Source organism: Globicephala melas, chromosome 13 (genome assembly GCF_963455315.2).
Source record: "Globicephala melas chromosome 13, mGloMel1.2, whole genome shotgun sequence".
Lineage (NCBI taxonomy): Eukaryota > Metazoa > Chordata > Mammalia > Artiodactyla > Delphinidae > Globicephala > Globicephala melas.
In genome coordinates, this window is record NC_083326.1 from 29,232,122 (window position 1) to 29,371,614 (window position 139,493).

General features: G+C 59.0%; 1 protein-coding gene across 1 annotated transcript; it reads left to right on the forward strand.

Annotated features, from left to right (window-relative positions):
- Positions 1-736: 736 nt before the first annotated feature.
- NFATC1 (nuclear factor of activated T cells 1) lies at positions 737-99,264 on the forward strand. Its single transcript, XM_070046953.1, has 10 exons — positions 737-827; positions 9,603-10,680; positions 26,625-26,784; positions 40,699-40,901; positions 42,843-43,015; positions 44,657-44,797; positions 52,550-52,605; positions 56,992-57,124; positions 68,097-68,455; positions 97,445-99,264. Exons 1-10 carry the CDS (start codon positions 737-739, stop codon positions 97,445-97,447), a joined length of 2,397 nt encoding a protein of 798 aa, XP_069903054.1. The 3' UTR covers positions 97,448-99,264.
- The last annotated feature ends 40,229 nt before the right edge of the window (positions 99,265-139,493 follow it).

Consider the following 139,493-nt stretch of genomic DNA (forward strand, 5'->3'; position numbering starts at 1 on the left):
GGCGGCGGGGCGGACGGAGGTGGCTGGACCCCGTGTCCCCTCCCCCCAGTCCCCGGCGCACGCGTATCCCCCCGAGTGCGGACCCGGGGGGCACTCGGGGGTCTCGCTCGCGCGGAGGGGCGGACCCGAGAGCCTCCTGGGGGCCCCGGGCGCGGGTGTGGGCGCCGGGAGCCGGGACACCAGTGAAAGGCGTGCGCTCCAGCTCGCGGGGAGAGTTTATTTAAAACTCGGAAGCCGGCGGCCGGCAAGCTGCTTGTTTATGTAAACCCGGAAACAGCGGGGGGAGGGGCGCGGCGGGGGAGGGCCGGGGGGAGGGGCGCGAGCGGGAGTCACGTTACCCGAGGACGCGCGGCCGAGCGCAGGGCGCAGCCGAGCCCCGGGCGCCTCGACCACAGGTGCCCGCGGCCGGGGCCCCGACCCTGGACCCCGACCGGACCCCCTCCAGGGCCCTAACCCCGACCCCGACCCCAACCTGGCATCCCGACCCCGACCCCGGACCCCAGCCTGACTCCAGTCCAGGACCCCGACCCAGGCCTTGACTCCTGACACCGGACCCCGCCCGACTCCAGCCTAGATCCCGACCCCGGACCCCGACCCGGGACCCCAACCAGGTCCCCGACCCCCGACCAGACCCGAACCCCGGATCCGATCCCACCCCTGACCTCCGACCCCGACCCCGGACCCCAGACCCCTGACCTCGGACCCCGACCCTCTGATGTCTGACCCCCCACCCAACATGACGGGGCTGGAGGAGGACCAGGAGTTCGACTTTGATTTCCTCTTCGAGTTTAACCAGAGCGACGAGGGCGCCGCCGCGGCCACCGCAGGTGGGTCCGCGCGGGGCCGGGGCGCAGGGAGGGGGCGCGGGCCCGGGCGGGCCGGATCCGCGGCGGGAGGGGCGGGCCCGGAGGCGCGCGGCGGCTCCCGCTCCTCTGCCCCGGGGCGCCCCCCAGTCTCCCGTCCCCGACCCCCCGCGGCGCCAGGGGCGGGGGCAGCGCCCATAGCCTCCCCAGCGGGTCCAGTTGAGGGGCGAGCGGGGTAGCGAGAGAGGCCCCTTTGGAGTAGGCAGATCCCCCGGCCAAGTGTGCTAGGCTCGGGGCCGCACTCCAGCTGAGCCCTGAGCGCATTCCCGCTGGAGGGGCCTCCTGTTTAGGGCGGGGCGCCGCTCCCGCCAGGGGACAGTGTGCCAGGCCCTGGACTTGGACGTCCCGGAGGGGCGGGGGCCACGAGCTCCCCGAGTCTGCCCGCCCGCTCCCTGTGCCCTCAGCGCTGAAGCCTCCCTTCCCCCTGCCACCAGGAAAAGTTCCAATGGAACTAGCCTCCGGTACCTCGGACCACCAAGTCCCCGGGCCTTGCCTTTCTTTCGTTTTCTCTTCTCGGTCAAAAATAAAGGTTCTACTTAAACAGAAGATAAAGGAATCCTCCAGCCCCCTAGAGTGTGTGCTCTTGGATAAGAGTAAGCCCTTGAACGATCACGCCCCCTTTTACTGGAAGACCCAGTCTGTGCCTAGGGTCGCCCTGCGTGGAGGGAACCGAGAGCCCCCTCCTTGCAGCCTGGCTCTCCCCGACCTGTCTTTCTGCCCCCTGTCGGCCCTCTTTCTGTGTCTGTCTTCAAGATGTTCTCTCTGTCCCTGCCCACGTGGCGGTGAAGTGGTGAAGCTGAGCCCAGCACACTTGGCACTGGCGGGCGCCCGTCTCTGCAATGACTGTATAATATTTTCCGTATCATTCACTGCCCCTCTTTTAAAAGTGCAACGTCCTGCTCGTTTTTGTGTTTTTTTTTTTTTCCGGTACGTGGGCCTCTCACTGTTGTGGAGCGCAGGCTCAGCGGCCATGGCTCACAGGCCCAGCCGCTCTGCGGCATGTGGGATCTTCCCGGACCGGGGCACGAACCCGTGTCCCCTGCATCGACAGGCGGACTCTCGACCACTGCACCACCAGGGAAGCCCCCTGCTCGTTTTTTTAAAAAATAAATGTTCCAACCAGGCCAAGGCTGCTTGGATCTGTCCTCCCTAAACGTCTTCTCTTTTCCACTTCCTCGGCTGTACCATTTCCAGGCCTTTGGGTCAGGCGGTGACAAGGCAGGCGCGGGTGGGAGACCGAGGCAATTGTCTGAACAGATCTGGGGCGGAAGTGGAAAAACAGGCCCTGAAGGCCTTCTGCACTTGCTGGGCTTCGGCTACCTGTGCGCAGGTCCTGGCTGGGCTTCCTGGGTTGTTTCCACCAGAAGACTTTCTCCCTTGGTATCCAACCCCCTTTTCAGTCTGTTTAGCAGATATCTTTGATGAGAGGCTTGGTGACCTCTTTAGGGTGTGAAAGCCAGTTCAGGACAGGGACTGCCATGCTCGTCCTGTGTCCTCAGGGGCTCTGCTGCCCGCTTGGTGCTTGGGAAGCTCCCAGAGTTGGGGAAGCCCTCACGGCCTCCCCCCGTCTCTTTGCATGTCTGCTCCCCCCGACAGCGAGCTGAGTAACACTGTCAAGGGGCCTTTTCAGCCTCACTGCCAAGCATACAGCCCCCACCCCAACCTCCAGGGACCACAGTCCCATTAAAGCCTCCTGCAGGAAGGCCTCTGGGGTGCTGGCAGCTGGGGCCCAGCGTTCACCAGGCTTTGGGGGAAGGGCAGCTGGAGAGAGCTCTGGGCAGAGATGGAAAGGGCTCCTTCCCCTTGTCATGGTGTTAGGAAGAAGTTGATAGAAAACATTCCTTCTTGCCTATTTATGTGAGAAGCACTCATACTTTTTTCTTTTTTATTAAGACTTTTTGAGAACAGTGTTAGCTTCACGGCAGAACTGGGTGGAAGGTATAGAGATTTCCCCCTCCTCCCGCAGGGACGGTCTCCCCCACTATCAACATCCCTACCAGATGGTACCTTTGTTACAGTCGATGAACCTACACTGACACATCATCACCTAAAGTCTGTAGTTTACATAGGGTTCACTCTGGGTGTTGTACATTCTGTGGGTTTGGACAGGTGTGCAATGACACGTATCCACCATCATGGGGTCATACGGAGTGTTTTCACTGCCGTAAACATCCTCTGTGCCCCCCCCCGTATCTCCCTCCCTCCCCCAGCCCCCGGCACCACTGATCTGCTCACCGGGTCCACAGTTTTGTCTTTTCCAGAACGTCCCGTAGTTGGACACACAGTGCTCAGCCGTTTCATACGGGCTTTTTTCACTTAGCAACATGCGTTTCCGTCTCCTGCATGCCTCTTCGTGACTTGCTGGCTCTGGTGCTAAATAATATTCCCTTGTCTGGATGGACCCCGGTTTATCTATCCATTCAACTTACCAAAGGACATCTTGGTTGCTTCTAAGTTTTGGCATTTATGAATAAAGTACTTTCTTCTTGTTCTTATTAGTTACTAACGTTATATTGTAACTATTAAGTTCATGGTTACATTGTTATATTAAATTCTTCAGCTCTTAATGGGTGACGGGAGTGCCTTCACATTATTTCCGGAATGAACCTGGATAGAAATAAATGAATGAATGACTAATTCTGAGATCGAGTGTGAAGCGCGCTGGCGCAGAGCCTTAGAGATGATACTGAACCAAAAGTGGGCACCTTCTCAAAAGGACACGGCCAGCCCTGGCCTTGGGGCCCCTTGTCCCGTCACGATTTTCTCTGAGCTGAGAGCGGCACCCTCGCACCTGTCACCCTGTCACTCCCGCCACCTCTTGGCGCTGGGAAGCGTGGCCCCCGGGTGTTCGAGGGGCCGTGGGTCCTGGGGTTCTTTACTTCCAGAGCGCTCGGCGGTGCGGATAGACGGTCAGCCACCATTTGTTGGGAGAAAGAAAAGAGAATTTTAAAAATAATCTGCCCTGGGCTGGGCTGGGCAGGGTGTTGTTTGCCCTCCCGGGGCACTCCCAGCCCCTCTAGGGAGGAGGCTGGGCGGTGGGCTTCCGTCTCTGGGGAGCAGGCAGAGGGCCTCCTGCTTCTCTCTGGGTCTCAGGAAATAGCTGCTCTGCTGTCAGCCGGGCGGCGGGCGTGGCCCTGCTTCCCGCCCGCCTGGGGCTCCTGTTTTCTAAGTTATTTTGGCCGCCGGGCTGGGGACTGTAGCCCTGGCAACTCAGGAGGAAATGGGCCTGGCCTCGGCCTCCTGGCCTCGTGGGCAGGTCCCTCACCGCCACCTTGACTGTGCAGGATGGCGTTTCACGGCTCACGTGTGAAAGGGGGCATCTTCTGATGACGTGAAGACTTGGGGGCGTTTTTATTCTCAGTTCCCTCCTCAGCGGTGGTGATGGTGATGGCGAGGACGCCCCAGAGGCCCGCGTGTCTGCGCAGGAGGGCGCGGGGCCCAGCGCCCAGAGCGCAGGCGGCCCCTTGGCCTCTTAGCACAGGTGACTGCCCTTGCACCTTCAGCTCAGCAGCCCCAAAGTTCCAGAGATGTTTCCACCAGCGGGCTGCTTTGTCCCAGAGGACATTTTAATTCTCTGTGATGTTTGTCAGAGGAAGGCCACAGCGACTCATGGCCACAGGCTGTTTTTAATTCCTTAAACGCGGGGCCTGGGAAGGTGAAGACCTAAGGCAGTGAGGCTGGGGCGTTGGAGCCCGTCCCCGTCGCGACGCAGGGGACCCCTGTGAGGACGGCTGCTTGTTGCCTCTGGAAGTCATCTCCCTGGCAGGCAGTGGGGTGACCGGTGCCCTCAGAGCTGTGTCTGTCTGTCACCCACGGGCCTGGCTCCTGCCCTGCCCAGTAAACAGCTCCCGACAGAAAGGTCCTGGCGTGGAGCGTCTTTTTTGTTTTGTGTTTTGTTTTGTTTCCACTACCTGCGAAGTATAATCTGGCCGCGAGGGCAGTGCCCACGGCTGGGGAGAGGAGGCCTGGCTGCCAGGCTGCTTCCAGTTCTATTTCTAGCTTCGTGTCCTACGGCTCAACCCCAGCAAATGCTGAAGGGGGTGTTCCGTACAATGAAAAACAAAAGTCGCCATGACGGGCTTCCTCTCAGGGTCTGTGACGGACGGGGGACGCGGGCAGGGGCAAGGTGGCTCCCCCGTCTCTGGTGAGACGGCCGCCGTGTGCGGGGCGAGGGCGCAGCCAGCAGTGCGCTCTGCGTCCCCCTCGAGGCCCCGGATGGAGCTGGGCAGGGGTCTGAGCACTCGGGAACCTGCTGAGATGCAGTCGGCCATGGTGGAAGGACACGGATCGACTTTTTTGGTGGTTGTGCAGAGATGATGCGTTTGTGCGGTTCTGAAATACACGAGCTTTCAGAATGAGAGGAAATACTTCCGCCAGCTCTGGCCTGTCGAACGAGCTGAGGATGGAGCTCGCAGTGGGCGCTGGACCCACTGGGAGCTGATGCGCGGTCCGCAGGCTCCAGGCACCCTACTCCCCACGCTGGCGTCCATCTCTGCGCCTGCCCCCGCCGGGGACCTGGAGGCGGCATGGCTTCAGAGATGAGCCACGCTTTCATGAATGTCCACTATATTAAGCCGTTTTGAATAAGCTCTCCCCAATATTTGCTTAGACTCCTGCGCTGTAAGTTGATGAATCTCCTGGGCAGGCAGCCAGGCTCTGGAGGCAGCAGCAGAAACTGGGAGTAATGGGTGCGGAGCTCCCCAGTGGCCGCCGATGTGGCAGGCGTCAGCCTGAGCATCTCAGGGCTGTCAGGAAAGTCACTGGAAATGTTTTCATTCCAGGTAAATGTAATCCCTTTGAATAGTTAACGAATTCAGATTTGAATTACGGTTTAGGTAGGAGATTGAGTGGAAGCTGGGAGGGATGAGGGGAGGGGAGAGATGCCCCCCCCCCCCAGCCCCGGCAGGAAGGCAGGCCCCGGGCAGGCCGGGACCTACCTGGACACGTTTTGTCCGCAAAGGGAGAACTTCCATCAGCAGACGGTGGCTGAGCTCAGAATCAGGTTGAGGCGCTTAAGGCTTTTGCTGTGCAATTCAGTTAATTAAGGCGAACGCACGCTGAGGTGGTCTTTTCTGTGTTTAATAAAGGCTCATAAAGGCTCGTGTTCTTCTCTCCCTCGTTGCGTCGCGCTTATTGACAGACTCTGGTTAAATAAAGGCCCCCCTTCGGAATGCCCTGGGAGTCAGCGGACCCCCTGTTCCCATCTCCCTCTGGGGGCCGGGGGCAGGGGCGGGCACGCTCTCAGGTCCCCGCCACGACTCGGGCTCGGGACCGCGAATGTGGCGGCGTCCCGTGGGCAGGTGGTGGGGAGGCCCCAAGCTGATGGCTAGGATTTTTTTGAATTCTTGGAATTACCTTCCTGCCAGCAAATGGTAGTTCAGTGGTGGGATCAGCTGTATCTTTTAAAATAAATGACAGATTTGCATAATATTCTTAGCTGGGCGGGAAGTGTGGGCTCTGTCCACTAAACCCCTGCAAGGCCCCCCAAGGCCTCCGGGTGCTGGGGAAGGGGCCCGGCAGGCCCGTTGAGGGTGTGTGCGGACCCGGGCCTGGGCTCTGTGCACAGTTTGTATGTTTGCCGTCGTGTCCTGCCTGGGTTTCCCTCCTGGAGTTGTGACTCGTCTTTACAATGAAGTCCGTTCTTCGTCGAAGGCCGGATGGCCTGTGCTCTTCACGTGGAGGAAAGGGCTCAAAGCACACGGTGACCACAGAAGCGAGGGTGCAGGCCTGGGGCACCTTCACTGCTCCCAGGAGCGGCCGGGTCTGGGGCCCTCTTTCAGCTGGGGGGGGCTGGCGTGTTGTCCCCTTGCGGACAGAACGTCAGGGAGGCATGGGGCTCGTGCCGCATCATAGCTGCTGCCCGGGGCTCTTTGTCCGCAGGAGCTGGGATGGGCCTCCTCTGTGGGCCAGGGAAGGCGCGCGTCCAGGCTGGTTCAGGCCGGCGAGTACCCTGTGGTGTCAGGGTGCAGGCAGAGGCGGGGCCCGTGTGTTGGGCTGCGGGCCTGCAGGGGAGCCAGGGCGGGCGGGGTGAAGACCCCACTCGCTGAGGTGGAGCTGGAGAGCCGGTTATGAGAAGCCGCCTGAGAAATGCCACAAATGCTGGTTCCGGGCTTTAGCCCACATGGCGCCTGGGTGGTGGGCGGGTGGGCAGGGAGCCAGGGTCTGTGTAACTCACACTTGACCTTGGAACACGTCAAACGTAATGCAGCCACTTGCTGAAGTGTCGTTACTGAAATTCCTGCCCTGGACGTATGGAATACGATTTGTTAATGTTCTGCGTACTGGCCACGCAGCCCTCATCACAACCACACAACAACAGGTGGTGCTGGACGCTCCAGCCCGTCCAGCCTCTTTTGGTCGACATCTGACTTACCTGAAGCCACGCAGCTACTGGGAACGATTTTTTGTTTCTCAAACTGGCAGTTCTGGTTAGAATGGTTTGGACAGTGTTGGGCCAGCGGTGAAGGGAGACCCTCTTAGTGGGAGGTCTGTGGATGTGGCTGTAAGGTCCGTGTAAGGTACCACCGCGCTGTGGCCTGAAGGGGACCTTGGTTCCGCCCGGCGCCTCGGCCAGGTGCCTCTGGGAAGAAACACACAGCAGCATTTAGGCTCCCACGGTAACTGAGAGAAGACTGATTCCTTGTTGACACCACTGCCGCCCCTGATGGGTCCTGCCCTCGCAGAGACCCCGGGGCCTCCTGTGGGATCCGCACCCGCCCGCTGCCGGGTCCCTCTGGACAGCACTGGCCCGGCCTCCTCTGCGTCCAGGGCCTCCGCTCACCCAGGCACAGGGTGGGGCTGAGGCAGGGGTGTCCGCACCTGTCCCGAGGGGTCACCGCGTGGCGGGCGGGGCCTCAGCGGCCTGGCCTGCAGCCCCCGGCCCCCTCCTTCTGAGCAGTCTTGACTGTCTCCTCTGGACATGCCTTTCCAGGCTTATTAACCTCCTGTGTGCTTTTTGCAAAGACTGTCCTCCGATTTTTAACATTCTAGTACGGTTTTTGTGTTAAATGTGTCCGTGGGCCTGCGAGGGTGTTGGTGTGAGCGGGGGACCCGGCAGTTGAGGGGAGCTTCACCCAGCAGCCCCAGGTGGGCCGGGCGCTGGCGTCGGGGTCCGGCCCCTGGTCGCGCCGCCCGTCCTTCCCTCTCGGGATGAGGGGGTGGCGAGGCTTGCGGGGGGCATATCCGCGGACCCGCCTAGCCCCCCTCCGCCCAGGCGCCACCTCCCACTCAGAGCTTCTGGTTCCCTCTGCTGCAGTTTCGCTTCTCTCCTCCTCACGGCTCAGTCTCTCCCTGGGGCCGTTTACAATCCGGCCCCGAATCTGAGCATCTGGACAGCACTGACGCTTTCTCCCCAGAAGACAGCCTGGCCTTGACCCCCGGGGCGGGGGGCGGGGAGGGCAAGGCCTGTGTGTTCCCTCTGGGCCGCTCTTTTGGGGAGCAGCAGAGAACAGTGTTTTATGGGGCAGGGGATTCAGAGTGTAAAGCCAGAGTTTCTTGATAGCAAAGATGTAAGGGTCTGGGTTGCCAGAGGGAGGTTGTATGCTCCTTCTGAAATAAGCCATAATGGAAATAGATATCCCCCTACTGGGGGAGCTGGACCCACTTCCGTTAATAAATCGGATGGGATGTGAGCCTGTACTTTGAGGCCCTTGATTCTCTGGGGTCCGCCCGGGTGGGTTTCTGCAGCCCAGCGGAAGGGCGGCACTGTCATTGGATGAAGCGTCTCCGGGCTGGTGCGCTTGGCCCGGGAGGTGGTGTAGGGTTTCCACGAGCAGCTCCATTATTCAGAGACCTTGGGAGCCTCAGCTCTAGGCACACGATAATGAGGTACCCACGTGTTACAAAGGGTCTGTTCAAATTGGAAGTCCAGACGTGTGGCTTTGCTGCTAAAAATGACTAATTACACTAGTGTGACTTTTTTAGAACATTTTACTGAGGCTGTAATCAGTATGTGATGATTTAACATACGGCCGTACCTCAATGTCGTCTGCTTCGTGTTTCCTGTAAAAGAAGGATTCCTAGGCCATGAGCCACCATCAGAAGGTACACGAGCGATCCCGGAACCGATGTGTGCGTCCAGAACCCGTGGGGTGTTTTCTCTGTCGCTGGCGATGAGTCTATCACAGCGTCTTTAAGCGTCCAGGCCCCCGTGTCGAAAACCCGCCCACCCGTCTCTTGGTTGGACAGATGGCGCACCGTCATGGACCAGGCACAGGCCTGGGCCCTGGAGGCAGGGGTGGACCAGGGTAGACCTGGGCGGGCCCGACGCGGCCCTCAGAGGCATGGGTTCTGCTGGTGCAGGACGTGATGGGGGAGATGGTGAACGTGAGGAGAAGAAAGAAAGTGGGGGAGGGTGACACGCCTGTTGGGCTGGGGGCTGCGACTGGGGTAGGGCAGGTGGGGGATGTGATTTTTGAGAAAAAGCAGAAAAAAGTAAGGGGACCGGCGCTGCGGCTCTGCGGGAAGGACGTTTGTGCAGAGGGAAGCCCCGGTGGGCGCGTGTCCAAGTGAGAGGGCGGTGGCTGGAGTGGAGAGAGGAGGGGCCCGGGCGGGGCGCAGGGACCCTGCTGGCCAGGCCGGGGCTCGGGCTGCTTCTCCGCTGGAGCAGCAGTAGCGAGCCCATCTCGGAGGCCAGGCCTGCGGGGTGAGGGGTGAGGCCGGTCCCGGATCGCGGGGTCCCTGAGCACGTGGGTGGCGGTTCCGTGGCCAGCGCCTCACCCGTCTCCCCCTCCCTTCCAGAGCACTACAGTTACGTCACCTCCGGCATCGGCTCTGGCCTGCCCCTCTCCTCCGCCCACCCCTCGCTGCCGGCCCCGTGCCACGGCCTGCAGACCTCGGCCCCGGGCATCTCCACCGCAGGCTACGGGGCCGCCCTGGACGGCGGGCCCTCGAGCTACTTCCTCTCCTCCGGCGGAGTCAGGCCGAACGGGGCCCCGGCCCTGGAGAGCCCTCGCATCGAGATCACCTCCTACCTGGGGCTGCACCACGGCAACGGCCAGTTCTTCCATGACGCGGACGCGGAAGACGTCCTTCCCAGCTCCAAGCGGTCCCCGGCCACGGCCACCCTGAACCTGCCCAGCCTGGAGGCCTACCGCGACCCCTCGTGCCTGAGCCCGGCCAGCAGCCTGTCGTCCCGCAGCTGCAACTCCGAGGCCTCGTCCTACGAGTCCAGCTTCTCGTACCCGTACGCGTCCCCGCAGACGTCCCCGTGGCAGTCCCCCTGCGTGTCCCCCAAGACCACAGACCCCGAGGAGGGCTTCCCCCGTGGCCTGGGGGCCTGCGGCCTGCTCGGGTCCCCGAGGCACTCGCCCTCCACGTCGCCACGCACCAGCGTCACTGAGGAGAGCTGGCTGGGGGCCCGCACGTCCAGGCCCTCGTCCCCCTGCAACAAGCGGAAGTACGGCCTCAACGGCCGGCAGCTGTCCTGCTCCCCCCACCCCTCGCCCACGCCGTCCCCGCAAGGATCGCCACGGGTCAGCGTCACCGACGACACCTGGCTGGGCAACACCACGCAGTACACCAGCTCGGCCATCGTGGCCGCCATCAACGCCCTGAGCACCGACGGCAGCCTGGACCTGGGCGACGGCGTCCCCGTCAAGGCCCGCAAGACCGCCCTGGACCACTCGCCGTCAGTGGCGCTCAAGGTGGAGCCAGCCGGGGAGGACCTGGGGGCCACGCCGCCCACGTCTGATTTCCCACCCGAGGAGTTCCCATCCTTCCAGCACATCCGCAAGGGCGCCTTCTGCGACCAGTACCTGTCGGTGCCGCAGCACCTGTACCCGTGGGCCCGGCCGAGGTCCCCAACGTCCTACACCAGGTAAGCGGGTGCAGGTGGGCGTGGGCCGCGGCAGCGGGTTCCCGAGGCCCAGTGCCGGCAGGGCTGCTTCCTTCCAAGGCTCAGGGAGGATCTCCCGCTCTCCAGCGCCGGGTCTGCTGCCGTCCTGGCGTCCCTCTGCCTTCACACCCCTCGGCCTTCTCCCGGCCTGTGTCTGTGTCTAAGTCTCCCTCTGTCGGAACCCAGTCGTGTTGGTCGAGGGACCACCCCCAAGACCTCACCTTCACAAATTCTCTCCTTTTTAAAGGCCTGTCTCCAGGTGAGGTCATATCCGAGGTGCTGGAGCGGGGAGCGGGGTCAGACCTTTGGGGGTAGGAGTCAGCCCGTCACAAGGGTTTACCGACACGTGGGCTCAGTTTTTGTCTTGTTTCCTATAAAGCCAGGTGACGCTCGTGTCTGTGTTTTGGCTTCCCTGCTCGCACTTGATTGCCGTCACTGCACTGTCGGTGCAGATGGGGCCTCGGCTCCGCGATTCCCCAGAGTAGCGCGCCTGCACCAGCCCCACCCGCCGGCGTTTGGAAACAGCGCAGCCTTCTCCTCCCAGGAGGCGGGCTGCCTGGCAGGAGCCTCAGCTCCTCCGAGCGTTGGGGCTGCCGGTGCTCTGTTGGGTCCACTTACTCAGCCCGGGGTTTTTATTTTTAACTAAACAGCTTTCCCAACAGGTGGGCCGCTAATGACCCCTGGCAGAGTGCTTTCTGCTCCAGGATTTTGTCAGGCGTAGACTGTGCACACGGGCCTTCCCAGGAGGTGCACGGCCTTTGCCGTGGGGGCTGCGGGGGCCTCTCCAGGAAGAGGCGTGTGTGACAGGCATGCAGGCGTCTGCCTGTAGATTCAGGTATTTGAGGCTCAGTGTTTTCTTGTCCTGCTCCCTTTTTTGTTCTGGCGGCAAGACCGCATGGTGGGGCCCAGTGCCTTCCAGCCGTCGTGCCCGTTAGATGAGGAGAGCAAATCGGTAGGGTTTCATTTGTTCCAGAATTTTCTCTGTTGTGCTCAGACCCTCTTTTTCTCCACAACTGAAGCACACATGAGTGAGTTAGAGCTGCCAGTGGATAATGTAGTTCCAGGCGCCGAATGAACACAGCTAAACCTTTTTGGAAGTTTGTGGCAAAGAAACAGTGTGAGAGATGAAAGTTTCTAAAGCATCGGACAGTGAATACTTCCTTTCTGGTGGCACATTTAGGAGTCGAGAGGTAGAGAAGCAAGGGTTACCGTGGACCGGGAATCAGAACCTGGATTTAATTCATAAATGTGGGAATTTAAAAAACCCATTTGGAGGCATTTTAAAATATAAAAGCTGTTTATGCAAGCTGTCCTTTCTTTATAATTATTACCTAAGAAGAAGAAGGTTTTGAAGCTAACCTGCTCAAGCACACAGGCCCACACACAGTTTAGGACCTTCTCATTTTCATGGACCGTGACGGGGCGTCAGTGAACCCACATCATCACTGCAGGTGCAAAGGTAGCTACCGTGTCTCCAGGAGCTGCTGTGACCAAACCCCACAGACGGGGCAGCTTAAACAGCAGGCGTTTATCCCTCAGGGTTCTGGGGCCTGGAGTCTGCGATCCAGGCACCGGCGTTGAAGTCCTTGGACCAGGACCACCCAGGGGCCTTGCCCTACCTTGACGGCCGCTGTAAAGACCCCACATCCAAGCGCGGTCGCCTTCTGAGGTCCTGGGGTTAGGACTCCAACCTGGGACTTTTGGAGGGACCAGCTCAGCCTGTGACCCCCGGTGGCAGATGGGGTGGCTTCCTCAGGACCTCAGCAACGGGGAGCCTGCGGGAACGCGGGTGTTTCTGGGGGGTCGTCCTGCGTCAGGACGCAGAGCTGCTGCCTGCTGTCTGCTCTGGGGTCTCGGTGATGATTCCCTGGTTGAGTGCCCTGCTCCATTTATCTCTTGGTCCCAGAGCTCCAGGCGAGGTGTGACGCTCCCGGCGTTCCTGTGAGTTCACGCCAACGAACGCTGTGAAGGCCCCACACTTCCCCCCGAGGGTTTGCAGTCCACTTTTCCCTCTGTTTTGGTTCCACATCAAAATGTGTTTCCTGGTCCCTGGCGATGTGTTTCCGTGTGATCCCGTCAGCAGGTGCAGGGGGTGGGGGTAGGGTGGGCGGCTGGAGGCCACGGGAGAAGAGAGAGGTCGAGGCACTCACCTGCCGGGAAGGTGGCCAGACTTCCTGCCCACGGGGTCTCGGGCTGCCCAGCCGGGGTGCCCAGTGCTGCCAGGCTGCGACGTGTGGGGTGGACGGCTTATCGGGACAGATCCACCTCCCAGCCTGTGGTGCGGCGCCTCTGGGCACTTCTGCTTCCGTCTTGCCGGCGAAAGGAACTTTTTAATGAGAAGTGTGCAGCGTTACTCTCTACCCAAGGAATTTGGGGGCCGTGGGCTCACTGCCCCTTTGGGGTCTTTCTGTCTGTACAGCGTGCGTGGCTCGCCCGTGTGCAGAGCCTTCTGATGGGCCCGCGGGGTCACGGAATGCTGCTGAATTCTTCCCACAGGAGGTCTGTGAAGCCAGCAGCAGTGTTGGATGGAAGTTCATGGCTTTCAACTAAGACTTTAGACTTATTTTAGCGCCTCAGAGAATGACGCTTCTGCGCTTAAAGCTTTGGGGAAACGCAGGCGGCTTGTTTTAAGTGCCCCCCGCGCTCACGTCCGACAGGCCGCGAGCCTCTTCAGAAGGGGGCGGTCTTCCCACCTCGCTTCCTTCTGTGGACGAGAAAGCGATTCCGCCAAGGATGGTGCCACGCGGCTGCCACGATCGGCTGCGGCCGTGAGGGTGGAGGCGACCGGCCGATTCCCACTCCCGGTGGATTGTTTCTCCTTGGTGGCTTTCAGAGGACGTTGTATTGTCCCAAAGAAACTAAAGTTTAAATGTCCGTTGGTTCAAGCGAACGTACTTGAGCGTCTGCCCTGGGCGGGGGTCCGTACCCAGGGTCCTCGCTGTGTGTGTCCAGTGAACTTGTGTTTCCTTTAGGACAGGCTCGGGGAAAGCCCCAACTTCTGAGGTCTTAATGTCTCTGTCTGTGCCCGGCATAACCTCTGGATTTGCCTTTAAAGGGGCAAAGTTACACGAGGAATGTGTAATACTTAAAAGGAAACTAGTTTTGGGAATGCGGAGCATTTTAAGGTGAGCCTTTTGTGACATCAACAGCACGCGTGTTGAATTAAATTCCTGCAGACAGACTTTGCTGTTGTGATTTGAGTACTTAAAGAGTGGACTTTCTTCAGGGGCGAGGGCCCGCGATGAACAGGGTTACTTGGGGCTACTGGGTTCAGTGACCCGAGGGGCTGCGTGTCCAAATCAGTATTTCAGACGCGGTTTCTTTTAGGTTGTTGGGTCCGATCGATGATTTTAATAACATCCATAACCTTTATGCTGTGTCTAACTGTTAGTTTCCAAAAGTCCGATGAAACTACTGCTGACTCTGACTGCATTTTGTAAGTTGTTTGAATATTTCGGAGTGTATCCTAATTTGGAATAAGATTAAATGAAGCTGGAGGTGGTAACAAATCCAACTGCACGTCGTTCCGCTGGGGCACCCCTGGCCCCGCCCGTCTGCACTCGGTGGTCTCCATAGGGCCAGCCCACGCAGGCTTCTGGACCAGTCAGTCACTTCTGGGTTATTGTCTCTCTTCTGACCTGGCAAAGGACCCTCAGCCACATCATCTGAAGATCACAAAAGGAAGCTCGCTGGGGACTCCCCTGGTGGTCCAGCGGTTAAGACTCTGCGCCTCCACTGCGGGGGGTTCAGGTTCAATTCCTGGTTGGGGAGTTAAGATCCCATATGCGGCACGGCCGGAAAGTTAAAAAAAATTTTTAAAAGATTACCAAAAAAAAAAAGGAAGCTCACTGATAGCGAGCTTTAAAAAGAAGACAGTTTGTGGGGAGGTCTCTGCACGGTCCCCCTGAGCACTTGCTTACAAGACCCAGCGCCAGGGTCACGTGTTCAGGCCCCACTAGTAAGAGGTAGAGCTGGACTCAGCCGTGATTAGCTCACCCCAGAGGCGCCCCTGGCTGGGCCCCTGCTCCCCGTAGCCCTGACGAGTTTTCCCTCTAATCGGGGGGCGTCGGGGAGCCTGGGACCTTTCTCTGACGTCCGCGTCCTGCTCCCAGGATGCTGGTGGCGCTCGGGGAGGGTGGGAGCCCCGCAGACAGAGGTCCTCACGAGGCCAGAGGCTGACCTTGGCCACAGGCCTGCAGAGGCTCCTGCAGGTGAATTCGGAGTCTGAGTGCAAGACCCGGGCTGTGCGTTTCTGCAGTTGTGCTTCCTTGCTTCAGGACTATGTGGTCTCAGAGGCCCAAACCCTCATCCCCGCAGGGCAGGCTCTTTCTGGTTTCCCAGAGTTCACAGCTGACGCCAGAAAAGGTGCTCTGTGTACTGACTTCCAACTGGAAAAGTTAGCCTTGCAGATTCAGCTGTGATCTGTGGGTTTGTGGCAGAGGGAGAGGCTTCTGCTCCACCTTTAGGACCCTTCCCCCAAGGTGTACGTGGAGGATGTAGGCCCTGATTTCTCTTTTTTTTTTTTTTTGCGGTACGCGGGCCTCTCACTGCTGTGGCCTCTCCCGCTGTGGAGCACAGGTTCTGGACGCACAGGCTCAGTGGCCATGGCTCACAGGCCCAGCCGCTCTGCGGCATGTGGGATCTTCCTGGACCGGGGCACGAACCTGTGTCCCCTGCATCGGCACGCGCACTCTCGACCACTGCGCCACCAGGGACGCCCTGATTTCTCTTTTTGATGTTGTTCTGTGAATGTCTATTTTTAGCCACGAAAAGGAGAAAGAGGATCTCAGGTACTTTTGCGTTCCTGGAGAGGATAAAATAATTTGAATCTTTGTGGCTTTACACACAGATGTTTAAGTCTAGCCCTTGAGCTCTGCCATGTTGGCTGATCTTGTAGATAATCCGAATGTCCGCAGTCTCGGCTATGGAACCGTCAGCTCCTGGCCTGGTCCTGCTCCCGCCGGGCCGTCCACCCATTGCGTGTGAAGGCGGGGCTGCTGCGCTCAGGGGTCTCCCATCCCGGGGCCCCTTCCCGGGTCTCCAATCTTGAGATTTTCCAAACCGTGAGGAGACTCGACCAGGAGCAAGTGTCCAGTGACGACACGCACGAGTGACCACAGACACAACAGAATTGCTTTCTGCTCAGACATTTTCCTCCGAGGAGAGTGTGGGGCGCTCGTCGGGGACCCGGTGCACCTGCAGCACACCTGGGCTGGGCCTCCGGGGAAACAAGGGAACAGTCCTGCCGGAGACTGAAATGTAATCGTGAGGCAGCTTTAAAACTCGGCCTTCCGTGAAAATTAATGAGCAAAATTGTATTTATATGTCACGATGGGCTTTGCTTTTTAAATAAATGCTTCTAAAATACCTTCTGGGGCTTCCCTGGTGGCGCAGTGGTTGAGAGTCCGCCTGCCGAGGCAGGGGACGCGGGTTCGTGCCCCGGTCCGGGAAGATCCCACGTGCCGCGGAGCGGCTGGGCCCGTGAGCCATGGCCGCGGAGCCTGCGCGTCCGGAGCAACGGGAGAGGCCACAGCAGCGAGAGGCCCGCGCACCGCAAAACAATAAAATAATGAAATAAAACACCTCCTGGAAGCCGGGGCTTGGCCCGCAGCCTGGAGCCAGCTGGGTTTTGGTAAAGAAAGCGGCCCGCATGTTGTTGTTCCCTCCGAGGTTTCCCGTCCAGGTTCGTCTGTGCTCTGAGCGCCCAACAGGCACCGGCCGCGAAAACCCTCACGACTGGAGCACGGAAGCGGTGCATTAATTACGCCCTGCGTCCAGTGCTCTCAGCGACGGTGCCTTTGTCACTCCGGCCATGTTTTACAGGCTTGTTGAGGTGGATGGTTCTGTCCTCTCCCTGCTCAGGCTTCATGTAGATTTAAGCGGGCTGTTTCCGGGATCTGACCGTTCTGCTCAAGCCTTGGAAGCCCCGGGGCCCCTGGGAACGCCTGATTTTCCTCCAAGAGTCACTTCCCACAGGTGAGCGTAGCCACCTGCAGGGCAGTCACACCGTGATGATGCCTGTTTCCCCTGAGCCCAGAGCTCTGCAGGGCTGTCGGGACGTGCGTGCACTGTGGCCTCAGCATCCCTCCCCGGGGACCTGGGCTCGGGGCCAGTGAGCTCACGGGAGGCGTGGATGGGTCTCACTTTACAGATGGGGAAACTGAGGCACTTGGAAATTGCTAGACACAAAACGAAAGACAAAAGGCTGCAAGGCTCCAGTTGCCGAGGCTGGGGGTGCGGGACGAGGGAGGTCACTGCGGGGCTCAAGGCTGGGAGGATCCAGTGATGGCCGTGAGTCCCCCACTGCGGGGGCACGTCTCGGGGCTGGACATGCACCTGTAGGTGGTACTGGCGTCCCACTGTTTTATTTCAAGTCGGATGTTATGGGGGGTGGGGGGAGGCGGAGTCCGGGGTGCTGCGGTCACTCGCCCTTGGTGTCCAGAGAGCACGGCAATGGGCGCAGCGCCCAGCAGGCTGTGCCTGTCGGGCACGGGGTCTCCTCTGGCCTGACCACAGGCTGAGCTCTGTTTCAGCGAGACCCTCGCTGGGGCCGTGAGCTTCTCTAGTCCTCAGGGAGCAACGTGCCTGATGCAGGTACGTTCCTGCAGATGATCTGAGAAGCTTATTTATTACGTCCTGAGCCCCTGAAGTCTGTTTTAAACTTAGAGTTTGGAAATGGAATGGTTACTATTTCATGACTGTCCAGGGTTTTCTGTGGGTCCCCTATTAAAACAGATTAAGGGTGAACTCTGGGAGCTGCCCCCTGACGGTCCTGGCACCTCTGGGTAGAAATCAAATCCAAGTGTCAGTTTCATGGCTCATTTATGCCCCATCCCACACTAGCTCGGCGATTCTGTTTCTTGGTTTTTATGAGCAGTGTGGCAGGTATCATCTGAGCTTTCTCAAGCCCTGTAATGACTGGTTAGCAGCAGGCTCTAGTGGCATCTGAAAAGGCATTTGGGGCCCAGTAACAGTCACAAACTCGCTGGCATCTGCCCCCTGTAACAAACAAGAGGGTCAGTGGAGAAGCAGAGGGACCACCTAGAGCTCAGCTTCCCGCGGGGGTCCTCACCAAGTAAACATTCCTCCACCCATCCACCCACCCTTCTTTCCATCCACCCATCTGTACACCCATCCACCCAGACATCCATCCACCCATCCACCCAGACATCCATCCACCCACCCAAGGCATGGGCCCTCCCTGTGCCCTTTGTTCCACTCCAGTAGTGGACGTGAGGGAAAGGCGGCGTCCTCCCTTGTCTAGACAGTTCTGGTCCCCGGGGACGGAGGAACTGGGTGCAAATGCAATTGTCTAGTCTTGGGTCAGGAGGAGAAGCCCCAGTAGTTTGAGAAATTCCTCCAAAGTAGCTTATTTTCCACCTCAGCTGGATTTCTGGACAAGAGCTCTTTGTGTCCCACTGGGCTGCCCCCACATTGAGTTGTAGGAGCATCTGGTGTCCTTAGACGTGTCTTCTCTCGGGAGAGGTTTTAGGAGTTGGAGGGCTTGTTTTCCTGGAGAACAGAGGGCCAGCTCTGTGAGAGGAGGGCCCCGCAGCGATGCTGCCCTCTCGCGAGCCGAGGAGGAGACCCCAGGTGGCTGTCCGCCCGGGAGAGGAGCCAGGTCCAGTCTGCCTGGGGGTCCTGGAGGCTGCCTGGCTCCCCCCGTACAGGTGCAGGGCGGTGGGAACTGTCGGGATGCAAGTTTGGACGGCAGGGCCTGAGAGGCTTACGTGAAACTGGCCTGTTTTGGGGGGGGCGGCGGGGGGATGAGTGGTGCAGAGTAAGGATGACGGCAGTTTTCCGGAAAGCTGGAAGGAAGTCTTAGCCCCTTGGATTTCTCCACACCCTGTTCGGTGGAGCCACTGAAAACAACGGATTCTTATGAAATTCCTGAATTGATCATTAAGAAAAAAAAAGAATCTCTCCACGGTGGCCTCGCTGTTCTTGTTCTGAAAGTTCCAGGTCCATGGCTGAGTTTGAATTGGATTTCTGAGCAGACCTGGGCCTGGCAGAGCCTCCGAGAGTGTGGAGAACGAGCAGGTGGCCCTTCCTGGGCTGCCCAGCTCCCGAGCACGCCCCAGGCACTGCACCCCGTCCGTGCCCCCCCCCAAGTCCCCGGGGCATGGGGACAAGTTGGGGACCGGTCGGGAACAAGTCAGGGCCGAGGTGGCAGCAGGGAGGCATCTGGCACTGGTGTGACCCAGACAGGGCCTCTTGGGGGGGATCCTGGGCCTCAGGACAGGTCACTGGCCGCAGAATCTCGGGGTGCGGGGGCCCTGCCTACAGCACCCGACGTGGGGCTCCCTCCTCTCTCCTGGCCCGCTTCCTTGCCTTGTACTGCCCGGCTCTGTCCCTCGGCCCCCTGTTCACCCACCAACGTCTCCATAAAAGCACTTTTCCAGCCTCCAGGGGTGCTCAGGGCATCTCCTCCAGGCCACCATCCTCCTCGTGGCCAGTCCTGTCCCCGAGTCCCCTCAGCGCCATCTGAGTGACAGTGCAGAGGAAGCCGGTCCCAACAGCTGGGGGTGACCACCTGAGACCCCCGGGCGTGAGTTCCTGTCTGAGGCCCGCCCCCCAGTCCCATCCCTTCCAGACCCATCAGACGTGCAAGGCCAGCCCCGAAGGACTTTGGCCTTTCGTGGATCACAGCCAGCCCCTCCCCGAGGGCTGTTCCCTGGGAGGGTGGGTGGGTGGGTGAGGACGCCACCCACGGCCCGCGAACCTCTGGGGGGTCATCAGCGGAGAGGTCGGCTTCTCCAGGGCGCCCTCCAGGAAGGCCGGCCTTTCTGGCATGGGAGGCGCTTCCTCACCCGTGCCTCTTGGGGGCCCCGGGGGGAGCTGGGTGGACCTTGGGGCGAGGTGTGTGGTCCCGGCCAAGCCTTGGCCTGCGGGAGCCCCTGCTTGATTAAATAGCCGAGAACTGAGCTGATGACCTTTTTAAAATTGGAGGGGAAAAGACAAAACACAGCTAGTAAGAGGCGGCCATGGGCTCCCGACCCTGGGAAAACGTGTTGCTTTAAAGTTGGGGTGGTGTCCTTCCCCTTCTGCTCTGGTTCTCGCTCTCATTCGGGCGGACTTCAGTCCTGCCAAGTTCCGAGTTTGTAGCTTCAGCTCTTTCAGAAACAGAAGAGTCCTGAAAGCTTTTACAGTTTCCTTCTAAGTGATACGTCCATGTGAGCCTTAGGTCTCAGAAAATTCAGAACTGAAAGGATTCCACCCAAACCATCTGAACCAAAGAGCAGCCCCCTTCCCGGGTGTCTACACGGAGGGAGAACTCCACAGCACAGGGGCTTTGCTGAGGCTCTCGTCTCGGCACCTTGCGGTGGGATGTCCAGTGCACGGGGGTTCTCTGACGTTGAGTGGACAAGGCCTTTTTTCCGGGAGAAGGTTCCGGAAGGGCTCCAGGCTCGAGTGCAGCCAGTTTAGGGAAGTCGCTGCCTCTGACTCAGTCACCGAGCTCGGCAGGGCGAGAACAGGAAGGTGAGAAGGTAGACGGTTTGGGGGGTTTACAGTTCACATCCTTCTCTGTGGAGACTGTTCAATGCCCATAAACAGAGGGCAGCGCATCCCTGCCAGCTCCCGGCCCTGGAACATCACTGGGGTAACTTGAGTGCCTGTTTCTCAGCGTTGCTCTTTCGCTCTGTATCACAGAAAACCAAACTGTACACGAGTCAGAGACTAGTCCTGGGCCGCCACGCCCACACCCAACGGACTGACTACTTGTGGTCCTCTTGCCTCACCTCGTCACCCACACCTGTTCCTTGGCAGCAACTCCCAGACCTCGTGAAGTCTTACCCATCGATATTCAGCGTGTCTCTCAGAGATGGGGGCTCAGTTTTAGAAACGAATCGTGACACCAGTACATACCGTACCCGACACCGATACGTGATTTAAGGGAATCCCTTGGTATCACCGAGCAAGTGTCCAGGCTCCCCTGACGTACTTTCTCCGAGGTGGTCGGATTCCAGCTCCAGGCCTCCCGATCGGCTCAGGTGCAGAAATCTCTGTTTTCCCCGCACTCGGCTGTAGGGGGCTCGGCAGGCCCCAGTCCGGGGCACCTGGCACACTCCTCTGTCCCTGGCGTTCGCGGTTTTTCCTCGAATTGGTGCAGAATCGGGGCCCTGCTGGGATCTGGGTCCGAGTTTTGGCGGAGTGGTGCGTGCCGTTCCCTCAGGCGGGTTCTGGCGTCTCCGTGGTGGCAGCAGCGGCCGATGAAGTGGTTTACATGGGGAGGCCCGGGGTGAGCAGGTCCAGCCCGAGCCCCGCCCCGCTGGCCGTCGGGAGCCCAGAGGGGTGGTGGGGACGGAGTGAGGCTCTCCGGAGCCCTGAGCCCTGCGATGACCTTGGTTCTGAATCAGTGCGAATGGCCTCCGTCCGTCTGTGTCCCCGCGGTCAGCCGCGCTCCAGGCCGGGTCTCCTGTGCTGGAGAAACACGTCATTGGCAGGCTGCACCCGCGGAGACTGGCAGGTCGGTGGGTGTCCCTGGGTCCTGCTCAGGGCCGGGTTTGGCTGGTGTCGAGGCGTGTGCAGGCGGCCGGCGGTGCCGAGGTCAGAGCTGCGGTCTCGTAAACACCTGCTCCGGGGCGGCACAGCTTTTGCTGAAGCGCGGGAGGCTGTCTGTGAAATCCTTTGTGTGCTGGAAAGACTGCCCCGGACTCGCGGGTACCCAGGGAAGCCCCGAGCAGGTGACCACAGTGGCCGGGCAGGGAGGAGGGGCCCCGGGCAGCTGGGGCAGGGCCTGGATGGGGGCGGGAGACACGGGCTGAGAGAAGTTCAGGTTCGTCTCGGGCTCTGCATGCCCGTGGGGAGGTGGGCTCCAGGCTCCAGGCCGTGAACTAAGCGTCAGAAAAGATCCTTCACCCTTTTCCCGCATGAAGGAAGCACAGAGATTCGATAGGACACGAAAGGCTTTCCGGTGGGAAGTGGATGGTGGCAGCAGCTCCAGGAGCAGGGGATTCAGATTGGGGCCCAGGGGGCTCCCCGATGGAGGTCGCGTGACTCCCTTCCTTGTGTCACACGAGCCGGCGTCCCCAGCCTGGAGGCCAGGGCCAGCCAGGCCAAGCCAGGCTGCTTAACACCTACTCACAGCGGGGCTCCTGGTGGCTCGGGGAGGCCATGGGCCTGGTCCACCCCTCGGCCCTGGGGGTGGGGTGATGGTGCCGGTGGTAACGGGTGGAAACCGCAGGCACTCAGCGCCGACGGGCACCAGCGTCGCTCCTCGGTGTGGGGGGGGGCGGTGCGTGAGATGCGGCCTCCAGCCTCTTCTTCTTTAAACGGGAGCAAAAGGAACGTGATTCAGGTCCTTACGTGCCAAGTGCACAACAGCCATTTAGAAAAACCTTCTATTTGCAAGAATTCCAGACTCACAGAGAGTTGCAGAGAGATCTGTGTCCCCTTCAGCCAGGGTCCCCAGCAATGACAAGTTGATATTAAGGACAGTGGCCGTCATCCCGGAGTGGCCTTTGGAGACCCCGAAGGAGCCAGAGTTGGGGTGTGGGGGGCCTGGAGTCCCACGTTGCCATTAGTCAAACGCGTGTAAGAGGTCAGGGGACGTTTGAGAGGCCTGGAGACTTTCAGAGACGTTACCACTGGGGGTTCAGAGTGTTTCAGTTTATTGTTACCACGTGATGGGTGCGTGTTACAGCGTTACAGGAAGATGCAGCCTCAGAGCGCCCTTCCCTGTGTGGTTTGGCAAAGGTTAAATCCATCGGGCCCTGTGTTGGCGAGGCCGTGCAGGGGACCTGACCCCCGGGAGGTGTCAGGAGCCCCAAGTGTTCATGCTCTTTGACGGAGGCTGTGGATCTGTGCTGAGGAAATGACCAGAAAGGCCACCAGGATCTCACGCTGGATGTTCACACCTCTGGTACTGGTAAGAGCAACAAATTGGGGGCAACCCACAAGTCCATCCACAGAGCACTGATCAGTCATCTGCAGGACAAGACGTGACGCTGAGATCAAACCATTTTTGAACAATGTGCTAAAATGCTCAACATGTGATCTTTACGTTAAAAAAGCCAGGGTATCACACTATGTATTTTATTTTGTTAAGATCTATCCCTTTTGTGTAAAAATACTTGCAGATATACGCCCAGCTGTGGAGGTAGTTTCTCTGGTTGATTATGAGATATATACGTGTGTGTGTGGAGAGAATGTAAGGTAGCTTCTGTTCGTACAGATCAGCGGGATCTTAGATTCGAATTGAACCGCATGTTGTCTTGGCTGCATTGAGTGTGGCTTTGTAAAAAATCCAGTTAAGTTGGAGGTGAGTTTGAAGTTATTCAGCAGCCCTGGGCTGAGGCCATGAGAGAACTCTCCTGATGTGGTCCCCGTGGCGGCTCCTCTCCGCGTCGCTGGTGACCCCCAGGAATGACGCTCGGCTGCGGGGCCCGTGAGGGGGTTGGGCTGGGACAGCGCAGCCGTGACTCACCGTCCTCGCGGCAGGGGCCGCTGCGTCTTGGAACATTCTTTCCAGTCTTAGGCCTTTTCTCTGAATCAGAGATACATTTACAATGTTTGTGGAGTTGCCAAACTCATGCTGAAAATGTCCAACCCCAAACAATAATTTAAATTGTCTGTGTTACAGTATTTATTTTGCGGACCATTCTAACTTTAAATTGTCTGTGTTACAGTATTCATTTTGCGGACCATTCTAACTGTAAATTGTCTGTGTTACAGTATTTATTTTGCGGATCATTCTAACTTTAAATTGTGTTACAGTATTCATTTTGCGGACCATTCTAACTTTAAATTGTCTGTGTTACAGTATTCATTTTGCGGACCATTCTAACTTTAAGTTGTCTGTGTTACAGTATTCATTTTGCGGACCATTCTGACTCGAAACTGCGCTCACACTGTGTTGCTGGCTTTGTCCGTGATTCAGGAGCCAATCATTCCCCCAGATCTATTCCTCTATGGCGTTCAAGTGCGGAGCGGCTCAGAAGTTGCTTGCCCTGCGCAGACGGCGAGGGATTGCACTTTCCATCCTTCCTTTGCTTCTCTTTCCGTCGCACACTCTCGTTTTTTAATTTCCTGGGAGTCAGATGAACCTAACTTTTATTTTGTTTCTCATTTGTTTCTTTTCTATTTACAGCAGAGGACAGTGTTTTCACTTAGATCAACAGTATGTATAAGATAACAGAACAGATTAGTACGTTGGATATTCTAAACGGAGATGTGGTCTGCTCCCTCCGGGCGGGGTGTGCTGAGCTGGGCGGTTTGTCTGGGGGTCGGGGCAGCTCCCGTAAGATGCTAGTTACCGAGGGCCGGCCTCGCGCTCGAAGCCCGTGGCTCGCTGGTCCTTCGTCCTGGCGGTGTGGCCGCATGTGTCGCTGATAACACGTCAAGAAAGTGCTTCTGCACACCACAGCCCGGGAGACTGCTAAACGCACCGCGGAGCTTCGCCCACCAGGAAAACTCCCATTCGATTCTGTTTAGCGTTTCTCAGAAGCCACCTGGCATTGGGGGCGGGGCGGGGGGCTCCTGCGCTCAGCCCGTGACTTGGGCGTTTCCCTAGTCTGGGCATCTCGGAATCTCTGCGCACACACGTGTCCCTCCCATTCTTCTTGGTCACATCGTCTTGAGTTTTCCGAGGCTGTACTTAGTGAGAACCGGGGGGCGGGGGGCATCTTGTTGACATGGAATCAACATGTAGACAGCAGACGGGGGCCCGGCGGGTGGGCGATGAGCATCCCACCCGCCTGCGGTCTCGCTTCCTGAAGAAATCTGGGTTTAGGTTGGCCATTGAATAGAGGGTTTTCAAGTGCAAGTTGGTCCTGGAATCTGACATGTAGTCTGGAGGAGGGGCTTCCCAGGGTTGGAAGGCCTCCCATGCAGACGGTGATTTTAGGGCCCAGCAGGGTGGACACGGGGGCTGAGGGACACACTCCAAAGCCGCCTCCGTGCCTGCACGGAGGTCCTGGCCCCTGGGGGGCGCTGGTCTTCCCCACCTCCACTGGCGTCTGACTGTTGGACACGCCCACTTCACTGTATCTGCGGTGGATTCCAGTTAGGATTTTAAATTTCTCGCTGCGTCGACACAGATGCAGCCTCTTCTCACGTTAGAGCCTTTGATTTGCTGCTCGAAGGTCGAGCTCAGGCCCACTGGGAGGCCCGTCCGCCCGGGTGGCATCGGGGCTGGCGGTGTCCCTGGGACCCAGTGAACACTTTATAGTGGGGTGTGGTGTGCGCGGCCTGCGTCCCGCCAGGCTCTCAGCAGCGCCGTGTGCTCTCAGAGGAGCCCAGCGGGCGGGGCTGCAGAACCCGAGGGTGGACAGGGTGTCCGCAAAGCTGATTCAGCAGTAACTGCACGTGCGTGGCGAGATGATTCCGTTTCTGCCGTCACTAGAAAACCACGAATGCCCGGAAATATACTGTCCTTTCCAGGAGTATTTTGCACGTTTTTTAGAAATTACATGTTTGATTCCAATTCAAGCTGACTTCTGGGCTTTTTCTCCTTTCAAAAAGTACCTTTATTCTATCTATTGTTTTGTGTTTTAAAAATCACCCTGATTCATCGTCTGAGATGAGGCGGAGAGGCTGGGGGACGTTTCGGGGAAGTAGTGTACCGACTCCTTCCAGGCTGAGACGCCACGAGCGCTGCGTCCGTGTGTCTGGGCCTCTAAACAAAACCCACCCTTCCCAGCCACCTGTCCCAAACAAGCCGCCGGCACGCACGGTCTCTGCTGCATGCGCGGAGACGGACACGTCAGCGACAGGCGGAGCGGGGCGAGGGGACAGTGGCGCCCAGACGGCGGAGACTCTGGGAGCAAGGGCACCTTCAGCGCCGTGTGTGGAGGGCGAGACCTGGGCGCCTCCCGTCCACCCCTGCGGGGGCAGGGGGTCCTCACACTGCCCCCGCTCTGCAGCCCTCCTGGCCGGCCCGGGCTTGGCTTCCAGACACTCTGAGGTCTGACGAGCAGCATCTCTGTTGGGTCAGGTTCTGCATCCGAGAGGGGAGGGGGAGGGGCTGTCACCGTGGGGACCAAAGCCACCCCACCCCCACTGGGCGCTCGTTGTAGGAAGGCAGTGGGTGGGCCAGACCCCAGCTCCTGTGAGGGCCTGGCGGCCTCTGCCTGTGGACTGTGGCTTTTGGCGTCAGCCTTTTGTCTTTTTACAGGGCAGGACCCTGAAGCATGTTCTGTAGGGAGAGCAGGACCTTTGGCCTCACGTGGACCTGGTTTCAGGTGGCAAATGGCCTCCATCTCCCGTCTGTGCAGTGAGACTGTCAGTGCCCCAGAGATCTGAGCTTGTCGTGGGCCTCGTGGACCCCTCAGGCAGGGCCCGGCTCACTCCCCTCTCCCCTCTTCAGCCTCCAAGTGACAAACCCGCCTTGCAAATCTGCCCTGGGCCCCAGGGCCGCTCCCTTGGTTCTGTGGTCTTTGTCTGCAGCTCACTCGTGCCCTGGGTGGGCGGCTGCCCAGTTGTCGTGCACGGAGCACGGGATGTAGGGGGCTGAGTGAGATTGCCGCAACCCCGCCATTTTATCAGGGGCCTGGCGGCACCCCCGACGGTTCACTCCTGCCCGCAGCCAGCGCGCGTGGGACACAGGGGAGGGGAGCCAGGCCGCCCAGTTCTGAGGCCAGGCTGATAGAACTGTGATTCTGAAAAGGTCTTTAATTCTGGAACCTATCTTATTAGGGAGGTTAAATAATTTATAGGCCTATCGTGAAGGAAGGAAAATATTTTAAGGTCGTGTGGGAAAATGTTTCCATCTTATTCAGAAGCTCGTCATGAAGGCCTGACAAGGCTCTGGGCGTCCATCACGATCGGGTTGCCATTGGCTGTGTCAGGCCGTTATCCTTATCGATGGGAATTTCAGATACAAGCCCGGCAGGATGAGCTACTTCCCAGGGCCCCAGGGTCTTAGGTGGGTCTGTGGTCTGCGGGAAGCGTGGCATGAATGTTTAATGCTCTGTGTTCCATTTCAGCCCGTCTCTCCCTGCCCTCGACTGGCAGCTGCCGTCACACTCAGGACCATACGAGCTGAGGATCGAGGTGCAGCCCAAGTCCCACCACAGAGCTCATTACGAGACGGAGGGGAGCCGCGGGGCCGTGAAGGCGTTGGCCGGAGGACACCCCAGTGTGCAGGTATCCGCTCTGCTCTGACCCCAGGTCCTGTCCCTGCTGCAGGGGCAGCAGCTGGGGCTGGTTTAATCCAAAGGCCACTTTGCGGTAACAGCTAACAGCGCCTTTCATTTTCTGTCTTTTTTTAAAAATATTCTCATCTCCCAACCAGTTTAGCTAAATATTTTATGCACAGTCAAGCCCCAGTTTTCTCCTCGATACATGGAGTGGTACAATGGTACAATATACAATGGCATAGAGGTGCCAAGCCCTGCTTGCCTCTGGAGCTCACAGACCAGCTGCACTCGTGACACCTGAGGCTCCTCTTCGGTGGGACTGCTCTGGGGGAGCGGGCGATACCCTGAAGATCGTGGGGGCGTGACCAGCCCGGCAGGGTTGGGGGGACTCCCCTGGAGGGTGTTGCCAGCAAGCCTTTACTCAACGAGGAGGCAGAATGGCTGTAGCTTTTGCTTGTGTCTCCTGGTGGGTAACTGAGGGGACCTCGGTACAGCCCGGCTACTGCTTTGTCCCGGTGGACAATGCCCTTTATCCCCATGTGTCCCTGAGCAGTCATGTTCCACTCAGAACAGATGGGAAAGAGGGAAGAGAGAAGCCAAGGGGAGACAGTGTGTCCAGGAAGATGCCCTGGGCCACCTTGAGGGTCCATCTCGCTGCCTGGATGGTGGCCAGTGGGCAGTGTGGCCTGGGGGCTGCTGTCTAGACCTCTCAGTAGACTTGACCTTGGTGCTATTTCGTTTGAAGGTGTCCTGGAATAGGAAAATTTAAAAGAAAAGAAATACACCTTTGAAATAAAAGGGCTTTATTTTTGAGGACCTTTTCTTTAACAAATCTGTAGAAATAAGTGTTCAGGGTTATTAGAACCAAGGACTGAAGCTTCTGCTGAGAAGCTCCCCCTCGATTTCTAACCCAGCTGCATTTTGTCCATCATTCCTGCTGCAGACGTTCCACAGCGTACACCACACGCTGGGTGCCGTGCACGCCACACACGGACGGGCAGAGGACTCCTCCTGGCGCCCCTGCTCTGGGGAGAGTCAGAGAATCGAATCCAGGGGCCCTCTGCCCTCTCCAGCCCCAAGGGGAATGGAGCCCACCTCTGCCCAGCCCTCTGCTCAGGATTAACCCCATCCCCCAGATCACAGATGGGGACAGATGGGAAGAGCGTGCAGCCCTGCTCTGCCCGCAGCCGCTGTTCCCCTCCTGCGTTGGCCGTGGCCGCCCACCTCCTGGGGCTGCTTCCCCAAATGTGGCCACCATCCTTGTAGCACGTCTCCCCACGGCCGTCAACAGAGCCTCGACCAAGGTCTCCTTGGGCCACGTTAAGATTTGTCCAAGGCAGCGAAGTCCATCTGCACGGCTGCTGCCTCTGGTTTGGGGTTTTCAGAGGCTACTTTTAAAGACTCCATCCTTTCCTCTCTGAAGCCTTGGACCCTTTGAGGCGGTGGTTCCCAAAGTAAGCCTGCGCGGGGTCCCTTAGAGATGCGATTTTCTGGCCCACGCGCCCCACTGGGCCCTGGAGTGCCGGCTGGGACCCGCCACTTTGCTTCTCAGCTGGGGACAGGAGGAGCGGGGACCTGCCGTGGGGTGTCGGGGCCGGGGCAGCATCGGGGAGGGGCTGCTCCGGCCTCATGGGGAGCCGGCGGGGCTCTGTCGGTGTGGCTCCGGGTGCCACTCCCCAGCCTCACACACCCCGGGGGAGATGGGTGTACGTGGCGTCAGAGTCAACGTGCTCAGAGCTGGTGTCCAGGCCGCGCCCGCCATCCCAAACCTGTCGCTCCCCTCCAGCCCAGGAGGTAAAGGTGAACTCGCGGACAGGCTGTCCTGCAGGCGTTGGCATTTGGTCACACGTGTCACCTCATCAGCCCAGCGTCTCCCACCAGACCCCTGTGATGTGACCTGTGACCGTCCCCTTGGACGTGAGCTTGCCCTCTTGCCCCGGAACTGCAGCCGTACGGCGCTGATGGAGACGGTTCTCCCCCGTCTAGCTACGCCCCCGCCTGTCCAGTCCGCTCCCCAACCCCGTCATTTAGGGAATGGTGCAAGCCGAAGGGGAAGCAGCAGGGCACCCCGTGTTTGTATTTGATTCCATTTAGATAAATAAAAATAAAGCTTGCGAGGGCAGGAGGGCGCAGACAAGTGCCGGTCCGCCGACGCGGTGTTCAGGGCCTGGAGTTCGCGTGGTGACGTTAGGGCGACATCGGAGGCTGTGCGCTCGACGCCGGTTAATACCCACTTGGTATTGGTTGGCCGCTTGACTTGGGAAACGCAGAGCGGGCTCAGCAGCGCCCAGCTGCCGGCGGCCCTTTCAGATCCCCTCCGGGCGGAGGCAGGTCGGATAACGCCTGCGCTTAGCCAAGTCCATGAACGGTGTTTAAGTCCCTTCCTGCTGCGGTTTCCACTGGAAGAAAGTACGTTGCTGCTGAATGGAAAAGACATTACAAAGGTGAGGAAGTAGGCTGTTCAATAAGGAGAAATTAAAATAAAGCAGCAGAGAAATAATGGCCCAAAGCCCCCGTTTCTTGTCAATTACATTGGCGAGGGGCGCTGGCCCTGGAGGGCAGGGAGCCCCGTGCCACGTGGACACTCCTGTCGTGAGATGCAAAGCGCGGGGCTGAGGCCCTGAGCGAGGGCCGTCCCTGTCCTTCGCCTGGTGGCTGTGGCCCTGGGGACGAGGGTGTGCCCCGCCTCTTCTGGGAGCCCAAGGAACCCACCCCCTGCAGGGTCCCAGCGCCGTGCTCCCATTCCCACCGGGCAGGTGTCTTGGGCGCAGGGCGGTGTTGATCTCTCAGTGTCGAGGAGATGGAGAGGACTGAGACTTGCGGAGGAATTCTGAAACTTGAAACCGCATTGGAAATACCTTAAGAGTGAATCCTCCAAAATTATTTCGAGTTCAGTGACGGCAGGATGGGAGAGGCTGCTTCTGGGTTTAAGCAGAATGAAGGCCCCTCCCCCTGCTGCACAGCTGAACCGCGAGAGGAAACCAGGCCCAACAGAAATGTCAGCCTCTATCAGCATTCCTCCTGCAAGAGGGTTAGGACTGGAGACTTCTCTGATCTGTCTGCGGTAGAGGGAGTCTGTGTGCAAGGTGACGTGAGCAGGTAAAAAGAGGGGCTTTGGGGTTTGTTTTCTTTTTCAGTTAGTGGAGCACAAACTGGATAAAAATAGAATTTGCACACAATTGTAAAACAGATGAAAACAGAAAGCTCTCAGTTGCCGTGAAAGCCCAGTAACCACAGGGTTTTATTCTGCGCTGCGAGTTATTTTAGCACATCCTCCGACACCGCGGCTCCCCGGAGCTCGGCCGCAGGCTGGTCCACATGCTGGGGAGACCGCCGCTCCCACTGGCCGTTCTGCGGTCGGCTGGTCAGAGGGAAGCCGGGTTTTGGCTCTGGGGCGCCCAGGCCGCCCCTCGGAGCCGCTGTCACGTGGAGCTCAGAGGAGGCCTGCACCCGGGGCTTTTGCTGTCCTCGGAAGCCAGCTCGTCGACGTGCTTCCGCATCCCCAAGCTTGTCGTGAAGTCAGGGGCAGTGGCCTTGTGTAGGACAGGCCCTGCCAGGCCCAGGGAGGACTCCTGCATTTCCCGAGCACCCAAGACGCAGGGGGAGCTGCCTCCACCTCCGCGGCCCCTCCTCTGAGTCTAGGAGACGCGACGAAATGCAGAACCTTCTTTCCAGGCAGAATCAGGCTGCAATTTCAGATTAGGAAAGGACCTTGCATTCACGTGGTCTTGTCCCCGTTTTCATTTGGGGACACAGATGTGTACGGGGCTCGCCCAGCATCGTTCGGGGGCTGGTGCCGGGAGTGAGCGTTCCAGACCGTCCACCACCCAGACTCTCCAGAGTCCTTGACGGCCCTGGTGGGTGTGCCCGGCGGGCGCGTCTGGGCCCCCGAGGCTGCTGTGACGGCCCTGTCGGGTGCGGGCTGGAGCTGGGCGGGCTGGAGCTGGGTGGGTGCGGGCCGTCCTCCTCGAGGCCCCCGGCTCCACCGGCGGGTGTGCGTGTGATGCGGCCACAGCGAGCGCCAGGGGCCCCGGGTCTGCGCTGGCCTCTGCTGACTTTGTAATGATGGGACCAGGGAGGAAGGGAGTGTGGGTTTCTCTGAACTTTAAAATCGTACCTTTTCCCCTACTGCCAAAGGATTCAGACACACGCAGAATCCTCCCGGGCGGGAGGCATCCAGCTGGGGGCAGGGTGGAGTGTCCTGGCTCCCAGCGCCCAGGGCCCCTCTTGTCATCGGTCCAGACCTTCTGCCACCAGCGCCCCGCGTGTGTGTGTAAATCCATGGGCCGCTCTCTGGTTTAAGATGCAGGAGCCCCGAGAGCTTCCAACGGGGATGCAAAGGCCTTCCCTAGCGGTGCCGGCAGGACAGACCGACCCGGAGCCGTCGGAGTGGGGGCTTCACACCGTTGTTCTGTGTCTCCTGAGCTGCAGGGCTCACAGCGGCTCTCCGGTGGGATGAGTGCAGGGCCCCTTCGCCCCGGGGCCAGGTGTTCTGGGTGCGTCTGGGGCCTCCCTTCCGTCCAGTCTCCCAGCCCATCCTGCTGGCACCCCGCCCCGCGTCCGCGCCCAGCGCCTGGACGGCAGCCGCAGCTGGTTCCCTGCCGTTGCCGTCAGTGGGTCTGGGCTGAGGAGGGAGAGTCCCCCACCTTCTCCCTGGGGAGGGAGAGCAGAGAGCCGTCGGGCTGTGTGTTTTTGCTAACTCAGAGTGTGCGTCCCCAAAGGGGTCCCTGTGTCCCCTCTGCCTCCGCAGAGAAAACTGCAGCTCCAGGAGGCCGTTTCTGTGCACTTCGTTTTTCTGCTTTTCTTTCCTGCTGTGTCCCCGGCTCCCTTCTACCCTCCTGGGCTGTTGACCAGGCCCGGCCGTCACTCTTCCCTGCCCGCTGCGCTGCATCCCTGGTCCCCTGTCCCGAGAGCAGAGGTCCCTTCCGGGAAGGTCCCCGGTTCCTGCCGCCCCATGGGGGCTGGGGGAGTGAGCTGGGGGTCGTCACGATCTCTGACCCAGGGGTCAAAGGATGAAGCTCTGTTTACCCAGTTACCAAAATAACCTGCTCGATAGCATCTAGCCCGTCACACAGGAGGCCAGGCCTGTGTGAATAATTAATAGGTCGCAGAAACGTGAGACTCGGCGGAGGCCTGTCAATTCCTAAACAGCACTTTAGGTTTGTAATTTGTGTTCCTGTCAGTTATGAGTGACCAGTGTAACCCCTGTCAGGCCGGGTGACTGGCCCAGGCAGTGGGGACCGGGAGGCCGGGCTGGCCCGAGGGGGGTCCCGGCCCCGGCCTGGTGCCCTGCGTGGTGCAGGGGCCTCTCTTTAAGGGGGTCGGCTTTGAGGCTCACGTTTGCCGCCGTAGGCCAGGACAGGTATTTTTCTACTATGTAAGACGTTCGAGCTGACACCGAGGAAGGAACACGCCAGGAACCAGCCATTCTTTCCAGATCGTTACAATCAGCCGGTCGGCTGTTATCACTTTTCATTTCCTGTAGCACCCCGCACCCCTGGGTCCAGAAGCATCAGCCTTTCAAGAAGCAGGCTTCCTGGGGGTGTCTGAGTACTGCGGACACACAGCAGTGCTTTCTTTCATCTGGCGTCCGCGGCATGTTCTGTTTTACCCAAAGCTTTGCTCCATTCTTTCTTACGGAAACCGGATTGAGACAGGATCGTTAACCTGGAAGCCAAGGTTTTCACAAAAGCCAGAGAAATAGATGCTACTGGAAGAAATGCCTCGGGCCCAGTGAGGAGCTGAGGGTCAGAACTGCCCTATAGCAGCAGCCCTGCTCCAGCCCAGACCCCACCCCCTACCCCAGGAGCTGAGACAGCGCTCGGACGCAGGTCTGACCCTAGCCCGGACCCCGGTCGTCCGGCAGCCAAACGCCGCTGACCTGCCCGTGGGGCGGATTAATCTTTTATGGGGCAGCTGGGCAGCGGACAGCTGCCCTCTGCTCTTCCAGCAGCGTCCGGGCAGGTGGCCGTTTCCCTCTGGGCCGGCTGCGCACACAGGCCTGGACGGTCTCACTCTTTGTAGACACACCTGTGTCGCGGGAGCCGCTGCCATTGTTCCCACGACACAGTGGGCTCTGCGGAAGCTCAGGGCACCGAGCGGGGGGTTTGCCATTTACGTTCCTGCCAAAGCAGAGAGGTGCCTGTGCCTGCGTGGTCTCGGTGAGGCGTTCAGTGGAGTCGTTGCCAGTGATAATAATTAATAGGAAACATAGCTGGGATCTTGCTGCTGTCTGCTGACACATGGCACAGACACTCGATCTCAGGTACAGCACATTGGTTTTTAAACACCTGTTTTAGAGTTTCATTGGGCAACAGAACTGAGGACAGCACAGTTCAAGTTTTCCTGCAGCCGATACAGTCACTGGGGGATAAAGTCCGCGAGTAGCTCAGCAGTGGAAACCTTTTCAGAGCAATAAACAACATCGTCAGCCTCCAAAAATCTTCTAATTCAAGAGTTTTGGCTTCTGTGTTCCAGGCTGCGGGAATTCTAGAATAAAAGTCGCCTCGGGCACAGAACCCCTGATGACTTTCCGTAATTCTGCTGTGCTTTCTGCATTATCCCAGGATGTTTTCCTGATGTCTTTTGAGGGCGGAGCCACGTGCCGGACCGTTTCAGTTCAGAGCTATGCGTCGGCACTCCGGCCCCATCGCAGCTGTCAGAACACTCACACGAGGTGCAGGTGGGGGGGGGGGGCTGCCAGACGGTGTAACGGAGATAATGGTGAGAAACCACTGTCTTTGATAAAAATGACAAAATAGGAAAATCCGTGGCCCTGGCCGGCCCTCCCCTCTCACTGGGGGCTCCATGGTCTCCTGGGGGCCGCACCACGGGCGGCTGAGACAGATGCCCAGTGCCCTCGGCTGGGGGGTGGCCCGGTGGGAGATCCCCGCCTCGTTTGCTTCGGGGCCGGGTCTCCCTCCCACTGGCAGCCCCCGGCCTGCTGCCCCGTGCAGAACCCTGTCCTTCGCCTTCGGGCCAAGCTCTCCCCAGGGAGGGTCTTCTGGGCGTCGTCCTCCTGGGGCACCGCCCAGCACAGGGACGTAGGGAGGTGCGCCCGCTGCGCGGCCTGCCCTCCGTGGGCAGAAGGAGGACGAGAGCCACGGAGGGCACGCCGGCCCGAGCTCTGGGGCCCAGTGTCTACGCCCGGCTCGCAGGTGGGTGGCTCCCGGCAGCGACCCCGTGTCTAGGTCCTCCTGGGCTCCCCTTCCTGCTGTGCTTTGCAGACGGCTCTGTCTCCGGGGGGCGCTCTGGATTTGGGGTGTGCTGGCTCCCTGAGCGCTGCCCCTGCCCCGCACGCAGCTGGGGAGCCGCGAGCACCCCGTCTGCACACTCGAGGGTGGGGCGGCGTGGCCCCAGTCTCCTTCTCCTGCACGGGACACTGGGCTCTGGTCAGCGCAGATAGCCAGCTCGGCCCTGCTGTGGGCCGGGCCCCGCCCAGCGGGACTCATGATCGTGCCGTGGCTGGCGGTGGTGGCCGCCCCTCAGCAGCAGCTGGTGCCAGGGCAGGGCTGGCCCGACGGCAGGCCAGTGACCGTCGCGTGGGCATGTGGGTGTCTGGCAGGCAGCACCCTCGGCCCACACAGCGCCTCCGTCAGCCCTCGTCCGGGCCCTGCCCGAGGCCGCCCTTTGAGTGCTGGTGATAAACACCAAGGGCCAGGCCCTCTGCCCGCCCCGTATGCCTGAGGGGTGGCCACTGCCCCTGTCCGTCGTGCAGTGTTTCCAGTGAGTTCAGAGAGGCCGTCCCGGGGAAGGAGGGTTCGGGAGCACAGCCTTGGCCCTGCCCGCCTGAGGTCTGGTCGCCTGTGAGCTGACCGCATGCCCTGGGCCCGTCCTTCCTCCCGGGCCGGCGTGGGGTGGGGGGCGGGCGGCGCCCCGTGGGGAAAGCTCTCCTGTGGTTTTGGAGACCAAAAGCTCACACGACGCAGTCTCTTAAGTCAATCCAGTACTGGGAAAGTTGGGGTTGAAAGAAGTGGAAGCAGCTTGTGCGCTGATTCTCTCCTTCCTGCAGAGCCCCTCTGGGTGTTGCGTGGATTCTCTCCTTCCTGCAGAGCCCCTCTGGGTGTTGCGTGGATTCTCTCCTTCCTGCAGAGCCCCTCTGGGTGTTGCGTGGATTCTCTCCTTCCTGCAGAGCCCCTCTGGGTGTTGCGTGGATTCTCTCCTTCCTGCAGAGCCCCTCTGGGTGTTGCGTGGATTCTCTCCTTCCTGCAGAGCCCCTCTGGGTGTTGCGTGGATTCTCTCCTTCCTGCAGAGCCCCTCTGGGTGTTGCGTGGATTCTCTCCTTCCTGCAGAGCCCCTCTGGGTGTTGCGTGGATTCTCTCCTTCCTGCAGAGCCCCTCTGGGTGTTGCGTGGATTCTCTCCTTCCTGCAGAGCCCCTCTGGGTGTTGCGTGGATTCTCTCCTTCCTGCAGAGCCCCTCTGGGTGTTGTGTAAAGATGCAGAGTTGACATCTGGGTTAACGCGTGATTTCCCTTTAAACCGCCTGCCGCGCTGTGCACGAGGATCTCTTGCTCGGTGTACGTTTGTCCCAGCTCAAAACGTACTGGAAAGTAATTTCCCTCAATTAACTGGTCCTTTGTACGACGCTCCTGCCACTGTGGGCTTGCGCTGTGGGAATTTCAGCACCGAGTAAATTTGGCGTCAGTCATTCCCTCTGCCCGTCATCCTGCCGTGCAAGTGCGAAGGTGAGCAGAGCAGCTAAAAACAAACATTTTTATGTGTAGGAAACTCACCAGGTCTTACACCTTGAAAATGGAATAGCACATTTTGTTTAGGTTGAAGCAAAGAGAGGTCATTGTTATGACAGGTAATTTTATTTTATTTTATTTTATTTTTGTGTGTGTGTGTGCGTTCAAAATACTGATTTATTTTAGGTGATGGGATGAAGGGTGATTGTTTCTTTTTTGCTTGTCTATCTACTTTTTTTTTTTTTTACATCTTTATTGGAGTATAGTTGCTTTACAATGGTGTGTTAGTTTCTGCTTTATAACAAAGTGAATCAGTTATACATATACATATGTCCCCATATCCCCTCCCTCTTGCGTCTCCCTCCCTCCCACCCTCCCTATCCCACCCCTCCGGGTGGTCACAAAGCACCGAGCTGATCTCCCTGTGCTATGCGGCTGCTTCCCACTAGCTAGCTATTTTACGTTTGGTAGTGTATATATGTCCATGCCACTCTCTCACTTCGTCACAGCTTACCCTTCCCCCTCCCCATAGCCTCTAGTCCGTTCTCTAGTAGGTCTGTGTCTTTATTCCTGTCTTACCCCTAGGTTCTTCATGACTTTTTTTTTTCTTAAATTCCATATATATTTGTTAGCATACGGTATTTGTCTTTCTCTTTCTGACTTACTTCACTCTGTATGACAGACTCTAGGTCTATCCACCTCATTACAAATAGCTCAATTTCGTTTCTTTTTATGGCTGAGTAATATTCCATTGTATATATGTGCCACATCTTCTTTATCCATTCATCCGATGATGGACACTTAGGTTGCTTCCATGTCCAGGCTATCGTAAATAGAGCTGCAATGACTATTGTTGTACATGACTCTTTTTGAATTATGGTTTTCTCAGGGTATATGCCCAGTAGTGGGATTGCTGGGTCATATGGTAGTTCTATTTGTAGTTTTTTAAGGAACCTCCATACTGTTCTCCATAGTGGCTGTACCAATTCACATTCCCACCAGCAGTGCAAGAGTGTTCCCTTTTCTCCACACCCTCTCCAGCATTTATTGTTTCTAGATATTTTGATGATGGCCATTCTGACCGGTGTGAGATGATATCTCATTGTATTTTATTTGCATTTCTCTAATGATTAATGATGTTAAGCATTCTTTCATGTGTTTGTTGGCAGTCTGTATATCTTCTTTGGAGAAAATATGACAGGTAATTTTATAAATATTATTTTGACAGATAGTAGAATGTGCCAGGGGCAGAAAACCCATGCAGTGGAATATGTGAAGTATTTAAATTACTTCTCTTAAAATGAACTTCATGTTTTCAATAATAGACGTTTATCTTCCGGGTTAAACCTTAACTATTCCCATTTTCACTGAAATGGCATGTTTTTAAAAAGGCAAAGTTACTCCCACAGTCCACTGCATCCTATGTGCCGTCAGAGCAGGGCCCCGGTGTGAGTCCTGTGGGATTTGAAATTGTCATTTTCAAATGGTCTGACCCCGGCCAGGCCATGTGCTGGCCTGGGGGCTGGGAGGAATACGCCTTGGCCACACAAGAGACAGTCTTAGCCAAAGACTCATTTACATATTCTTATATTAAATGTCACAAAACGGAATGCTAAGAGGCAAAATCTGTTTCTTCATCAGTCTCTGATTTTATTTTTACATTTCCTGTTTTAAAATGTAGGTCAAGTCCAGCACAGAGTACAGGTTTCTTAGGAGGTTCGTTAAATTGGCAAAAGACCGGACTCCCGCTCCCCAGCAGGGAGAAGTTGGGTGGACCCGGCAAGCTGGTCTTGGTTCCCCCCTAACTGAACTCTGTGTGTAGAGATGCTCCCGTGTCCACACAGGAAAAAAGCTCTTCAGTTCAAACAGGAGAGGCATCTTGTTTCTGCAGAATTAAGCCACGTGAGCAGGACCCACCTTGAAATGAGCGTCAGGCGCTGGGGGGCTCCTGGCAGGTTCTCTGTGTGGCGGCCTTAGGGCGGGAAAGGCTCTGCACTGGCCTCGCGAGGGGCGCAGCAGGCCAGGAGGGCCGCGAGTGGACGCGTGGGTCTCTCAGCAAACGTGACGCTTCCTCTAGCTCTCCGCTCACCACGGCCGCTCGGGTTCAGCCGCAGGCCTGAGACCGACTCCCCTCCTCTGTGCACGCCCGTCAGACACTCATCCGGTCCATGTGGGCCGGACACCTGTGGGTCGGTGTGAAAGCTCGAGTATTTTACTAGGAAGGAACCACTTCGACCACGAGCACATCCACGGGTGCTTGGAAACACGTCACAGACGAAAACGATCAAAATTGGGAGCCTGACGCGTGAAACTCCTGCCGCCGCCAGGAAATGAGATCTTCCCAACCAACTACCGCATTCCAGACCAGTCTGGAGAGCGCGTGCGTGTGTGCGCGTGTCTGAGTGTGAACGTGCGCGTGTGTGCTCCGTGTGCTGCGTGTGCGTCCGTGCACACCTGTCCTACGTGGAGCTCCTGCTTGTCTCCAGAAAATCTCAAGGGTGACGTTCAGAGCCCCCGGGGGCCACTCCACAGCCCGTGACAAACACGGGCTGTTAAATATTAACCGGGTGCTACGGAATGCTCTGGAATGTCCGCAGACACCGGACACCCGTGGTGAGCTCGTGTGGGAGCCTCAGAGCTGCTGGACGTTCACCTGAAGCTGTAAATTCATTCATCGGGGGCTGCGGTCCAGCAGCGGTCAGTCCTGGCTCGTGGCCTGCTGTCTCCTATCCATAGTTGCGACACCATGCAGACCCTGTTGGCCGGAAGACGGGACGGGGGGGAAGGAGCCGCTGACCCTGCGGGGGCCCCGTCCTAATAAGGCGCCACCTGGATCCCTCGTCTGGCCCGGCTGTCAGCCCCACCAGCGGCCTGGCGCCCAGGCACATCCTTCCCGGGGGCCCCAAGCGGGTGGCGCGCGGGCCCTGGCCCTCTGCTTGCTGAGTGCCCGTGAGGCTCCCGTGAACGGCCTGTGTTGTTTGGGACTGTCTCCTGAGCTCTGTGAGGCTCCCGTGAACGGCCTGTCGTTGGGACTGTCTCCTGAGCTCTGAAAATTTGTAAGTGCTTCTTCATCTCGTAATTAAGTGAAGTCAGCACAGTAGCTGGTCTTTGTCAGCGCGGCTTTGATGAACGCTTCACTGCTGATTTGAACCACACTTGAAACAGCAGGCGCTCGCTTCTCTGGGTTGAAGAGACATTTGTTCCCAAACGCAGGGATGGAGGAGAGCTCGGGGAGGCCACAGTGCGGGGGGGGGACAAGGCGGGCGCTGCTAACTGAATGTCGTAGAAAGAAATGGAAAACCAGCCAGGGCAGCATATAGTGAGTTCTCTGCAAGGAAGACAGCGAGCGAGACACCCGGGCAGAGGAAGCGCTCAGCTCCCAGCGCTGGACCTCCCAGCGGATTCCGACTCACCCATCTGGACGGAGCTTCAGCTTCCATTCTAACGTCCCAACTTGGAAAAATGACCCGTAGAGACGGAAGCAGGATCTCGGTCACCGCGGTCAGCTGCAGCTGGACCGGAGGTTTCCCGTTTCTTCGGGTCACTGACACATGCCCCTCTTGTGCTCCCTCGGTCACCTGGCAGCCTGGCCCTTTGCGCTGTGCCCCGGCCCCCTCCGTGTCCTGAGCCAGTGCGGCTTGGAAGGTCTTGGTCATCCAGCCTGAGCTTCTTCCCCGTGGGCTGTGCAGTGACTGTCAGGGCGCCTTCCCACAGGGCAGAGACGGAGCCCGGACGGGGCTCATGGGGTGCGTGGACCCGACCGCAACCCCGCTGCGGGCTGGTTCTTCCGTGGCTTCCACTCGGCCACAGGGCTGGGAGGGGCTCGTGACCCCCTGAGAATCCCGCAGGGGAGCAGGCGGGTCTGGGGCCTGCAGGTGGCCTCATTGGCACTGCCGCACCAGGGTCTCTGCTGCTGTGGAAGCAGTGACAGCGCTCTCGGGGACGGCACTAGTTTGGCCCATCAGACTGTGTTACAGTTGCTACCTGTTGTCAAAGCGGCTAAAATTAGTCCAGGGAGAACGTGACCACAACGCGAGAAGCAGCACAGCTGTGCTGACTGAGCCTGTCTGCTCGTGGGGCTGCCCCTTCCGCGGGGGTCCTGCGTCGGGACCCTTGGGGGCTCTGGCTGGATGCATCGCCTGCCTCTGCAGGAGGAGGGGTGAGCCCCAGGGGTCCTGTGGAATCTGGGCCTGGGCCTCGCCCTGAACTGCCTGCTTTCTTCAGGATTTGCCTCTTGAGTACGGTCAGCTGTGACCTGGACGGAGAAGGCGAGTCAGGTTCAGTTCTGAAAAGGACTCACCCTGAGGGAGGCAGCGGCTGGAGGTGCAGGGGCACGAGGAGGGCTCTGACCTGCGCCCCTGGTGGTCAGCCCGGGGGCGGCCAGTGTAGGTCCTGAAATGCGGGAGCAGCGCTCTCCCATGGGCTCCTGGTGCACGATGGGCTCGTTCCGGTTCTGGGGCCCGAGTCTCACTGGGTTTTGTGCCCACACACGATCTTGTCTTCAAGACCGTGCGCCTAGCCGGCTGGCCCACACGGTTGGAACGGCCACGCGCGGCCGCCCGTGTTGGGTCTGATGCTGGTGGCAGACGGGCCACGACCTGGGGCTGCCCGCAGCCAGTCCAGGGGCGCCTGCAGCGGGCACCAGGGCAGCCCGTAGCCACCACCTGCCGAGCCAGGCCGAAAAGGGCCGATGCTGCTTGTATCTTGTTTGCAAGCATCCTGTTTGCTGGTTCGGACTGGCCTGAGCAGGGGAAAGTGGATGGCGTCCTCTTGGGCAAGTGTCTGAATTCATCAGGGGAGGCTTGTGCGGACGGCTTGGCACTGGCCCAGCTTCGGGTGGGGCCCCACAAGCTGCTGTGTCGCCCGCGTGTGGGCAGAGGGGTGGCCTGAGGAGGAGGCAGTGGCCCGGAGAGACTGGCTCTGCTTCTCATCTGCCTCCCCCTGCGGGTCCCCGTCACGGTCCCGGGCATGGGGCACGTGTGCTCCTGGGATGCAGGTACATGCGTGCAGGTGTGCACTGCATGTCTGTGTGTGTGTGTTCCAGCGTGGGCAGCCAAGTGTTCAGAACCGACTGCGGAGCAGAGGCCCCAGACTTTGGGGCCCGAGGTGCAGGAGGGGCGGGGGGACCAGACCCGGCCTGCGCACGCTCCCCTCTGAACCAGCCTCCACACGGGGAGCACGGAGGGTCCGGGCGTCGGCGCGGCGCTCACAGGCCTGTCCCCCTCTCTCCCCAGCTGCACGGCTACATGGAGAGCGAGCCGCTCACCCTGCAGCTGTTCATCGGGACAGCGGACGACCGGCTGCTGAGGCCCCACGCCTTCTACCAGGTGCACCGGATCACGGGCAAGACCGTCTCCACCACCAGCCACGAGGCCATCCTCTCCAACACCAAGGTCCTGGAAATCCCGCTGCTGCCGGAGAACAACATGCGAGCAATGTAAGCTGCACCTCGGGGGCTCGGTGGGCGGGGGCGGGGGCTCGGTGGGCGCTTGCACGCCTGCATGTCTCCCCGCGTTTCCACAGCTCAGGGGCCTTGGGTGCCCTGGGCTTAACACCTCAGTAAACATTACAAATATTTATGACAATGGATTTGTTTCTTCCTGGGGTTTCAGCCCCTGTGCGTGTTGCCACTTTAAGTATCTCAGTTCACAGCTGTCAGTACTTCCTCCACGTGTGAACGTGTCACCCATTTATTTCTGTGACTGCACTGTGAAAGCTAGAGCAATGGTCAAAAGGCAAACATCGAAACATTAAAGAGATCGGTGTGTCTGGGTCGTATTTTCACTGAGGGTTTCTGCATCTCCGATGTGACCAGCTGGAATGTGCAGGTCAGATCTGACTCAGTAGTTTAGAGGTGAATTGGTTAACGAGCTGCAGGGCAATCTTCTCGTGTCCAAGTAGGGCTTGTGTTCGTGGCTTCCTGAACTGAGTGACTGCTACATGCATTTCACTCCTGAGCTGTGAATGCAGCAGAGAAAGGGGACACGGTTGTCCCATAGGACTTGCCTTCTCCTGGGGGCCTCTGGGGCGGGGGACATAAGGCAGGAACTCATTAGCACGGGGGGCCTGTTGGAGACTTTGGGGGCGAGTGTCTGTGGGGGGGCAGCACAGAAGCCGAGAGCTGACCCTGCAGGACGGCAGCAAGTGCAGAGGCCCCAAGGCAGGAGTGAGTCTGGGGCATCCACGGGGCAGCGAGGAGCTCAGGGCTGTGGCGGGGGAGGGAGCGGGTGTGGAAGCCACATCGCGTAGAGCTTTGCATGGGATTTGGGTAAGTTGTTTGTAACTCATAAACCCTCTAAGTCAAAAGCAAAGGGAGGGGCTTCCCTGGTGGCACAGCGGTTGAGAATCCACCTGCCAATGCAGGGGACACGGGTTCAAGCCCTGGTCCCGGAAGATCCCACATGCCGCGGAGCAACTAAGCCCATGCGCCACCACTACTGAGCCTGTGCTCTAGAGCCCATGAGCCACAACTACTGAGCCTGTGAGCCACAACTGCTGAGCCCACATGCCACAACTACTGAAGCCCACGTGCCTTAGAGCCCGTGCTTGCAACAAAAAAAAAAAAAAGAGAGAAAAAAGGAAAAAGGGAAGGCCTTCTCTCCATGTTGGCTTTTCACGGATTTGGGGGAATTCATTCTAAATCCTTGGGTTTGCTTCAAGAGCTGTTATCACAGTTCCCTCGGACCAGGGCAGATGGTTTGAGAGAACTGCTGGTTCCTTCAGCAGCAGCCGTTCCTTCGGTGGCTGCATTTACCACAATACCATCCAACCCAGAGACGGTGTAGACACCACGGGAGTGGGACTGGCCCCGGGCTCCAGGGCCAGGGCTTCCCTGCTGCTCCGGGCTGGGCTGTGGTCCTGACCCAGAGGCATCACGCGGCCTCGTTTCCTTAGCTTCCGACAGAGGGAAAGGGCTGGTTTCCATCTGATGAATGGCGCCTGGGTGGTGCTGCTGGAGTCTGGTGTTGAATGCAACTGTTAAGTTAAATGAAATTAAGTGAAATCATATGAGGCCCTAGAAAACTCAGGATCCTGGATTAAGGGGGACGCCGCCGGAATCTCAAGTGGAAGGAGGTTTCTGGAGCAGCCGGGGGAGCCTTGCTTTGGACGCCGCGTCCTGCTCCGGGGCGTCCACCGAGCCCAGGGCAGCGGGGCTGGGGCTTCTGGAGCCCTGAGCGTGTGGCAGCTCTGCCTGCCTGGGTTCCGGGCTCCTGAGGCCGGGGCTGGCTCGTCTCCTGCTGCCTCGGCCCCAGCTCAGTTGACGGGTGGATGTCTGGCCACCCCGGCCCCTGGGCAGGGCCACAAAGACCCTTCGGTGAGCGGTCGCCCGGGATGGGGCGGGGGTCCAGGGCTGAGCATAGACCCTTGTTTCCGGCAGCATCGACTGCGCCGGCATCCTGAAGCTCAGGAACTCTGACATCGAGCTCCGCAAGGGGGAGACGGACATCGGGAGGAAGAACACGCGCGTGAGGCTGGTCTTCCGCGTCCACGTCCCGCAGCCCAACGGCCGGACGCTGTCGCTGCAGGTCGCCTCCAACCCCATCGAGTGCTGTGAGTGCTGCCCCCCCCCACCCCCCCACCCCACCCCCGTCTCCAGGCTGAGCGGGGCCAGCCCCTGCCGCAGGTTTCCTTTCCAGTAGCACCTTGGTTCTCGTGCGCAGCCCCTGAGCTGTGCTCGTCCCACCCACAACACCCGCACCTTCCCGTGCAGCCACGGAAACACCTGCACCCTGGCCAGGGCGCCCGCAGCTCCTGTGCGTGCGTGGTGTGAGGGCTGCCACCGACTCCCGGCACCTGCAGGAGGGCGTAAGAGGGAAAGGAGGTTTGTCCCGAAGTACCGAGATGTTTGCCGTGACCGAATTTGACTTAATCCCCTCACGATTCAGGGAACCTAAGAAAGTGGCATTTTGGCCTTGAAATCTGTTGGACTGAAGGGACCTGAATTTGCAAGCCTGCCCGTATGTAACTCGGGCCTCTGTCCCTGGTGGCCCTGGGTTCACGGCCCTCGGTGTGCGTGGACGGGCCCCGGTGCCGAGACGCTTCTGGCTCGGATGCCCGTGACCACGCAGCTCCTCCAGGAGCGGGGACCGCCGCGGCCTGGGGTCAGCTTCCTCTTGCAGTGACGCTGTTCGTTTTTGTTAGCGAGTTGGGTGACCGGTTCAGCTCCTCATGGAAACCCCGCAGTGCCCGCCCCCGACCCGGCACCCGGACCCAGGGGGGGACCAGAGTCTCCACTGGCCACGGCCCCAGCGAGAGCCTTTCCACCCGCCCTCCTCCTTCTCTCATCTCTGAAGCACCGCCCCACCCCTCCGGTGTGGGCTGTGTCAGGACACCCCCGACCTCGCGGCTCAGCCGCCCACCCGTCTCGGCGGGAACGTCCTGGTTCAGTTCCTCAGCCTCTGACCTGAGCGTCGGCCAGACCTCGGCGACGGGGTGTCCTCCCCCGCAGCCCCTTCTCCTTCTCTGCTGTGTGGTCTTCACCTCCCTCCCAGCCCTCCCCCCTGCTGCTGCTGGACCCTCCCGTCCAGTCTCTAGAAGTCCATTTCCAGGCCGTGGGGTCTGCCACGGATGGCTCTGCCCCCCTGCCCCGAGGCCCCCGCCCCGTGAGGTGGAGTGGGACCCTCCCTCTCAGGTCCCCTGGCTGTTGGGTGACTGTGTCAGGACCCCTGGCTTGGCCTCACCACCTCTCCAGCCACACTGGTCCTTTGCCCGTCCCGCCCTCCCTGACAGCCTGAGCTCGGCCGCCTGTGGCCCGCCAGCCCTTAAGCCAGAGCCTGCTTCAGACGGGTCCCCACATCCCACCTCCTAGCTGGGGACGCCTGCTCTCCGGGCCGTGGCCTCCCCATCACCAGCAGGGCTCCCCACGGCTTCCCCGGGCCCTTCCCACTGGCAGTCAGTCACCCTGGCAGAGCGCGCCCACTCACTTACACGCGTGTGCACGCTCATCACTGAGAGGTGAGCTGTCTCCACATGGACAAGTCAGAGGCGTGGCTGCCTTCCCGTGTCACTCTAACCTGGAGTAGACTGTGAAGACACGGACCACGCGTGGTTACTCTTCTGTTCCGTGTACCAGGGACGGGTCGCACTGCTCACCCAGGAACTCTTTGAAAGCAGGGTATAGCGGCCGCCCCTGAGAGGGCCAAGCAGAGGGGCCTGGGCGTCTCACTCCCGTTGCTCTCCTGCCCCACACAGCCCAGCGCTCGGCCCAGGAGCTGCCCCTCGTGGAGAAGCAGAGCGCGGCCAGCGGCCCCGTCCTCGGCGGGAAGAGGATGGTCCTGTCCGGCCACAACTTTCTGCAGGACTCCAAGGTCATTTTCGTGGAGAAAGCGCCAGGTATCTTCTTTAAAAACCGACATCGAGCCCTTGCTGTTTGGGTACCAGCGGAGGTTGGCTGGCAGGAGGTGGGCGCGGGCGGCCACGGGTGCCATGCACAGTCCTGGGCCACTGCACATCGTGCCGGCCGTAGAGGGGCTGCAGGTGCGGGGCCTGCAGGAGGCTGTGCTCTGCTGAGGGGCGGCCCTGCGTCTGCCTGGCTAGCGGGCGCCTCCCTCGTGGGCTCTGACCAGCTCCTGCTGCCGGGCCTGCCCGTGCGGAGGCGTCTTCTCGTTTCTCAGAACCACAGACCGTCCGAGGCAGGCGCCTGGGCATGGAGCGGCCACGGTGGCCGAGCGGAACCCCACTGGGGCCCGGAGACCTTGCTGTACCCCCGGGGCACGCTTCAGGCCCTCGCCCTTGTCAGCACAGAACCCCAAGGTGCACAGGCAGCCGCTGTTCTTTCAGTGACGGCGGCCCCTGGGCCGCTCCGTGCGTGTGTGCACACCTGTGTGGACCTCTGCACGTGTGCTTGGGAAAGGGGGCTGCGGGTTTGAAGGGGAAGGGTCTCCTCCCTCTGGTGTCTGGGGAACCAGGCAATGAGCCTCTCGCTGTGCTGCAGGGGAGACGCAGGGGCGGCACAGCTCCTGCCCCGGGACACCCGGCCCAACCACGTGGCCACGTGGCAATAGGGGAAGCGTGTGGACCTTCTGTGTCTCAAACTCCAGAGTTTGTTTTGGGGGCGGGTCCTTGCAGGGAGCCGGCCCCAGGCTGGGGAGGGGCTCCTGCGGGGTCCGGGCCTGCTGCCTTATCCCTCGCCTTCCCGGTCACGGTCGCCCTCCTGAGCGCCGGGGCAGGGCTCGTGCTGAGTACCGCAAACCGCGGAGGCACTCAGCCTCCGTACTGGGGTTGGTTTTGTACAGTTTGCAGGAAACTTAAGTCCTTCAATCAAAGTGGGCTTAAAAAGTCTCTCACGTTCAACGTGTTCTGCCTGTACGGTCGCGCGTGTGATTGGAAACTGTTTTAGAGGCTGGAGCAAACCCGACCAAGTACAGTGGTGGGGGGGAATCTGTGCTCCCGGAAAGCCCCCCTTTGGACGAGGTGAATTCGGAAATAGTGTGAGCCTTTGTGCTTTAGACGTGTGCACATGCGCAGTGCGTGGGGGGGGCGGGGAGCCCAGGCCCGGTGCTGCGTCCTCGCCTCGTCCTCACCGCGCACAGACGTCTGTGGTGGGAACCAGCCGGCGCCCGTCGCTGTTTCCTCGACCAGTTAGCCCCGACTTTGACCTTGGTGCCAGGATGCGACTGTGAGACGTCTCCTGACCCCCTCGGCTCGTCGTGGGTGCCCGTGGGGCTCCTAGGTTGGCGTGGCTTACCGTGGCCCAGTCACACGGCCTTCACAGCGGCCACCCGCCTGCAGGCGGGAGCCGAGTCCTCGGATGTCTGACCGTCGCCCTCACGTGGCCTCCCGGGCCGCCCCGGCCCCATGCAGGCCGAGCGCCGCTGTCGCTCGCTGTCACGTCGGGGCCCGTCCCCAGCCCGCTCGCTCCTGCGGCAGATCTGCGTCTGGCAGGCGGAAGGCGAGAAACCAGCAAGTGGGTGGAGGCCAGACGTCCCGTGAACACCGTGCGACAAGGGAGACGTAGAGACGTGGCTGTGCGTCCTGTCACGTCGTGCTTGTGTCCCAGCAGGGCTGTTGGCACGTCTGCGCGCGTACTCGGGCCAGTTCTGTGTTTGCAGGAGGGGCAGGTGTCCACACGCTTTCTGCCTCTGCCTTCATTCTCAGCACAGTGCACGCCGACGCTGCCTGGCCGGCCGAACTGTCGCTGGGCTTCTCTTGGTTGATTTGCGGGGGGAGAAACCACTGAAGTCAATTTAGATTCAAAGCCTGATCGTCCTCTAGGCTTGCGAGGAGGCCGCCCGGTCTGCTTGAAAGTTATTTCACCCCCTGCTTGGCCGGCGCACACAGTGAGCCTGGTCTCTGGAGCCGCTGGACGTGGGCAGTGGGCCCCGTGGCAGCCACTGCAGGAGCGTATAGTCCATAGCTGCTGTGAACGCCGCCACGTCAGGCCCGGGGGAGCCGAGCTTCACGTCACCACGTCCCCTCGGCTGCACTGGGCCGCGCTCGGAGCGTCCTCAGTGTTTCAGGGTTCCTCCTGGTTGAGGCCCCGCCGTCACCTGTGTCCTCATCATGGTGACCGAGCAGGGTGCCCGCAGGAGGACGGCCCTCGGGATGTAGGAGCAAAGCCCCGTCTGTGGACGAGGGGCCCGTCGCAAAGCGCCGTGGACCAGCCACGCTCAGCTCTGGCTGCATCAGGTGACAACTTTCCGGAACCGTCCTGTGATTCTTCTGAGGTCTTTGTGTCCAGCAAGAGGCTGCGGGGCCTGGCCTTCACAGTTGACAGCCGCGGCCTCCGCGTCAGATGACATCTCCCACGGTGGCCATGTGTGTGCGTGGACACCGGCACAGGCTCACATAGGGGGCGCGGCAGGTGCGGGACGCCACAGCAGGGCCACCTGTAGGAAGTGAGATGCTGTGCCCCGTCTCCCACTGAAGATCTGGTGGTCTCTCTTCAGACCTGTGCGCGGGGGACATATCTGTGCGCAGGCGTGAGTGTTTGAAACAGCCTGACAAATACATGAGAGCACACAGAGAGCGCCCACGTGGAGGGGAACTGCCGCTTCTGGAGACAGGAGAGAGGGAGGCTTCAGAGGTTCCGTTGCCGTGAATGTTATGTTCTTGACGCCGACGCTGAAAGTCCCCGCTGTGTGCAGCCCCGGCCTGTTCTCTGCAATTCCTGGAAACCGTGTGAAGCCTGTTTGAGCTTCTTCTGCTGCACGACGGACCTCACCAGAACTTGGCGGCTTCAACAGACAACAGTTTGCCGGCCCTCGCGTGTGGCTGGACGCAGCCGTGGCCCCCGGGTCTCCTACACAAGGCGCCGGGCACCCTCCGTGGGCGCCAGGCCTCCTCAAGGCCCAGACTCAGAGGGGCCGCACCACACTGGGGCTCACCAGGTCCCGCCTGCCCAGACTTGGAGGTAGGACGCCCAGGGTGTAGACGTGGAGGGTCACCAGGCACAGCGTGACCGCCTGCCACACGACTGGACCACCTTCTTGTCAGACCTCTTACTAAGGCCCCAGAGCCAACAGAGACAGACCCCAGAAGAAAAGGTTGCGTCCAGGGTCTCCTAAGACCTTAAAGCGGAAGCAGGACTTGCCTCCTGCGGGGAAGCATCTGCAGCCGGAGTCCACACTGAACCAGACGGAGACGTTGCCCGTTTTACGGAAGAGGATCGGAGTCGGGTCGTCATGGGGCCACCCCAGCTGGGTGGTGCCCGGCGGTCCTTTGGCTTTTGGGGTCTGGCCGCTGTGGTCGACCTTTGCCAGGCGGCATCTCGGGTAGGGCCTTGCGGGTCAGGTGTCACTCGCTGGTTGTCCAGCTGGCACTCAGGCTGCAGCCCCGCTGACCCAGGTGTTGGTCCCAGGGGTTCTGGAACTTGCACAGAACGGCCCCCGCTGGCTGGTGCGCCGCTCACACCCAGAAGCCAAGACTTGGTGCGGGGGAGACGCTGCGTTCAGATGCTTCTGGTGCTGACCCAGGAAGGCGGGCGGGGAAGGTGCTGCGCGTCCACGAGGACGGCTGTGGTCGTGGGCGGCTGACCTCTGCGGGTGGGGTCTTAGGGTAGCCCTGGGCCGAGACGCCTCCGGGTGTGGGCTCGTGGGGCGGCAGGAGCGTGGGAGCTGCTGCCCCTGGTAGCCCCAGCCTGCGACCTGCCTGGGCCTGACCGTCCGGGAAACGGCCCTGACCCCAGTCAGCAGACAAGAGCAGCGGCTGGGCCCCTCCTGTCCTCAGAAGGCTCTTTCTCACTTCGTGGCCTCGGAATTCAGTGATCCTCCCACGCTTCTAAACTACGCAACATCTTGAACCGGCTTGGGCAGGATCACGCTACCCCGGCACCCCTCCGCAGAGATGGGCAGACGGGCAGGGCCCTGTCAGGTGTGCAGGCTCTGTTGGCGTCAGGGGCCCGAGGGCCCTTCTCCTCCCGGCTCCGAGCTCTCCCCTTTGTCGGTGTCCCGGGACGCGCCCTCACCCCTGTCCCCGGGGACCTCCCCTCCCTGCAGGGCTCTCCTCGTGGGTGCGCATGCGACAGGCTGGGGAGGGGAGTGGGCTGCAGCTGCTGGACCGGGCGGTGGGCTCAGCGTGACCTCTGCCCTCCCAGGCCTTCACGGCCCAAGCTGCACCTCTCCCTCCAGGGCACGGCCGCCTGCAGTGGAGGGTGCGGGGGTGTGAGGCCGGCTGTGAGCCTTGCGGGGGCTGCAGCAGCCAGAGTGGAGTCCTGTGCACGCGTGGGTGTCACCAGAGAGCCCCTTCAGCTTAGCCAGGCTCGCTCGTCCCTTCCTCCAGCGCCTCCCCAGGAGCGTTCCAGAGAGTGGGCCTGGGTTCCTCCCGGGGAGGGGCAGCGGGGTGGGAGTGGGCACGGCGGGGGGAGCGGCTCCAGGCTCTGGCCTCTTCCGCCTCTTTCAGGACCACGTGTGGCGACGCCACGTGCGGCCGTGTGGGAGGATTCATTTTCCGTGTCAGCCATGTTGAGCTGTAACTCACAGACCGCACAACTCGCCCAGCTAAAGTCCAAGGGCTTGGGTTGGTTCAGAGCCCAGCACATATATCCCAGGACATTCTCCTCACCCCAGAGAAGCTTCACCCGCTAGCCTGGCAGCCGAGGACCGCTTTCTGTCTCCACGGACTTGCCTGCTCAGGGCGTCCTGTGGGCCCAGCTCCTCCACCCAGCGAGGTCCTTGAGGTCCATCCCGCGGGAGCATCAGGACATCACCCTCTGAGGGCCGGAGAGAGAATGTCCTGGTCATCGTTCGCCGTGCACGGCCGTCGGTGTCATGCGTGACGCTGCAGTGACTCTGTGCGCGGGCTCCCGAGAGCACACATGTGTTGCTCCCCTGGGTGCTCCTGGTGGGGGTGTCGGGCCTCAGAGGTGCCGCAGCGGCTGGACCTTCCGTCACTCTGGAGGTACCTCTGCTGGTCCGCGGGGCTCCGACGGCCCGAGTGTGCCACCACGTGTGGGTCAGAAGCAGCACCTCCCCCCCGGCCCTGCGGAGGGCCGGAAACAAGGGAGGCTGCTGGGACCCTCGGGCCTCTGTCGGTGGCCCCCGCTCAGCCCTGTCCCACGGAGGCAGCTCCTCCCGAGGCGGCTGTGGAAGCCTCCTGGCCGTGGGTGGGGTGGGGAAGCCTTTCTGATGACTCACGCCGCAGGGAATTCCCTAATGATTGGGAATATTTTTACTTCTGGGCTTGCGCGCAGTTTCCTACTGAGAAAGCCAGCAAGTTCCTGATAAGGCTGGAACACAAAGGGCCGTTCAGGGCCGATCGCTTCCCTTCCCGGTAGAGGCTGAACTTGCGCAGGACGCCCAGCCGGGCCTGTGCAGAAGAGGCCGCCCAGAGGCTGCATGGCCTCCCACCCGAGGGAGGCCAGGGCAGCTCTGGGGAGTCAGCAGCCAGCGGGGCTCCGGGTGCCGGTGGGGAGGGTCCCCGTGTGACGACAGAGCAGGCAGTCACCAGCCCTGGGCGGCTCCTCCGGTCTTGGCCCTGAGCAGGGCTGCATGTGCACTTCTGACCGAGGAGACCCTGGCCTCCGAGAGCTCACGCTGCGCTTGGGATCCCCGAGGCCGGCCCCTCGGCTGTGACCCAACCACAGAATAGAGACTCGGGGCCAGAGCCCCCCAGGGCCAGGTGGCGGGGACACAGGGAGCCCTGGGCCTGCGAGTCGGGCTTTAGTGGTGTGGTTTGAAGGGTCTGCACTTTCAGAAACCGTGCCGGTGGCCAGGCCCGGCTGGCTCGCAGCCCTGGTGCGCACAGTGGGACCGCCGGCCCCCAGGCGGGCGCTGTGACAAGGACGGTGTCCCAAAGGCCCGGGAGGCCCTGGAGGGAAGAGACCCCTCCCGCCCTGCGTGTCCTGAGCGTGCACACCCCACCGCCCGCTCCACTCCACGCCTGTATTTCCCTTAATTTTTGTTCCACGGGTGAACCTGCAACAGCGTTCCCGGGAGGCTGGTCTGGTCTTGGGCCCCTCCTGGAGGGCGGTGGTGGTAAGGTGGACGCCGGGTAATGCCGGGCGGCCTCAGTCTCCCCTCTCCTGACGGGAGCCTGTCAGCCTCTGTCGACGAAAGACGGAGCGGCTGCCGACAGTTCAGGTTTGAGCGCTTAAAGCTGTTTTGGGGGAAAGGGACGAAGATAGGCTTTGTCGTGAGAAAACTTGTTGATCTTAAAAGGCACCAGGGACACGGGAGCCTTGGTTACAGGAAGAGTAACTTCGATCTCCTCAAACCGGTGGGGGGCCCGACAGCACGTCCGCGTGCGCGGCAGGTCTGGGCCGCGCCACGCAGCAGCCTGCGTCCCGTAGCGCTCTGCACAGGCGCTGGGATCCCCCTCGTTTATCGGCCCGGAGCCAGGGCACCTCGTTCACCGAGTCCTGTGCTCGCAGGACTCTGGAGCGTTCGCTGCTTTGCAGACTCCCGATGCCTTTAGGGCGGTGGGTGTTTTTTCCGTTTCCTGTTATTTTTTCCTCGAGGAGAGCTGGATGCGGTTCCCTCGGGCCCCGGCCCCTGTCTTATCACCGAGTGGGTCCATCTGGTGGCTACTCAGCTTGGGCACCTCCGCGTCCCGAGGGGCTGGTGTGGTCCTGGCACGGCCCAGCCGCTCTGTGAGTCACATTTCCTCTCTGCTCCACCCTCCGCCCCTGCCCGGCCAGCACTGCCAGGGAGAAAAAGGAGATTTTGTCTAATTTATTTATAATTTAGGATTTGGAACACACACACATTTCTTCTTGGAAAACAGAGAATAAGCAACAGCTCAGCCCATCCAGCTGTAATGGTTTGTTTGGGGAGCCGACTTTATACAAGATGCAGAGGAAGGAGGCCCCTGTAGGAGACTGACGTCTATTAATTCAAAGTAGCGGCCAGACGTGGTCCACAAACAGCGTGCCTGCCAGAAGTGCTTCCCAGCTCCCAGAACAGGCTCCGCTCCGTCACCCCGGAGGGCGGGCTTCCAGCCTTCGGCTCCCTCGAGGGCCTGGTCCGGGGACAATAAACCCTTTCTTTCACGGCACTGGAGCCTTTTCAGTTTTTTCAAACATGCAAACGCCACAGGGTGAGGTTAAAAATACCTTGTGTTTTGCATTTCTGTATCCTGATGCGCCAAAGCGCAGTCACAGAGCGGATTTTCTTGTTCACCCGGCGGTTCCCCTGAGCTGGGGCAGGACCGAGGCTCCCGGGCCCCTGCTCGTTAGAATAACCCTGCCCCCGAGACACCGAGGGCTCTGTGGCCCCGGCCGCGAGGCCCCGCAGCCCCCTGTACGCCGCAGGCCAGACTCAAACCGGGTCCGAGTCCCCAGACAGTGCCCTTCCTACCCGGGTCATCCGCGCGCCTCCCGGGCTCGCTCCCCTTGGAGACCCGAGCGTGGACCCCTCCCGGGGCTGGCACGTGGCTCCTTCCTGCAGAGCGGGGGTCTCCAGGCCCCGCCAGGTCCATGCTCTCGGGTTTGGGTTTGAGCTTCTCCCCAGGGCCTCGTGGCCTCTCCCCAGCCGGTCAGTCAGGTGCGGCCTCCCAGTCTCACCAGCTGTGAGTGGGCCGGCCGGGCCAGGGTGGACCCTCTCATCAGAGGGTTCCCGCCCCGAGTCCCGTCTGCCTGCATCCGGGTGTGATTTCGGGGCGGTGCCCGGTCAGGACAGAGTAACGGACTTCTCGCGCCCTTTCTTGCAGACGGCCACCACATCTGGGAGATGGAGGCGAAAATCGACGGAGCGCTGTGCAAGCCGGTGAGTGCGGCGGGCGGCGCTCTCCGGGCGGGGCTTCTTATGGGCGGGGCTTCTTATGGGCGGGGCTCTTGGCGGCGGCGGCTCCTGGCCCGAGGCACATGACTTCTACTTTGTTAAAACGAACCACTGATGAACATAACAGACAGAGCGAGGCTCGGAGATGGTTGGGAGATGCCTCCCGACATAAGCGCTCTCGGGGCTTGCAGCACGGGGACGACTCGGACGTGGGGCCACCAGGGAGGACAGGGCGCCTCGTGTGCTGCAGGCCCCCCACCAGGAAGCCCAGGATGCACTCATACCCCCGGGGCCTGCTGTCCCCGCTGGCTGCCGTTGTCACCAGGGCCCCAGGGGGCCCGCTGCCCCCTCCCCCCGCCGGGAGGACCTGCTGTCCGGAACCTGAGCACACCTTCCCCGCTCCTGGGCAGGTGGGCCTCGGGGTTCCGCCAGCATCCTTGACAGTGACCCCTCACTGCTGTCCTCCCAGGGAAGAGCCAGGACACAGACGCGAGGTCAGACCTTAGTGTGCTCAGCCGGCTTGTCCGTTGGCCGGCAGCCGGGGCCCCTGCGGGGACGGGCGCCCGCCGCACACGCCTGACCTCTGAGGGGTCGCCGCGCTGGCCCAGGGCCTGCCTGAGCCCGTCCTTACGCGCGGCCTCCCGTGGCCCTCGTGGTGTTCACGCACGGAGGGACCTGAGGCAGAATGACTTTCTCGAGTTGTCGACGGAGGATGTTTTCTGTGTGGAGTCGTAGCTGCCGCAGCGTTCTCTGACCCGCCTTTCAGTCTGTGTCCTTGTGTCTTAAGCGGGCCCTTGCAGACAGCAAAGAGCCAGGGTGTTCTTACCTGCCCTCACAGCCTCTGTCTTCTCGTCGGGGTGTTGAGACTGTTGTGTGTGAAGCGATTATTGCCGGGCTTGGGTTAACTGTGCACCACCGAGTGTGTGTGTGTCCTACTTGGTCCCAGAAGAGCAGTAGAAACCTTCAGGTAACATAATGTCCAGGCTAGCAGGTGACTCTCTGGAGACATTCACAGACCTTCCAGGCTCTCTGCCTCGGCCCACCAGCCACTCCTGACGCAGGTGTGTGGATGCAGGGAATGGGGGGGTCACGGTTCAGAATCTCGTCCAGGTCAAGGACTGAATTTTTTCCTCAGGCTCCCCCGTGTGAACAGGGGACCTCGGGCTGTGCGCTTTGCCGAAGGGATCTAGGCGCCCTCTGCACGGTGGCCGGGAGGACACGTGCTGGGAAGGAGGCCTGGGGCCTGCACTTCCTCCACACAGGCACCGACCCATTTACCAGAAGGCTTTTCAAATGGTATCAGAAGGAGATGCTTCCTCCCTGGCCCAGGGGCGACACCTGCGTCCACGACCTCGCTCCCCCCAGGGTGTCCAGGCCTCTAACCTCACACATCCTCTTGGGCTCCTCCTGGCCCCCCCGAGAAAGTGCCCCATCTCGGGCAGCTCCACTTTCTGACGGGGACTCTGGGTCCCGCAGGCCCAGCAGTCGCAGAGCCGGCCCTCAGGTTTGCTGTGACAGACACTGGCCACCAGCCGTCACCCCGAAACGGGGGCCCTCGGCTCCCAGTTCCAGCCCCACCGCAGGCCCGAGTCCTCTGCCCCCAGGCCCCAGTGCCGCCCACCCCTTCTCCCTGGGCAGGAAGGAGAGGCCTGCAGAAGCTATGCATCTGTTGGCATCGAAATAATTCTGCCAAGTTTGCATGTTCAGATTTTCCGTTGTTGAGTTTCCTTTTCCACTGTGAACAGCGCATATATTAAAGAAAGCTTAACGGTTATCAGTCATGTGTTCTAAAAGAAACGTAGGACATGTGAATAATGGTGTGCTTTACGTTCACCATTTCATCTTTCTTATCCCTTAAATGAAGTTTACCTTTATATATTTTTTTCTAATTATAAAAGAGTGTCATATTCACTGTGGAAAATTGGAAGATATAGCAAAGTGTAACCAAAGAAAACGCCTAGTGTAATTTCACCACTTGGATGTAGCCACCATTCACATTTGGGCGTATTTCCTTCCATGCTTTTCCTGTCATGGGTGTGTGTCTGCACGTGCACACACATATATACACGTGCCTTGTGTCGTGTGCATATTTAAAACAGGGTCGGATTGTGCTGTATTTATAGTTTATGTACTGTCGTGAGCAATTTAGACAATGGGTTTTCTTTTTTTAATTAATTTATTTATCTTATTTATTTATCTTTGGCTGCATTGGGTCTTTGTTGCTGCACACGGGCTTTTCTCTAGTTGCGGTGCGCAGGCTTCTTCTTGTTGCGGCGGCTTCTCTTGTTGTGGCTCACGGGCTCTAGGCGCGTGGGCTTCAGTAACTGTGGCTCGCGGGCTTAGTTGCTCCGCGGCCTGTGGGATCCTCCCGGACCAGGGATCGAACCCATGTACCCTGCATTGGCAGGTGGATCCTTAACCACTGCGCCACCAGGGAAGCCCCCAGACAGTGGGTGTTCTTAAAGCAGGTGACATGGATGTACTGAGTGCCGTTGGTAACCCTTACTCTGTTCCTGTCGTGACAGGTTTTCCTGTCACTGCATTTTCTTTCCCACCTCTACCTTACTGTGTATTTACCATTAGTGCTCCCACGAGGACAGAACTTCGTCACAAAATTTCATAGTTTGTCTAGCATAGCAGTCTGTGACCACATCAAAACACAGCCCTCCAGCCTCTTAGAACCCACAGAAGCCGACCGCGCGACGTGGAACCGTCGAGGCTCCTTGCCCTGCCGGACGCATCCCGGTGCTTCCTGCAGCCGCTCCTGTTGACGCCTCCCCGCTTTGCTTCTGGCCTCAGCTCAGGCAAACCCTCTTCCTTTCTGTCTCTTGTCCTGGTTCCTCCTGTAGAGATCAGGCTCTGGTCACCGTGGGCCGCCGTGTCTGCCATCATGGCGCACCCGCTGTGTGCCGGGGGCCAGCATCACCTGCAGGGTCGCCTCATATCATTGAATTCTCAGAAAACAGCCCCCAAGGAGTGTCTTTCTCTTCCAGTTCCCTGCGCAGGTGGTGGAGCTAAGACTCAGAGATGGCAGAGCCAGGGCAGAAACCCAGACCCGTCGGGCCCCAGCCAGGCTCCCGAACACGGGCCGCGTAGCTGGGGTGCAGACTTTCTGCAGGGGTCTGGCCGGGCGCACACCCTCACCCCCACTGGGTCCGTCCCCTTGGGGTTCCTTTGCTCAGGCAGGAGACCTGCGTGCTTGTGGCTTCTTCCAAATGGAATGAGGCCGTTAGAACAACAGGGGCCATTGCCTGACGCAAGTGTGGCCCCAGGGGACGGAGCCCAGAGGGGGCTGCAGCCCGGGTCCCAGCCCCTCCGGCCCTGCCACTCGTGTGCCCTCCGCAGCAGGCTTCTGAGCCCCATTTCTTCACCTGGAAAGGGAAGAGGTTGTCCTGAAGTTCTCCTCAGTTTTGGTTAAACATTCTTCAGATTTCATTATTAACAGGATTCAATAAATTTTGCTGTTAAATTGGGTAACAGGCTACAGTTACTCTAATTAAAAAAAAGGGATGCCATGGCTTTTTCTTATACATCTTCCTACTTGTTAACCGAAATCATATGACAAAAAACCTTGAAGAAACTTCCTGGATGTGAACTCTCCTCCCCACCCCCAAAGCAAGGGCACCTCCTTGGCGCCAAGGACAGGCCCTCATGTGGACGCCCGGTCTCGGCACAGGGACCCCAGCCTGCTTCCTTCTCCCACACGCGTGCTGCCCCACGGCGACCTGTGTTTATACCTGTACTTGAAAGGGCCACTTTTGTAAACATGTCGTTGACTTTTCATTGAAAACATGGAAAGGTAACAGCAGCTTCCGCAAGCCACCCTGATGCATCCGTGCCTGACTGTCCGGCCCCCCAAGTTCGCTGAGTCCGACTCTCCCGTCCCCTTCGATTTGAGAGGGTCATGGCTTGGGCTTTGGGCCGTCGGCACAGAACGTCTGCGGCGAGCACTTCCCCTGGGTCTTCGTTGCCAGTTACCTGAACTGCTGCTCCCGGCTTCCCCAGGAGCACCAAGTCGGTGAATGTGGGCTTAGTTTTCTGAAGGTCATGCCCTGGCGTGGGGGCAGAGGGGCGTGGGGTCTTGTGGAGACTTCCCTGCCCGATAGCGGGCCCGCTCTTAGCATCTGTGCTCACGGCTTCTCTCCTGGGCCCAGTCGGTGGCATCGTAGGTGAAGCCCCCGCCTCCCTACCTCGCACACACCCCAGCCCACCTTTCGGCTCTGCTGGGAGGAATCAGGGTCCCTGCAGGCTCTCAGGGTGGCCTCTCTGCAGGGCAAACCTGCCGTGTGTTTCACACTCCGGGAGGGCCTGGGTGTGTCTGTGCGTTTGCGAGATGCTCACCGCCCCCTCCTTCTGCCGCTTTCTCACTAGAATTCGCTGGTGGTGGAGATCCCGCCTTTTCGCAACCAGAGGATAACCACCCCCGTCCAAGTCAACTTCTACGTCTGCAACGGGAAGCGGAAGAGGAGCCAGTACCAGCACTTCACCTACCTGCCCGCCAATGGTAACGCTCTCTTTCTAACCCTAAACGCTGCGAACCAACCCACGGGGTGCTTTTCCTGAAAGAAAATCAGGAACCCTGACACGTGGTGGCTTCAGACCGTGTGGTCGCGCTGCACGCCCGAGCTGTTACCGTCCTGTTAGCAAGATCACGTCGTCGGTTCCTTCCAGAGAAAAGTGGAGCTTTCAGTGTATTTTCCTTCGTTACTCTTGGGGCTGGGGGCTGCATTTGGGAATAATTACTGATCATTTTGCTAGCTGCTTGCAGATATACAACCGCCAAGGGGGAAGAGGTGCAGCTCTTCTGTACACAGAAGCTGAGGTGGCCTCGGTGTGAGTTTAAATTCTAGAGATGTTTAAGGCGGAGAAGCAAATGGTTATAATGATTTTGCAGGTGCCTTTAGAAATAAACCCTTGTATGAAGCCTGAAGGCTGGTGGTTGGTGTGATCATTAACTGACGGTAATGATTTCTGTCCTCGAGCTAACGTCCCACAGAAAACTCCTGGTTGGATAATTGCGTCTCCGGTGACCAGGGGGCTTGCGCTGCCAAACACCCTTTACTCGACCAAAAAGCACCTCGTTCAGGTTGTCCGCTCACACGCTCTGAGGATGGTTTCTTGGCCTGAAAAAGACCTGTGTGTGTACCTTCTCCACTTTTCAGGCTGTTTTCTGAAGGAGAACAGCATCGTGTGTTGTTTCGCTTCTGAACTAGTAGAAAGTTGTTTCTCGGTGTTGCCCAGACCCGAGGCCTGGCGCCTGGGGCCCATGCCGCCCTCCTCCAGGCCGGCAGGGTGTGTGTCCAGAGAGGGCCGCGTCCTGATTCACCTGTGTCACGTAAGCACAGCTGTGCCAACGGTCTTGTTATACTGTGACTGCTGTTTTAAAAACTTGAGATTCATATAACCTAGGAGGGAAACCACGCACTAGGACTGATTGCGAAAGCAGCCATGTCATCATCTTAGTAAAAGCAAGACGTTTTTGAAGGCTTCGGTCTCCTCCTAGTGTGAAATGTCACGTACGATAGACTAGGTGATAGAAAGCCCTGGAAAACCCGAGGGGATAGCAAGCAGAATCAACTGTTTTTGGGGCAGACGCTAGCCACGCCTGTCCAGGCTTGAATAACGTGGTCTCGTGCTCATCACGTCACGAGCGTGTACGTGAACAGACCTGCAGGAGTGTGCGTTGCCGTGGGGCCGTCCGTGGGGGCCCCTCTGGGACTTCTGGGATGGGCACTGCGCACTCCACTAATCCTGCCTGTTCTCGGATGTGTACTACATTCCTTACAGCAGAAAATACTCAGTCTTTGTTTGGAAATGTAATGATCGTGTCCTAATTAAAATTCAAGCATGGTTGACTAAAAATTGAATGCTTTAAAGAAAACCTAGGCTTATAAAGAAAAATTCCTTTCTAAAGCAGTTTAGAAATCAGCTCGAATGTCGTTTCCTGCAGTTCCTGCTCGAAGTTCACCTCCCGCTTAACACAGACGCCCCCAGTCAGAGGGAGGGGGTCTGCGCGCAAACCGGGTCCCCCTTTCGGGGGAGGTACCGAGGCCCCCAGAGACACGTCACTGAGATCCTGGGGCAGGACTGTCGAGGGGCCACCGTCTCCCCCCAACCCTACAGCTGCCGTTCAGTCCTGCAGGCTCCCTCCCGCCAGGGGCTGACCTGCCCCCCGCTCCGCACCCCATCACCCCCGTGTCAGCCCAGCACACCCATCGCTCATGCTGTGTGGACCGTCACCCGGACCCCCCGGTCCCTCGAGCTGGTGACCCAGCCCCTTCCACAGAGCCGTCCGTCCGTCCGTCCGTCCCTCCGGAGCATGGCTGTCTGGCTCTGTGGCCTGTGCTGCTCTCATCAGGCCCTGGTCTCCCTTCACTTCTCTCCTGGAAATCTGCCCCATCCCCAGGGGGTCGAGGGGTCCGTGCCACCCACGCCTGAGAGCCCCGGCCCTGCCCTGCCTTCCTGGGTGGCCGTGCCCCGTGGGGCCGTGAGCTCCCTGGGAGCAGGGACCCAGCCGGCCCTGACTCCGTGCCCGGGTCGTGGGGACCGTCCTCCTGTGCTTTTCTCTTGTAAACAGTAAATGCACCAGTGCAAGAGCGGGACTCGAGCTCCCAGCTTTTAGGTTTGGTGTTTTTTCTCGCGGTCGCTTCTGCCCCCTGCAGCTTCGCGCTGAGTCTTCACGTGGTTCAGCAGGTGGTGCTGGTTAGGGGCCAGGTGGGCACCTCCTTCCCACGTCGGGTCTCAGCCTGTCCTTACCCTCTGAAGCCTCCGCACAGAGAAGCCTACCACCCCGCCGCCCGCCGTCTGACGCATCGTTCGTGTCGTTGTTCAAACCGGAAGGAAGCCCGGCTGCGGGTCTGCGCGGGGCCCAGGCAGCTAGGGCCGCTCCCCGTCTCTGGGGGCCGTGTTTGGGGGAAAGTCTCCAGGTGCGTGTAGGACGCCCTGAGCAAGCAGAGTGTGTACAGCGGGGGTTCCTGGCGGGAAGGTCAAGGGCAGAGCAGAGAAGACAGCCGGGCAGTTGCAGGAGAGGCCACGGACCCACCCACGTGCAGCCAGGGAGGTTTTCCTCAGTTTCTTGTTTGTCGCTGTCTGGGTTTAACCGCAGTCTCCCAAAAGAAAGCGTCCGCTCTCTCCAGCGCTGTGAGCTGAGGGGCCCTGGTACCTGTCACGAGGCCGAGACCCCGGGGAAACAGCCCCAGTTAAAGAGGGAAAACAGCCTACTCTGTGGGGAGCAGCCCCTGGGTTCGGGGGGACGACGGCGTCCACCCTGGCTGTGTCCCCAGGGCTTCCGTTTCCGACGCTGCCCAGTGACCCCGGGACGAGCAGGCAGGGGCGGCAGCTCACACACTAGGGGGGAATCCCAGCCAACGACTTCAGAGTCATGGGCCAAAGTCAGCATGTTCCTAGAATGAGGAGGTCAGTCATGACAGATCCTCGGGCCTGGAGGGTCTGCCTGTTCCCCTGAGATGTTTCTAGCTGGTCCCCAGGAGCGCCTGCAGTGGCACCAGGCCCCCTGCCCACCTGTTGCTCGGGGTGAGGGTCCTGGAGCTTCACCAGAGTCAGCCAGGGAGGCCCTGGGGGTGTTGATCCTGGGCCTCAAGCCCACCCGACACTCCCACCTGAAGGCTGAGGGGAGCCGGGTGGGTCCCGGGGCAGGCCGGCGGGAGCCGGGACAGGGCGCCCGCTGTGGCTGGTGGCACGGCCGCTGCCCATGGGCCTTTTGGAACCTTCCTGAGTCAGCTCAGTGGCGTGGCGACCGCGTGGCAGTGAGCGTGCATTGGAGGGGGACGGTGCACAGCTACGCACGTCGGGCTCATGCAGGCGCTGTGATGCACCTTCTCCTGGGAACTCCCGCGTCCCGGAGGCTGCTGTTAGTAAATTGCCAATTTTCGGGCACTCTCGCTGTTCCAGCAGGAGAACGAGGGACCGATGTTTTCATTTCTTTCCACGTTAAACCTGCCGCCGCAGAGAGGCAGGGAACTGGCTGCCCCACCGGGCGCCCTGGGAGGGACGAGTCAGGGCCGGGCCGGGGCCCGTGGGGAGGGTTTGGAAGCCGCCCTTCCCCGCAGCGCTCTCCACGGGCCTGAGCTCCTCACGGTGTGTCTGGTTCGCACGCCGCTGGCCTCCCCGTGAGGTGTCCAGACCCGGTGGCAGGAGAGCCCAGGCATGTGAAGGGGAGGGGGCTTCCCCTCTAAAGGCCGCCACGGGGTGGGTCAACTCTGTCGACCGTCCTGACAGACACCGGCCTGAGGCCCCCGACGTGGCCTTGAATCCGCAGGGAGGGGTTTGAGCTTGGAACAGAGCAGGACGAGGGGGTGAATCGTGGGGCCTGAGCTGCTGGGAAAGAAGGCGGGTGCCCTTTCCGCGGGGGGGGCCACACCCAAGGCTCCCCCACTGAGACTGTCACCCGTGGCGGAACAGCGAGGGGGAGGGTGGTTTTGATCAGATACCTGAGGGCCACGGCCACCGACTGCAAAGGCAACGCAAGTCGGGAGTGAGGCTGGACCCCCAAGAAGTCTGAGCACAGCCTTGCGGAGGGAAGACCTGGTGACCCCTTCCCCCGGGGACCGGGGCCTGCCCACGACAGCGCGCGGCGCGGGGGTTACCCCAGCACGGCCCCCCGCCAAGTCACAGCCCTCTGTGCACAGCTGCTCGGGTCAAACCACAGGAGAGTGAATCACATTCCCTTCGGACGCAGCGCTGGCAACAGCGGGTGAAGTCCAAGCGGCGCATTTGCTGGCTCGTGCGGTCTGCTCTGCCCGAAGGCCATGGCCAACCCAGCTGCGGGGAGCCGGAGCCCCGGGTAAGGGCCCTGGAGCCACGGGGCTGGTGCCACAGACGGCGAGGCCGCCATACCCGCTCACACCCCGCCTGCCGCGACAGAGCTGTCTCCCGGTGTCCACTCGACGCTCCCGCAGAGGCTGCCAGGCAGCACCCCCAGAAAGGCGGGGAGGACCCGAGGGAGGACAGGCCACCCCGTCGGGCGTGGCGGGCACTGCCGCCACCGCGGAGCTGGGGTCTCAGCGGAGTCTGTGGTGTCTCGGTCGGGAGGTTCCTGCCATGCGGCCCAGAGCCTTGTCCTCTGGGAACCCGAGGACCTGGCACAAGTGCTGGCTGTGCTGGGGGAGGGGGGGTAGGAGCTTGTGCCTGCCATCACGCGGCGGTGGGGTCTGTGAGTCCCCTCCTCGTCCTCCGGTCCATCCGCCCCAGCCCCCTCTCGGCCCTGGACGCAGACGTGGGCGCCCGCTTGCTGAGGGCCGGCGGTGCAGAAGGCTCCTGCCACCACGTCTCCGGCCTCAGAAAAGTCGCGCCCTGAAGCTGCCCTGCTGGCGTTTGTGTCCGCGGCTCACGCGTAACAAACAGAAGACAGTCTGAGCTTCGTTCTCCGTTCTCCGGGCTCGGGGCAACCTCTTCTGCACAGGGCGGTGGCCGCAGCCGAACCGCTGAGGCCTTGGTGGGAGGGGCGGGGGGCGGTCACAGGGGGCGTCCTCGCCTGCGGGGGATGCTCAGCGCCCGTACACCCCCTTCTCGCCATGTCCCCCATGCACAGCGAGACCCTCTCTCCCTCTTAAGACCACAGCCCTATGGCATCAGGGCCCCTCCAACCTCATTGAACCCGACTCCTTTCCTAATGGCCCATTTCCAAACACAGTCACCCTGGAGTTAGGGCTTCAGCCCCCGCGTCTGGGGGACAGTTCAGTCGGCAGCAGCACCCCTGGCCTGTCCGAGGCCAAAGAGCTGGGCTGTGGCCCCAAGCCTGAGCCCTGGCCCCGCTGCTCCCTGTGCCAGCGGGTTGGTAAGAGGGAGGGCCCTGCACCGCTGTCCCCGTGCAGGGGAGGCTCGGTGCCGCTGCCCTTACGGCTCATGCCACGTTGGGTCCCTCACCACCTCTTAGGTGGCCGTCACGTCTGTGTTACAGCTGGAAAAGCGAGGCCTGTGGGTCACAGGATCAGCCCCAGGGCCGCGCAGCCGGCGGGTGCCTGCCGGGGCTCTGAGTTCATCCACCTGAGAGCAGCGCAGACGTTCGCCCTCGTCCCAGGTGTGGCCACGTCTGTGCGTCCGTCCGTGTGTGCAGGACACTAGCTGTGCGTGTAGGAGGAGTGCCTGCTTTTCTCTTGGTGCAGTTTCGGGCTGGCCTGCTTTTCTGCGTCCGTTTTGCCTTTGTTCTTCACTCGCCTGCGTCTGGACGCCATGCAAAGTGCCAGGGATGCGAACGTCTGTAAAACCCTGAGCTCCGGGGACTCACAGAGGAGCTTGTGTCACAGGCGCGAAAAGTCTTCTGAATAAAACAGTTGGGTTCCCGTGGTTCTGATACTCAAGAGGGCCGAGGCCCAAATGTCTCCCCTGTAGCTGCCAGGCAGTCGGCCTTGGCCTCCCGGGGGTCAGAGGACGGGTGTCCCGTGGTCGGACCCCTGGGCCGTGGCCTTGGCCTCCCGGGGGTCAGAGGACGGGCGTCCTGTGGTCGGACCCCTGGGCCGTGGCCTTGGCCTCCCGGGGGTCAGAGGACGGGCGTCCCGTGGTCGGACCCCTGGGCCGTGCTCTTAAGGTGGTGGAGGGCGCCCAGCTCCTCCTGCTTCGTGTGCGGGTCCTGGTCTGGGCACGAGCCCCAGGCGCACAGGTGTGAGGGGAGCCCGGGACGGCTGCTGTGCTCCACCTGTCTGCCCCGGGACGGTGGGAAGGTGATGGCGTGATTCACGAGAGACGGCGTCCTTCTGTGAACGGCCGGCAGGCCAGGGTGTGAGCCCCGCTCCCCGGCAGGGGTCGTGTCACGCTGCCCCCTGGCTTCTCCGTCCACGTGGGATCCTGGGGGTCAGGCTGAGTTGAGGACCCCAGGCCTCAGTTCTGCCCCGGGTCCTGGTAGCGGCCCAGGGCCGAGTGGCCGTGAGCCGAGGGCCTCTGCTGCCCTTGTCTGATCTTCCATTAAATCAGCCATTTGCAAAATCCACTGAACCGCGGGTGAAGGACAGGGTGTGGACGTGGGCACCGATTCCCATGGGTGGATGCCATCTGAGAGGCGTCGGGAGGGCGTGCGGATGGGATGGGGCAGCTGTGCCTGGGGGGCCACGTGTCCACCCCGCGCCCTGCGGACAGAGCAAGGCTCACACTGCTTGGCCACGTGAGTGACACGGCAGTGCGGCCGCGTCTGTGAACCACGAGGACCTGGAGAGCGTCCACCCGAGGAGGTGCGGGTCTGGCAGCGGATCCGGAAACGCGGCCGGACCTGCCTGGGCTTCCCCGATCCCACTGGGTGGCCAGCAGGCGGGCCCACGGCCGGGCAGGTCCCCTTCGTCCCCAGAGGAGGCGGGAGGCACCCGCTGCTTTCGGTGCGTTTAGACTCTGTAGGTGCCCTGGGGGTAGCGGGCGCATGTGCCCCGGGCCCCGCGTCTGCTCCACGTCTGCCGGGAACTGCCCCCACCTGGAGCTGAGGCGCTGGGGTCTCTGTCCTGGTCACTGTCCCTGGGCTGTGCGGAGCCCTCAGGGCAGGCGGGGGGGGATTATCTCCGTTAAGTGCACAGGAGTCTGTGCCCAAAGGGAGTTCGTAGTGGTGGCCTCGTGCTGGGGCCTCCAGAGGTGGGATCGGCCCACTGCGCGGGTGCGGAGAGGCTGCAAATGCAGGGGAGGGCGTCTGAGCCGAGCAAGGAGGCCCAGCTCGGCTGGGTCACCAAGGACTCGTGCGCCTGCGAAGGCCCGGAGGCTGCGGTGGGGAGGGGTCCCGCCCGGGTCGAGTCTCCACCCGACCGTGGGAAGAATCCAGTGGGTCCCGACGCCATGGGAAGGTGATGCATTTCCTGAGCCCTCGCCTCACGCCCTCGGCCGGGTCTGGCCCACAGAGGCCCCCCAAGATCGTCTTGCTGAGACTTTCCCAGAAAGACCCCCAGGGCGAAGAGGGAGTGAACGCGGGTGCCCCAGGGCAGCTTTAAACAGGTCATAAACCACGGACATTGAAGCGGCCAGCAGCACAGATGCCCGATCGCTCCTGCCCTCCGCCAGCCCCCGGGATCGCAGGGCCCAGGCTGGCCGCGTGGCATGTAAATCAGGCCCACGGCCGTTTCCCCGGCTGCACCTCCAAAGCCGGCAGAGCAGACAGGGTGAGGGTTTTTAGAGAGCTCGGGGGACCCTGGACGAAAGGGGCGAGCTGGCCCTCGTGCTGGCTGAAAATCCGGTGCAGGAGAGAGGCACCCAGCAGGGCTTTAACTTAACCTGCTAGACACGTATTTCCTTAAGGTCGAGAGCTCTGAGCCTCAGCGCGCTGATGCAGAGCTTAACCCTTGCCATTCTGGACGCCACAGGCCACACGGGCAGCTTTCGAATCCTCCCCCCGCCCCGGGTCATATGGGTTTGTCGGGGCTGTTTTTAGTGACAGCTGTGCCCACTGGCCGTTTCTGGATGATTCTGGTTGGAGGCTGCCCCCAGCTCCGCAGTGCCGTCTGCAGAGCCACGTCCTGGAGCCTGAGGCTGTAGGACCAGAGGCAGGGCCGCTTGTTCCTGGGAGAGGCCGTCTTGCCTGTGCTGGAGCTGACGGCCACCTTCACACCCTGGGCATTGTAGCGGGAAGCGTGCGCGGCACATCACATGTTCTCTTACAGGCGAGGACGTGCGTCTGTGTCAAGGTTGCCCCAGGCCGCTCCGCTACCCCCAGCCCGCCTCCCTGGGATGCCCAGCTCGGAGCAGGAGCCCGTGTCGGGCTGCACACAGAGGTTGGACCCAGCAGAGGCCCCTCCTTGAGGTGGGCTTCCACGCGGGGACCCCAGCCGGTAGGTGCTCACGGCAGAAACCCCAGGTTGGGACTTCCCTGGTGGTGCAGTGGTTAAGAATCGGCCTGCCAATGCAGGGGACACGGGTTCGAGCCCTGGTCTGGGATCCCACACGCTGCGGAGCACCTAAGCCTGTGCGCTACAACTACTGAGCCTGCGTTCTAGAGCCCGTGAGCCACAACTACTGAGCCCACGTGCCACAACTACTGAAGCCCACGTGCCTAGAGCCGGTGCTCCACCACAAGAGAAGCCACCGCAATGAGAAGCCCGCACACTGCAAGGAAGAGTGGTTCCTGCTCACTGCAACTAGAGAAAGCCCACACGCAGCAGTGAAGACCCAACACAGCCAAAAATAAATAAACAAATAAATTAATTTAAAAGAAAGAACCCCTGGGGTGCAGAAGCTGCCGCCACGGGCGTGCGGATCGGGAGCGGAGAGACCCTTGGTCCTGAGGGGCCACCCGACGAAGCCACAAGTGCTTCCGCATTCGCGCCGGGACACGGGGCCACAGGCGCACCGAGTCTGGGGGCCCGGCCTGGGCTGTGAACGTGAACAGCTCCTGTACCAAGTGCCCGCCCCTCCCCTGGGGCCTGCGGTCCCTGCGTCAGGGCACGTTCACGTGGGGAATCTTCACACCCTCGCTGCGGAGGAAGCCCTCGGAGCCACGGGAGACACACGCGGCTGCTGCCGGGACCTGCGGGCGTTTCCCCCACGTGTGAGCCACACGGAGATCAGTGCCACCCGAGGACGGCGGGCAGCGGCCCTTCTCGGTGTCCTGCCGGCAGCCAGTGACACTTTCCCTGGAATCCAGTCCTGTGGGGACCCGACCCCTCACGCAGAGCCCTAGCTGACTGTGAGAGAGAGAGGGAGAGAGGTCCCTTCCCCAGCAAAGGCCCGTGAGTGTGGGCACTGGGGCGGGCCAGGCCCTGTGGGTCGTCGGCCTGGCTGATGAAAGCAAACACACACCCCCGCGGAGCACCCGGGGTGAGGACGCCCCGTGCACCCTCCGCAGGCTCGCCTGCCCCCGCCGTGCTGGGTGCGTCCTGTCCAAGAACGCTGGGCACACTGGGGTCGGGGCGTCCGAGGCGCCGCGCCCTACAGCTCTCGGCCCGACGTGACTTCGGGGACGAGTGGCCGACCGTGGCTCGGCCTGCAGGCAGCAGGGATACTTCCCGTGGCGGCCCCTCAATGACCATCACCCGCGTGTTTCCTCCCTGCCCTCCAGCTGTCAGCGCCGCCCGGGGACCAGGCGCCTCCCTGCCCAGCATGCAGACACGTCAGACGCGGGAAGAATGACGGGAAGCAGGGGCTGGGAAGTTGGCACAACGAGGGCAAGACTAAAGGAAACAGCTTCTCTGGGAATCCTGAGTCGAAAGCCCAGGGCCTGGAGACGCTCAGCGGAGTTATGTGCTCCTGCGTCAGTGGGTCTGGAGTGTCCCCTGGGTCCCAGCCGTGTGGCTACCGTGCTACCCAGGCGCCCCGCGGACAGGCTTCGCAAGAGGCCGTCTTCCTCGTCACGGCTGCTGTGGATTCGCAGGTGCCGGCTGTTCCGGAAGAGATGTGCATCCTTGCTGGCTCGAGACCTTGGTTAGAGCAAAGCTCTGTTTGGGAGAGAACCTTTATTTACTTAAGGAGGAGGCTGGGATTGCGAGGGGCGTTCCCTCCGTGCGGCTGCCTCGGCCGCCGGGAATCCGGCAGCACACACACGAAGAGGTGAAAATGTGATTAGGGGGGATCTGATGACAGCTCATTACCCATCCTGCGTTTGCTACGGCAGCGCCGGGCATCTGTTACGAATTTAACTGCGCTCTTACCAGTCACTAGCAGGATAATCTGACCACCAGGATGTCTCCTGTAAACTGGTGTAAGAGGCAGGAACCAACGAGAAAACGGGACACAGGAAGTAAGCAAGGGCGGGAGTGGAGCCCCAGCCCCTGTGCAGACCCCACGGCACATCTGCTCACCTTCTCCCTGGCCCTCTCGGCGCCTGGTCGGGCCCACGGCCTGGAGGGGAGTGAAGGGGACCCTCCAGTGCCCATCACGCCCTCCTCCCAGCCCGGTTCTCTGCACCGCCGGCTTCCTAGCGAGGGGTGGACAGGGCAGTGGTCTGGAAGCCGTCCGGGGGCTTCCGGCTCTGCCCCAGGAGCTGCGCGATCACTGGCTGTGTGTTGTCTCCAGTGGAAACGAAGCAGCAGGAGGGAGGGGTGGTGTATTTGCTCGTGTGGAACTGGTTTCCTTGTCGAGTGGCTGAAGGCTCCTCTCCTACAGCAAATGGACACTCATCTTTTCTGTCAGATTTTTACTGACTTCCAAACGCCATCTTACCGTTCAGGTTCACCAAATGTCAGACATTTATCAGATAGGGCGTCAGTAGCAGCAGAAATGCAGTAGTGCATCCAAGTTAAAAATGTCCCTCTGGTTACTACAAATCCGCGGGCCCTTGGGCCCAAGGCTTCCACCGCAGTTTGCGAATGGATTCTTCTAGCACATTAGTGCTGGGGGAGATGCCAAGGAAAACAGTGCTCTCGTATGAGAGCCAGCTGCAGCTTTCTGGGCCGATGACTCACACCCTCCTTTTAATCGGGTGGGAGAAGCAGGCAGGAGACACACAGGGACTCAGTCAAAGCGCTGTTTGTTTTCGGAGGGTATCCTAGCCACGGGCCCGCCCCGCGGCTCCCATCTGCAGCGCGTGTTTATTTAACTTCTTTTCTTTCTCGCAGTTCCAATCATAAAGACGGAGCCCAGTGATGACTACGAGCCTGCCCTCACCTGTGGACCAATGAGCCAGGGCCTGAGTCCGCTCCCCAAGCCCTGCTACGGCCAGCCGCTCGCCCTGCCGCCTGACCCGGGCTCCTGCCTCGCGCCCGGCTTCCCGCCCCGTCCGCAGAGCAGCGCCAGCCCCGAGCTCCATGACCTCTCCTGCGCCCCCTACGGCCCGGCCACGGCCGGCCCGGGCCACGGCCCCCTCGGACTTCCGCGGCCAGTCGGCGGGGTCCTCGCCGGCCAGGAGGCGCCGAGACTCGCGGGCGTGCCTCCCGGGCCCCCCCAGCCGCCGCCCCCCGCCCCGCTGCAGCCACAGGTGAGTCCGTCGTCGAGTGGTAGCTGCTCCCCGGGGTGCCGGCCAGCGCTCTGTCCCCACAGTCCCTCCTCTCCGCTGCCGCCCGGGACCCAAGAGCCGACCCGCCTGCAGCCCTGCGGCCCCGCGCGCCCCCCCGGGACGGGCCACCAGCAGCAGCAGCCGTCCGAGGTTCCGAGCAGCGAGCCTGCAGCCGCCCGGCCCCTGCCAGCGCCCGAGGTGCGTGAGGACAGTAATCATAGTCTGGCCCCCATTCCCGTAACGGTCAAGCGAGAGCCTCAGGAGCTGGACCCGCTGGACCTGGACGACGGTAAGTGCTCGCGGGCAGGCGTGCGGCCAGCCTGGCGCCGTGGGCCCGCCGCGGCAGGAGGGGCGCGTGCACCAGCCGCCCAGCTGGGGCGGGCCTGGCGTGTGTCCTGCGGGACGCCCCTGCCGCCCTCAGTGGCCCCTGGCGGCCGGCAGTGTTGCCGCCAGCCAGCGGGGTCGCGCAGCTCTGCCCGGTGGGGGCCTGTGGCTGTCGACCCTCGGGTACACTGTCCACGGGGAGACACGGGGAGAGCTCGGGGCGCCCGGGTGTGCCGGCCCTGGCCGCGTGGAGCAAGCGCCCCCGGGAGCTGACGTGCCCTGTTAGGAGAGAAGACCGCCTGGCCTCGGCCGCGGCTCCAGCTTCTCGATTCCTAGTGTCCGAACCGCTTCTCTAGTCGCGTGAACCGTTTATGTATTCGCGCAGCTGAAAGTGAGCGACTGGCACCCTGTTTGGCTCATGAGAACATTTTAAGCACGTGACAGGCTTGTCGGAAGCTCAGTGATCAGGCGATGAGGTGCCGGTGGCTCCCTGGACCGGGGCTCGGGTCCCAGCGCGGCGCCGGACTCCATGGAGACGCGTTCAGGGTGATTTGGAAACCAGGCGTCCTCGAGACACCTGCAGTCAGGCTAATTCGTGTAAAAATCTGAGCCCCAAGGTCTTCCTATAAAATGAGAGCAGAAGGCACCTCGTCGAAGGATTGTTTTTCTCTTTCATTTGGGAAAAGGTGCCGGGGGCCCCGTGATCTGGTGGGTGAGAGGTCACCGGTGCTCTCGTGGGCCCTGCGTGGACGGTCCGTCCGTGTGGGCGCACAAAGCCAGCCTGGAACAAGGCAGCGAGAACCCGTCCCCCAGAGGAAGCCGCGCCGGGCTGGTCTCAGAACCTCTGCCTGAGGGGCCCCGGGACCACACGTGTGCCCCGAAAACAGCGGGCAGACGAGCGCCGTCGGCGGGTGCAGGGCCGGGAGAGCCCGTGGGGGACGGGGGCCCAAGCCCAGCCGTCTGCTCTCGCCCGAAAGCTGTGAGGCGGGGCAGGGCCTGGAGGAGGGAGACGGGCGCCTTCTGCGGCCCCCGCCCTGACTCCAGCGGGACCACGGCGGAGCTTGCTGGCGCAAAGCAGACCTGAGGGCCAGCGTCCAACCTCAGACACGGGCCTGCCTCGGCCGGACCCTGGGGTCAAAGGCGCCAGGGTGAGCGGGGGTGCGGAGCAGGGCCTCCTCCCGTCCTGACCGCCGTCCCGGTCCCATTGTGAGCGGAGGCGTCTGGTTAGGTGAGCCTGGCACCTCCTGGGCCGTGACCAAGCCCCTAAGGTTGCTGAGGGCCCAGAACGTGGTCCTCAAGGGAAGAGCCCCTGAACTCGGGGCGGTGCCTCTGAAAGCACGTCTGAGGGTGGGAGGGAGGGACCTGGCCTCTCTAGGGTCCCACCAGCACACCCTACAGAGGGGCCGCCTGCGTTTACAGAAGAAGGACACTTGAAAGCGTGTGGCCTTGATTCAGGAAAGAGCAGGGGAGGCCCTGGGAGGGGCCTCACTGCCCCCCGAGCAGACAGGGACCTGTGAGACCCTGAGGCCTGGGGTGGCCAAGCTGACGGGGTCCAGCCCTGTTGCTGGGCTGGGGGCTGCAGCCGGCGTTTCACCAGCAGGAAGGCCCCTGTGCTCCAGGCCCGCCTGCACCTGAGCGTCAGGCGGGGCGGCGAGCGGGGGCCCCGGGGGCACCTGCGGCCACTCCTGGGACAGCAGCTTCAGGGACTTGGTCCCGAAAGGATCCTCGTGGGCCCTGCTTTGTACTCAGCGGCCATCGCCCGGGCCAGCTGTCAACGCGGCCTTTCGGTTTTGGCCACGAGAGCGAAGTGACGTCGGTTTCCTTGGTCAGGATTGGGGTCACGGCGTGCGGCTTCCCCAGAAAGCGGTGAACGCGTGTCCGTGAACGTGCATGTATCTTCACACCACCCCCACGCGTGACGTTTCGGTGCCACCCTGCTCGTCCCCAGTTAAAGCCACGCCAGGGTGGAGCCCTGAGCGGCAAAGAGTAAATGCTGCCCTGGCCCCGTTCCGAGGGGCCCCGCCACGTCCCTGTGAGTGGACATCCCCTGCGTGGACGCTGCGCCCAGCGTCCCCCCGAGCGGTCTTTCCCAGAGGGAGGCCCCCGAGGTGGAGGGAGGCCTCGGGTGCACAAGCCGCGTGGCCGGGAGGCGGCCCCGCACGAGCCTGGCTTCCCTGCGGGGGGCTCTCGGGCCCGCGGGGTCGGTCTGAGCACACAGGCCGGAGGAACGGCCCTGGAAGTGGCCACTGAAAACTAAGGCTATGGGGCTTCTCTCCTGGAGTTGGAACCACACGCCTTCCGGTCAGGCGTCCGTCCCTGCGCAGGAAAGCAGTTCAAGTGTTTGTTGCTCGGTCTGAGCGGCTCAAGACTCCCCGCGTCCACAGGCAGTGAGCATAGAGAAGGGGCCCGGCTCTTGCTAGAAGGCTTGTAGTGGAAGCAGCAGGAAGCACATCTGTCCTCGTGAGCGGGTGGCCGGAGCTGTCAGCTGCGTGCCGGGGGGGCTCTTGGGGGACCTTGAGGCCACATCTCCGTGCTCACCGTGGTTCCTCCGCCTGGAACCCACTTGCTCACTTGCTTACAGGAGCTGTGACGTAGACACAGGTCAGTCCCTCGTAAGTCCTCGAAAGACCGCCTAGTGCAGAATAAAGGCCCACATGGTGGCGTGGGGACCTGAATCCCCAGCCTCCCCGGCCCAGGGGCTGAGGGGCTCCGGGGCAGGTTCTTACTGGTCCCTCCTGACGGGGATGGGGGGAGGGGTATGCCGGTGCCGTGGGGTGGGTGTGGGCCCCCGAGGTTCCTGTACAGCTTGGACGCCTTGAGTTGGCACCAGTGACCTGATCCTTGGCCGGTCCCACCATTAAACGTTTGTGGTTGAGGGGTTTGAAAGTTAGTTTGTTAAGAGGGATGATGTCCACACTCCCGCTTGTTCTGGGGGGAGGATGGCGTGCCTCGAGGGCGCGTGTACAGAGCGCGGCCCCCGAGGCCCGGGTGGGAGAGGGAGCCGGTCGGCCAGGCCGATCCCTGATTTAGAAAAGAGGCCCCTGTGAAAGGTTTGGAAGGGGGCCCGGGGAGGAGGGGGTCATCGCCTCAGTCTAAGGCACACGCGACTTTCCTTGTATGTCTGGGTTTTAGTTGGCAGCCCAGCCCAGGAAGGTGCAGAGAAGAGAAAATGGAGACGAGGGCGGAAAACTAAATCAGAAAACTAGACGCTGATTTCAAGTGACCTTGATGTTAAAAGGCAGAGACTTCATCGTTGTCATTTACACCCAGGGAGAGGCGAGTAGTTGGGGTGGCTGACGACAGGGACCAGGGAACAAGGACCAGGAGGGGGCGCAGGGGGAGGAGGGAGGGGGCGATTCAGGCTGTGCACGGCGGCCCCTCCCCAGGCCTCGTCTCAGCAGGACGGGGTAGCTGGTGCCAGGGGCCGCTGGCGGGTACGACCTGCTTGTCGCCTGGGCTTTGCCCCGAGAGCCGTGGCGCCGTTCCCCCAGGGCAGGAGGGACCAGCCGTGCACCACGGCTCACACAGCGAACTCAGCCCCGTGTCACTTGCAGGCACGCAGAGCCATTGCGCGTCACGACCCCAAGGTGACAGGTTAGGGGACATCCCGCTTGGCCCCGCCCCTCACCACCACCGCCCTCAGGGCTCTCAGAGGCTGATGGGAGCCGAGGCTGCAGTGACTCTGGCCCTTGCTTGCTTCGTGGGTGCAACCACTGAGTCAGGGGGCGATTGGGGTTCCTCGGGCTTGTTTGTGATGCTAATGGCGCCAGGTCTGTGAGGGGTGAGAGCTTATCTCACACGTGTTCTGGTTTTTTATTTGGGTTTTTTGCTTTCCAGGAACGTAGAATGAAAAAGGCAATAATAGGATATTATGTCCAGCTCCAGAGAGCCTGGGGCATCTGGGGCCCGTAAATGAACCATTTAGAGACCGCAAAGCAGCCGTGCCTTACGCGGGGGCCAGCTGCTCAGTCTGTGGAGTGGCTCCCCAGATGTGGCGGGTTAACGCACGTCCCACGTCTCCATTTACCTCGAGGAACAATTTGAGTGCACGAGGACTCGCCTCAGATGAACCCCAACTTGTCGATAGGGTTGCTTTTTTTTCAAGTTGTTTCTACTCTTCGGTTTTGTTTCAAAAGTGTCTGGACCATAAATAGTTCCCACTATGATTTATTCTTTAGTTCAACAACATGCGTGAAACATGCTCTCCACTCGGACTTCTCGATCGTGGCGGTTCCACGGCGCAGCTTTTCTTTTAAAAATTAGCTTATGGGCCTCATTTATTTTGAATGTAGATGAAATGTGTCATAAAAGCCACACGTGAGCCATTTCCGTGGTGTGACTTTTGGGACCCGCCCCTCGCAGAGCTGTGCTACGCGACCGCACAGCAGCAGCCCTCTCTGGGTGACGGGTTGTCCTTGACCGACACACGTGAGAATGTGGGCGGCTCACACACACGCGCACAGTAGTCCGTGTGCTGCTTGCGTACATCTGCTGGAAAGCCATCGTGAACGTCCCTGAAGCTCGCAGAGTTTATCCAGCCAGCGTTAACGTGAAGCGGCCCCGTTTTGCTGACGTGAGGATCCCCCTTTGCGACCCAAGCGACGGCTCCCGGGGTGTCGGTTTGTCTGCCACCGTAGCAGCCCCTCCGCGTCGTGCCCTGCCCGCCCTGTGGCCTCGGCCACGGTCGGCCCTTTCGGTCCCCTGCAGGGGCTCTCGGGTTTCCACAAGTCTAGATGTCATTAGAACAGCAAGCAGGTGGAGCAGGCGGCCAGGACCATGTCTGCCCCGCGTCTGGCTGTGCGTCCCCCGCGTCCCCCCTTCTTTCCTGAGCCTAGGCTGCTCTGGGGGAGGACACGGTGCTTTCCTCATGGAAAGTCTTACTAACCTGGCCCAGGGCCCGGCTCTGAGGCCTTCCCCGCTCCTGGTGATGATGGAAAGAGCCTGCCTTGCAGGTCAAACGCACGGGCTTGTTAACACCGCAGACGTGGGCTGCTACCCGGGGGCGGGAGGACGCATTCAGCCGTGCACGCGGTTCCTGAGGGTCAGTCCTTAAGGCCCGGGCCCCTGGGGTACCACCAGAGGCGGCGGATGCTGGTGGCGCGCTGACCCGCAGGCTTTATCTCCTGAGGTGGAGTCCACCGGGGCCCGGGCTGAAGCTGCCACCCGGAGGAGCGGAGCCCCCGCCCGCTCACTTCCACTTTGCCCACCCGGTGGCGGTGCGTGCCTCCCGGGCGCCAGAGTCCGTATGCACGGGGACTCGGGGCTGAGCTTCCAGGGCCGCTGTGCCTCCAAGTGGGTCAGACCGGTGTGCAGGCTTGGGCGCAAGTCTCTGCCTCGTCCCCGACTGGGTGGACCCGAGCGACAGCCAGTGAGTGGCGGGAGCGGTCGACCACTGTCAGCCCGCCACGGGCAGCGCTCGAGCACTGCGCGTCTGCTGCGCCCTGGGAGGTGTGTGCTCGCCGCTGCGGTGCGCTGCAGGGCAGCAGCCGTTAGGATCTGCCTCTGGCGGAGGAGGAGGGAAGGCAGGGACTGCTCTGAGGTGTCCGCTGAGTCAGGGCCTCTATAAATAGGGCACTGCCTTTGGCCCCGGGGACACAGCTTGCTAGGCTAGGACGTTTGAGAGTCTCCTGCAGCTCGTAAGACACTGCAGCTTAGGTGTCCGAGGTTCGGGGCGCCTCTCAGTTGCAGGATGTAGACGCTAGCTAGAAGCGTGGACTGCTTTGACTTCTAATCAGGTCTTCTCCAGCCCAATTATTTTCTGTGCACTTGGAGGGGAATTTGGTGGTTTGCTTTCAGCTAACATTCACCTTCTCCCTTAATCCTAGGTCTTAGCTGATTTCCTTCTGTAGATGGGAGAGCTGTTTGACGTTCTTAATTGGAGGGAAAGAAACAGGGGAGAAAGCGAGGGAAGAGCTGGAAAGGTCTTGTGGAACTAGAACCACTTAGGTCTACCTGGTGCCGGAAACACTGGCGACGGAAGCTGGCGCTCGGACCTGGCTGCGTGCGGGGCACTTGGGCGCCTCGTGGTGCGTTGTCTCCAGTCTCGGGCAGGCTGTGAGGGTGGGAGAGTGTTGGCAAGTGAGCGCGTCAGGACCGTGACGCAGTTTTCCAGTGTGGCAATACTTCTGCAGAGGCGAGCATCTTTCCAGGGGGATTTAATCAGCTCCGTCTCCCTTTCAGACCAGGTTGCACAACCTTGGCCTGGTCTCTGCGTTTTCTCTCTCTGATGCCATACATTTCAAAGCGCTTTCTCGCTGAAGAACAAGCACACCTGACAGATCCTCTCAGATCCGCGAGCCACACCTGGCACACGGCTGTATTGTGTTCACCAGAGCGTGAAGCCAGAAGGAAAGGTGTCCAGCAGCACAGGAGCCACGTTCAAACGCCCAGGTGATGCTGGACCATCAGGGCTTGGCGTCTCTTTGGGGAGAGTGGCGACCAGGGCCACAGGGGGCTACGACTCCCTCTGCGGGGTGCCTGCGCTTCCACGAGAGCCGCCAGGCGCGTGGCGGCCCTGCCCTGGACGCCACGCACAGGGCCAGCGCCGTGGGACTTCTAAGTGACCCCTGATACGAGTGCCCTCTTCACGTGGAGCCCCGAGGGACAGAGAGTACCTGGTGCAGCCGTCCATCACGTCCAGGCAGAGAAGAACCTGGAAAATTGCTATTGGAGTAACCGTCTTACCGTCGAGCTGAGAAGGCGGTTCCCAGTCCAACCTGACATCATTGCCAGCACACAGAAAACCCAAACGGCGAAACAGCACCTGTGTGTGGCCTTCGGCTCCTTCCAGAGTGACGTTTCCATACAGTCTCTGTTGACCTATTCAGCCTCACGGCAATCCTGTGAGGGGGCAAGACTGCCGATTCAGCCCCAGCGGACAAAGACGGAGGCCGCAGCTTAGAGAGAAACGTCACTCGACCTGCTCAGGACACAGCTGGTGAGTGACGGGACCAGGGACACCACCTTGACCCTCCAGTCCTGACTTCAACACTGTCTCTCTACTCTCAAGGCTGAGCTGTGTTATTGAGCTTTTTTTTAGCCCACTAGAGATGCAGTGAGCAAAGACTCCTGCGCAGAAGTCCAGCTTCCAGGTATGAATGGCCTTGCGAGCCAAAGAGAAGCTGGTATATTTTTTTCTTCATCAGAGAATCTCTGGTTATTAACTGAGGCACTTTTGATGACCCAAGAAGGACTGGAAGACAGGCAGGACTTCCAAAATGGTGGAGAGAGGACCTCACTGAGAGAGCACCTCCTAAAAATCAGTAAAAACAGTGACGAAACTTTCAAATCAATTATCCCAGAGTCTGAACATCAACCAGAGGCAGAAAAAACTGAAAAGCACTTATTCAAGGGAAACTGGACCTTGGTGACGAACGTGGGATCTGTGGTGCTGTAATTTGGGGCTACTCCCATGCCCCCTCCCCAGCTCCATGGAGTGTAGCTGTGAAAAGCCAGCAGCTTCACTGACAGTGAAGGAGATTGGCCTCTTTGGGGCTCTGTTAAAAAACCCCATCCCCACAGCACAGTCAGTCCTTTGACTGGTTGTGAAGCTCCCTGGAAAAGCCTCGTTCCCAGGGCAGCATAAAAAGTAGCAGATGGCTGGGGTCATCCTCATTGGAGCTGCCCAAGGCTGTGATCTCAATTAGGGCAAAGGAGCCTGGCCAAGCTAGGTGACCACAGGGGATTCTGAAAACCCCTGACATGCTCCTGGGGGTCTGGAAGACTGCACACGTGCACATGGATATGTGCACACTCAGGAAGGCCGCACGCATGCATGTGGGTGTGTGAACGCTCAGAAGACGTGGGCAAGGAGAGGGCCCAGCCGTTCACCTGTGGCTCCTTCACCTCGCGACTGTACGAACAGGAGTGAAGCCCAGGCTGACTGTGAACTGAGGGCGTGTCAGAGGCGGCCTCTGCACACATATCTCCTCGACAAAACGGGGAGGCCTAATGGTTCAAGGCATTCAGAGAAACCAGACTGATCCTTGAAGGATGCTAACCTGAGGGTGACCCCTAGGAAGCCAGGCTCAAAAATAAAAGCAAGACTTTTTTTAAAAAGTGGAACAGAACTTCGCAGCTACACACTGCAGAGATACAGAATCTATGGAATTAGTCCAGGAAAGTCACTAATCAAATAAGCAACAACTAAGGAAAAAAAAGAATCCAGCAATAACAACAAATCCTGGATGGGGGTGGGGTGGGGGAGGGAGCTGATTGCAGAGCTGCTGCAGTGTACTATCTCTAATGTCCAGTGTTCAACCAAAGAGTTATGAGACATGCAGAGAAACATGAAAATATGTCCCCCACACAGGGGAAGAAGCAACCGCACGCAGTGGGCAGTGTCCCTGAGCGGGCTCAGGTATCGGACTTCGTAGCAAAGCAAATCAGCCACCACAGAGATGCTCAAGGAACCAAAGGGAACTGCGTCTAGAGAATTAAAGGAAAGTGGGACAACTGTGTCTGACCAAATGGAGATACATTTTCTAAAAGAGCCAAGTAGAAATTCTAGAGTTGAAACATACAATAACTGAAATGAAAAAACATTAGAAGGGCTGAACAACATTTTGGAGCTGACAGCATAAAAGAATCAACAGACTTGAAGAAAAGTCAATAGGTTATCCAGTCTGAGGGATAGAAAGTAAGAAGATTAAAGAAAATTGAAGAAGTGAAACACCATCAGGCATACAAATGTGTGTATAATAAGAATCCAGAAAGAGAGAAGAAAGGGGTAGAAAAAGTATTTGAGGAAATAATGGTCAAAATCTTCCCAGATTGGAAGAAAAACATTGTAGACATCCCAAAAGGTCAACAAATTCCAAGTAGGATAAATTCAGAGAGTCACATCATAGCCAAACTGTCAAAAGTCAAAGAAAAAGAGACAGTTCTAAAAGCCACAAGAAAAAAACCAAGTCATCAGGTACAGTACGTGGAATCTTCAAAAAGATCAACAGCTGACTTCTCGTTAGCAATCATGGAAGCTGGAAAGCAGTGGGACAGCATCCTCGAAAGCGCTCAGAGAAAACGACTGGTGGCCAAGAAGTTTCTATCTAGCAAAACTAGCCTTAACAATAGAGGAGAAGTAAGCAAAGACGCCATAGAGAATGTAGCGCCGTCAGACCTGGCCTACGGAAAGTACCAAAGGGAGTCCTTCAGTAAGTAACTCAGGTCCACATGAAGAAGTAAAAAGCACTGGTAAAAGTAATTACAGAATTAAAAAAGCAACATCAGCATTCTAAGAAAGCATAAGACGATAATTAGAAACCTGTGTTGATGGGCGTATATAAAAATGTCATTTTTGTGACGATGATAGTAGAAAGGAAGGAGTAGGGAAGGAAGCTATATTGGAACGGTTTCTATATATTATTAGAAATTAGTATTAATCTGAAACAGATATTAAGTATACTGTAATCTCTGGAGGAGCCACTAAGAAAATGTTAAGAATATATGTAGTAAACAAAACAAAACAAGACCAAAAAAGCATTTAAATGATACACTGGAAGAAGTAAACTTAGACCCTTACCTCTCACCTTACACGAAAAAGTTAACTCAAAATTGATCATGGACTTAAATGTAAGAGCTAAAACAAAACTTTTAGGAGATAACATATGAGAAAATCTTTGAGACCTTGGATTAGGCGAAGATTCTTTTAGATATGACACCAAGAACACAGTCCATAACATTTAAAAATTGATAAATTAGACCTCATCAAAATTCAAGATGTTCGTGCTTCAAGAGATACCATTAAGAAAAAGAAAGACAAGGGAATTCCCTGGCAGTCCAGTGGTTAGGATTCAGCGCTTTCACCGCCAGGGCCTGGGTTCTACCCTGGGCAGGGAACTAAGATCCCACAAGCCATGCAGCACGTCCAGAAAAAGACAAGCAACATACGAGACGAACGTATGCTAAAGGGCTTATATTTAGAAAATGCAAAGAACACATATCTCAGTAATAAGATAAAAAGCCTCATCAAAAACTGGGTAAAAGATTTAAATAGACATTTCTCCGAGGAAGGTATATGAACGGCTAATAAATACATGAAGATATACTCAACATCATCAGTCACAGGGAATGCCAATGAGATACCATTGCATACCTGTAAAAAATAACAGAGACAATAGCAAATTTTGGAGAGGATGTGGAGAAACTGGAACCCTCACACATTACTGGTGGGGACACGAAACAGTGCAGCCACTTCGGCAGTGTCTCAAAAGTTGAACATACGTTTGCCCTAAGACCCAACAAGTCTGTGCTTAGGCGTCTGCCCAAGAGAAATGAACACACATGTATGTGCACACAAGGACTTGTGCACAAATGTTCTTAGCAGCATTATGTATAACATCCAAACACTTGAAACAACCTAAATGTCCAGCAACTAGGGAATAGATAGAAAACGTGTGACATACCCATACAATGGAGTATTATTCAGCCGGAAGGAGGAAGGAAGTACGAGTCATGCTAGGACATGGATGAACCTTGAAAACATCACACTGAATCGAAAGGCCAGACGCAGAAGACCATGTATTCTGGTTCCATTTGTATGAAGATGTCCAGAAAGGCAACTCTCCAGAAGCAGCCAGCAGCCTGGCTTGGGGATGTTTCTGGTCTGATCTCTTATGCAGGTTCATTAAGTACAGTTTTGTTAAAACGCGGAAGGAGAAAAGTGCTTTTCAAGCGAAGGCTTGTGTGTGCCGTGCACGTTCCCCTCTGTCCGTGGAACACGCGCAGCCCTCTTTCAGGAGTATTGGGAGAAAATTCTAATTCTGTGTTTATATGACGCGAACATAATGCTGATGGGAGAGCTTCTCTCGTGGAATAAAAATGTGTGTGCTTCTCGTTACTTACCTGTTTAGTTAAATTAAGGATTCTCTTCATCAAAACGTGGGCCGCATGCAGGACCAGCCCCAGACGTTTGCCAACCGTGGTGACGGGGGTTCTTCACGTCGGCTGGGCACACAAAATCTTGAGTCCCTTTACCTTTTTCAGTTTGAATTTTGACACAACGTCCTTCCTTCCTTCCAGATTATAATGTGGACTCTTCCACACAGTAAAGAACAAAGAAAGTCTATTCCCCCTTTTAAAACATCCGCCCTTATCAGGCCCGGGGGACCCGGCTAATCACAGCCTGGCCCTGGGACAATGAGCCAAGCTGGCGGGCCAGGCCCGCCCCCCCCAGGCCGCGGACGCTTATCGCTCCCAGAGCCCGGTGGCCAGCTTTCTTTTGTCCCGAAGCCGGGTAGACAGTGCTGGACACAGTCCTTAGCCGGGGCCTGGGAGGTTTTATCGGCCCAGCCTGCCCTCCCTCCCCACGAAGGCTGCCCCATCTCTGCCCTATCAGGCCCCACAGCCTGTTATTTCAAATACGCAGGAAGGGTGCCTGGAAGAGCCCTGGGCGACAGCTAGAAAGAGGCCTGGCAGGAGGGAAGAGGGGGAGATGCCGCCCGCCGGGGCGTCTGCAGCAGACAGGGGCCTCGGCTGTGAACCGCTGGCCCGACGGCTCCCTCTGCTGCCCTGCCGGGGGTAGGGGCTCCAGGGACAGCCCTGTTTCAAGGCCTGCCCCGTCCTTTCTCCATAAGGCGGCTTGGCTGGCCGGCTAGTCTCGAGTCTCTGCAGAGAGTTTCAGCAGAGATGAGAGCTGGGCCCCAGCAGAGGCCTCAGGAGCTGACATCTCGCCTCTGACTGCGTTTGAGGTCGGAGCGTCCTGTGCAGACACGTGCGGCGTCTGCTCAGCTCGGGGACCAAAGTCTAGGGAATGAGAAGGTCACCTAGTGAGGGGCGGGGAGAGCACCCTCCTTCCCCCTCCAGGGTTTTCTCTGGAATCGGTTTTTAGGGAGGAGCCCAGGTAAGACAGCTGGCATCCTCGAGTGTTTAGGGAGAGAAATGAGACGTAAGGGCATTTCCTCTTAATTACTGTCCCTGGGCGAGATTGGTCAGGGAGGGACACGGAGCGTGGCCACGTGTCGGGGCCGCTGTCCGGAGGGGAAGGCCTGCCGTGTGCTGCTGTTGGCACGGCTCCTTGCTTTCACAGCGTCAAACTTAGAATCGCCTTTATATGTGCGTTCCTTCTTTTTCCACAGTAGCTGTTGCCAGCAAGCTGTAAACTACCCTATATCACTCAGATTTAAGAACCTAAACTTTAAAGCAAATTAAACTCTTGTTGACATTGTAATAAAAATCAGAATGGAACCGGGCAGCTCAGGAGAAGCGAAGTCAGTTATTTTTGTGGATTTAAGATTGTTTTCTGGGATTCGCAGGCTCCCAGCGCAGCGGAGTGATTTCCTCTTGGCAGACGGTCGGAGCAGAAGAGGCGGTGGACGTGGCTGGAGCGCGGTGGCCGCGCGGGGCGCCACCTGGGTGTTTGCTCTGGCGTCGGCAGGGGCGCTTGCAGCCGCCCTGGAAAAGCCGCGGCCGGGCGGCTGGCCCGCGTTGGAGGCGGGGTGCTGCGCAGGCGGTTTTAATGCGCTTTAGTTTGAGGAAAGAGCTCAAATCCTGTTGTCAGAGTCTGTCTGTTAACTCGGCCTTCGTGCTGGACAGAAAGCCGCAGTTGGGAGCACAGGTCGTCGTCCTTCAGAGCTCGTCCACTGATCAGGCCGCGAAACGCAGAGCAGCTGCCGCCCCCAGCTGTAGCCTGCGATGTTCTTGTGACACTGTCCTTCCCTCTCTGGAAACGGTGATTTCCACTGGATCACATGCCAGCTTTCCATCCTGCGAGCAGTTTCCTGCCGTGACGCTGCGGAATCACAGAGCTGCAGGGAGACATGCGGATAGAAACTCCGCGATGGGTGAATGTGACAAGCTGGGTGGGCTCCCTGTGGATGGGCTTTGACCTGGGCTCGCGGGCAACCTCTCCCCAGCATCGCACTCCTGCCCTCACCTGCCGTGCCCTCTTCCGCATGGCGTCCTGTTTCTCTCTGCTTTCAAGGCCAGGTCGGCTCACGACCTCTGACTCATAAACAGGCCGACATCCACCGGCCACCACGGTCGGCTGGAGCTGTCCGATCACCACCGTTGCTAAGTCTTCAGAGCCGGCCTTGGGGTCACCCAGACCCCCTGGCTCCTACCTGCCCCGCCAGGACACGGCGACACAGAGGGCAGGAGCCGGGCCATGGGGCGCGAGCCTCGCTCCGCAGGCGGCGAGCACTTAACTAAGTGGTAGGAGGGTGAGGAGGAGACTTAAAAATGCAGGATGACATTCCTTCACGGAGCCCTTCACTGTCACTGGCTGGTTAGAGGACCCCCTGGATTTAGAAACATGTCCTGCTCACCACGGGGAATTTTACAGACACTTGTGGGATTTTTTAAGGAGTTTTCATCCCTTTGCTTGCATCAGTGATCTCCGCTGGACCAGGGCTTGCTAAATACACAGTGTTTTGATAAAACGTCTTGCCTGTGCTCTTGCGCAGGAAGCTTGTCCGGCAGCTCATGGAGCAGCGGACGGTGGCCAGCAGGGAAGGCGCGGAGCTCAGAGCCCCAGCTCCTGGCCTGAGACTCCTGTCACTTCATCTCGGATCTCTTCATGCCCTGTGACGGAAATGGGCCCCTGATTTATCCTTAAGCTCACTCTGAATCCCACGTGAAAGTCCAGCACAGCTCAGGCACAGCGATGACCCCTCAAGGTGCTGCCATAAGGCCTCGTTTATCTTCAGTCTGAGTTGACACTTACTGTGAACTAATGTTCTACATAGTTTGTTCTCTACGTACTGTTTCCTTTCTTTTTTTTTTTTAAGGACGTTATTTCAAGGCTTCTTCAGAAATCAAATTTAGATAAACAGAGAAGGAATTTAAATTTCCAAACACACAGCTCCGCCCCAGGGACAGGAAGATGATGTGCAGGTTACTGTGGTTGTAACTTCACAGCTGGGCAACCAGTGCTCTGAGGCCTGCGGGGCAGACCTTGCCCAGACTCAACCTCGGTGAGGCTCCTGCAAGGGATTAATTCAACCTTCAAAGACGACAGAACCCAACCAGTATTTGCAGATTGCTTGCTCTGCTCCGGCATCGCAGGGCTGTCGAGACACGTGATTGCATCAGACTCCTGACCCCTGCGAAGTTAGAGTGGGGTCTGGGAGAGCAGGTTAAACAGCTAAATAGTATTTACAATATAAACAACAATTCAGGATGACAAAGCAGGGCTCCAGACAGCGCCCGATTGGCTGCCTAGTAAATTACGGAGGCCAGTGATTCCAGCGCTCTTGCTTTTAGGTTTGAGGGACTTAGAGATCATTTCAGGAAGGACTTTGCAGAGATGGGAGCTAAGCCTCAGAGGCTGTCTTCTCTACCTCAACTGGCGTCTCTGTTTCACTTGGGAAATTCAGTGTCACTGGGCCTGAGGCCTCTGCAGGACACATTTCCAGCCCTGGGTTCCACGTCTGTCGAGTTCGGGAGCGGTCAATTATAGAACTTCCTCCAGAAACCGGCCTGTAAGACCCTTCCCACGGGGATGTGCCCCTGGTGCCCCCCACCCCCCGGGGGTCCCCGGTCCACAGGCCTGTGCGTCCTTTCCGGGTTCTTGCAAGTGTCGTTAGAAGCGGCTGGGCCGTTCCTCAGGCTGAGAAGTGGGCTTGGGGCAGGGCGGCTCTGCAGGGCTGCTCGTTTGGGTAAGCACCGGGGCACGGCGTCATTACATGAAGTCGATTGGAGTGCGTGCATGCCGGCCCTGCTGATTTGATTTAGAGCTAACGAAAGCTCCAGTGATGTGCAATTACAAGAAACTTAATGGCCCTTTATACTGAAGGCAGCTTCCATGGCACCTAATATACTTTGATGAATTGCTCATTACGTGCAGTGTTGGAATAGCTTCTGTAAAGATTCATAATTGGATAATCAATACAAAAATGCAGTCTTGGTTTTTGCCTTTTTCCTACCCCCAGGTCAGTGTGTCCTGAGGATTGTGGGGCCTGTCTCAGTTGCCCGAATTTTCTGACTCCTCGCCTCCCTGTCTATCGGCCTGTTTTTTCCAAATTTGCTAATTTTGAGTCATTTGCCGGCTTGGTATTGCACACTTTCTTCACGCCGTCTGTGGTTTTTCTGTTCAGATCTTTACCGAGTGAGCAAACAGGATCTGCTGTCGGTTGCTTTTGTCAGCATTCAGAGGTACAGCGTGACCCTCAAGGCGGCCTCGGAGCCGTGAGGAGGGGCAGACTGGCCGCACGGAGGCGGCGGCGGGAGTGGGCTGGCGTCTGGTCTCGGGGGAGCGGTCGGCACGGGCTGGGGGCTGCCCGGGGGGCGGGTGGGCTGCAGGCACGGGCCCTGCGCACCCTCCGTGACGTCCGTCCTGCGCCTACTCGCGCCGGCCGCGGGTGGGGCGCTGGGCGCTTGGCCGGCACTGGCGCTTGGTGCGCAGGTGACCCGTGCGAGCGGGCGGACGGGGCGGCCGCCACGTTCAGGACCCGGACGGTGGAGCCCAGGAGAAGGCTGGGGCCCTGCTACCGCGTGGCGGCCATGTCTGAGTCCGTAGGGACGGCGTGGGAGCCGGGAGCGTGCACCCGCACCCCTGACGGCGCGCGGGGGTGCGCAGGGCTCCTGAGGCCATGGTTTGGACCTTTTGCTGAAATTGAACTGGAGGCGCTGTCCTGTGAACAGCCAAGGTGTCCACGCCGCGCCCCCGCTGCCGGCCTTGCCCCGAGCCACCGGGCCCCGAAATTCTTAGTTGTCCTTCCAGAGCCGCCCCGACGATGCCGGGCCCGGACGACACCCACGCCCGGACTGTCCTCCTTAGCCGCGGAGGGCGAGCGCTGCTCTGGGCAGGGACGTGGGAAGGGCCCAGGGCGGCGTCTGCTCCCACAGCCGAGGCCTTGCGGTCCCAGCGCTCTCAGAGCTGGAGCCCTGACGGACGCACGGCCCTAGTGGGCCTGAGGCCCCGCGCATGCGGGGAGGACGGCGGAGGATGGTGCGCTCGCGCGACCCCGCAGGGAACAGTGAGGCCCGGTCGTCGGCTCGCGGCCCTCTCCCCTCCCCCCGCGGCCTGTGCACCCTAAGTGGAGGTGGTCTCGCAGGAATTCAGTCTAGGAAACGGGGAGTTGCACCAATAATAATTTAAAGTACTGCTTTAAAAGCAGTATCGCCTGCAAACTATACCAATACAAGTGACAATCTCTGCGCGTTACTTCAGTTCTTTTCTCAACGCCCCGGAGGAGCCGGGCTGCGCCCAGTGGCCGAGCGCAGCTGTGCCCTCCCTGGGCTGCCCAGGGCCTGTGGTGCAGCACCTCTTCTCAACGATTTGAACGATAGCTTAGAATATTTTGAAGGTGAGAAGAGTGTGCTTTTCTGTCCACAGGGGTGTAGGCGTGGCCTTTACGGCAGCAGCTCTGGAAAATTGTCTTTAAGGTAAATCTCTTGTGTGGTACCGAAGGCTTCCTGTCTGCCCCCTGTCCATCCCCCAACTAGCCCAGGGACCCCCAGACTCTCGTGGGCTCAAATGCAGTCTTCGGGGATCTACTTAGAACGTTCAGTGGGTCTGGGTGGGCCTAAGCGTTGGCATCCTCCCAGCTCAGGCGGCACGAGGACCTGGCCTGGGCAGCGGGCATGGCCGGGGGTGGGGAGTGGGGGTGATGGCCGGGCAGAGCGCGGGGCCCTCGTGTCCCTGTCGCTGCAGGACCGTGGGTGCTGAGCCAGCCCGTCCCCAGCTTCTCTCTGATCGTGGTGCTGTTGCTGAATTATGAAAATTCCAGATGTCTGCTGGGGCAGAATGGACAGCGTAAAGGGTCCCGCAGCCCCTCACCCTGATTCAAGGCCGGGTGCGGGGGGGTAGTAGGGCACTGTCACTGCATCTGCCACCTCGTGCCGAGATGTTTAAAAATCAGTCCCGGACTCGCATCTTTCACCCTGTGTCCCCCAGACACGGGCATCCTTTTTGTTTTTTCCATTTGTTTTGGCTGCGCTGGGTCTTCGTTGTGGTGCGCGGGCTTCTTATTGCGGTGGCTTCTCTTGTTGCGGAGCACGGGCTCTAGGTGTGCGGGCATCAGTAGTTGTGGCTCGTAGCCTCAGTAGTTGTGGCGTGCAGGCTCAGTAGTTGTGTTGCACGGGCTTAGTTACTCCGTGGCATGTGGGGTCTTCCCAGACCAGGGCTCGAACCCGTGTCCATTGCATTGGCAGGCGGATTCTTAGCCACTGCGCTGCCAGGGAAGTCCGACAGGCGTCCTTTTAAATGGCCATTTTTTGACACGATCACACCTAACAGAACTACCGATGATGCTCGGGTGAGGTGAGGGTTTAGTTCAAGGTCACGGTTAGCTTTGAGGTGTGGTTTCTTTTCCTGCGAACCCAGCGTCTTCCTGTGCTTCCTTCACGAGCAGCATCTTCTGACCAAAACTGGCGCCAGGTGGGGGGTCGGGTCCCACGGGGGCCCAAGTGCCCCAGACTCGGAGTGGGCGTGTCTGACCTCACTGTCCCTTCTGACGCCCCACAAAGTAAGACCAGCCACGTGGTGTGTGTCTTGGGCCTTAGGGCGCCCTGACGTCACGTGCCCGCCACCAGAGCAGGGCCTGTGCTCCCGCAGCCGGGTGACGGGGGCAAACCTGCCAGCCCACGGTGGCTCCTCGTCCGCGTGCATTTATTCTATTTTGTTTTTTAATTAAAGTGCTTTTAAATTTGTTATTTATCCAACTCTGTTAATTGTTGGAATAGGAATTTCATCACTGGGGCAGCGTGGTTTCTAGCGGCACAGAGCAGGCCCTGGAAAAATGCTTGTTGGTGATTTAATGACCCCAGCGAGTAAAGCAGAGTGAGTTTGGCACAGATGAAATAATGGCGCCGGTCACATGGAAAGCATTCACTGGCACACACCAGTGGGAGGGGGGACGAGCCAGGGGACCCTCCCGGTCAGGTGGCCGCCCCCTCCCCACGGGCCCTGGAGTTTCCACGCGGGGCGTTTGCGCTATTTGGCGTATTCAGGCTAAATAAGGAAGCAGCCACGGAGGTAGGACAATTATTCTGTTTTAATGGCTGGCAGCTCCACCTAACAATGGTGTCCATCAGAGCCAAGCCTGCATCCAGCTGGGAGGGTCATATTTTATTAAAACCGTGACTTGTCGTCATCCAGTCCCTCCGCTGTCCCATTCTCTCCTTCCAAAAATAGCAGGCCCCGTGGCAGTGGCTTATTATGATTAAAAAGATAAAAATAAGTGAAGGCTGAAATAGGTCCAGGACACCCGAGGTAACACGAGAACTTACTTTTTAATGAAACTTGAGAAACTGTTTTATTTTCCACTGCTTCACAAAGCATCTCTGGAAAAAAAAAAGAAAAGCAGAAAAGGATTTTAGTGATGTTGCAACTCTGCATTTTCAGAATTACAGCAGTTGTGATGCGCTCGTGGCAAAATCACCATTTTCAGCCCAGAGTCTCATGGAGGCAGCGCCTCCCGAGGTGGGTGGGCAGGGGCGGCTGGTGGACCAGATGCGGCCACACTGTGGACACAGAGGCCACCGGACCGGGGAGACGACTGACCCGGGCCCACCTGTGGGGAGGCGGACTTGCCAGGAGGCCGCCTCTTCCCAAGACACTAAACACCCACACGGGAGCCACGACCTCACGTTTCCTGCACCTGAGCTGACGCCCCCTCCCAGTGGCACCGGAGCACGTGCTTCCCTGGCTGTGCCCTGATCTCTGAATTGCGGCTTTAATCGTGTTGAACCTCGGCTTAGCTCACGTCCACTTTGCTCCCCGAAGTGAGACCTGAGTGTAAATTCGCAGTGCAAGCGGGGACGGCGTGTGTCCTCACCTGGGGCACGTGTGTCCCAGCGGTAACAGAGTCGCCGCAGTGACGGTCCGTACGTCCATTAGGATTCTCAGCCACCACCAAGGGGCTTCCTTATCCAAGAATTGTTAGATCTGCAGGCTTAGCGCAGCACATGGCATCTGGAGACTTCCTAGAAGTTAGCTCTTTAAGAAGAGGTTTGGCCTGAGACATCCTTACTTCTGTCCACCCAAATTATCATCCTCTCAGGTTACAATACTAACTTCAGCCAAAGGTGTATTTTCTGGGAAAGTTAGCAACTAGTTTTTTTAATTATCTTTTAGTTATAAGAATGGGAAAGAATGTCCTTCCTGTTTTGTTTTGCTCTTCAAAAAGCTATTCTGGCTTTCCCTTAAAAATAGAAATGTTTCTGATGACTTGTCCTCTGGAAGAATACGCATTTTTCTGTCCCTCGGAGGAAAGTGGAGGCAAGTAACAGCAGCTTTTGTGCCGTGCGTTTATTTCCGTAGAGTGTTTAATTTGATGGTGAGCTCTGACGGAAAGAATCGTGGTACCTCATGCAGCGTGTGGTGGTGTGTTGGAACGGGGATGGGGACAGAGCTCTACGGGGCCCGCAGTGGAATCGCCAAGACCTTCTTTGGTCCCTGCATTGCTCTTGTTTAAAGGACATCGATGCTTTAAAGAAATCGTTCTCTCCGTGAAAGCAGCATCGCAGAACGTTGTAAAGCCAGAGATGGAAAGAATGACAGTATCCCTGCTGGGCTGGCTGGTTTACTAAGTAGCAGTAGATAAATACTGTTAGTTTTTAAAAATTCGTAGTACAGTTCATTTCCTTATTGGAACTGACATAACTGTTGGAAAAGAGAAAGACGCTTTAAAGTGTGTTGTACGTAGTTAAGTATGTAATCGTGGAATTTGGCTAGTGTGATAAGCTGTATCAACAAATACGTTTTTTTTTTAATTCACACAAAGGTATTATTTATAAAGTATGGTCCTTATCCGAGTTAATTAAGCTTTTTTTTTTCTAAGCGAGGATTAAACAGTGTGGCTAGGTTAACACTGCTGAACTAGATTTCTTATTCTCTAACCTCAAGCCCAGGCCTGAGAAACTAGGATGGTGTCTGTGTGAAGGCCAGCCGGAAGGTTCTAGCACCTGCTTCTCCTGGCGCTTCCTTCCCCAAGCCCCGCAGGCAGGGCCACGTCTCTGCTGGGGTCCCGACAAGGGAAAGGGACAGAGCCCACCGCCCGCTCCCAGCCTGGGGCCAGGCACAGGCAGCTTTCCCGTTGCTTTTTCCGGTCGTCACTCACAGCTGTGTCCGATGAGAGACTAGCGACACTGCCGGTTCTCTGACCAACGAAAGGACGTGGCTGATGTTCTCATTAACCTGAAAACCCTACACAGATACTGGTTCTGACAATAAAGGGATCCACACACACGTTGTCAGAAATAAGGAAACTGAAAGAGTTGAGGTGGCCCTGTCCCTCATCCCGCTTTGTGTCTTGTGGTTGAACCCAGACTTTGCATTAACTGCAGACCAGGGCGGCTGCCACTCACACGCCCAGTCGTTTTCTCTTTTTCCGACAGTCGGTAAATTGAAAGTTCACCAGAAGGTGCTAGAGCACTTCTCTTCCCTTTACCCATGCAGGATGGCGAGCCCGCTGATGGAGGCTTCTCAGCGGCCATCCTGCCACATTGAGACAGACCGAGGGGCTGCCCTGTCGCCAGCCCCTCTGCCCGGGCTGCCTCCCCCAGGGAGGCCCCTGCCGTCCCCGCTGTGTGAGCACTGGTGCGTCTCCTGCCCTCTCTGGTCCCATCCAAAGTAAGAATCAGAGCAGTAGCTGCCCCCCAGAGCTGGGAAGATGCGGGGGCATGCCTTTCCCAGCACACAGAACTCTAACCCAGGAGGAATCTGTTTCTCCCTCTGACATGACTGAGGAGTTCCCCGATTCTTGGGGCAGAAAGGGGCCTTAGTCAAGCCTCCTGTTGTCACAGAGAAAACCTCCAGGCCCCACAGGGGCAGGACAGTCTCAGGGGGGCTTTGGAGGCAGAATGAGGAAAGGACGGGTGGCCTTTGTCCAGCACTTTCCCCACAGCGTGTTCAGGGCGAAGGCCTTGTATCAGGTTTTCTAAAGGAAGGTCACAGGCTGCTCACACGTCTCTGAGTGATGGTTTGAATGCTACAACGTGGACATGGCAAGAACTTAGGTCTGAGAGAAGTTGAAAAAGTAAAGGATGCTTGGCTTCGAGGTTGCCCACTGGCGTCGGAGGAGCCGGGGCCCAGGTGCTGCCCAGGGAACCCGGGCCGGGCCGTCTTTAGAAACAGCTCCACCTTGAAGCCCTCTGTGGCTTCTGTCACGCCGTAGGGGTTGCTTTATATTTTGACTCTGACCACGTGCTGTCCTGTGTTTCCTGGGGTGTCGGGGACCTGCTGGGTGTCAGGACCCTGGGCTTTCCGTCGTAGTCATTCTTTCCTCTCGCAGAGCAAAGTGATGTTATTATCACTGTGGTCCAAGTCCCGATTATTCAGAGTCGAACACAGAAGCATACATATCGCTTCTTCACTTAGAGTCAGGGAAGCGGGGCTGCTGCTGATAAAGTCCTGGGACCGATAAGGCCGTGACGCTGGCTGTGAGGACCCGCCTCGGGGCTGGGAGGGTGAGAGGCCCCCCGCCAGCCACGGCCCCTGCGCTTTGACGGCCGCCCGCTGCTGCTCGGATGTCAAATCTGAAAACCAAGTCAAGTCGGGTAGAATAGTGAGAAGAGAAGCGTGAGAAGCCCGCCAGGTGCCTCGGCGCGGGGCAGCTCTTGCTCAGAGCCTCCCCGGGCTGCTCATGTGACAGGCTGGCGCGGCTGCGGCGTTGGGGTGACGTTCCTGCGACAGCGGCCAGCGTGCCCCCTCCTGGCGCCGGTACCTGCGCCAGCAGGTTGGTACCGCCCAGCTCATCTGCCGTCGGTTCTAGAGCCGGGGCCGTGCTGCTGGCGTGTGGCTCCCCAGGGCAGGGGGAATAGTCCTCGGTCACCTGCAACTTGTCCTCCTTTTTGAAAAAGAGTCTCCGAAGCACGTAAAAGCTATACAGGAAAAATGACGGAAAGAAAAGGTCTTTTTAGCTCAGACACAGCACCGTGTGCGTGTGGCGGCTGGTGGGTGTGTTGATGTTCTGTCCTGTTGAAACAGAAATGTGCACAGGAAAGGAAAGCAGTGGCTGTGCCCTCGCCTCCCCTCGCCTCTGTGTTCTGACCGGCTTCGCCGCGGAGGACGTGAGGACCAGGGACAGAAGGGACCTGGGGGTGGGGGCAGGCCCGGGAGGAGGGGACGAACAGGCAGGGGTCCCGAGGGCTGGGCTGTGCCTGTCCACCTTTCCCCTGCGCCTTCCCGACTTCCCCGGTGAGCACTGAGAGGAGAGCAGTTCACGCCGGCCCTGTGGATCTGCCCGTGGAGCCGGGAGGGAGCAGCCTGGAAGCTCCCAGAGCCGCGGGGCGTGCGGCCCCAAGTCCCGATCTCAGCTTCTCCCCTGTCACTCAAGGGCAGCGGCCCCGTTCCCACTGGCCAGGCCTCCGTCGTCACACTGCCTGCCTTGTCTTTCTCGAGGGGTTGCTGCAGAATGAAGAACGATGTGCGTGCGAGGGCTTAGAAATGAACGCTGAAGGCTGCGTAGGTGTTGGGTAGATCCGTGGTTTGTTCGTTCCTTGAGATACGTCTTGAGATCCTTAGTTTAGCACTCAGAAACCAAGCACTCAGAAACGTGGGAGCACTTTGCTTAAAGGTTAGGCGTCGAGAGGGGAGAAATACATAAAAACTGTTGGGACTCACAGTTCCTTTTAGGTTTGCACTGTTCTCAAGATAGTCACACAAAACCCACACGTGAAACCTGAGAGATGAACCATCGATGTTTCACTACAACGTGAAGCTCTGACGCCAACTGTTCTCAAAGGGGGGCTCCAAAGAAGAAACTCAAATATTTTACTTTAAAAAGGACGTTTCACCTTATTAGTTAATTTACATGCTCATTTACGAATAGCAGAGACATCTTTCTATAGTGTCAGGAAGGATATTTACAAATGTCATGCAAGTACAGGTGAAAAGCTATGCCTGTACTTTGTACATGTTAGTTTTGGTATTTTAAAAAATGCTGCCTTCCTTTTCTCTCAATTCCAGATTTATATAGAGAGGTGGATTTGTGTGTGTGTATCAGATATACACATAACACCCTGCGTACATACCCCAGATTGAAACAACAATTCAAACTGCCACATGAGTTTTAGAAAAAAAACAAGAGTTTCCACCTTAGGAGCATTTTAGAGAAAAATTAAATATAAGGGAAAAAACCCTTCTTATTAAATTGTGGTATAACAGCTCACCACATCCTGTTGCAAGGACATCTGACGTGAAGCGGAGCAAAGGTTCCTCTTTCAGGTTCCTGACGATCCGTGAGGGTCACATGTTACCTGCAGTTCAAAATACTTCTGTAAAGATAAAAAAACCTCTGTGTCGGTGGAAAAGCTGAATAAGAAGATGGAAATTATCAGTAGAGAGAAGACATTGTGGGAAATCGTAGGTGTCATCGGCACAACCATATCAAAGAGAGAAAGCCACCCCCAAAATAACCCACACAGAGCCCCGCGGCCGGGACTGATACGGGCTCGGACCCATGACCTCACGGAGGGAAGATAGGTTGTGGCTGGGAGGCGGCGGGGCCCCAGGACCCTGTGCTTCGCGCCCTCGCCCACCGTCAAAGGCCCCTCCACCTCAGCAGCCCTTCCCTGATGTGGTCTTTCTTTATCCATCTGTGAAATGGGACCGTCATGGCTTCCCTACAGGGTTCCTGTCCAGATTGTGTCTCTGGAAGAGAGTGAGGTTTGGGCGTCCACCCTCAGCCGTGTGGACGCTGTGTGAAGCGTCATCTGCCGTGGGGCTCCTGGCCGTCCAGCTTCACTTTGGGCAGCTGCCCGGCTCAGGCCCCGCGGCGCTCAGGGAAGATGCTGGAGGATGTTTGTGCGTGTGGGGTGGTTCTTGAGTCTGTTCCTAAAAGGAATGAAACCCTGTGACTCCAGCCTGACCTTGCAAGGTGTGGACAGCAGTGGGTCCAGCTGACAGGTTGTCCTCAGGGAGGCTCGTCAGATACCACTGACCCGCCGTGATGGGCAAGAGCTTCGGCTGCCCTGGCGCATCCCGTGCCGCTCTCCTGAGGGCTCCCGACGGGGCCAAAGGAGGACAGGGCCGAGCCTCACTCAGAGAGTAGCCACGCCATGGCCTGCGTCTGGGCCCAGAATGTCCAGGACACATCGAGCAATGGCACCCCCTCTGAGGTTCAGGTGCCCCAGTGGGTAGTAGGGGGAAGCCCACTTCTGAGGCTTCTTCCCCTTTTCTCTTGTCAGACAGATGTTATTTTTCCTGTGGTCTGCATAACCCTGAGTAACTAAAAGATTCGCAGCTACTCTGCTGCTGCCTTACTACCCCTCAGGCCTCCCTCCCAATTCCCCTCATTATTACTCCTCAGGCCTCCCGCCCAATCCCCTTCATCATTACCCCTCAGGCCTCCCTCCCAATACCTGTCATTATTACCCCTCAGGACTCCCTCCCAATTCCCTTCATTATTACTCCTCAGGACTCCTTCCCAATTCCCTTCATCATTACCCCTCAGGCCTCGTTCCCAATTCCTGTCATTATTACCCCTCAGGCCTCCCTCTCAGATCCCTTCATTATTACCCCTCAGGCCTCCATCCCAATTCCCTTCATCATTACCCCTCAGGCCTCATTCCCAATTCCTGTCATTATTACCCCTCAGGCCTCCCTCTCAGATCCCTTCATTATTACCCCTCAGGCCTCCCTCCCAATTCCCTTCATTATTACTCCTCAGGTCTTCCTCCCAATTCCATTCATTATTACCCCTCAGGCCTCCTTCCCAATTCCCTTCATCATTACCCCTACGGCCTCCCTCCCAATTCCTGTCATTACCCCTCAGGCCTTCCACCAATTCCTGTCATTATTAACCCTCAGGCCTCCCGCCCAATTCCTGTTATTATTACGCATCAGGCCTCTTTCCTAATCCCTTTCATTATTACTCCTCAGGCCTTCCTCCCAATTCCCTTCATTATTACCCCTCAGGCCTCCCTCCCAATCCCCTTCATCATTACCCCTCAGGCCTCCCTCCCAATCCCCTTCATCATTACCCCTCAGGCCTCCCTCCCACTCCCCTTCATTATTACCCCTCAGGTCTCCCTCCCAATTCCTGTCATTATTACCCCTCAGGCCTTCCTCCAAATCCTGTCATTATTACTCCTCAGGCCTCCTTCCAATCCCCTTAATTATTACCCCTCAGTCCTCCCTCCCAATTCCTCTCATTATTACCCCTCAGGCATCCCTCCTAACCCCCTTCATTATTACCCCTCAGGCCTCCCTCCCAATACCTGTCATTATTACTCCTCAGGCATCCCTCCCAATCCCCTTCATTATTACCCCTCAGGCCTCTCTCCCAATCCCCTTCATCATTACCCCTCAGGCCTCCCTCCCAATCCCCTTAATTATTACCCCTCAGGCCTCCCTCCCACTCCCCTTCATTATTACCCCTCAGGTCTCCCTCCCAATTCCTGTCATTATTACCCCTCAGGCCTTCCTCCAAATCCTGTCATTATTACTCCTCAGGCCTCCTTCCAATCCCCTTAATTATTACCCCTCAGGCCTCCCTCCCAATTCCTCTCATTAATACCCCTCAGGCATCCCTCCTAATCCCCTTCATTATTACCCCTCAGGCCTCCCTCCCAATCCCCCTCATTATTACTCCTCAGGCCTCCCTCCCAATCCCCTTCATTATTACCCCTCAGGCCTCCCTCCCAATACCTGTCATTATTACTCCTCAGGCATCCCTCCCAATCCCCTTCATCATTACCCCTCAGGCCTCCCTCCCAATCCCCTTCATTATTACCCCTCAGGCCTCCCTCCCACTCCCCTTCATTATTACCCCTCAGGTCTCCCTCCCAATTCCTGTCATTATTACCCCTCAGGCCTTCCTCCAAATCCTGTCATTATTACTCCTCAGGCCTCCTTCCAATCCCCTTAATTATTACCCCTCAGGCCTCCCTCCCAATTCCTCTCATTAATACCCCTCAGGCATCCCTCCTAAACCCCTTCATTATTACCCCTCAGGCCTCCCTCCCAATCCCCTTCATTATTACCCCTCAGGCCTCCCTCCCAATTCCTGTCATTATTACCCCTCAGGCCTCCCTCCCACTCCCCTTCATCATTACCCCTCAGGCCTCCCGCCCAATTCCTGTCATTATTACCCCTCAGGCCTCCCGCCCAATTCCTGTCATTATTACCCCTCAGGCCTCCCTCCCACTCCCCTTCATTATTACCCCTCAGGCCTCCCTCCCAATCCCCTTCATTATTACCCCTCAGGCCTCCATCCCAATCCCCTTCATTATTACCCCTCAGGCCTCCCTCCCAATCCCCCTCATTATTACCCCTCAGGCCTCCCTCCCAATCCCCTTCATTATTACTCCTCAGGCCTCCCTCCCAATCCCCTTCATTATTACCCCTCAGGCCTCCCTCCCAATTCCTGTCATTATTACCCCTCAGGCCTCCCTCCCAATCCCCTTCATTATTACCCCTCAGGCCTCCCTCCCAATCCCCCTCATTATTACACCTCAGGCCTCCCTCCCAATCCCCTTCATTATTACCCCTCAGGCCTCCCTCCCAATCCCCTTCATTATTACCCCTCAGGCCTCCCTCCCAATCCCCTTCATTATTACACCTCAGGCCTCCCTCCCAATCCCCTTCATTATTACCCCTCAGGCCTCCCTCCCAATCCCCTTCATTATTACCCCTCAGGCCTCCCTCCCACTCCCCTTCATTATTACCCCTCAGGCCTCCCTCCCAATCCCCCTCATTATTACCCCTCAGGCCTCCCTCCCACTCCCCTTCATCATTACCCCTCAGGCCTCCCGCCCAATCCCCTTCATTATTACCCCTCAGGCCTCCCGCCCAATTCCTCTCATTATTACCCCTCAGGCCTCCCTCCCAATCCCCTTCATCATTACCCCTCAGGCCTCCCGCCCAATTCCTGTCATTATTACCCCTCAGGCCTCCCGCCCAATCCCCTTCATTATTACCCCTCAGGCTTCCATCCCAATTCCTGTCATTATTACCCCTCAGACATTTTTCTACCCCTCTTGCTGGTCTTACTAGAATCAGATTTCTGCTCTGGGACTTTCATTGTCCTAAACCCTGAGTGGGAAGGCATACCCCAGTTCTGTGTGGTACGATTGAACTTTCACGCCTCCTCTTCATGTGGGACCTTGTTTACCACTGTTCCCACCGTGCAGGGCCTGCTTTGAGGTTTTGACTCTAATTTCTCTTCTGGGTGGAGGTGGCCCCGCCGCCTCCCTTCCCCCCTCCCAGTAGCACCTGCCACCCTGTGGGAGGGACTCTGGCCCATGTGTGGCCCCAAACCTTTCGCTTTTCTCAGAACCGGTTAGGAAGCCCCGCTGGGCCCACGGCCTAGGCTGCTTTAGGACAAATGCGATGGTGGCCACGAAAGCACCTTGTAAACTGTCGCTTGCTGAGTGAATACAGGACGCAGGGCTCTGTGGTGCCAGTGCTGTCACACCTCGTGTGTGGGTCCCCCCCCCACACACTGTATCTTTCTAGTACGTTCCACACGCTTGGCCTGAGACAGAGACACCCTGCGTGCAGGTGCGGCCTGTCCTGACCCAGACCAAACCCCCAAGAGACCGGGACGTTGTGAGTGTTCTTGTCAGAATGTTCTTTCATGGCGACGTTCTGCGAGGTGTGGACGGAGAGGAGCTCTGGCCCTGGTGGCCCGAGTCCCGCCACCCCATGCCCCGGGCGGCCGAGTGGCACAGAGACGGCCCACCACCCAGGAGCTGCCCGCGCCCTGGGCCTCGTCCTGGCCTCCTTGGTGGCCGGGTGAGCACAGTCCCTCCGCTGTTTACCGTGCGAGGCTGCAGAGGACGTGTGGTGCACGTCAGGCGGCCGTGTCGGTCAGGCGTGTCCCCTGCAGGCCGCTGCCTGGCGCCCCCTTCCCGCGTGCTGGCGGCCCCTCGGGAGGAGCCCGGGTCTGGGGTCCGCAGGGCGGGCTCCTGACTGAACCAGGGCCAGCGCGTTCTGTTATCAGTTCCCGTGACACAATTCCTGGTTCCCCCGCTGGGCCTTATTATTGTTATTCTTAAAAATAGTTGGGGGGGGGTGTTGAAAGGCAGTTTGGGGAAGGGAGTGGGCTCGGGAAACGCACTCCACTAATTGCTCCAGGAAGCCGCCCTGGGCTGGGCGGGGGCCCTGCAGAAACACACGTTTATCTGGCAGTAGAGGGAGCCCAGGCAGTTCCGTGACGCAAGCACGTCCCCACCTCTGAGCCCTGCGAGCGGTGGTGACAGCCTCTGGGCAGCATTTCCCCATCTGGTGCCGTGATGGGGGGCAGATGCCGTGCAGGTCACTCCCGTGGCCTTTGCCAGCTCCTCTCACTTCCCCTCTGGCTGCCAAAAATCACAGGCCGATCGTGGACACGAACAACGGGACAGACGTGAAGGAAGAGCCCCGAACAAAGGGAGGCCCAGGCCCGGGAGGCCAGCGCTCCTCCCCGAGCTGCCCTGGCCCGTCTGACCACGAGGCCACGGAGAGGGGCCCACGGGGCGAGGACTTCACCGGGGTGCTTCCGCTGCAGGGTTTATCTTTTGTTTTCGCAAACCTGCGGGAGCACAGGCTGCGCACCGGCGCCTGGGTCAGTTGTCGGGACCTGAGGCCGAGGCCTAACTGGTGTCTGGAATCACAGTGCCGGCTCCCGGGCAGCTGTGTCCTGCCGGCTCAGGACACCTCATCCTCTGGGGACACCTTTTCACAGGCTGAACATAACTGACTGATGGAATTTCTGGTGATTTATGTAAGCTCGTGTGCAGAGTCCTGTCTCTCTAATGCTCTCTATTTTTGTTTTCTTGCAGTAAACGAGATAATACGAAACGACCTCTCCAGTACCAACCTCCACTCGTAGTCGGCAATTGGGACTCTCAGAAGCTGCGTGGTGTTGATTCGACGGTGACAACTGAGTCAACAGACTGAACTCACACCTGGTACCACTCGGAACTTCCACCTTAGTGAAGGCTTAGATCATTCGTACAAAGAAGTAGCTCAAGGAAGGAAGAAAAGACCACTCCATCTTCTGAAGGAAAGTCATCTCAAGAAGGAGACGAAGGTGGGTGGGTAGGGGAAGCACAGAAGACAGACCGTGTGATGCGCCCCTCGTGACCGCAACCCGACGTGGCAGCCTGACCCCAAGCATACCCTTCAGGCACCCCTGCATTTCATACTGGAAGTGCCTTATTTAAGCAGACCGCAGCAGCCGGGCATCATGGGATTGAGCATTGAACTGGCTACCAGGAGAGTATCTGTAAGAGCAAAAGCTGTAAAGACATTTCGTCATGAGCTTCATCCTATGTATAAATTGAGAGAATACTGGCTAGCCGGGCATGGTGAGGAAAACCTAACACGTTTCCTACTTCCTTCACCTTTTCCTGGGCTGTAATATACAATTCTGTTGCCTTACTCGGTGCATTTCAGAACTCTTCCAAGGTGTCATCTCAGCTCTTTCATGACTGCCTTCCCTACCCTGTGTTACTCAAGCCTTAGGGCTGTTCATTATAGCATGTTAGGCTTTTGTTTTTAATCTGGCTTCGAACATAGCACAGGTAAGTTGAATAGCACAAGGTAGGTTACTGGACAAAAAAAGAAATCTATCTGTCTCGGGATGGATCTTGAATTTGCATGCGTGTACATCTATAGCGTGTATTTATGTATAAGCATAACGGAGGTGGTGATACTCACTCTTCGCCCAGCAAGGGCGTCCATGTCAGCAATAACCAGTATCCATTCTGGAAAATTCACCTGAGGCTCCAAACCCAGCTTCCCAGCCACTTCCGAGGGGGCGTCACCCACCCCCCGGGAGGTCTGTGTGTTTCCCTCTCCTGCAGTTAACCAAGCACTTTAAAAGCCGGGAGAGGTGCGTCCACAATACCGTCTGTTACCAAACAGCAAAATTGGAAAGAAACTATAAATAACGTTACAGAAGGAGTGTAATATATTTGTTCAGCTGTAAGATTATTATTTCACAGAAGCCTTATAACTCTGCTTCATCTAAGGAAACGATAACCAAAAACAGCGTTTAATATGTGGTGACTGTAGTGTGTTTCCAGACTAGTTACTGTTACCAGATAGGTTAGTGTGAGCTTTACTACTGCATTTTGTACCCTTAACAGCTTAGTACGCGTTATTGCTAGCAGTGACCTGTCGTTTCACGTAACCAAAAAGCATGGTTTTAACGAAAACATGTTTAACCTGATGACTGTGCCTTAGGAACTCACGCCCCCTCCTGGAACTCCGCCCAATCGGCACCCTCGGGGGAGGTGACAAGTCCTGTCACCAGACTCGGCGTTTTGGTGGGGAAAGCGCTCTCCCACAGAAAGAATTATTTTAAAAATGTTCTTCTGTACGATCATGTCTTACTTTTTTTTAAGTCACAGAACCGAAAATCTGAAAGCCATATTTGTAACATTTGCACATTACTGTGAAGAGCTGAAGATATATGGCTTCGTGTACATATGACCCTGCCTTCCCGCCTGAAGCCCTGTCCTGCATTTAGCCTCCTAGGAGTTGCATGAGACATTTCTCGGGAGACTGTCCTATGGAAAGGAAGTGTTTGATACTGTGTTAGCTCTCTTTGTAGTTAGAAAATCGATTCAATAAAGCAATATTTTTTGCTGGACAATCTTAGTTTGAGAGTGATTCTTCCCACGTGTGGAAAATCCTTCTCTGTTCTTAAGCGCGTTCTCTGCTGTAGGTCCGTGTACTTCTGTGTCTGTAAGAGGGGCTTCCCGCTGAGCAGTGTGAGGGGTGTGTCTTTCCTCCTTCCACGTCGGGGAGGCCATCAGCATCTCTGCCCAGAGACGGAGCCTGGCGAGGCCTCCCACGCTCACAGGAGACCCGCCATCGCCGGACAGGACGAGGCGAGTGGCCGCCTGGCTTTGCCGTCTCCTTCTGCTTCTTGCAGCACCCTCCCTGCCCCTACCCCCAGCCCCTGCCTCAGGCTTGGGTGGGAGAATAGCATCTAGTTGTTGATAAAGCAAGCGTGACACCTGGAGCTTCTCTAGGGATGAGTGCCCTGAATTATGGAAACAATATCTTGCATTCAGGACTTTCAAACCGCAAGAATTCCTGTTTCTCTGGCCAGAAGGTTTACAGCTTGAGGTAAAATCCTAGAAGAATCTCATCAACGCAGTTAGCAACAGACTCTCCCAGCCCGTTTCTGTGCCGACGCATTTGAAGGGAACCCAACGATAATGTCCACAGGAGCTTGGGGAATCGGGGACACACGCAGAGGGCCTGGTGGGGTTGTGGACAATGTACCCTCGAGCCCCCAGGTCCGGCTGGAGAGCCGGGCCCCAAAGGGAGTCCCGGAGGCTGGGGGGCGCAGAGGAGGGCAGAGCTCCGCCCGCCTCGCTGAAGAGTGTGCTGGAGGCTGTTAGTTTCAACGTGAGTTTTTACAAGCCCACCCCCATTCCCAACAACAGCGTTTTATATTCCAGAAATAAAAATGTACGTTTATAAAACGATGCTTTCTGCAGAGGAGGCTGGGCTTCTGCGAATACGCGTTTACTTAGTGTTGTTTCTTCTCTGTTGCTCCTGAATAATAAGGAAAGATGCCCACCAGCTTGTTTCCTGCGGGCAGCTACTGTGTTTCGCTCAAGCGTATAGACCCGGAGCGTCGGGTCACTTCCCGCCCGCGACGTCCGGGGTGACCTCGGCCCTGCAGGAACCGGGCAGGTGCGGCCCCAGAGCCGCTGACGCGGGACAAGCGGGGCAGCCTCGAGGGGCTGCCCTGCTGACCTCCCTTCTCTCCCCCTCCCGCGCTGCCTGCGGTTCCAGCCCGGCCCCAGCCCAGGACGGGACAGTGTGAAGAAAATCTGCTAAACGTCAGACCAAGTGCAGCCCGAGCAGAGCTCGCCGTGGGAGCACCCCTGTCTGCCCGAGGGCGCCCCTGTCTGTCCGAGGGCGCCCCTGACCTGAGGAGGCGGGTCCCCGGCTGGTTGGAAGACTTCCTGCAGCCCCCGACCCTGTCACCCAGACAGGCTGCTCCCTCCCCACCACCTGGGATGCGTGGGTCCCGCCCTGGCTTCGAGGAGGGACCCGCGGGCGCAGCGGCTTCGATCCGTGGATCCCCGCCGTTGGCCCCAGCCAACGGTACTGCAAGGAGGGGGTCTCTGCGCCACTCGCATTACATATTCCTTCAGAAATACGTTCCGCGTTGCAATATATGAGCTGCATTTGAGTTGATGTGTTTGCGGAGAAGAAATTGAAAGAAGAAAGACCGGAGCGGCTGAAGCGGAGAGAAAAGGGCCAGATGTGGGAGAAGTCCTTGCTCCACTGTGTTTTTTCAATTAAGGTAAAATTCACAGAAGATGAAATGAATCGATTTAAAGTGCACAGTTCGGGGCATTGGGTACCTTCCCAGTGTTGTGTGGCCACCACCTGTGTCCCCAGAAGGAAACCCTGTGCTTGTGAGCCGTCCCTCCCCGCCCCGTCTCCAGCCCCCGGGAACCACGTTAATTCTGCGCGTGGCTTCGTACGTGCTGGATGCTTCGTGGCCTCTTTCGCGGGGCAGAGTGATTTCAAGGTTCATCCACATCACGGCACTTACCACAGCTTCGTTCCTTGTGGCCAGATGCTACCCACTGTGCGGATGGACCACACTTTGTGTCCATCATCAGCTGATGGACATCTGGGCTGTTTCCACCTTTTGGCTACTGTGAGTAACGCTGCTCTGAACATTCGTATATGAGTTTTTGTTCCAGCCCGTTTGCAGTTCTCTGGGGTACACACCTGGGAGTGGAATTCCTGGTAATATTGTAATTGTGTGTTTTCCTTCTTGAAGAACTGCTTTCCCGTGTTCAATTTTTAGATTATCCGTCCCTCAGACAGACTCTGGATCACTAACCTAATCTGGAATCACATATGTGAAGCACATTGTACTTATAATTCTTTGTGCCAAAAAAATTACACTAACGATAAGATGACTACGTGTTCGTTGATGCCCATGCAGCTCTCACCCGTGCCCTCCACAGCCTCTTGGGTGGAATCAACCTGTCCTGGTTCCTGCCAGGAAACTGGGGCCTCTGCCTGGGAGCCTGAGTTGTTCAGGTGGCACCAACCAGGCCCCAGATTACACGTGTCTTTTGCTTCACACGTCCAAATTCCAAGAGCGGAGAAGAGCGCCTCGCGGGGGCCACCGGCGCCTCACCCCGTTTCTTAAAGAACGGAGCTGCTGCAGGCATTTCACACGACCTCCCTGCTGACGGCGGGATCTGCCACGGGGCCCTTCTGCAAACAGAGCTGCAGACACCCGCCTCACACACACACACGCCCATAGAATCTCCCATCCTCCAGCAGCTGCTGTGTTTTGGAGGCTGTGACCACAGGTCTTCAAGCGTCGTGGCCTCCGCAGGGCTGCAGGGCTGCAGCTCGTGGTCATGACCTTAATTACCAGGGCACATCGGTCCTCAGCGGCCACTCCTCGTTTTTTCCAAAGAGGAGGAGGAAGAACACTAACGAGCATCTGTTGGGGTGGGGGGGGAGGCTAAGTCACATGCGGGAGGTGGGAGCTGGGGCGTGTGAGCCCCCATCCTCAGCCGCCTCTGCCCTCACATGCGTGTCGTTTGTGTTCGGGGTTTGTTGAGCTTCAAGGATCCGTGGCTTTATGGTTTTCAGCAAAAGTGGAACACGGCAGCCACGATCCCGTCTAGTGTTTCTACCCCTCCTTCCGCAGCTGTAATCACGCACACGAGGCTGCGTGAAGTCCGTCCACAGTCCACCGACGCTCAGTTCTGCAGACGTCTTCTGTTTTGCTTTCCTTATTTCTCGTGCTGTGTCCTCTTCCATGGCATCCAATCCCCTGTGGCTCTGGAGTGTTTCAGTCCCGACACTGCAGCCTTTAATGCGAGAAGCTTGTTTGTTAACATGTTAACTCACTCCTCTGACTTCCTGAACACGTAGGAGGTAATTATAATACCTGTTTTAATATCCTCGTTTGCTAACTCCATGATTGGTGTGGTATTTAGTTGATTTTCATGGACTGATTTTTCGTCTCATTTGGATTGTAATTTCCTGCCTCTTTGCATGATCAGAGGTCAGACATTGTGAATTTTGCCTGCTTGAGGGCTGGGTATGTTCTGTGTTCTTCATGAATGCTCGTTCTGGGATGCAGTTTAAGTCACTTGGAAAGTTTTGATCCTTTTGGGTCTTTTTAGCTTTTAGACTTTGTTTGATGGGAACACTTAGGCCGAGGCTAATTTTTCCCACTCACAGGGCAAAACCCTTCCGAGGACACTCCCCGACGTCCTGTGAAGTATGTTCCGCCGTGTGTCAGGCTTGTGTGGGGACCGAGCATCTCTCCCTTTAATCCTTTAGGACCGCCGCTCTTTACTAGAACTTGAGGGGACTCCCCCCCATGCCTGTGTGGGTCAGGACTCACCCACAGCCCGAGGACGAACCCTCTGCAGGTCTCCGAGCCCCCTTCTGGGCAACCCGCTCCTCTGCAGTAACGCCCCTAAGCTTCGAGCAGCCTCGACAGCCCTGCCCCGCCCCCTCGTCTCCTCAACTGTGGGAGGCTCTCCTGGGGTCCATCTCCCCACACCGGGGGCTGGAACACCCTCTGCAGGCCACAGGCTGGGCCGCCGCCGGGTGCCCCTCTCAGGCATCACTGTTCTTCGTTGCCTGATGGCTAACGTCTAACACATGTTTCATGTATGTTTTCCAGTTTTCACTGTTTTGGGTGGGAGGGTAAATCTGGGCCCTGTTAGTCCACCTTGACTGAAAGCAGACGTTCTGATGCTTGACTTCTCAAAGCTTCTTTGGTAGGCCAAATTTTAATCAGAGAAGTAGTCAAGCTTCCATTTTCCCTGCGTTTTATATCATATAACAATAATGCTATTCACATAAAAACTACACGTCTAGCCAAGAGAGTGGCCCGTGATCACCAGACATGCCTCGGGGCCTCGTATAATTTTAACCGGAAGGGAAGGCGTCAAACAGAGGCTGAAAAACGGCCTTAGCTGCCAAGTATGCTTTTTACTTGGAGGAAGAACAAAAGAGTCCTGGTCATGGCTTTTCAAAACGCAACAGAGAAGAAAAACACATATCTGTGTTCAGGTGGCGTGAGACCCTTCTCACACGGCCCTGGTGTCCTGCTGTCCCTGTGACAGGAAGACAGGAAGCTCACAGCCGCGGCCTCTCCCAGGTCAAAGCCGCTATCAGGCTCATCCCAGACGACACGGACCCAAGACTAACACAGTGGGCTGTCGGTGCATCTAAGCTTCACACCCAGAAATAAGGGTCTGTGAACTTCATGGGCGCAGCTACCTTTTGTGTTTTCATGTACTGTGCCTGGAAAACAATGTCAGCTGAGACTACGTTCGTTTGGAATTTGGAACAATTAGACGTTAATGGTATTTGGCTGGTTCAAGTTCACTTTTAGACTTTCTAGTGAGAAAGGGGTTTGCGAGCAATTTAATCACTTAAAGAATGTAAGTGGCGTTAAGGTCTTTGGGAACATTCGTTGTTTGCATACAGATAAGGCTGCTAATTATGATTTTTTTCCTATTCATTGTAGTAGGCCCAGCAGGACTTTGACTTGAAAATATACCATTAGTAATTAGTTCCTGTAACTACATATACTTGAAAGGAATAAAGTAAATTTTTTAAAAGTATACCCTCTAATCCAAACCTCTCACTAATTTCTACTCACTCCACTTAATCTAGATAATAACAGTACAAGGTGAATTCCCTGGCGGTCCAGTGGTTAGGACTCTGGGCTTCCACTTCAGGGGGCACGGGTTCGATCCCAGGTTGGAGAATTAAGATCCCACAAGCTGCACGGCGCAGCCTAAATAAATAAATACTTAAAATTTTAAATAAAAAGAAACGGTACATGGCTCGTGTACATGATTCAATGACACTTTCCAAAGTTATTTTCAAATGCGCTCTACCTCATTTGATACTCAAAGCCATCCCGTGAGGGAGGTGAGACAAATGAAACCCCCGGTCGACAGGTGAAGTTACTGAGGCCTCGGGGGAGGAAATTGTCTCTGTTAACTTGTGGCTTTCTCCCTGTGCTCGTGCTTTGAGGAGAGAGAACTGACATCCATCCACACATCCACCCATCCACCCACCCATCCACCCACCCATCCATCCACCCATCCATCCACCCATCCATCCATCCACCCACCCATCCATCCACCCATCCATCCACCCATCCACCCACCCATCCATCCACCCATCCACCCACCCATCCACCCATCCATCCATCCACCCATCCACCCATCCATCCATCCACCCACCCATCCACCCACCCATCTCCATCCACCCATCCACCATCCATCCACCCACCCATCCACCCACCCATCCACCCACCCATCCACCCACCCATCCACCCATCCATCCATCCACCCACCCATCCACCCACCCATCCACCCACCCATCCACCCACCCATCCATCCACCCACCCACCCACCCACCCATCCATCCACCATCCATCCACCCATCCATCCATCCACCCACCCATCCACCCATCCATCCACCATCCACCCACCCATCCATCCACCCACCCATCCATCCACCCATTCATCCCCTGTGCCCCCCCCCATGTTTGGTGACCCTCCTCTGCTGGGGGTCAGGGACCCCTCCTGCTGCCCCCCCACCGTTGTGCCTAGATTTGGGTTTCTCTGCATCTGTTGGTTGCAGTTTCCTGGCAGATGTGCATCCTGGCCGGGGCAGCTGGCCCAGTAGGTAGGCTTCCTTCTGCCCCTGTGTCCATCAGCCGTGCTCCTGTCATCAGGCCCCCTTGGCCAGGCCATCTCCTCCCATCCTGGATGTTGGTGACAGATGGCCTGGTATTCCCCTCACAGGGATTTCCTAATTATTCTTGGAGCCAGAACCAAGCGGAAGATGGAGGCAACGCCTGTGGACCCCACTGGCCTAGCCACCCCTGCCTGGAACTTCCCGTGGCCAGAAATCTGGAAGGTGGGGCCTGCGGGGCAGAGGCCTCGGGGGAGGGGTGTGCTTGTATACATCAAGCGGGACGCGTGAGCTGCTGTGATGGGGCCGTGGCTGCCAAGCCGAGGGGACTGTGGTGCTGGGGGTTAAGGGAGGGACTGAGCAGCTCGAGGCCCCATGTTTGTAGCACTTCGGGGCTTTTAGCCTGAGTTGCCAGCAGTGGCACTTCGGCAGCTTTCTAAGTTTTCTGTGTTGCCGCACTTGACATTCACAGTGACCCGGAAGCTGTCTGCGGGCGTCCCATACCTGATATGCAGCGGTGAGGCGTGTTCGGAGCTGGTCCCGGAGAGACCCACGTGCGGCCGGGACAGGTGCGCACGCGCTCAGCGCTCTGCCGTCCGCGCTGCCGTGCGCTGGCTGCTTCTCCCTCTTAGCCCCCGGCCCTGCCCGAGGCCTCCCAGGTCAGCTCTGCTCTAGGCCTGTCGTCCCCAGGGCTGGGGCGGGGTGGGTGCCAGGCCAGCCTAGGGGCGGCAGGTCAGCAGCTGCGGTATCGACACAGGCTCTGCAGGTGAGCAGATACGGACCCGTGCTCTGTCCTGCGGCCCGGGATCCACGCAGCCCAGCTTCCCGCGCGCCGGCTGTGTGGGCGCCCGGGGTGCAGCTGCCCCTCCACGGAACGTCCTCCCGGGGCTGAGCTGAGCTGCCATCCTCCAGCCCACGGGGGTGGGAGCGCCAGGCTGCTCTGGGGAACAAACACGGCCACGTCTGGCCGCAGGGCCGGGAAAGGCCTGCCTTTATCCTTAGGGTTCTGTGGGAGTTAAGGGTTCAAGACCGAGTCACGTGGCAGCAGGCGCTGGAGGCGGTCGTCTGGTGATACATCTGAGGAAAGCCTCGGACAAAAGAGGTTCTAACCCCCATTAACCAGGAAGCCCATTAACCACATCATTTATTTCCTGATTATTCCATTAAGCAAAACTTTCTGGATTATGTTTTGATGGGCTTGTGATGAAATCCCAGGCAGTGTCTCTTTAAGGAGGAGGAGTTGGGGGCCGTGCCCCCTAAATGGTGGAGCTGCCTGCCTCGCTGGCTCAGCTGGGAGGTTAGCCAAGGTCCCAGCCAGGGCAGCGAGGAGATACAGAAAGACGCTCGAGCACAGAGCTAATTAGGGGGACCCAGGGCTCCAGAGGGTGAGTGGAGACGGGCATGTTGAGGACGGGAAGCCGCTCAGCGGAGGGGCGAGATGGGAGACGGGGTCTGGATCCCAAAGCAGGAGGCGCCCCGGTTGTGGACAGCAGTCAGCACAGGCCTCGGACACTCCCGGGTCACAGGGCGTTTCATCGCAGGCCGCGTCCTCGTTAGAAGCATTTGTGTTTGTGCCGGGACCCCTCTGGGCTCTGGGAGAGTACTGGCTTTGTTCAGCCCGTGGGACGTCTCGTCCCTGCTCTCAGGAAAGAAGTCATCGCCCACAACTGGGGGGCTGGCCCTTGGCGACTGCACGCGGGGACTGGAAGGGACCCCAAGGCCTGAACTCAGCAGAGTCATCATATCTGCCATCCCTGCTCGACAGGCTGAGTCCCAGGGTGTGTGGGGGTGTCCGAGTGCCCAACGAGGGCCGGGCTGGGAAGGCGTTATTACAAAAGAAAATGTACCCAGGCCCTGGCCTCCAGGAGCCCCCGAGAAGGGAAGGAGAGCCGGGCGCCCGAGGGAACGGTGGACCCCCGCTCCCGACCACAACCCGACGGCTGGGTCTGCGCACACGCGCGGGGGGTCACCAGCCGCGCCCGAGGGACGGGGGCTCCGTGCTCGCACCCTCTCCCTCGCTTGGCCCACACCTCCGGACGCTGTGAAGAGGCACGGATATTCTCACAGGTTGCTACGACCTAACGGTTTTATTTCTGTCCGTACGTAGAGGACTTACCCTCTCCGTAGCCCTTTCCCTCACTGGCCGTGCCGTCTGCAGGGCCACGCCGGCCTCAGCCCCCCCAGGGGCCTAAAGCTGAGCTCGTGCTGCTTCCAGGTGCCTCGAGTTTGTCCAAGTGCCGTTTCCCTGTCACCCAAACTCGACGCCCTCCTGCGGCCCCAGAGTCACACTCTCCTGGCCGCCGGACCCCACCCTGTTCCCCGTGCGCACGAGACCTCTGCCAGGGACGCCCCTGGACCCGTGCGGGTGGTGAGCCCGGCCGGGCAGCTGGGACCCAGACGTACCAGAAGCCGTGGGGAGAAAGGGGGGACCTGGGCTAGGGTGCTTGGGGCCGAACCGCGGGAGACGAGTGTGGGAGGCCCCGCCGCGCTGATTCCTGGGGGCTAGGGGCTCCGGGGAAACACGTCGACGGCACGTGCCGGCTCGCTGCTGACGGCCCGCCGTTGACCGGACAGTGGCAGCCGCTCCTGGAGCAGAGCCGTCAGGGCCTTTGCTCCCGAAACCTGGGCGCGTTGTCTCCCGTCTTTGGTCTTGGTGGGTGCGTTACTTTTGGGACTAAAGTGGAGGTTGGCAAAGCAAATTTGCCGTCGCTTGTAGCAGGGCTTCGGCTGAGGGTTACTCTGTGTCACCACCTTCTGAGGCCGAACCTCAGCTTTGCTTCAAATGTGGTTCAGGACGTCGAGGTCCTGTGAGGCCCTGTTTAAACTGTAAGCTCTACACAAGCCTCCAGGAGGCCCGTGAGCCTGGGCGTGGCGACAGGACAGAGAGAGTTGGAAGAAGAAGACGCCCGCCCCCCCCGACCCTGTCTGGCTGTCGTCCCCCCCGACCCCCAGCTGCAGCCCCTCCTCGCGAGATGCACACGACGGCCACGCGTGTGGCTCGTCCCCTTGCCGGCAAGGGCGCGCGGCCGAGGCGGGCGGTGACGCTCCGTCCTCACAGATGCAAAGGGACCTGTCCACCCTCTTTACAGCGGAGGGCACTCGGCCCCACAGAGCCAGCGACTGGCAGAGCCGCCCGGGGGGAAGGGCTGCGCTGGGTGGCGTGGGTGTCTCCGTGGTGGGGCCCCTGCTCTGTTCCAGAGGCTCCCGTGACGAGGCCCTGTCCTCGGTCATGGGCGACTGCGGCGTGAAGCCCGGGGCACGTGGCCTCCGCAGAGTCCGCTGCCCGGGAGCCTCGCGTTCAGCACACCAGCAGCCGAGGCCGGCTGACGGGAGAGGAGACGGGACAGACCGTGCCCGCCGTCCAAGAGGGGCAGCTGAGCACCTGCCCTTGGATTTGATGAAACGCAGATCCGTGCTGACTCAGTTAGACGTCTACGCCTCCTTCTCTGCATCTGGGAAAACAGGTGCTGGCCTCCAGGGCCACTCAGACCATGTCTGTCACCATGGGGCAAAGCTTACAGTGGCCTGGGGGGTGACGGTCTCAGGGCCCCCTCTCGCGTGGCTGACAGTGGAGCTGATACCACATCTTCTGGGCTCTGTGCTGTGGCTTGTGCCCCGTGGACGGAAAGGCCAGCGGGCAGGTGACCCTGTGACAGGAAGTGCCCGAGGCCACCGTGTCCTGTCTTCCTCTTTGTCCTGTCTTCCTCCAGGGCTGCCGCACACCGTCATGCCCTCCCCCGGGTGTCACGCCCCCCCCCCGGGCGTCACGCCCCCCCCCGGGCAGTCGGTGGCCTGTCCTCCGTCAGCAGGACCCCCCGTGGGACTCTGGCGCGGCCATAGCGGGAGCTCCGCAGCCGGCTGAGGCCTGCGGGGCCGCTGGCTGTGGGGCCCGAGTGTGAGGCAGGGATTTTCCTTACAACCTGGCGAAAGGGAAGCTCAGGCCCTGAGCAGGGCGTGACAGCACGGAAGCCACCCGCAGAGACTGGTTTAGAGGCCGAGGGGCGGGGGCGGGGCCACAGGTGCCCAGGGCCGGTGGGGAACAAAGGAAGGAGAGGTCGGGGGTCCTTACAGCACGTGGTCCAGCTCAGACCCGGGACAGGACCTGCAACAAGCCCTGCGACTATGGCCACATCCGACCAGGGCTGCCTCCAGGGCCCCTCGGATCCTAAGGCCGCAGCTCGGGCCTCCCGTCACTCCACCCTCAGCCTCGAAACCACCCATGGGCCCCGCACGGGGGACCCACCTGGTCCCCTTGCCCAGATGCCCTGGTCAGACGCCTGTCTCCGACTGGGCCCTCCCTCCACCTGGGCCCGGCCGGCCCTCCCTGCCTTCTGACGGGAGCCCCCAGTGCCAGCCAACCCCCCACCTGGATTTGTGTTTTCAAGAAGGCGTTGTTCACTTTATCTGCTTCTGGTTCTGCCTTGCCTGTTCCCTGTCACCTGAATTTCCTGCCAATCCTTTCAGCACCTCCTGTTGGGACCTGCCCAGTGTGTCTGGCAAATTGGTTCCAATTAGCATGACTGTAAACCCGGTGGGCACACAGGGCCTCACACCCAGGTGCCTGGTTGGGCGGGAGCAAAAGCAGGAAGACAAGGCGGGAGTCACTGGAGGCTGTCGCCTCCCTGGGCTGCCTGCACCAGGTCCCACAGCCGGCAGCCTAAGCGCCTCACGGGACTGGGGCTGGACACCAAGACCAAGCTGTGGGCAGGCTGGTGCCTTCCAAGCCGTGAGGGGCACCGCATCCCAGCCCCTCCCCAGCTTCTGGTGGCCGCCTGAAATCGCTGGGGTTCCCGATCTCTGTCTGTGTGGTCATGTGGCCTCTCCCTAGGTGTGCCTGCGTCCAAATGTCCCTCTTTCACAAGGACACCACTCGTGCTGGGCGAGGGCCACCCTGCTCCAGCCCGAGCTCATCCTAACCAGTCACGTGCAAAGAGGGGCATCTTCGGGGCCCCGGGGTCGGACTCCAGCGTGTACATCCGGGGAGACACACTCGGGCCCCGGCAGAGGCCTGCAGTCAGCCGCTGGGCTTCCTCCTACTTGCTGTCCAGTCGCCAGCAGGGCCTCCTGTGCCACTCCTCCCCCTCCCCCCCCATCCCGCCGCCTCCGCCCAGGCCTGGTCCAGTCTCCCCAGGGTTTGGCCTCCGCTTCCCCAAGGACTGTTCTCCTACCGACTGTCCCTCCTTTCTCTCCTTTTGGTCACCGAGACAAAATATATTTACATTTCCCTTGGTAACAAGACTTAATTCACCACAGTGCAAACTGAAACTAGTCCAGTTTACACAGAAGATAACGCGTGTATTCTACTGCGTGATCTTTCTTTAAAGCCCTCATTTAACCTAAGAAAAGTGAACAGCTGGGCAGGATTTCTCTAGAAAACTACAGAGACGAAAGCTGGCCCCCGTGGACCGCTCAGGCACGGTTCGCACCCTGACCCTGGGGGCCTGAGTCCGTCCGCGCCCACGCCAGGAGCAGAGGTACTGCAGGCAGAGCCACGGCGGGGCTGGACGCCCCGTGTTCGCGCACCGGCCGGCTCTGGGCCGGAGGCACAGGGATATTCTCCGAGGTTCTCGGCCCTCGGCCCTGCTCTCTGGCTCCAGGGTTGGCAGCCGGCCGTCCCCGACTGCCTGAGGCTGGACAGTGTGCTGTCGCTTTTGCTTTAAATCCTCTCGTGTGCTGCGTGCGCCCTGAAGACTCGGTCCGCACCCTGCCGGGCCCCTCGCAGACCTGCCCACCCACGTCCAGAGGTGTACCAGCTCCAGGGGGACTGGGAGCCCGCCCGCCCCGCCTCCTGGGGGGCCCTCTGGCCCTGACGGGGCCCTGAGCCTGTGAAGGCGAGGCCTGCAGAGCCCCACGGCTGAGGCCTCGAGGACCCCGCGTGGACTTCCCAGGACTTTCCACGGTCACGCCCTCTGTGCTGCCGGCTGTCCTACCCCCAGAGCTCCCCGAGCCCCACAGCACAGAGCAGAAGGCTCTAGGAGCCGGCCGTGACTCAGCTGGGGAGGAATGTGTTCCTTGGCATTTGCTCCGAGGAGCTGGAGTTGGCATCGCCTCTGAACACGTGGGAGTCCAGGCCGGACGGCTCTGCGTCTGTCACCTCCCCCGGGGCGGGGAGGCCTCAGAGGCCCTGGGGGCCCACGTGGGCCCGGCCCTGGGACCTGCTTCTCCAGGGCTGGCAGAGGAGCTGCTTTTATAGGATTAACAGCAGCACCTGGGAAGCTGGGGAAGCAAGAGAAATGGAAATTCAGGGTGATCTTGCCAAAGGCCATTTAGGCTTCTGTCCTGTGACTTTAAAATTAGGTTAGTGAAGCACTAAATCTACCTCCGACCGGTGGGCCCAGTTCCAGCGGTCACACCTAGGGAGACACCTTCAGCGCGGGGCGGCTTCTCCGTGACCACGTGACTGGGCGCCACCCGCTGAGTCACCGAGTCTGAGCCCCACGCCTGCCCCGCTGCGGGAAACCGGCTTCTCCCGAGGCGGACCCGGCCTGACCCCGCCTTCCCACGGAGACGCAAGCTCGTGGAAGCTGCCTTCCACAGTAAACAGCCCATCCCAGGCTACTGATCTCTGAGTGAACGCGTAGGCGAATAAAGCAACGAGGGAATGAACGAGAAGCTGCACTGGGTGCTGGGAGAACTGGGAACAAGAGGCTCAGGAGAGAGGCCCTGCTCCAGCAGCAGTTCCCCTCGTGACCACGCTTTCCGTGTTAACTGGCAGTAAAGTTTCATTCCCATAACTCATCACCGTCAGGGCGACACCCTGGACCCAGTGGCAGGTCTAGGCCCTACACAAGAACACGAGTTCAGGCTCATTTCCCCAAGCCACCTCGTGTCCCTTCCTGTCCCTTCAGGTGCCGCCTGGCTCCATGCACTGTCCCCGCTCCACCTCTGAATCCTCTCAGACCGCGCCGAGGTACAGCGGCTGACAACCTCAAAGAACAGCGGGGGCTCCACGGCACGCATGCTCCCAGCCCGTTCTCCGCGCCCACGGAAGACATCGCTGGTTGGTCCCAGCATCCTCTCCCACTGAGCCCAGACAGAAATGAGCCTGGCGCTCCAGGAACCACTGCCCAGCAATCACATTCGGACCCTGAGAGGAGGCCTCTGCCTTCCCGCCTTAAGCTAACGGCTTGAAGAAGCTGATGGGATTTCAAGCCTCTGCTGGAGGGCTGTCCTCCTGGCCCCCTCGAACCACGTCATCCGAGAGAGCTCGCTTTGCCACCGAGGACCTTAGAAATTCCAGCATCGCTCTGATCTGCTGATTCCCGCAGCTGACTCTCCAGGTGGAAACCGTCTCCTTATTCGAACGTGTGGTACAGCCGCCTCTAGCTTAGGCGCCGCTCGCCATTGTCAGAGGCTGATTGAAAACCGCGAGGCTATCTCTTCCCGGGGGCTGTTCAGTTTCGTGTGTTTGTGCAGTTTGGCTTGAAAAACGAAGTGAGGAGTTAGCCCAAGTCCAAACGCGGCGCACGGCCACGTGTAACTGTGAATCCCTGGCCGGTCAGGAGGGTGTTGCCCCTTCCTGGCCCTTCGGCGGGTGTTGGGTGAACCTCAGAAGGCTGGCCGGCGGTCCCCGGACCAAGGCACCCTGCCCGCGCCCCACCGATGAGTCTCTGCCCGACGGCCTCTCCCTCAGTCCTTGGCAGAATTCTGTGAGGTACCCAGAAGTCTGGAACTGCTGTTTAAGCCACACCTTGTTTATCTTCCTGAATGCTAAGCGGTAGATGGAAAGCACATTTCAGAGCGCTCGATGTTCCTGCAAACACGGACACGTTGCTTGATTTAGTCCCAGCTCTTGAAGCAACAGTCCTTTTCAGGTTGCTGCAAGTGGGGGTCACACAGTGGCTTCCACACTGGAGCCCTGCCACCCACCGGGAGGCAAGTGATTTCTTCTCCTCCCCACTCTCTCCTCCCCTCTTTTTTTTTTTTGCAGACAAAAAAGCTGCATTGTTTCCACTTGATGGTGGCTTGGGAGGCCCATGGCTGGAGGGCGAGGCCGGGGCAGAGGCCCCGCCCAGGGCTGGGAAGGCCCCTGGTTGGCTTGAGATACTCGCCCAGTCGGTCACGGAGCCATGGTCAGGGGGCTGCGTCTCCCTGGTTCGGGGTGGTTTCGGGAAGTCACGGAGACAGGTCTGCAGGCAGAGCCGGCTGTCCCGAGCAGCTGTCCCGTCTGGCTCGGGGTCTCCCAGGCCAGGGCAGCTCCGTGGTTTCTAGGGTGAAGCCCCCTCACCCTGAGACAGCGCTGCACCTGCCGGGAGACACATGTCCGGGAGACACTCTGTGGCCAGCTTGCGGGAAGACTGGGCGTCCCCTGCGGGGCCTGGAGAGAGGTGGTCCAGGAGGATCATTCTTGGGGATCTGGTGGCCCATGGTGGTGAGAGCCAGCAGCTAACCACGAAAAGGGTGTCGCCGGTCCTAGAAGCCAAGAGGACGGCCCAGAGGCTGCGTCTGGAGGTGAGCTGAGTGGGACCCTCGGAGATCGCTGAGACCGCCGGGCGTTGGGGCCAGTGACTCTGAGAACCAGACCCACTTTCTCTCTGCACTGGAGGCCACAGGTCCCCTGCTGTCTGGGTACAAGGCTGCCTAAATATTGAAAAGTGTTAAATCAAGCTTGCAAGTTGTATAAACTATGCCTTCATAACCACCTGAGAGTCCAGCTTTGAACTTAGAATTCTTGGTTTTTCTAGTCAAAGTGGCAGCAGGGGAGAGACCAGGCTCAGGTTCCCCGTCTCCTTTCCTCAGCCTCGTCCCCACCGACTTGACCCCGGTCCACCTGTCCAGCTGACGCCGCCCTGGCTGTGTGCTCTGGCAGACGGACGACTGGGGAGGGACTCCGAGGGTCTGCAGGGGTCAGGGCGAGGGTTAGGGCTGGCTTGGGGCAGGCCGTTCTCCCCAGGAGGGGCCCTCCCGCCTGAGGCCACGGGGGTCCTGGGGGAGGGGCTGCCTGCCCTGACAGGGGGTGAGCAGGGCCAGGTGCCCCTCATTTGCTGGCCGTGGTCACTGGTGTTCGGGGCCCTTCTCTCCCCAGGTGCCTAGGCTCAGCGAGAGCTTCTGGAAGCAGCACGCAGGGTGAGGGAGGTGCTGTCTGCGCAGGTCTGAAGGAGGGCGGGCTTGGGGTTGCCTGTAGGCAAAGAGGCGCTGGGGCACAGTGTCCGAGCCTGTGCCCGGCTTACTGCTCCGTCCCTGCCTCGGCTGGAAGGGTCTCCACCCTCTCGGTGGCCCGGGGCAGCATCTCTCCCACCTCCTGGCCACCTGGCCACCCCATGCCCCTCTGACCATCCACAGACCACTGTGTCCGGACGTCGCCCGCCCCCCGGACTCGCCGCTCCCCAGCCTCCCGACGCAGCTCAGATCCCGCCACAGCGCCCTGGGCACAAGGCAAAGCCCAAGCCAGGCTGACACTCAGCCGTGGGGCGGGGGGACATCGCTGGCCTGGCTCCATCAGGAATGAGACCCAGCTTGCGGAGGGCAGGGCGGGTCTAGGGAAGCAGGTTGAGCTCCCGGCACCCAACAGCCCCCGTTGTCCCAGGGGGCCGCCCAGTTCACTCCCCCGGGGACGGGCACCCGGCCCTCTGAGATGAGCCTGAGAGGGGACGGAACAGGGCAGCCCAGAGCTCCGGGCCGGGGCGCCGAGATGCTTAGTGGCGCTCAGCCGGCCGTTCCTAATTGCCTGTGGAACTGAGGACTGATGCTCAGATACGACCCCAAAAAGTGATTCCACCAAATGGGCTGAAGGTGCCGCTTCCTCTTCCGTCCGCGGTGGGGCAGGGGTGCCGCTCGCACAGACCCCGTCAGGCTGCGTGGGCAGCGCCGATGGGCGGGTCACTCCGGCCTCTAAGGCAGCGCAGCCACGGCAGAGCATCCGGGCCGGGGGCAGGGCCTTGGGCAGGACCACAGCCCGGGCCTGAGGCCTCACCGCAGGGCATGTGGTACGGCTGCACCGGGCCTGGCACCCACGCAGCGCCCTCGCGGGGACCTGCCCCGCGTCCCCAGAGTTCGCTGCTCGCCACGGCCACCTGGGCCCGCCGGGGGCCTGTGGGTCGGCTGTTAGCACACAGACCCCCTGGACAGGCTCCCGCGGGGATCTGACTGGGCTTTTCTGCGGGCTGCGTATAACACTTGTGAGTGCGAGAGAGCGGGAAGCACAGGGTCGGGTGCGGGTGGAGAGCTGCTCAGGACGCAGAGCTGGTTGCACAAAAAGTGAAGGAAAAAGCGCCGCCGCCCTCCGCCTCACTTCCGAGGGCTGGAGGGCGGGGCCCGCGCCGTGGTCTGATCGCGCCCCGTGATCTTCGCCGTCAGGCCTCTGGCCTCTGTCTGGGTGACCCCGTGCCAGCCGTTAGCAGCAGTTCCGCATCGAATAGCGGTGACATTGCACGGAGTGCACGCTGCCTGGGGGGTGTCCAGGTGGTGAGGACGCAGCACGGGGGTCCCCGTTGTGGCCCCGCGTGTCTGCACCAAGCAGGAGGGACCAGCACGGTATGCCGGGCGGGGACGTGACGACGTCCACTACGGCAGGATGTGGGAAGCCAGTGGGTAGCCTTAAGCCTGACTAAAGCATCCCGCACCGCGGGGCACAGCCGCCCCAGCGTGGATCCTCCCGTGGGGCCTGGACCGGTGGGCCGTGCCTCCAGGAGAAACCGGGGACGCCGGGTGGAGCCAGAGGCAGCAGACAGCTCCGCAAGGGCGCCAGGCGACCGGGCTCTGCCCTGCCGGGGCAGCGCCAGCGTCACAGCGCCCGAAGCAGCAGGGCAGTTTCAGCGATGGCCGGGACTGGGCAGCTCCGATCGCAGGAGCTCTTCCTCACGTTGCAGCGAATCGCTGCCCTGGAATTCCTGCCGTCGTCCAACCTCTGTCCTCGGGGCAGACGCACCAGAGGACTCGCTTCCCCACACTCTCCTCTGCCCCGCAGCTGCGACCGAGCTCTGTCCCAGTGGCTTCGGTCCAGAGCCGAGCACCGGCTGGAAATTTGATGATCTCAAGACTATTATTAATTTTCTGTGTGGTAATAGATTTCTACTAATGTTCTTTTTAAAAATCTTTATTTTTCAGGGAAAGCTAACCAAATATTTATGGATGAAATGTGAAGCCTGGGATTTCTGTGGCTGGCGGGCAGAGGGCACCAGGCTGGCCGTGGAAGGGGGCCCGTGGGGTCTACAGGGCCGTTCTCTCTACCGTTTCCGTTCTCACTTGTCTGTAATATAAAGTCAGAAGACGGGCCCGGAGCAGACGCTCCCAGTCTCATATCTTGCGTCTTGACTCTGAGAGCCGAAAATGCAGGCTCCTCGGGGCCCCCACACCATCTGGGCTGGAAGGAGGACCACCCAGCCCCCCACGGCCAGGCTGCTGTCGCCAGGCGCCCGTCTCCCACTGACCTTCCAGGGAGGGGCCTGGACCACTTGGCGTCGCCCTCACAGGGTCCCTCCTGGCTTCGCAGCTCTAACTGGATCCGGTCAGCACGGTACCTGCCGAGGGGTTAGGGCCCCAGACTGGTGCCTGGGCCGAGCGTGGTGGCTGCACGGTGGCCTTGACGCTGCCAGCCCAGGAGCGGAGGCCTCGGTTTCCGAGCGACACACGGGAATCGTTCTTTGGGAGGGAAGGGAGATGTGATCGGCGAATAGCCCTCCCAGCACAGGCGTGGAGTCGAGGGCAAGTTCTTGGAGGAGCTCCGCGCGCCCCAGAGTGTGTCCACACCAGACACGTGTGCGGCCAGCGTGTGTTCTACCCAAGCTGACGCATGTGTGGACCCTCCCCGTGTTTCTCTGATGTCCACTGCAAGGGTCCCTCCAGGGAAACTGTGGTTGGAGCTGGGGACAAGGGGACAGCCGTGGCGCGTGGAGGGGTGGACGCCCGGGGAGGGGGTGCTTAGCCCAGGTCTAAGCAGGTCCGGCTGCACCTTCCTTGTTCTGCCCACATTCCGGCCGCCTTGGCGTCAACACACCTTGGCCCTGGTAACTGCGTCTCCCCCTCCTCCTCATCAGAAAAGGCCACGGGCAGCCTCCGAACGCCCCTCCTCGCCAGCCAGGGGCTTCCCAACCTTCTTAACCGAGGCCAGTCCCGCCATGAGAAATGGCCCTGCTGTCACAACAGCGTACACGGCACAGGCAGATGGGCGACGACCTTGCCAGGTGAGCGATTCCCCAATAGAAATCAGCGTCTGTTGCAATCGTAGAAATGGACATCTCTATTCCATTTTTTAATGCTAGCTAGGACTCATGACGTTGACTTCACAGCCAGCTAATGGGTGGTGACCGCAGCCTGGCTGAACTCTGTGTACGCTGGCCTGATGGCCGCCGCAGCTGGACACCAGCTCTGCCCAGGACCTGCTGACCCAGGGCGGCCGTCCCCTCCTGTGAAGGTGCCTGGGGGACCTGCGCTCCTTTGCCCGAAGCTCCCCTCTGCTGTGGCCACAGACCAAGACGCCATCGACAGTACAGCAGACAAAGCCCAGCAGAGCCTCAGCCGGCTGTTACGGGTGATTCTGAAAATGTGCTTTTAGTTTTTTAACTGCGTTTTCCAAATTGTCTCCCACGGATCAGGTTACTTTTAAAACCAGAAAGAAAATCAAGGTTAGGAGAGAGCAGGATAAAATGGGGCCACTGCGGAGTCCGCCCACGTTTCACGGGACAGCGGGTGCCCGGCTCGAGGCGAAGCCTCCGTCTGCGAGGGCCCCATCCGTCCCGCGAGGCTGGCCCCGGTCCTGGCACACCTTCCCCCTGGGACGCGATGGAAGAGGAGAAACAAGACGGTGGCCCGGCTGCCCGCCCATGTCCCCCGGCCCAGGCGGCCTCTGCGTCGCAGCTGAAGCCTGGCTGGTGTGAGTCCTCCACCCGCAGGTGGGCAGCGGCCTCCCCTCGCTTTTCCTCGGGCGCCTCTTCACCTCGCCTGCACCCTAGCCAGGCGAGCCGTGTCAGTGCCTCTCAGCCGATCGGAGCTTCAGGCCGCTACCCCACGACTGGGCTCAGGCCGTCTCCGCCTGGAGTCGCGGAGCGCCCGCGGCCACTCGGCCTTCAGTGGCAGCGATGGTGTCGCCCGCGTCCCGAGTGAACGTGCTGCTCCCGGAGCTGAGTCGGCCGAGGCAGTGCTTGGCTCACCCCCTGAGAGCGGTGCACGGAAGAGGGGCGTCTCCGAACCCTGGCCTCGGAGGCAGGAGGGATGGAGGGAGAAGGTAGTGCCGAGGCCCCCGGTCCTGTTTCCCGTCTGTTCTGCCTCATCGTCTGCAGAGGCTGAGAGGACAGAGTGCAGCCCTGACGGTTCTAGGCCGGGGCGCGGCCGTGCAGCAGAGGCTGAGAGGTGGCGGGGCAGGGGACCCTAGGGGTGACCAGGACACAGAGAACCTAGCAACAAACACAGGTGGATTGATCTGACTTCATGAAAATTAAGAGCTTTTGTTCATCAGAAGATACCGTTCAGAAAGTGAAGAGGTGCTGCCACGTAGCCACGGATACTGAGGACGCAGAGAACTCTTAGAAACCAACGTGGGAAGGCTGACAGCTCCATCCTCCAGCGTGCAGAAGATCTGAGCAGGCGTCCACACAAAGACGTCGGGCGTCCAGCCAGCATCTGGGAAGGGGCTTGGAGTGACTGGAGGCCAAAGGGCTGACGAGCACGTGGGTGTGGAGCACAAGGGGGCCACAGGCCCGGCGGAGGCGTGAGCAGGCAGTGCCGCTGGGAACCGTCCAGCGGCATCCACGCAGCTGAGCCCGCGGGGCTCTGTGCCCATCTGCTCGGCAATTGGTGCACACCCCGCGGCACGGGCGTGTGCCCACCGGGGATGTGGGGGGCCGTGTTTGTAGAGTCTTGTCTATGCAAAGAGCCAAACGCCGGACACAACCCAAATGCCCACCAGCAGCAGAACAGATCATCAGTTTGGTGTGTCCACACACGGGACACTACACAGCACGGAACGAAACCGGCCCCTTCACGCCGCGGGACGGCTCTGACAGGTCAGATGAGAGCAAACAGGCACAGTGGCCCGAGTGTCGGGAGCCGGCAGGGGTGACCTACGGTGACCGAGGTCAGCACAGGGGCTGACTCTGGGTGGGGCTCGGGGCCGCCTTCTGAGGTGCCGAGGACCCTCCGTATCTCGGTCTCGGTGGAGGTTTCAGGGCGGACACTCACGTGAACATTCCCCAAGCCGTGCACCTGGCTGTGCGTCTGTCGTACCAAACGTAAAGCCTCACAGGCCCTGGAATCAGGCCTCCTTGGGTTTGAACCGGGGTCTGACCCTGCTCTGCTCCCGGACTGCCCTGGGCCTCGGTTCTCCTCTGGGCAGTGGGGTGGCAGCAGTGCCCAGCCCAGATGCTGTTGTGAGGATAAACGCGGATCAAGCTTGGAGGCCCGACTGCCCCGCGGAGCTCAGGAAGCGCCGCTGCTCCTCCAGCTGTTCGGTGGTTCATTCTCTCCAGGTGGTCAGACTTGTTTGCCCTGGGCTGGCGCCATGCCCGCCCGTTTCACATTCTTCCCCATCACATGGCCTCGTGGCCTCATGTTTCACTCATGCATCCAACACCAGGTCTCAGGAAGTAGCCCGTCTGCAAGCTTTCTTTTCTGTGCAGGCTTTAGTTGCTGTCGTGTATGGTGCATAAACATTGCTGAAAAACCTAGCACCAGGCACAGCTGCGCTTCCACATGCCAACAGATTAGGTTGGCCAAAGGGTCCCAGTAAATATTAGAAACTGGACACAAAGCTGAGTTACAGGATGAGATTTTGATTTAGAGCCGCTTGATATACTAACGATTTCTTTTCAGCACGGAACTGAGGAGTGTCCTACCTCTGGAGAATCGAGTTGTATCCATCTCCGGAAAAACTCAGAGGAACGCTTCTTCATAATTAACAGACCAAGATTCAAGCCAGCACGTTTCCAAGGTCCAAACAAACACCCACGTTAATCAGCCCAAACAGAGCGACACAAATCCAGTAAGCAGGGCTCCAGAAACCCCACGGGGTCAAGGCTTCCGACGGAGTCTCCTCACATCCCCCAGGTCTGCTTCGCGCCCGTGCAGGGGAAGCGCCCGCTCGCATAGCTGTACCAGCCTTGCGTGGGCTTTTTGTGGCATTTGCCGTGAACCTTATGTTGTGTCTTCAGGTGTGTTTTGACCAAACAGCATCAAGACGTTGGATAAGAAACGTTACTATGTTTCCACCCCAGGATTCCGGGAACAGTCACCCCTGCAACCCCTTACTCTTTGGGGAACTAGGTAATTAGTCCTAAGTCCCGTCGACGGTGAATAGAATGAATGTGTTCTGTGTAAACGCACACACGTGGGAGGAATGATGTCTGCAGCGTCCTTGTATTTGAAGCTGCGGATGAACAGAAGTGGGCGAGCGGGAGGCCCCTTTGGGCCCCAAACGGCGCCTTGATGACGTGACTTCCGGCTTTTTCGGTTGGGCACCTGGGGAGGCACTGGCACAGGCCATCGAGACGAAGGGAACTGCACTCGTCCAGGCCGGAGCCAGACCCGCTGAAGACAGAGCATCCCCAGCCCTCGCAGGGGCCCCAGGGAAGGGGGCAGCGGCGGCGAGCGCAGGGCGGACGCTGAAGGTGCAAAGGGCGCGCGTCACGCGCCAGTCTTTTATGGTAGCTTTTGGAAGCCACGGGTCACTTGACCATTGTAAATGTTATGCTCATTATGGAGGGTAGCCCTTACAGCTGTCACGGTCACGGTGTGAAAGCTCACGGGAGTGGGAGGCCGGGCTCTCATTTTCTGTCAACCTGGGTATCTGTCTCCTTCCTGCACTGGAGATGGGTGAGAACAGGGTGCTCGGCCCCCATCTCGGAAGCCGACGTCCTGGAGGCCTCAGCAGATGCCATGGAGGGTGACCTGCCATGACCGACGGCCCGCGTCCGGGAACAAAGGTGCGTGGAAGTTGCACGGGCCCGAGAGCGCCGTCCCCCTGGGTAAGGGCGGAGCAGCGTGGCAGCAGTGTCCTGCTGGCGTGTGCACTTGGCCACTGGACACGAGACGGGAATTAACGTCCTGCAATTTGTCGTCTGGCGGGGCGCTTCGATACTTGAGAGACGGGATGTTTATTTCAGAAACGCTGTTCAGCCATCGGCCCCATTCTCCACTGCTCTAATTTCTCCCAGAATTATAATTAGGAACAGTGTAAGCGAAAGGAACGTGCAGTCTTGAGCGCCCCAAAATGACTCAGCTGGAGCCCACTGGGTCCTCTTTCGGGAAGTGGCCCTTCCACTCGCTGGTGAGCTGACCTTGCTGCAGGGCCTTCTTGCTCTTTCCTTCTCTCTTTCACCACTTTTCATCTTCCCTCCTAGCGCTGACTGTCTGAATCCAGACCCGCTGCCTCAACCCCTCCTTCCCAGCTGCCTCAGTGAGACCCACAGATGGATTTGAGAGAGGATCAGGCACTCCGTGCTGACCACGCAGGGCTGACCGGCACCGGGGACGCTGCCAGGCCGCAGGAGGTGTCTTGCTTGCCATGGCCTTTGGAGAGCACCACGTAACAGAAATTGCCCGCCATGCGAGAATCTGCACCGTGGAAATTGGACAACTCAAGGCTTTTTTCTCCAGAGAGCCGATGGCTGAACAATTTCCAGCTCTGCTCTGCCTATAACATGAGAGGAGAATAGACAGAAAAGGAAAAGAGTAGGAACACAGACAATGTAGGGGGCAGGGGAACAAACCCTAACGAATATTCAGAAAGATAGAAAAAGACATTTGCAATCACACAGGAGGGAGAGGCTAGGTTAGAGGGATTATTCAGAGTTTAAGAAAGAGCTCTTGGAAATTAGAAAAAATGAAGCACAAATAAAAATTCAAAGGAGGAGCTGGAGGTAAAACTGAGATATCCCGAAAAGTGGAAGAAAAATACAAAGAGGAGAAGAAAGAGATTCAGTGAATTAAAAGATCAGGGCCGCCCCGGAGGCGCAGTGGCTGGGAGCCCGCCTGCCAGGGCCGCCCTGCGGGCGCAGCGGCTGAGAGCCCGCCTGCCAGGGCTGCCCCGGGGGCGCAGCGGCTGGGAGCCCGCCTGCCGACGCAGGGGACGCAGGTTCGTGCCCCCGTCCGGGAAGATCCCACGTGCCGCGGAGCGCCTGGGCCCGTGAGCCATGGCCGCTGAGCCTGCGCGTCCGGAGCCTGTGCTCCGCAGCAGGAGAGGCCACAACAGTGAGAGGCCCGCGTACCGCAAAAAAAAAAAAAAAAAAAAAAAAAAAGATCAGTCCAAGGGGCCCAACATCGAAGTAAAGGAAGTTCAGAAAACGGAGGGCAGGATACCATCAAAGAAACCATGCAAGATGCTTCCACGGATGGAGGCGTTTCGTTTCCAGACTGAAAGGACCAAGTTCCTGGCCCTGTGAGTAAAGCACGCCTGCTTGGAGACCCACCCTCGGGACATTTTGGAGTTGAGAACTCTGAGATAAAGACCCCAAGAGCTTCCAGAGAGAACGTGCGACTTCCAGAGGGTCAGGAACGGGAAAGACACTGGCATCTTAAATAGCAACACGGAACCCAGGAGACGGTGAGAAATGCTTTACTGTTCGTTCGGGAAGATAATTTCCTACCATTTTAGGAACTGCTTTATCGATCAAGCGTGAAAGAAGAGATATTTTCAGACAGGTATGGAGGCTCCTAGAGGATGTGCGCCAGCAACCTGAGAGCGTAAATCATGGAACAGGAAGCCTGGGGCCAGGAACCACGGCGCCAGCACAGGTGGGAGGCTGAGGACTCCGAGGACCACGGGAGAGGGTGTCCTGGGTGACAGTTTTCCAGTGGCCAGATTCACGTGTGAGAGCAGAGGGTACAGGTGGGTACCCCCAGGGAAAACCTGGAACCGGTACAAAGTCTGGTGTGTCTTGCTGTCCAGGGAGATTAGCGCCAGGGACACAGGCCTGTCTCCTGCGGTTTCACTGTCCTAAGCCCGTGGCCCTCCTCTGTGGTCTAACCCCTGCTGCCAAGCCCACCGCCCTTCCCGCCCACTCAAGGGCAGACCTGCTGTGAAGGAACCTTGGATATTTACCCACATGCCCCTCGACAGTTTGCTACAAAAGGCATCTCGAGGAAATTGGAGGAAGTGGGATATTGAGGGTGACTCTTACCTTAGCTGGGTATGAAAGTGGTGTTGGGGTGACTTTAGGAACAAGCCCTCACCTGTAAGAGGCACAAGCTGAAGTATTTATGGATGAAACGACATGATGTCCGAGATTTGGTTCAGACTCCAAGTGTATTTATTCATATTATGTAAACTTGTTCAGTTTAAAAGTAAGTTTTTAAAAAGTCATAGCACGTGTCTTGTCTCGTCTAGAAGAGGAGGGTGGCGATGCCAGGGAGGTGGCGGCCGTGCTGCCCGCCCAGGTGTTCCCCGTGGCATCCATGTGGACGTAACAAAGCCACCCCCGGGGTGAGTCACCTACTCCAAGTGCGAGGAGGCAGGGGAGGGCGTGTGTGAGGCCTCAGAGGTGAGGGTTCAACGCCCCGAACCTTCACCTTCCATAGTAGGACGTCAGCGGATGACACCTAAGTCTGAAAAATCCTAAATTGGCAGTGAAACACGTTTTTCAAAAATTGCAGGTAGAAATGAAAAGCAAGTGGAAAGAAATGGAATGGGGGCCTTTGGGGGGCGAGAGGCGGGGTGTGATGCTGTTCCCTTGTTGCCCTGCAAATATAAGAATACGCCTTCATTTAAAGGAATTTGTTAACTTTAGGAAAAGTAACCCATGCGGTGATCAACAACAGAGAGGGGCCCGAAGCCAGGGGGCCTCGCTGCGCACCAAGGAGAGAAATGAACGTTGCGCAGGGGTGCGCGCGAGCGCCCCAGCACCAGCACCCAGGCCTCCCTGTGTGGGAGGGCCGGGTGGGAGCCCCCCCGCCCTGCAGGGCACAGGCTCCACACAGCGGGCCCTTCCGCCGAACCCACTCCCTGCTGACCTTGAGGCCGGAGCTCCCCGAAGACCGGGCTGGTGCCGGGGGACGGCTGCCCTCGGGAGGGGCCCGGGTGACGGGGTCCCTGCCCTACAACGCTCTGCCCCGCCGGCCTGCCTCGAGAAGGAGCCTCTGCCTTCTGCTCTCCGGGCAGCAGAGCTCTCCAGGCACCCGGGCTGAGCTGCCGGATTCCTGGGTGGACAGGAAACTGAAAGCTTTAAGCCCTGAATGGTTAGGATTTCGAAAATAGGGCAAACAATTAAACTAAATTGCAGACCTAATGGCTTTCACTTAAAATGTTAAAGCAAAAGCCACTCCGTGTTTACCTGGGAGGCGCGGTACGGCCGACTGCATAGCTCTGTCCTGATTTCTCACAGGGAAGGGCTCTACCCTACAGACCGCTTGTGCAGAACACTGTGAAGTGAAGTTCTTGATGTCTGTTAGGTCAAGAAGTACTTTTAAATGGCGCAAACGGCCACTGTGGGGAGTTCCTCACCCCTCTGTCTGCATTTGGCCCCCAAAACAAACAGTCCCCGCCGACGAGGGAAGAGCGAGGGGTGGCCAAATGCCACGTGGGCCCCGGAGGACTCCTGGCCCGGACGCGGCCACGGGGCCCAGAGGCCTGGGTGCGAGCGCCGGAGGGTGTGACTCAGGCCTCCTGTTCTCGGGCCCGGGTCCACGCACCGGCGGCGAGGCTGGCCCTGCACAGGCCGGCCCTGCACAGGCCTGTGCCCGGCGGGCGGCGAGGTGGCCGCGGGGACGCTGCTGACCCGCGGAGGGCAGGGCCTGCGGGGTCGGGGCCCAGAGGCCGAGAAGGGAGCACCTTCTGGAGGAATCCTTCTGGAAGGAAACCTTCTGGAGAAATCCAAAGGGCACAGGCTAGAGCCGGCCACGACCGGGCAGCCCTTGGGAGCAGCTGGGAAACCGCAGGCAAAAGTGCAAAGACGGTGGAGACCCCGCTTCTTAACCACTCGCCCTGCATTCTGCAGTTCACCCCCAGATCGACCTTCACTCAGAGCTGCCAGACAGCTGTTCAAAAGGCGAGGGTGGAGCCCCGCCCGGCCCGGCCGCCCGAGGCTGCACGGGGGCTGCAGCAGGAGGGCACCGAGGCGCCCAGCACGCAGGGTGAGCCCATCCCTTGTCTCTGACGTCACTTGTTTTCAGGTGTCCCAAGTTAACTGGAAGAAAGAAATATGAGAGAGAGAGGGAGAGGGAGAGAGAGAGAAGGGGAGGAAGAGAGGGAGGGAGAGGGAGAGAGAGAGAGAAGGGGAGGAAGAGAGGGAGGGAGAGGGAGAGAGAGAGAGAGAAGGGGAGGAAGAGAGGGAGGGAGAGGGCGGTGAAGACATGGTCGTAAGTCTGGGATCTGCTTTTGTTGTTTTTATCGGTGCTTCTATTTCATATTTTCAGTTTGGAAAATACTCTTTTATGCGTTCCAGGCACCTCAGTGCTGGCTGAGAGATAATGATAATGCAAAAAGCTTAAAAAAAACAAAAAAAAAGGAACATCCTTCTCAGATCCCGGAGAGCAAATCCTAGCAAACTTGCGCCGGGCCTTCCGTCACATCGAATCGAAATGGTTTGCTTGAGCCGCCCCCGCGGCAGTTCACTCCTGGCCTCTTCGGCGGGTGTGGACGTGCTGAGAGCATCCTGACTCCCGGAGAAGCTAGCTGCCCTGCTGTGGCTCTGTTCTTCCCGACGCCGTCCAGGGGGCAACGTCTGCCAGGAGCCCTTTGGGGAGGCTCCGGGGGAAAGCTCCCTTCGCGTGGAACAATTTGGGTAAAAGGGCTCAAATGAACGGGAGTGGAAAAGCGTAAGAATGTGACAAACTGGGGCGCGCCCTTCGCAGATGGGGAGGAACACGCAGCGGCACATCTGTCGAATGTGGGCACCGGGGCTCTCGAGGGAGCGAGGTCGCGGGAACACAGCGCTCCTTGTTCGCAGGTTGGATCTGAGGATCCCGGACCTAGACTGGGAGGCCTTTTACACGCGGCTGTGGTTTCCGTCCTGCCTTGCCATGAAAAGGCCATTTTTGCCGAGCTGTGTAAGTCTGTGTGTGCGGTGGGTATGCGTGGCTCACAGATGCCAGGCCTGAATAGGTGGGTTTTAATTCGCTCCAGCTGTGCGGGCCGGGCCTCTCCCCCACTGCGGACGGTGAATAAAGTGATGGGGCGGCAGGTGGGGAGGTGAGGACATCCCTTTGAAGCAGCTGCAAGCCATTCAGTCACATAAACTGAAACGAGAAGAGGGTGAAAACTCCAAGCCTGCGATTCAGCCTTCTTCCACAGCTGTGTTCACACAGCTCGGAGAGACAGCGCCCAAACAAAGCCGCCCCTGGGCCCCGGCCGCTGCCGGGAGGGAGAAAGGCAGGCACTGTAAGCCCAGGTATTTGGTGAGCTGGAGGCTGGCTGGGGTGATGTGGGCGCCAGCAGCACCACCAGCTGGCGGGCGCTCTCAGCAGCCGCGACCCCACCACTGCGTCCTGGTGCATCGTCAGGCCTGGAATCCAGCTTCCCTGGACGCCCCTGTGGCCGGGGAGGGGGTCTCGTCACCGAGGGGCCCAGCCCCCAAGGCCGGGCAGGAGGGGACTCCCCCAGACGGCCTACTGGGCAGCCTGCCCGCCCAAAGGATTGCCAAGGGCAGGTTCTCCCGTGAGCTGAGAGGCGGCCAGACAGAGAGTGGGAGAGGGCGGGGCCCGGAATGTCCAGGGAAAGTGACAACCGAGGACTCCCAGACCAGCCTGCAGCGGAGGGGCGAGCACCCGTGCACGCGGCCTGGACAAGCCCCCGCCTGCCCCTCCCCTTTCCACATCCCAAGTCTGGTCAACTCCAGCGTCCCTATGGGACCACGGGGAGGCCTGGCGCTGAGCGCATTGGTCCACACTCCTGGCCACACGCTCCCCTTCTGTCCACGGAATGTTGGCCTGCGGGCTCACTCCAGGGGTGGTGAGGCCCAGTCATGCAGGGTGGGGCTTTGAAGGATGTTGAGGAGTTTGCAGCGGGAGAAGCTTTCCCCAGCATGACATGTGAAAGTACCAAGTGATTAAGCATCGGGCTTCTTCTAGAAATAACGAGACCCTCCATGGCTGGAGAGCACAGTGTCTGAAGCGGGGTGAGAATGAAGCAGAAACTCAGCCTGGGACCCTGGCCTCTTCCCTGGGTGCCCTCATCTGTGCGTGCACAGCTGGGCCACATGTGAGCCTGGTCTCTGGAGGCTTCGAGAACGGCCTCGGGGCAGCAGCGTGCGGCAGTCTTCCCAGGTCTGGCGGGACTGCTGGCGTCTGGTTGTGGGGTCCTGAGGTGGGCACAGCTCTGGCTGAGGGTCCCGGCTGCACGTTGCCCAGGTGGGCATCCCTGGGGCATCCCTGGTGATTCTGTTTTCAATTTCTTTCTGCCTAAAGTCATTAAAGTCATTTTGCTTCCGACTTAGCCATGGGCCGCCAGGCTCGTTGGGGGAGGGACCAGGCCAGACGCTGGGCCTGCGGTATGTACCGAGGCTGCTGCTGGCACGGTAGGCGCTCGATACACACTTGCGGGGAGAAAATAGATGGACGGTCTCCGTATTGCTGCAGCAGGAGTGTGGACTAGAGCAGGGCGCCCGGGACGCTGAGACCAGGGAGAAAACCTAGAAACTGGCAGAAAACCCCTAGAGGGGCCGGGTCCGCTCCGGCCAGGGGATGGAGAGGCGCTGGCGGGATGGGACACAAAGTGGGGGTCAGGGGTGCTCCAGTGGGGCAGCCGCCCAACAGCAGTGGAGTGCACAGGATGGACCCCGCACCTGTGGGACGTGCTTTCAGGTGGGGCGCTCCTGGGAGGGAGACCCAGGAGGGGCGTCTGGAAGGATGAGCGTCTTCCTGGATATGTCCGGTTCTGAATTCCTGGCTGCAACAGCCTTCAGGAACCCCTCTGGTTCCTGCCGCCTTCGCCCAAATGTACGGCGGAGCATGAGAGAGTCGGAGCTGGGGTACCTCGAGGGCTGATGGGGGAGACCCCGTCCCTCCCCCAGGGCTTGCTTCCTGAAGTTTGCACTTAAGCCCCCAGGAAGGCAGCCAATTAAAGATCTATTTGGGTAAATAGCTTTCTATTCGAAAAATGCAGATGTGTGTGGACTATTAAAAGGCCATCAGTCACTCACACTTTAGTGTGAATAAGGCCAGGGAGCTACCGTGCTGTCTGAGATCTGGGAGGGGCTCGGCTGAAGGGGTCAGGCCCGGGTCAGGCAGGGCCCCATGGGGCTTAGGGCCTGGGGCCTCCACCCTCAGGGGGCACCCAGGCTGCCTTGGAAGCAGCCCGAGCTCTGGGCAGCAAGTGAGGTTTGGAACCAAGAAGCTTTAGCTGGAGAACTTCCTGTTCATGTTTAGAAAGGATCCCTCAGAATCCCAGCACCTCCACAGAAACAGCGTCCGCAGACACGGGCGCACAGGACCTGCGAGCGGCTCTGGGGACGGCCTGAGGATGAGTTCGTGGACTTTCTCGCCAAAGCGCAGCGCACGCTCACACACGCACGCACGCCTGCGCCCCGGCCCCTGAGCCACGCTGCTGGTCCCGGGACCCCTCTTTCCCACCTTCGTAGGGGTCGAGTCCCAGGAGTGGAGGTAGTGCTGACCTGTTTTCACTTTGATTCAACCTGGCGCCAGGATTGTTTTAGCCTCTGTCGTTTTCCTCAGCAAATGTTCTTTATTAAGAGAAGTGTAACTGAGAGCACTAAGCAGAGACCGAGGAAATGGTCCGTTGGACGGTTGAGGCGGCAGCGCCCTGGAGCCCCGGCCATCAGCCTCCCGCCGCTGCCTCCTGGGGTTGGAGGCCTGCGCAGCCACACCCGCTGCTGTTTGTGGCAGATCTCGTCACCGCGCAAGGAGCCTGGAGCAACAGAGTCCGGGGGAAAAAAGCAAAATACAGACCTTCCCTTCAGAGCACCTTGGACGAGGGGCCTGTCTCCGAGCCTTTCTTCCTGCAGCCGAGGGGCCGTGAGCCTGCAGGAGCCACGTTTCCCTGTCTGACCCTCGTGTGCGCGTCCATGACCAACCATCACAACGGCGTGGCTGAAAACAACAGAGACGTATTCCTCCTGGCCTGGAGGCCGCCAGTCTGCCAGAGGCTCTGGGGAGGGTCCTTCCTGCCTCCCAGCTTACGTGGGCCCCGGGCGCCCCTCAGCTCACGGCCGCGTCCCCCTCTGCCTCAGTGGTCTCAGGACATCGTCCCTGGGCCTCGAGGATGGTCACCTCTGCAAGCACCCTATTCCCAAGCAGGGCCCCGTTCACAGGTCCCGGGGTTAGGGCTTCAACGTATCTTTCTGGGGACACGATCCGACCCGTGACTCCCGTTTTCCCTGTCTACCTTGTTTTCCTGCTAAATCAGCCACAGGAGAACCCCATTCCCCACTCGGAGCTTGGGGTCTGAGGCTCGGCCCTCCGAGGGCCCAGCGGTCCTCACCCCGGGAGCTGCTAGAGCCCCTCGCCCCCTGCAGCCAGGCCCAGGCTTGCAGGCACCCGGGCTCTCGGGGAGTCTGCCGCCCCCCTCCTCCTGCTGGTGCCGCCCCATCACCCGACACCTGCAGGGAGGTGCCGTGGGTGCCCCTACACTTAGCGATGAGGAACCTGGGGCCCAATGCTGGGGCGGGGACGTGAACCAGTCTGCGGGGCTCAGGAGCCCACCTTCCTCTCCACACTCACGTCCAGGTCTCGTCCTGGGAGCTGGGGGTGCAGTAAGACCTGCCGGAGTCCCCGCAGACGTCGCCTACCTTCCCGGGCCTCCCTCCGGCCTGTGGGGACCACCCTGTGGCCCGGAGTCCACCTCCTGCCGCTAGGACAGTGGGACTCTGGGGTCACCATCACCCACAACGGGCTGTTCACAGGCCGGGGGCCCGTCCAGCCCGGGTCTCGGAGCCCAGGCTTCTGGTGTGGAAGTGCCTACTTTGTACACAAACCGAACGGACAGAACCGCAGGCCTGTGTGTTCCGGCTCCCCGCTCGGCCCTGGGATGGGACAAGCTGGCCGCGCCTGCGAGGGTGGGAGTGGCGGGCGGCGGCTCCTGGGCTCGGGGAGATCAGGCTCGGCAGGAAGCAGGGCCCGCTCTCCTCACCCGGCTCAGCTCCCTCTCAGCATATCATGACTTTTCCAGGGAGCCCAAGTCTGTCGTCTTCTGTGGATTCGCTGCTCCCGGGCACTGCCCGGCCTGGGCCCCTCGGCTGGGGTCACATGGAGTCCTGGGCGTCGGGGTCACAGCCCTGCAGCCTTGGGCAGCCGAGCAGAGTGTGGCCCCAGGGCCCTCGATGCGCCTGCTCCCTTCGGGGGTGATCTGGGGCGGGTCCCCTCTGTGGGCACCCGTTGCCACTAGAAGCTTCCCCTGTGCCAGCCCCGGGTGCCCCGCAGCAGGAGGACACACCCCAGAGGCAGAAAAGGGCCTCAGGAAGGGGCCCCAGGATGTGGTCCTCAGCTCAGGGCCCAGAGGACAAGCCTGGGGTGCGTCCAGACGCACAGACAGACCCGCCGGGCAGACATGGGCTCCCGGGAGGAGGGAGACAAGGCGCAGAGGCCCTAGCCCAGGGCCACCGCGGGAAGCGTGGACGGCTGCAGAAGGTGCAGGCAGGGAGCGCCGGGTGTCCTCCACGTCTGAGGACGCCCTGTGCCGGGAGCTGGTCCTGGGCGGGTGCTGAGGGGCCGGCGGGATCCCACCTTCACCAGGGCGGCCCCCGCGCTCCTGGCCTCGGCCTCTGGGCCCTCGTGCTTCCTGCTCCCCCAGCCCTGGCTCCGGCCCCCCGCTCACCTGGCCCTCCAGGGACCAGCTCACAGAAGACAAGCCCTTCGCAGTTCAAGAGCCTTCCTCAAAATTTCCAAAGGAGTTCTGTATTTTGGATAATGTCAGTTTCTTTCAAATAACTCATATCATCAAAAACACACAATGGGGCTTCCCTGGTGGCGCAGTGGTTGGGAGTCCGCCTGCCGATGCAGGGGACACGGGTTCATGCCCCGGTCCGGGAGGATCCCGCATGCCGCGGAGAGGCTGGGCCCGTGAGCCATGGCCGCTGAGCCTGCGCGTCCGGAGCCTGTGCTCTGCAACGGGAGAGGCCACAGCAGTGAGAGGCCCGCGTACCTCAAAAAACAAATAAACAAACAAACAAACAAACAAAAACACACAATGATGTTACTGGAAAAGGCTGGCAGAATTATGAAATTTTTGCACCTGCAAAAACCTGCAGAGCCTGACACTTATGTCTTCCCAGTGCAGTAAATACGTCAACAAGAAGCCCAAGGAGTAACTGCTATTTTTGCACAGGTTATTTCCCACCCCCCCATCTAAAAAAATTGTTTCAAAATACACATCACATAAAACTTACCACTGCGACCATTTTTGGAGCACACGTCAGTGGCATTAGGCACATTCACGTTGCTGTGCAGCCGTCACCACTATGAGTCCCCATAACTCTTTTCATCTCATAAAACTGAAGCTCTGCCCCCGCTAAAGACTCACTCCCCAGCCCTTCCCCCAGCCCTGGAGCTACCGTTCTACCTTCTGTCTATGAACTGGGCGACAGGTGGAATCATCAGGGTGTGTGTCTGCGTCTGGCTTATCTCACCCGGGTTCACCCATGTTGTAGCCTGAGTCAGAATTTCCTCCTCCATTTAGGTTGAATACTATTCCATTGTGTCTATCACCACATTTTGTTTATCCACTCCTCTGTCCATGGACACTTGGGTTGCTTCCACGTTTTAGCTATTGTGAATAATGCTGCCGTGAACGTGGGTGTGCAATATATGTTCAAGACCCTGCTTTCAATTCTTCTGAGTATAAACCCAGACGTGAAATTGCTGGGTCATATGATAATTCTCTGTTTAAGTTTTTGAGGAACTGCCGTACTGTGTGCACAGCAGCTGCGCCATTTTACATTCCCGCCAACAGCATACAAGGGTTCCAGTTTCTCCACACCCCTGTCAGCACCTGTTTTCTCGTTTGGGGATCATAGCCATTCTGATGGGTATGAAGTGGTGTCTCATCGTGGGTTTGATCTGAACTTTTCTGATTAGTGATGCTGAGCAGCTTTTCATGTGCTTAGTGGCCATTCGTGTGTCTTCTTCGGAGAAACGTCCATTCAAGCCCTTGGCCCATTTTTGAATCCAGTTGTTTGGTTTTTGATGGTGAAGCTTTAGGGGTTCTCTATAAATTCTGGACACTAACTCTTTATCAGATGTATGATTTGTAAATATTTTCTCCCGTTCAGTGGATTGTATTTTTACTCTGTTGATACTGTCTTTTGATGCACAAAATTTTTAAATTTTCATGAAGTTCAATTTGTCAATTTTTGTCTTTTGTTACCTGTGCCTTGGGGGTCACATCCAAGAAATCACTGCCAGGCCCAATGTCATGAAGCTTTTGTCCTATGTTTTTGTCCAAGAGTTTTGTAATTTTAAGTCTTACGTTTAGGTCTTTGATCCATTTTGTGTTAATTTTTTGTATATGGTGTGAGGTAGGGGTTCAGCTTCGTTCTTTTGCATGTGGATATCCAGTTTTCCCAGCACCATTTGTTGAAAAGACTATCCTTCCCCACGGAATAGTCTCTGTATCCTTGTCAAAAACCATCCGACCTCACACGTCAGCGTTTATTTATGGGCTCTCGATTCTGTTCCTTTGGTCCACATGTCTGTCTTTGTGCCAGGACCACCCTGTTTTGACGACTGTAGCTTTGGGATACATTTTGGAATCAGGACGTTACACAAGTCATTTTTTAAGCTATGGTGGAACTGTTGTCATGGGAATCGAGGTGTGACCTTGGCGTGACAGTTAAGTCCATCTCCTGAGGGAGCAGAGCTGGGGAACATGCTGAGCTCAGTGCCCAGGGATCAGGCAGCCCTGTGGGCAGGCCGTGAAAGGTGTGTTGAGAAGCTGAATTAAGGGCAAGTGTGGCAAGAGTGTTGCAGTGGTCCCGAGGGCCTCTGGTATGCTGGTGACAGGAGTTTCCTGACAGCTCTGACCGCAGCCCCTCGGCCAGGTTCCTAGGGCCAGCACTGCTCCTGTGACACTGGCAATGGTTCTGTGTGCGGCTCTGAGTCTTCCCGTGCTGAAGGTGAGGAAACCGGCAGGTGGGCACCGGGAGTGGGTTTGGCCCTAGTCGAGGTTTTGTGAAGCCTCTGGAGAGGTAGACTTGCTTGTGCCCAGTCGTGCCACCGACTGCGGGCTGACCGTCTCTCTCTCTCTCTCTCTCTCTCACACACACACACACACACACACACACACAAGCTTCCCACTGTCTCCTCTGCTCAGAGCAAGAGCTGTCAGAGCTGGGCCTGGTCCCTCTCTGAATGAGATCCAGGAGATGCTGGCCAGGGCCCTGCCCACGGCCTCTGTCCTGTCCCTCCTGTGAGTTGGAGCGGGCTTCCCGCCCGCAGCACTCAGGATGTCTGCTATGTAATCCAGGTGGGGGGGCCCTGCACATGGGTGGATGCTTGGTTGCGCTGGCCTCCCCTTGCTGTGTGCCAGCGCCCGCTCCCGTCCTGACCACCATGAGCGTCTCTGGACGGTGCCCAGGGTCCCTGGGCCCACAGCCTCGGGAGGGGGGCCCTGAGCGGCCCCCTGTCGCCTGGGAGCCCTTCTGGGAAGTCCAGTGGGGCTCGTAGCCCTCTGACCGCCCCTACAGGATGGCCCATCAACAGGCTCCGTTACCCCTTCCACGGGGCCTCCAGAGCCTGGTCCCAACAACCTACAAGAAATTCAGGGGCGTTTCCGCTTTTCCATCATCAGGGACAGACTTCCTAAAGAGCTCCCAGCACTGTGCCCACGAAGCTCATCCAGAGACCCCAGGAAATTTCCCTTTCCTACGTCTGTAGGAAATCAGTGTAAAGATCACGCGTGTCCAGGACACGCTGCGGCCACAACACACCTGCAGCTAAGATCGTACTCGAGCTCCAGGCAGGGGGCGGGAAGGTTCGGGAATACTCTCCCTCACCTTGCGGTACAGGTGACACCATCTGGAGCAAAGCGTGTCTCTTCCTTTTGGACCATTCGTAGTATCCGGCCAGTCAGTGCCACCGTGAGGACACAGCTGCGCTAAGCACACTTCACAGCCCCAGTGTTGTTCAGGAGAAGCGGCGTCTTCTCCAGCAGAACAAGTCCAGTCTTTCTCCAGTTTCCATTTTTAAAGCCAGAGGCACGTCCCAGTGGAAACCCCCCTGGTGGGAGGGTCTGCAGGGCACGCGGCACCGGGCTTCCACCCGATCAGCCCAGTGGTCTGTGGGCGCGGCCAGGCCGTGTCCCGTGTGTCCACGGGAGGCTCACGGCTGCTTTCCTGAACTTTCATCCCGTGCTGTCTGCATCCCCCGCCCCAGGGAGTTCCGGGGTGAGTTCCCGCCGCCCCCGCCCTGAGGACCCCTGACACTCGAAGCCTCGTGCTCAGGAAGAGCCAACCAGGCTCCAGTTCTGCTGTTAAGTGTTTGCATGTGGAGTGGATTCTCCTCTTGCCTCTGAGCCACGGACGCGGCTGCTTTCAGAGGCTCAGGCGCAGCTGCCAGCAGGACCTGGGAGGGAAAGAATGTTCTGGGCTGGCTGTGCTGAGGCCCTGGACGCTTCACGCTGGCAGAGCCGGTGCCCCCGGACCCCCCACCATCAGGACAGGCCTGGCGGTCACCGCCTTTCACTCTGTCTTCCTGGGCTGTCCGCCTTCCTCTTCGTGTCTTAGGTAAACTCTGGGGTCCTGCTGGCTGGAAGTGAGCTCTGTTTTTCAGCCGCCCTGTGGCTTTTGGAGGCAGCAGACTTAAAATTAGTTCATGACGATCCAGACACACATGGCAGCTTGGAAACCACACAGCAAGCCCGCCGGTGGAGGAGCCCCCGTCGTCAGGGCAGCCAGACTGAAATTTATGAAGTGACCTGGGCCTCGTCGGGCCTGGTGACAGGGTGTCCGCTGAACCACTGCTTAGTCACCCATTTGCTTGGCAAGATGGGTGGATGAGGAAACACACGAAAGGTCAGACAGTAGGAGTTTGTCTAGACGCTCTATATTGGATTCTCCACGCGGCGTGTCCTGTAGCAACCTTTGCAAACACCGGTCTTTCGGCGACAACACAAAAGCTTTGTTCTCCCGCGATGGGGGGCCGCTCTGTCTGCATGTCAACCTACCCGCCCCGCAGGGCCACTGAGGCCTCAATTTAGAAGCTGGAGGGAGGCCCTCGGGAGGCCCCTCTCCTCCCCAGGGCCTCTCCCGGCAACGCCCAGCTCCCGGGAAGGACGCAGCCCTTGGGAGGAGGCCAGGCCTTCCGGAGCACGTCCAAGGCTCAGAGGCAAACACGCCAAGAAGTAGAAGTGGCTTGTTTTCCCTCTGAGCCTGAAGGAAGGCTGCTTAAGGCCCATCTCTTAGTCATCTCTCGGAGGCTTGAAGCAGACCTTCTGAGGGCTGAGGACCGGGAATCCCACGCGGGACGCAGCCTCTGACCCCCCAGGACTGTCCCGAGCCGAGGAGGTCGAGGAGGTGGAGAGGACGCGGGACAGGAAAGAGGCGGGGAGGGCCCGGGGCGGGGGGGCGGGGGGGCCCACCCGGGGGGGTGGCTGCCCAGCCCGTCTGCCCCCAGCCCCGCCTCCAGGGAGGCCTCACGACACCCTCCCCAGGGAGGCCTCACAACACCTCCCCAGGGGCTCTACTCCACAGGCCCAGGCCCTGTCTGCAGAGGGGCATCCAGAGAGCCAAGGCCAGAGAGCCGCCCAGCGGCCACGGCAGAGACTCATCCAGCCCCAGGGTCGCGGTGCCGAGGGGCAGGGACGCTGCTCTGGGGGCTCGGCCAGGCGATGAAAGATGCAGACAACCTGCCACGAGGACGGGTCCCGCAGGCTGACTGCGCCCGGACCCTCCCGCTGCCACTGCCTGCATCGTCTCCTCACTCCCTGCTCTCCTCTGCCTTTCGACGCCTTCCTGAGCGCAGCAGGGAGGCCTGGCAGCCGCCGCACCTGCCCGCCGAGAGCCGGGAGCTGGTTTGCAGGGACTGGACCGCAGTCAAGGCGTGAGGAAGCCGGGCGCCAGCACCTGGGCCCTGCGTGCTGGACGCGCACCGGCCTCGGTGCGAGCACGGCCGTGGGCTGAGGCTTCCGTCCCGGGCTCCGTGCCGCGGGGGCTAGTGCGAGCCGGTTACTTTTACTCCTTGTAGCTGTGAGCTTTCTGAATGTCTGGAGGCCCCTGGGCCCCATCCCAGGAGGCTCCCCTTGTGGCCGGGCCGCACTCTTTCTTCCATGCAGCTCGCAGACATCTCCAGGCTGGGATTGGGGCCATTTTGAGTCCTTATTACTTCGGAAACCTGTAGGACAGGCGACCCTCGGAGCAGGGTCCCCATCCACCTGGCCGCTGCCCTGCGTTCACGGACACGTGCGGCCAGCACGTCCTTGTCACCTCCTTTGGCTCCAGGTCACAGGGCTGCAGGGCCTGGAACTCCGTTTCCGAACAACCACACGTATCACCTGAGGCTCACCCAGCAGGTCGCCCCCAAACCCACCCTGAGTCCCTGACAGGGGTCTGTCCACGATAGAGGGAGCACACCCACGACACGCCTGCGGTCTGGACCCCGCAGAAGGGACCGTGAGACCTAGTTTGAATCAAAGTGTATTTGGGTGGTCACCCCACAAAGCACTGGAGAGGTGAGGAAGTGAGCAGAGAGGGCCAGTTTCTCGGGTTGGTGACCACCATGCGAAATAGGGCTTGACCCGAACAGCAACTCGGGGAGACAAGGCAGAACGCTGCGGACTCAGAGTCCCCAGGGGGAGGGGCTGGTGCACCGGTCACGTCAGAGTCCCCCACTGTCCACTGTCCTGCCCAAAGAGATTTTGCTCACTTGAGCATTTTGTAAAGACCATGCAAACTCTGTTGACAGCCACAGAACCCATGTCATAGAGTGAATTAGATATAAATTGGTAATTGTTGAAAAAAATGTTATGTCCTGACTTTCAGCTTAAAATAGTGAACAAAATGTCTCAGTTGTTTGTCTTCGCTGAAATCACTTGGAAACAAGGAGACAAGAAGAAAATACAAACACTGTTTTTGACCGAACTGCAGACACTGGGAATCTTAAACCTTCAACATGGGGAGGCGTCAACAATTCAGAGGAGATGGTTCCAGGACTGCAGACAGGCTGCGAGTGGACCCTGCTACAGGAGGTCTCGGGCAGCAGAGGCAGCACACGGAATTCTGCACATTAGGCAGACACCCTGACATCAGAGCCCATGACCCTGGGATGGAAAATGGGATCAAGGCCGCGGGCTGGCTATGGGACCATCCCTGACCTCATTGGTGCCAGGGGATGGGGCGTGTGGGCTGACAAGGAAAGCCCCACAGTGGCCTGTCATTGAGGTGAGCTGGGCGGAGCTCCCACTATGGTTTCCTCACAGGGCTGACCTCTGTTGCCTGAAGAAGTCCAGGTAAACCCAAGCGAGTGGTCCCACCAGGTGCAGACTTGTGTGTGAGGCTCTGCTGAGAAGCAGGAAACGTCTTTCAGTCCTGGAACGCTGCTTTGACCATCTCCTGCCTGGACCTCTTGCAAATGGAAGGTCTGTAGAGAACTCACCATGTTCAGGCAGGATTAATAAGCCAAAAGGATCTATGCAAAGATACGGAAGTTAACAAGGAAAAGGGGATTAAAAAACAAACGGCAGACAAAGAACACACACCATCAAAGAATACCCCAGGACAGATGAAATTATGTTGACACAGTGTCATAAATGCAAAGAAATGAAGGAAACACTCACCTCTTAAACAAGAGCTCAAGCAGAGATACAAGAGCTCAAGAAGAACTGTTGGGATCATTGAAGGAAAGGGAAAAATTAGTAGCAGAATTTCGGACAGACACGGAAAAGAAAAATAAAACCGTCACAGGGTGAGAACTCAGAGAAGCTGAAAATAGGAAACTAGACCAATGAAAACATGGAAAAGTGAGCAAAACAAACTTGTTATGAACAGAGGGGATGAAAAGATCAGAGAGAAAATAATTAAAATAGAAGACAGACCCCAAAGAAGAGAAGTAAAAAGAACCCGTCTTGTCTGCAACGTCCCCGTTCCTCCGAGGCTTCCTCCGAGGCTCCCCGTAACCCCTGCCCCACCCACTGCCGCAGCCTCTCTGTGCAGCGCACCTAGCCCCCCGCAGACCCGCTCCTGCCAAGCTGGCCTAGGCGGCGAGTGTGGCCAGGGCTCGGGCAGCAGCGGCCAGGGCTCAGGCAGCAGTGGCCAGGGGCTCAGGCAGCAGCGGCCAGGGCTCGCCACCCCCCCTTGTGCCCTGGGCTCTCCCGCTCTGCGTCCCATGGGCCCTGCCCCGTCCCTCCGGCTCCTGGGTGCCAGCTCGGCCCTTCTCAGCTCCCGAGGCGCTCATACCTGGGGAGCAGCCAGCCTGGCACCAGACGGTCCTGCCTGCGACACAGAGGGGCCAGAGGACCTGCCCGGTTCTCCTGTTTGCACTGGGTTTTCTCGTCGTGGGAGTTCTTGAAGAGACCCCAGGGAAGAAATTCCTCCCAAGGTTAAATAGTTGAGCTAGTTTTGAATACCGGGGTGTAGCTTACGACACTCTAAGGATGTTGGGGGTTCTCCCTGCTGCCCAGGAAGCAGAACACACAGCTGGCCAGCGTGGCGGGACCTCAGAATGTGACCCCACGGGGAACCTGGGTCTCTGCAGATGTGATTTAGGTAAGGAACTCGACATGAGGTGGTCCTGGATCATCTGGCAGGCCCCCACAGCCAGGGCGCATGTCCTTACGGGAGACAAAGAACGGGACTCGGAGAGAGGAGCCTGCATGAGGATGGACGGAGGAGAGAGGCCCAGCGGGTCCTGCCTTCACGGCCGCCAGGAGGCGCTGACCCTGCCCGCCCTCCATCTCGGACTCCCGGCCTGCAGGACTGGGAGGGAAGAAATTCCTTGAGCCGCCCCGTCTGTGGGGCTTGGTGACAGCAGCCCCAGGAAACGGACCCACCCTTCACGCCGCGTGCTCTGGTGTCACGTCAGCCCCGCCTTTGCCCCGGCCTCGCTCCCTCACCCCCACCTCTTCACAAGGGCTGCTGCACACGTGGCCTGCTGCAGCCTCGCTGTGAGCGTGCGCACAGGGCTCCTCTGATCCGGGCACAGTGTCTGAGTGTCTACCGCCCATCGCTGTCATCTGGCTGCTGCCGGTGTGTCACTGGCACAAGCCGGCACCACCTGCCCGACGGGCCCCTCACCTCCGTTGAGCGCCTTCCACCCCCTCCCCATCAGGGGTGACTCATAGCCTCCTGTGGGGGTGGAAAGGACACACATCTCGGGCTCCTCCCACTCTGTCTTCCTTCCCGA

Coding starts and splice junctions, on each gene's coding strand:
- NFATC1 (XM_070046953.1), top strand. CDS start 737: ATGACGGGGCTGGAGGAGGACCAGGAGTTCGACTTTGATTTCCTCTTC. Junction 40,902..42,842: donor GAGAACAACATGCGAGCAAT/GTAAGCTGCACC, acceptor TGTTTCCGGCAG/CATCGACTGCGCCGGCATCC. Junction 52,606..56,991: donor ACGGAGCGCTGTGCAAGCCG/GTGAGTGCGGCG, acceptor CTTTCTCACTAG/AATTCGCTGGTGGTGGAGAT.